The 120,504-nt window shown below is 39.5% G+C and overlaps 2 protein-coding genes across 5 annotated transcripts; both read left to right on the top strand.

Moving 5' to 3' along the window:
* Positions 1-10,422: 10,422 nt before the first annotated feature.
* On the top strand, positions 10,423-92,978 carry NUP205 (nucleoporin 205). 4 transcript variants are annotated; one of them, XM_032868535.1, is made up of 43 exons: positions 10,423-10,529; positions 17,481-17,623; positions 19,170-19,341; positions 21,381-21,525; positions 21,901-22,060; positions 22,491-22,719; positions 25,396-25,560; positions 28,285-28,460; positions 32,436-32,552; positions 32,774-32,911; positions 35,089-35,239; positions 36,674-36,879; positions 38,557-38,739; positions 40,170-40,220; positions 40,823-41,032; positions 43,691-43,790; positions 44,216-44,353; positions 45,471-45,660; positions 46,831-46,951; positions 48,700-48,781; positions 49,045-49,209; positions 49,515-49,639; positions 53,061-53,175; positions 55,275-55,424; positions 56,001-56,072; positions 56,425-56,582; positions 57,320-57,400; positions 58,614-58,805; positions 59,332-59,599; positions 59,691-59,789; positions 68,787-68,935; positions 70,857-71,048; positions 71,939-72,060; positions 73,875-74,013; positions 76,518-76,644; positions 82,078-82,154; positions 84,691-84,819; positions 85,045-85,171; positions 87,981-88,147; positions 89,724-89,847; positions 90,502-90,630; positions 90,960-91,033; positions 92,627-92,978. In XM_032868535.1, exons 1-43 carry the CDS (start codon positions 10,502-10,504, stop codon positions 92,777-92,779), a joined length of 6,039 nt encoding a protein of 2,012 aa, XP_032724426.1. In that variant the 5' UTR covers positions 10,423-10,501; the 3' UTR covers positions 92,780-92,978. The 4 variants fall into 4 exon arrangements, with proteins under 4 accessions (XP_032724426.1, XP_032724430.1, XP_032724435.1 ...); XM_032868539.1 differs by lacking the exons at positions 90,502-90,630; positions 90,960-91,033; positions 92,627-92,978 and adding an exon at positions 90,096-90,495 and having other exon boundaries at positions 89,724-89,892; XM_032868540.1 differs by lacking the exons at positions 10,423-10,529; positions 17,481-17,623; positions 19,170-19,341 and adding an exon at positions 20,994-21,148.
* A 4,423-nt stretch (positions 92,979-97,401) lies between these two features.
* Positions 97,402-115,293, top strand: STMP1 (short transmembrane mitochondrial protein 1). Its single transcript, XM_032866511.1, has 5 exons — positions 97,402-97,448; positions 98,965-99,089; positions 99,325-99,521; positions 113,374-113,427; positions 114,423-115,293. The coding sequence occupies exons 1-5, from the start codon at positions 97,402-97,404 to the stop codon at positions 114,495-114,497; spliced, it is 498 nt and encodes a 165-aa protein (XP_032722402.1). The 3' UTR covers positions 114,498-115,293.
* Positions 115,294-120,504: the final 5,211 nt, after the last annotated feature.

Here is a 120,504-nt window from a genome sequence, read left to right as displayed (position 1 = left end):
TCAGCTGTCCTTTGAACCAGGTGGTTCAGCTAGTTGCTGAAAGTTAGCTGGAGAGGAAGTTGGTCTCCTCTCTCTTACTCTTTAGCGAGTTTCATTAAACAGTTAATTTGCCAAATAATTAATCTGAGAGCAAAATTAATCATGATTATAAAACTAAAATAGTGATTGCATGGAATGGTCATTTGCAAGAAATCCTGTCTCAGTCCGTTCAGGTTGTTACAGCGAAATACGATAGATTGAGTGACGCACAAACGGCCAAAATTTGTTTCTCAGTTCTGGAGGCTCGAAGTTCAAGGTCAGTGTCCAGCCTGGTCAGGTGAGGGTCCTCTTCCAAGTTGCACATTTTTCATTGCATCCTCATCTCCCAAAAAGGGTGAGCTAGCTCTCTGGAGCCTCTTTTATAAGGCTATTAATACTGTTCACCTCCTAATACATCACATTGGGAATTAGGACTTAAATACATGAATTTGAGGGAAAACAAACATTAAGACCACAGGAAATCCTAAGACACAGAGTACAAATGTGTTCTAGAAATTGGAAGACCCGAGTCCAATCCAGAGACAAGAGTGTGTCCCAATCTCATCAAGATGTTGCTGCTTGAATTAATTCTGGGGAAAAAAAATGAACAATAAAACAAATTAAATAAATTAAATAAAGCAAAAATTTGTTAACAGAAACAGAGTGGTCTATCTTCTTGGGAAAAGAAGAGCAAAAGACTTAGATTTGTGACTGTCAGTGTCCTGTGGAGAGAGCACCTGGGCTAGCTTATCAATTTCATTAACAGATATAAAGCTATGTGGGTTTTCTATTTTGGAAATTTGTCTGTTAGGGAAAACTGACCATTCATTTATACTGTCAAATGTATTGGCATGAAGTAATTCATAGCATTTCCTCATTGTCACTATCTTTTGTTTTTAAAATTTATATAATTAATTTATTTTTTCAGAGTGTGTGAGTGTATGCATGAGCGCACAAGTAAGGGGGAAGGGACAGAGGGAGTGGGAGAGAATCTTTTTTTTTTTTTGTAATTTTATTTTAATTTTTTTTCAGTGTTCCAAGATTCATTGTTTATGCACCACACCCAGTGCTCCATGCAATACGGGCCCTCCTAATACTCACCATCAGGCTCATCCAACCCCCCAACTCCCTCCCTTCCGGAGCCCTCAGTTTGTTTCTCAGAGTCCACAGACTCTCATGGTTCATCTCCCCCTCCGATTTCTCCCAATTCACTTCTCCTCTCCAACTCCCAGTGTCTTCTGTGTTATTCCTTATGCTCCACAAGTGAAACCATATGGAAAGAGAGAATCGTAAACAGGCTCCATGCCCAGTGCAGAGTCCAGCCTGGGGCTTGGTCTCAGAACCCTGAGATCATGACCTAAACAAAATCAAGAATTGAATGTTTAACCGACTGAGCCACCCAGGCACCCCGACATTGCTATCTTTTAAATGCATGTGGCATCTGAAGTGACACTTCCTCCTTCTTGATACTGTGTTTGATTTGTGTTTTTCTCCCTTTTTTCTTGATCAAACAAGCTAAAGATTTATCAATTTTATTTTTTTTCTCCAAAGTACAAATGGTTGATTTCATTGGCTTTCTCTTTCTTTTTCTATTTGATTGATTTTCACTTGTTTATTGTTTTCTCCTTCCCCATATGTTTAATTAGCTTTGCTTTTCCAAGAGACAAAATTTTTATTCAATTTGACATACTTTTTATATTGCTTGTGATTTTTTTTTCCTAGCTACTTCTCGATATTCTTTCTCTCTCAGTCTAACTCTGCCTTGTATGCTGACTTTTTTCTCCTATACAATGAGTCATTAAACAAATATTTGTTGATCACCTGCCATGGGGTATTACATATGGTTCTAGGTACTTAATGATGTAGAACTGTCTACTTAAAAGGGTTAATTTTAAGTTACGTATATTTTATCACAATAAAAAATAATGAGGGACGCCTGGGTGGCTCAGTCGGTTAGGTGTCTGTCTTTGGCTCCCGTTGTGATTCTGGGGTCCTGGGATCAAGTCCTGCATCAGGCTCCTTGGGAGTCTGCTTCTCCCTCTGCCTGCTGCTCTCTTTCTCTCTAGCAAACAAATAAAAATCTTAAAAAAAAAAAAATGAGTACCCAGCCTTGTTCCAGGTACTATAAAGATGTAACTTTACAGAAACCAAGATGCAAAAATATTTCAATGCTGGACAGTAACTTTTTTTTTTTCATAAATTACATTAAAAAATGATTACCTTGCTTTGCAGTTGTCACACTTGTGGCTGGGGATTGAAATCTTAGAATTACAGTAAATTCAACTCTGATTTCCTGCAGCCACATCCATTTTCTATCTAATTTTGAAAGCATTTAGTCTTATTACTACTTATGTGCTTATTAAATGTGCGATTTAATATGTATAGAATTGTGTAACATGGTTGAGTGAATACTACTGTGGGAGCCTCATTAATAGAATTCATTGATGCTTAACTATTATTAGTACGACATTCATACATCTTTATCAGACACTCTTATTCCATGGTTCCTTTTTCTTTTCTTTAATCCCCATACCTTACCCTCATTACTTTTTAGTCTGATCGTCCTTATTCCAGCAGAATGTCTTTTAAGTGTTTTTTATGTTAAATTTCCACGTTACTTCACTGAATCTTCACAGCATTCTTTTTTTTTTTTATTTTTAAAGATTTTATTTATTTCTTTGACAGAGCGAGAGAGAACACAAGCAGTCAGAGCGGCAGGCAGAGGCGGAAGGAGAAGTAGGCTCTCCACCAAGCAGGGAGCCCGAGGTGGGGCTTGATCCCAGGACCCTGGAACCGGGACCTGAGCCGAAGGCAGACGCCCAATGACTGAGCCACCCAGGTGCCCTTCTTCACAGCATTCTAGGGAAAGTATTTCTATTTTATTAGATGAGGAATCTCAGACTGAAGGGGTTGAATATTCTCCCGCAGGAAGTCACAGGCAGAGAGAAATCCAGATTCCAGGCAAGCTGTCTTAAAAAAGTCTCTCCTCCACTCCGCCAACACACTGTACTTACATAGTGTGTCAGTCCCTTCATGCATCTCAAGGGTTCCTGGAAGTGGGAAGAAAGTCCCTAAGCCAAATGCAAGCAGAGCAATGACCCCAAATGACCCCACACAACAGCTTCATGTTCATCTGGAATTTTTCTTCAAGTCTCTTTTCTCTCATTTATCTAGTTTGCATTTGTCTGCGCTAGGGAATGTTTCCTATTATCCTTTGTTTCTGAGTTTACATCATGTCTTGAACAGAGCAGTAATTTATTTCAATTAATAGTTTCTTGTTCCATGTACAGTTTCTCTTGGAGCGTACTTCTGATGGGATAAAGGCTGTGTTCTGTCATTAGTCTCAGACTGAATTCTGCTTTCCTCAGTAACTCCCACGATCCTTCGCACACTCGTGCCCTACAAATTCTCAGAGTACAACCCAGACTCCCGATCAGGTTAAAAACAAAAACAAAAACAAAACAGACAGACAAACAAAAAACAAAACTTCGCCACCAGTGTTTATCCACTACTCCTCGTTTTCCTGTTCTGTGTCAGGCACCTTCTGTCAGGACCAACTTCCCACACATACCGGTATGCAAACCACTTAAGGGGATTAGCTGGAGCTAATTAGTTTCTTAGCTGGAGCCCTGGTGTTCCTCACAAGAAGAAATGTGGAGTACCCCATCCCCTCAGGTCCATGCTGGTAGTCCAGACATCAGAGGAAGATGATCCTGGCTTTCTTATCCAGGAGTATTCAGGGGGTTGTGAGAGAGGTGGTGGTTTATGAATCCATCTTCAAGGAGTCCACAATACAGTCTGGCAGTGAGTAGAAGACAGTGGCGTGACCTTTCTTCACCCTTAGTCATTCAGCAAACATTTATTGTGTACCTATTGATACCTCTACTCCTCTGTGTGAAACTTTTAGCGGAGGGGCAGACAGAAAGAGAGAGAGTGAGTGCACACAAATAGAGGGAGGGGCGGAGGGAGAAGAAGAGAGACAAACGGACTCCCTGCTGCTGGTCTTGATCCCAGGACCCCAAGATCATGACTTGAGCAGAAGTCATATGCGTCAGCTTAACCGACGGAGCCCCCCAGGTGCTCCTGCAGGAGGGTATTTAATCTAGCCTCACGTAAGGGTGCTGTGGGGAAAGGTGATTTTCTGAGAGAACCAACCAGATGAAGGGGCTAAAGAAGAGAGTGCCAGCAAAGATTGGGGGGAAGGAAGATGTGGTCCAGTAGCTGGAGGGAATATCCTGTGAAGAAAGGGCCTGCACCGATGAAGGGTCTTGGGGAGCTGGAGGGGCTGAGAATGTGTGTCTTAGTAGCTGCAGCAGTCACCGAAGCCCAAGTGAGCAGATGTGAGATTCAACTGAAGAGGCCTAGAGGAGCCAGATCCTGAACAGCCTTGTAGGCCATTCTAAGAACTGCATTTCGCCTCCGGCCGGTGACAAAGCTAAAAGGTATTGTGGAGAGGACAAAGATCCCTCTGGTTATGGTGTGGAGTGGGAGTTGGAAAGAAGAGACCAGAAGCAGGAAGACCAGTTAAGAGGCTATTGGGATGAGGCAGCCTGTGAAGGGGAAGCTGTTCTACAGAACCCATTCGATACATTGTGGTTGTGGATCTCTAGGGAAAAATTTAGGGCCAATTAGTTTCCTGTTCCACCAAAGACCACTTGTAATCCAAGGCCAGTGGTTCTGCAACTACAAACTTAACTGGCCACTGGCTGGGGTCAACACATACAGGTAGCGACGAATCTGTCATGCCTGGGGTCCTCCATTGGGTGGGATATGGAAAATCATAGAACTGGAAACACCACACCTGAATTTCATTTCCTCTTTCTTTCTTTCTTTCTTTCTTTCCTTCTTTCTTTCTTTCTTTCCCTTTCCTTTCCTTCCCTTTCCTATCTTTTCTTTTCTTTTTTAAGATTTTACTTATTTATTTGACAGAAAGAGAGAGAGCACAAGCAGGGGGAATGGCAGGCAGAGGTAGAGGGAGAAGCAGACTCCCCACCGAGCAGGGAGCCCAATGTGGGGCTCAATCCCAGGACCCTGGAATTCTGACCCAAGCCAAAGGCAGACACTCAACCTACTGAGCCACCCAGGTGCCCTTACCTGAATTTCTAAGCCTTGTCCAGAGAAGGTGTTGCAGCTCTCTAAATACTAAACCTTGGACTTTTCATCACTTCTTTTTCACTGGTCTATTCTCCCATTTCCTGTTCCCATACACTTTCAGGACCCTGTAAAATCCCACCATCTGACGATCCAAGTGCTACCTCCATTGTGTACCTTTACCTAATTTTCACTTCCCAGACTCCAGATAAGAAATGACCACCATTATTTTAAGATCTCAAAGCATTTTGTGTATACATTTAAAACTCACCTAATAGGGGCAGAGAGGGAAATTACAAATAATGGATCAGTTTGATTGGGGCAGAATCCTACCCCAACCCCAGAGAAACCACACATTATTTAATTGCTGCATGCTTCCACATTTGCAGTACACTTTCTAAAAAAAGATTTTATTTATTTATTTATTTATTTGAGGAACTTGGGAGGAACAGACTCCCTGCTGAGCAGGGAGCCTGAAATAGGGCTCAATCCCAGGACCTGGGGATCATGACCTGAGCTGAAGGCAGATGCTTAAGCAACTGAGCCATCCAGGTGCCCCTGCAGTACACTTTTCTTTTTTTTAAGATTTTATTTTTTTTAAGTAATCTCTACACCCAGCATGGGGGTCAAACTCACAACCCCGAGATCAAGAGTTGCATGTTCTCCCAACCAAGCCAGCCAGGTGCCCCTGCGGTGCACTTTTGGCTAAACCGGTTTTAAGTAATTTACTATTCTTCCACTTAACACTTATTTTGCCTTAGAAATAATTGATTTTGATTTAACGAACACTCATATAGCACATTCTAAACACTTTACAAAAGCTTCTTAAAAATTCTTCCATGAGGGTACTAATATTATCATCCCTATTTAGAGATGTGGAAATTGATTCACCAAGGAATGTTTCATAGCGAAAAGAATTTGAGCCCAGGAAGCTGGGCTCTGGGTCTGAACTGTCAGCTGTAATGACATGTTCCATCTCTCTTTCTTTCAGGTATCAAGCACCAAGCTTTGCAAATGTTTTTTTCTGAATTGTACCTGCAAGCCAGGGATGTGGCAGGAGCAGGAAACAGGCTCCATGCCCAGTGCGGAGCCCAACGTGGGTTTTGATCTCACAACCTTGAGATCATGACCTGAGCCGCAATCAAGAGTCAGACGCTTAACTGACTGAGCCACCCCGGTGCCCCAAAGCAGTTGTTTATTGAACATAACAGACCACAAAACTGTAGCTTAAAACAATAGCTGTTCACTTGATCACAATCTTGGAATCTGGGCTGGGCTCACATACCCCACTGCTGTCAACCCGTGGCTCAGCGAGGACTGGAGGATCCAAGATGGCCTTGTTCATATCTGACATCTCATCGAGGGGAGTAGGAACAGCTAGAGGCTGGCTAGGCTTCTCTCCACATAGTGCTTCATCTTCAAGTAGGCAAGCTCAGGTGTCCTCATATGATGTTCAGGGCACCAAAAGAGGAAAAGTGGCAGCAGCAATGTCTCTTCAGTCCTTGGAATTTGCCCATCATCACTTACACTGCATTTTTTTGGGCCAAGCAAGTCATAAGGCCAGCCCAGATTCGGCGTGGCAGATGATGACACAGTAGCTTGAATTTAGGGGTGTGTGATTCATTGGGAGCCTTTTAATAACAGTCTACCACAGGAGGCTAACAGTTTCAGTGGAGAGATAGTCATCATAGCACATAGGGACGTAATGGAGTGGCTAATAGTACAATAGGGATGCGGGGAAAGTAACCCTTGAATTTGTCTCCCAAGTTGGAGTAATCATCAGGGAGGCAGCATTAACACAGGCCCTCAGACTTGGACGATGGGTTATATTTGGGTGGTTAATTTAGTGGGGGGTCAACAGGATAGAGAAGGGATGGAAGGACATTCCAGGCATATAGAACAGCAGGTGCAAAGACATTCATTCATACATGGTACAAGAAAGCGTGTTGTAGTTGGGGAATAGAAACTAGTTGAGAAGGATCACCAAAAAAAAAAACTTGAGAAGAGCAAGGGTGAGGAGGTTGAAGAAGGAGGCTGAACCAGATCAGGAAGTGGCATGAGTTCCTTGCTAAGAAGTTTTCAAATATTATTTTGGGTAAGAGTTCATTGATGAATTTTGATCAGGGCAAGTATAGGATCTGATTTGTGTATTTAAAAATCACTTTGGTGGGGATAGGGGAGTGCCTAGGTGACTCAAGTCTGTTAAGCCTCCTACTTTTGTGATTTTGGCTCCGTTCATGATTTCATGGGATGGAACCCTGCATGGGGAGTCTGCTTGAGAGTCTCTCCCTCTGCTTCTCCCCCGACACCCGTGCTCTCCTGCTCTCTCTCAAATAAATATATGAATCTTAAAAAAAAAAAAAAAAGAAAGAAAAAAGAAAAGAAAATCACTTTGGAGTCCGTGAGAGGAGGATGAAATGGAAATCAGGAAGACCTGTGAGAGGTTATGGCAAAATACAAGTTAAAAGAAGTTTGACCTGAAGAAAACAAGGGCATAGGGCACAGAACAAAGAAAAAGGGTTCCAGAAACATCTATGAGATAGAATGAGTAAGAGTTGGCCATTGAAGGAAGCATGTAGAATGACTCCCAGATTTCTGACTTTGGCAATTGAGTGGATATAGGTCACAGAATTTTAGGAGGAAAATGCTAATTTAAGTTTGGGTTTAATTGGTTAAGTGATTCTGAGATGACAATGTGTGACAAACAATAGATATGTGGATATGCAAATCTGAAGCCCAGGAGGAAGACTGGACTAGAGATTTAAATACAGAATTCATCAGCAAACAGGGAAGTAGTATGAAGCAGTAAGATTTCCTAGAGAAAGCATGTAGAATGAGGAAATAGAGACCCAAAGGAAAGACCTACATTTAATGGGTGAGAGGAGGAAGAGAAGTCCATACAGGAAACTTCAGAACTAGAAAACTAACAGGGGTGGTGTGTCACATGCCAAGGGGGAAATAATTTCTAAGAAATTCAGAAAAGTGGGGTGCCTGGGTAGCTCAATCATTAAGCATCTGCCTTCGGCTCAGGTCATGATCCTGGGGTCCTGGGATCGAGCCCCGCATCATGCTCCCTGCTCAGTAGAAAGCTTCCTTCTCCCTCTCCCACTCCCCCTGCTTCTGTTGCCTCTTTTGCTGTCTCTCTCTGTCAAATAAATAAATAAAAATCTTAAAAAATAAAAGAAATTCAGAAAAGTGCCAATGGGGTTGACCATTTGTCATTAGTGACCATAGTGAAAGTTTTAGGGGAGTTATGATGGCAATATCTCAATTGCTATGGATTGAGGAACGTGTGAAAGAATCCTTGTAAATGTGATGGTGGGTGAGGGGGAGTGGCAGGAAGTTGAAGTGTTCCTTCACAGAAAGCAAAGTGATCTGTTGAGAGGGAAGTGTGTGGGCCTGCGGGGGTGGAGGGAAGGAGGGCTTGTAAGAATTGTCCTGAGAAAGAAAATCTTTAAATGTCCCTCTCTGCCAAGTTTCTGCTGAATATTTTTCTCCCTTTCATGCTAAACTTCAGGAAATACCGCTTTGCCTTTTCATTTTCTCTTTTCCTTCACTCCTTAAAACCACTTTCACGGTAGTCTGGCATTTGTGTCTGTATAGCAATGACTTTCAAAAAAAAAAAAATCGCCGGTGACTTTTGTGTTCCACTGAATGTACATCGTGTCACTCACTACTATTTGTTCAAAAGAATGAACATGCCTGCTCTGATTGTGTCTAAATTATATAATTCTGATTTCCAACAATGAAGTAGAAATATAAACTCTTATCTCCTCCCAGCCTCAGTGGAATGTTGGAATTGATAAATTGAGATTGTAAGGCACAGGTAACGTCTCTGAGATAAATAATTATAATTAACATCATTTTTAAAAAAGATTTTATTTATTTATTTGACAGAGAGAGATCACAAGTAGGCAGAGAGGCAAGGCAGAGAGAGAGGACGAAGCAGGCTCCCCATGGAGCAGAGAGCCCAATGTGGGGCTCGATTCCAGGACCCTAGGATCATGACCTGAGCCGAAGGCAGAGGCTTTAACCCACTGAGCCACCCAGGTGCCCCTAATTAACATCATTTTGCTAATAGAGTTGTTTCAGGGATTAAATGAGATAACATAATAATACTTATTACATCGTCCGATAATGTCAAATTTGTAATCAACGTCTGGCATAGATAGTAAATGGTAATGACTCTTTATATTTTAGTTTGAAAATTAGTAAACTAAAATTTAGTAACTAAAAGAAAAGACCCAGCTATCTGGGGGCCCTGGATAGCTCAGTCAGTTCAGCATGAGCCTTTAGCTCTGCTCATGATCTCCAGGTCTTGGGATCAAGCCCCATGTCAGTTCGCTGCTCAGCCAGAGTCCGCTTCCCTTTCTCCCTCTGCTCCTCTCCCCTGCTCCTGCTTTCTCTCTCTCTTTCAGTGAAAAATCTTTTTTTTTTAAAGATTTTATTTATTTATTTTACAGAGATCACAAGTAGGCAGAGAGGGAGGCAGAGAGAGAGGGGGAAGCAAGCTCCCTGCCGAGCAGAGAGCCCGATGTGGGTGGGGCTGGATCCCAGGACTCTGAGATCATGACCTGAGCCAAAGGCAGAGGCCCAACCCTCTGAGCCAACCAGGCGCCCAATAAATGAAAAATCTTAAAAAAAAAAAAAAAAAAAAATCCAGCTATTTGGGGGTGTTTAGGTAGGAAAAATATTTGGTATTTATGAGAGGATATGTCTGGAAATTTCAAAAAAATCTCCCCTGTTAGGGGTGGAGGCCATGTGATTGAAGCTGAGCATTCATTATTTTACTTTTGCATATATTTGAAAATGTCACAGTAAAAAGTTATGATTTGTTTCACTGTGATTTGTTTCAGTCTGTGCAACTATGTTGACACAATACACTTGGTATATTGGAATGTAACAAAAACTTGGTTTATAACTGATAAATAAATGGTTTTTGAGATTTACACACCTTACACTCCACTCCTCAGAAAGAAATGCAAGGAAGTTTTAATTTGACATGGAGATAATGACTTGAGTTTACGGCTTTTATAATACCATAAATAGTCTTAATTTCAATAATTAGTCTCGTTGTCTTATTGTTAACACTTAAACTTCAATCATCATTAAAAATAAACTACAAGGGCCAGAATGCACCGCACGACTAACGTCATATCGAGGACCTCGTATTTCCGAGCTGGTTGCCCTCGCCTAATTTGATTAAGAATATCGCGGCCAAAATTTACGTCTGCGACCTACAGCAGATTTCCAAGTCGTTGTCCGCCCGAGTCCGTCGAGACTGCCATTCCGAGACAGGGTGATACCTTCCTGTTCAGGCATGATTTCGGGCAGCCTCACCCTTTTTGGGGGCTTTCGTGCGGCAGGAGGGCTCCGTTAGTGCGCCTCCAAGATGGCGACGCTGTTGGCGGTAAATTCGGGTAAGGGCGGCCGGGGCAGAAAGGAATCAGTCGGGCGGGGCGACGGTTGGTTCTTTAGGGAAAGACCCGGACTGTGAGGTTCCTCACAATCCAGGCCTTCACTTGAGTATTGTGCTTGCTTTTCCCTAGCTCTGGGCCTAGAGTCCCACCCCTCCCCAGTTTGAATGGCGCGCGTCCGCGCTGCAGCTCCAGTCCTCGAGTTGGGGTTTAGTGTGCAGGCACCGAGGCTTGGTCCACTGGAACCCCGCATGCAGTCTCTTGCAGCCCGGGGCTGAGCTTGGTCCCTTCAACTCCCCACCCCATTATGTGTCTTTGGCCCGGATTTCGCCAAGATACAGAAGTCTCTGGCAGTGAGGCCAGAGGACCCGAGATAATTTTTAGCCACGAGCGCGGGCCGAAAGCTCCCACTTCAGAGTAGCCAGCACAGCCCCTTATAAATGGATGTTGGGCGGTCTTGTAGGAAGCGAGGGTCTTTGATTATGAAGCTTGCAACCTGGAAGGTGGCTGGGGAGGGGGTGCCACTGCCTTAGCAGAGGACTCCCGAGCTCTGCCTTTGTGGCGCGTCCCTCTTTGCCTTTGGAGAGGTAGCAAGCTAGAACCAAGAAGGTAGTAGAAGGACACTGGAGGATTTGGGGTGGGTTCTCTTTTGCTGATTTTCATCCTTGGGTGGTACCGTTCCCAGAGGCTTTTGAAAGAGTGGGTGTATTTTGATTGTCACAATTCCTGGCGCCTAATGGGCGGGGCAAGGATGCCAAAAGTCTTGCACAGGGTAGAATGGTCTTGAAAACGGAGAATTTCCTGCTCAGAATGAGGTGCAGTTAGCTTCTTAGATTCAATTATAAGAGCATGTCTGTGTGGTAAATGCTGGTAGAGAATCTCACTCAAGAGTAATATTTACTGGGCGCTCCACCCTCCCCCGCCCCATGTGGTCTTTTTTTTGGAGGGGTGAAAGTGCTGGTTCTACTTTCCACAGGACCGATATTCTTGTAAAGTTGTCTAAATCTGAATTTTACAAATCAAGCCATTTCAGAAACACTGTAATAAATTATTTTATAACAATGAAGGATTATGTTATTGAGCATCTGGTATGTCCCAGGCATTGGACTAAGTGTCGTACTTGCATCATCTCATTTAATCCCCTTTGTACACGGATGGAGTAGCTGTTGTTAAGTACCCCAGTCTACAGGTTGGGAAGTAAAAGCTTAAGGTAGTTAAGTAATGTCCCCAGGGTTATACACCTAATGACTGTAAACCAGTCTTAGGTGCTTGAACTACTTAAGCGCAACTTAATTCATTTTATTACATCGAGTTTTCATATATATGAATGCTGGTCATGAAGTTAGGTTCTAAATATTTCTGTCCTGTCTCATACCCAGATGTAATCTTAAACACAAGACTTCAATCTTATATGTGTCATTATATACTGTTCTTTAGTACACATTCCAAGGTACAATCATTAAACATAAATCACCTAAGGACTGAGAAAAGGGAGTTACCAACAACTGCAAGGAGTATACATTGTATAATAAGGCCTTGTGACAGGAGTGTTTAATTGATAACATAGAAAGGAAACATTTTTTGCAGCTGAGTCAGAATATATTTGTATTTAATTAAACATCCTAGGGTAGCAGCCTGAATGTGCATAGATGGATGAGTGGCTAAGCAAAATGTAGTATATACATACAGTGGGATATTATTTGGCCTTAAAAGGGAAATCCTGTCATATGCTACAACTTAGATAAATCTTGAGGACATTGTGTTAAGTGAAGTAAGCCAGTCACAAAAAGATAAATACTGAATGATTCCACTTATTTTTTAAAAAATTTTAAAAAGATTTTATTTATTTATTTGACACACAGAGAGAGATCACAAATAGGCAGAGAGAGGGGGGGAAGCAGGCTCCCTGCTGAGCAGAGAGTCAGATGTGGGGCTCCAACCCAGGACTCTGAGATCATGACCTGAACTGAAGGCAGAGCCTTAACCCACTGAGCCATCCAGGCCCCCATTCCACTTATATCTGATACCTAAAGTAGTCAAACTCATAGAAACAAAGAATGTTCGTTGCCTGAGGGAAGGGAGAAATGGGCAGTGTTCCTTCCTACCATGGGAACCTGTATGCTGTCCTCTCTTCCTAGATGTATGTTCTTTCTTCCTCCCTTCATTTAACTCTATTCTTGATCATTCAGATTTCAACTAATGAGCACTTCCTCAAGGAATCCTTCCCTTTTCTGACCTCCTTGAGCTGATCATATTCCCTGATTCTGTGATCTCTTGCCCTGAGTATCTCTCCTTCATAGCACTTGTCAAACTAGATATTACCCTCACGTTTGGCTGTATGATTACAGCTTACCAGTAACTAGTATATGGTAAATGAGTGAATGAATGTGATTTGTTGGAGGTATTCCTAAACATTAAAGATTTATTTCTCAAATGAACTAATCACTTATGTTAAAAATACATCAGTACATATTTAGTAATTTGTAGCCTCTTTACATTTGTAATCACAGAAAGGTGTTTATGAAAATTAGCCAGCCAAAGACAAGCCAATGAAAACTCTCTGTTGCAATTACCTTCTGTGATGTGTTGATGTTAATGATAGACTAAGGATGCCAGGATACAGGGGGGTTTTGGTGGTTTTTGACTGGATGCCTCTCGGTTTCGTAAAAGGGGGGGGGTTAGAATTTTTCTCTGTAACTCAGCTTATAATGCTAAGTATGTTTAATACAAAGAAATTTATTGGTTCTTCAGAGGTTCTGTTGTATATTGTTACTTTATTATTTTAACGATTTATTTACTTATTTTTAAATATTTATTTAATTTTATTTGAGAGCGAGAGAAAGAGTGTGTGCGTGTGCCCTGTGCATGCCCTGGTTGGTAGGAGGTGGGTGGGAAGGGGCAGAGAGAGAAAGAGAGAAAGGCAGTCCCAAGTGGACTCCCGGGTGAGTGTGGAGCTGCACTCTGGGCTCAGTCCCTCCACTCTGAGATCATGACCTGAGCTGAAATCAAGAGTCAGACAAATGAATAACCAACCGAGCCACCCAGGTATCTCAATATATTGTTACTGTTAAAGAAGAGAATTTACTTTTATTAGCTCAGAATTTTTAAATACCTGTGGTAAGACAAGTTTCAAATTTGCCTGGAAGTTGTTTTTGATGCCTTTCTTTCTTTTTTTTCTTTCTTTCTTTTTTTTTTTTTTTAAAGATTTTATTTATTTACTTGACAGACAGAGATCACAAGTAGTCAGAGAGGCAGGCAGAGAGAGAGGAAAGGAAGCAGGCTCCCTGCTGGGCAGAGAGCCCGATGTGGGGCTTGATCCCAGGACCCTGGGATCACGACCTAGGCCGAAGGCAGAGGCTTTAACCCACTGAGCCACCCAGGCGCCCCTCTTTTTTTTTTTTTTTTAAGATTTTATTTTTAAATAATCTCTACACCCAGTATCTGGCTCGAACTGACAACCCTGAGATCAGGAGTTACATGCTTTACCAGCTAAGCCATCCAGACTCCCCTTGATACTTTGTTTTGTACCCTGTGCCAATCAGTTGCTAGTTCTGGCTCTTTTCTACTAACAGGCTTTTTCTTGTGCTTTTATTGCCCTCATCCTACTTTAGGTTCTGTCACCTTTTTAGCAGCTTACTTACCTCTCATCCTTGGTTCCTGACATTTCTGTGGTTCTGTTTAGTCCAGCAACCACACCATTGCCCTATAGTACCCATTTCATTTTGTCATCTACTACTTGGAACTTTCCTATTTACTAATAGGAAAAATTGCGTCTTGGACTCAAACCTACTCTATTTTTGTCGTTAGAGCCAAGAAAGTGATCTCTAGGGAAGTTAACTGGTTACCATCCAACTAGTTAGTACATCACTGGCTATCAGTAGAATCCAGCGGTTAGGTTCTCATTTTGGCAGGCCTGAACTCTTAGTGTATCCAGAGTTGACTGGATCCTAGCAATTGATTTTCTTTAATCAGATTCGGAAAAGACAGATATGTAAAGTAGTATTTCAGTTTATTGATCTTTAATGGGAAGTATATCTGCACTGGTACTCTTGTTGGTTCGTTAGCACATTTTTTACTCTAGAAATTTATATGACAAGTTATATTTTTTAATCAGAAGATTGGCAAGAATGGAAGCAAAGCAGGGAGTAGATTGCTGTTGATATGAAGTCTGGACCTGCTGATTCCCATCCCCCAGGTCCCCGCACCAATGACCTATGGCTTCCTGCCCTGATCTTCAGATTAGGTTAGGCTAGGTTCTCCCTTTTATACGTTCTCCTAGCACTCTACTTCATCATCTTTTACTATACTGGTAATTGTTTTCTGAATTCTATGTTTAACGTCTTTCTCTGTGTCAATCTCAAAGTTCCATGAGGACTGGGATCCTGTTTGTCTTGCTTGGTTGATAGTCCCTGGCACATGGAAAGCCCTCAGTAAATACTTGTTGAGTGAATGAATGATCTGGTTTGACTAGTCTGTCCTCTCCCAGCACATTCCCCCTGAAAAAAATTTTTTCCCCAATGCCTTGCCTTTTTCTGATAACACTGTTCATAGGACAATGAACATTTAACATATTTAATTAGGTTACATTATTATGCCATCTTACTGCCCTGGTAGGTTTTTAAATTTATTCTTTTCTTTTTCTTTCTTTCTTTCTTTCTTTCTTTCTTTCTTTTTTTTTTTTTAGAGAGAGAGTGTGTGTGCATGTGAGGTGGGGGCAGTGGGGGAGGGCCAGGGAGAGGGAGAGAGAGAATCTCAAGTAGACTCTGTGCTCAGCAGAGTCTGCCCTGCCTGCCCTGGTAGGTTTATTTGGATTTGTGTTTTTCTCAGACAGCAGTTAAGCATGTTTACAGACGACCCTTAATAGTCTAGGCTATAGATAAGTTCCATGTTTTTGGAGTGACTGATTGGTTTTGACTAGTTTCCCTTTCAGAGTCTTTATAAACACATATAGGTACCATATTTGATTGTTTGCAAACAGAAACTTGGGTCTTCAGGGAGTGTTATTCAAACACTGGGTCTAAAATAAATATAGTGATTTTAGATTTTTTTTTTTAAAATATTTTATTTATTGATTTGACAGAGAGAGATCACAAGTAGACAGAGAGGCAGGCAGAGAGAGAGAGAGAGAGAGAGAGGGAAGCAGGCTCCCCGCTGAGCAGAGAGCCCGATGTGGGACTCGATCCCAGGACCTTGAGATCATGACCTGAGCCGAAGGCAGCGGCTTAACCCACTGAGCCACCCAGGCGCCCCAGTGATTTTAGATTTTTTAAAAAATTTATTTATTTGACAAACAGAGATCAAAAGTAGGCAGAGAGGCAAGTAGAGAGAGAGGAAGGGAAGCAGGCTCCCTGCCAAGCAGAGAGCCTGATGTGGGTCTCCATCCCAGGACCCCGGGATCATGACCTGAGCTGAAGGCAGAGGCTTTAACCCACTGAGCCACCCAGGTGCCCCAAATATAGTGATTTTATATAGTGAATAAAATAGTGAACAGGATAAAAAATTTGGAATGCACTGATACAGTGAATGAATATTAGTATTTTATATACAACTTTTCTTTTTGCACATAAGTGTGTACTGGACTGAGATATAGAATATTTCTTACCATGGGTTATAGTGGAAATAGTTTGAAAGTCACCAGTCTGTAATGTCACTATGGCTCTGTGAATTCTCTTTTACACTTTCACATCTGTCTTTGAGCCTTAGCTCCTACTTTCCCTTGGCTACTCTGTCACCCAGATTTTCCCCAAATTGCTGCACAAGTGTAGCCATCCCTTAAAAATTTTTGACTATCATTTTGATCTTTTGTGGCAACAACCATATTCACTTTTTTGTATTGTTATTGAAATTTTTCACTTAAGTATGTTTTGTCTGTAAAACTTAATTGTGAGTTTTTAAAGATCAAATTGTTTCTCTTTTCCTCTGTAATATTTTATTATTTAAGGGCTTGAAACATTTTTAGATAAGTGAATTTGGCTGAGTTTAGTTGAATTCACCTAGGTATGTCTAGATGTTGTGATCTTAATTTCTTCGCTTACTGGATGTGTCAGAAATACCTGTATCATCCCAAATCTTTTCGTTTTCCAAGTGTTATGTATAGAGACAGTATAGTTCAGCAGTTAAGGCACATTTTGATGATAAACTGCCTGGGTTCATGACCCACCTATCCATTGTGGCCTTGGGTGAGTTTCTTGACCTCTCTGCCTCAATTTCTGTATCTATAAAATGGAGGAAAACGTAGTGCTGTCCTCACAGTGTTCTGAAATAAAATATTATGTGTTGACAAGCTTAGAACCATGCTCAGTAGCACCTAGCAGAAGCTCAGTATTGCTTCCTATTATTACCTTTACAAATCAAAATGTGATCCTTTTAATATAAATTTTTAGAAATGTTCCATATTTCTATGTTGATTTTTAATAGCTAGTATCCCCGCCAAAATAAAGTGCTTTTTTTCAGCTGCTAAGTTTTACAAAATCTAATCTTTTTTGCCTCTACTCCTGCTTTTATTTGGATGATAGGGAGGCTAGAAAACACTTATATTTATTGAGTGCCTACAGTATGCCAGGTACTGTGTTGTGTATTTCATCTAGTTTATATCATTTAATCTGTTCAACCCTATGATGTAGGTGATAGCTGTATTATTTATGTACAGAAACTGAAGTTCAAAGAGCTTGTTTCCTTGCTCCCTGTCACACAGCTGATAAAGTGGCAAAACCATAGCAGATACTCCAGTTTAAAGTCAAGATTTACTTTATGTTATATTAAGTAGAATGATGTTTTTATTGTTGCTTGAGAAGGCTGATATGTATGCTTTTATATTACTGTTTGATTTGTATGTATAACTCTGTATATTTTAAAGTAGGTATGGTGACCAAATTGAAATGTATGGACAGTAACTTTGCTATTTTCCACATGTATGTTTTATGTGATGCTTGTTTCATTTATTTTTTCCTGAAGCTGCCAGTCTCTGGGGTCCTTACAAAGACATTTGGCAAACAGTGGGAAGTGCTCTTTGGAGAAGACAACCTGAAGCCGTCCACCTTCTTGACATGATTTTGAAGAAACACAAACCTGACTTCATCTCACTGTTCAGAAACCCAGTAGGAAATTTTCTTTTTTACTTCTTGGATATGTTTTTTTTAAAAATGTTGACAAGCAAGTAAATTCTTAATGCATGTGAATGAAATACATAACTTGTATAGTCCTTGGCTCAAGTTTTCTCTATGAATGTAATTTTTCCTAGAAGCAGCTGTTCTCTTCTTTTTGTTCTCCACAGATGTTATACTGTACTTATCTCTAGCCGGGAGATAGCTTAGCAATATTTGAATGTAATTTAGAATGTTTAGTATATTCCAGAAATATGAGCCTCCTTGGAATTTCTGACCTATAGTTAATATACCTAAGCTCAGTAAGATTGATTATTTTGTTTGTTTCCAGGTACACTTTCAACATTTTAACTCTTCATAATGTTATGTAAGTTGTATTAGCTAAACTAATTAATTCTCACGTGTCATTAATCACCGCATCTTGAAATCCTTTTCAACCAGGAATGGAGTACTTCAGTGGAGGGAATTTATATTTGGAAATTCTTTTCCTTACTGTTTGATAATTTTCTTTTATAGACTAACAAGACTATCTAAGAACAGTTTGTGTTACCAGAAATGGCCTTTTGCTTTTTAGCTTTTTTTTTTTCCCTTTCTTGATGTCTTTAGTAGAAAGAGCCCTAGCCTGGGGGCCATGTGAGCTGAGTTCTGGTCTTGGCTCTACCACTAGAGCTGTATGTGCACCAGATGTCACCTGACTTATCTTGGCATCAGCTTTTCCATCCGTTTGTTTTTTATTTATTTTTTTCTTTCAAAGATTTATTTCATTTTTTGAGAGAAGGAGAGTGAGAGAGAGAGAGAGTGCGCGAGTGAGCACGAGCAGGAGGGGCAGAAGGAAGGGGAGAGAGAATCTGAGGTAGACTCCGCACTGAGGGTGCACGGAGGCTGGAGCACAGTGCAGGGCTTGATCTCATGATCCTGGGATTGCGACCTGAGCCAAAACTAAAGAGTTGGACGCTTAACCGACTGCATCACCCAGGTGCCCGCTTTTCCATCTGTTAGTAGAGGAGTTGGATTAAATAGACTGATGTGGCCTTTTATAAGATGTACATTTCTAAAATTTTATCCATCAAGTAATTCTATACCATATGTCATTTGTTAAATATTTGAACCTAGCAAGACCTTTGGGACTAAGACTACATTTTACATAATATAAACTATCCTTAGCCTTCCTAATTGAGTCAACAATTCATGTATCTATTTGTTATTTCTCGCTTGAAGACCATATTGTTTTTATTTATTAAATATATAATTGGAAATGTTCTTTACAAATTTGAAAAATAGTGTATTACTTGGTTTGCTTTCTCAACATTTTGTATTTCAGAGTTTAGCAGAAGCAGTTATTAAGAAGATAGTAACAGCATAAGTGTTGAAGGTAATAGGAAGTGTCATGTCTTAAAGGCCTAATGGTAGATTGTCTGATAAGCGGTACTTCTCCCATCATGTTACCTGCCACGAATTACCTTCTTTAGGTAATAATTTAAGACCTTGTCTCCAGTATACGATTTTCATTCCACAATTTTATTTATTTTTACCATTGTAGCCAAAAAATGTCCAACAGCACGAAAAGGTTCAGAAGGCCAGTACAGAGGGAGTCGCCATCCAGGGTCAACAGGGAACCCGACTTCTTCCTGAACAGCTCATTAAAGAGGCCTTTATCCTTAGTGACCTTTTTGATATCGGAGAACTGGCAGCTGTGGAGCTTCTCCTTGCCGGTAGGTCGACATTTCACTGAATCTGTCGTAAGGCCGTACACAATTATGAAGTCATCTACTCAGGGTTTCAAGTGTTGTATCATTTAGATTCCAGAGTAGTTCAGTTGAAAAACCATATTCAAAATGTCTCCTTCTGTTTATCTTTGACTAATGGGAGGGCTTTAATGATTGGAATTGTTAAAGGTAATTTAACTGTTTTAAAATAGGCTTTTCCACGGTTTTATTATTATTTTTTTATTATTATTATCTTTATTAACAAAGAATCGTTGGCTGCATCTCACAAATTTTATGGCACAAAGAATTTATTGTCATGTAATGAGTAAGAAAGTAAGTTCACTGCTTTTTTGGAGTTCTTTTTGAGAAGGTGATTCAGATAATGAATAGGTTAGAAATAAGATAATTTTAGTAATACTGTGAGCTAGGCAGAAAATTAAAAAAGGTGGCGTGATATAGACATATGGGAGCTTCTTGGGGGCAACTCTAAATAGGATATTTAGAGAAGGCTTCTTTGGGACACTTGACCTGAGACCTGAATGATGACAAGGTACCGGAGTTGTTGGGGAAGGGTGACCCAGGCAGAGCAAACAGCAGGTGCTTGATGTTACACCAAAGGCACACTAAAGAATAAAGAGACCGTGGGTAAAAAGATGCAGGAGCCTCATAAAGACGGGAGGGCGAAGGAAGTTAAGGAAGAGAACAGGAATCTGATTATATTCAGTCTTGTAGGCAAGGAAAATTACTTGGATTTTATTCTAATTGCAGTGGGAAGTTGGTGACAGGGACTTTAAGCAGAATAGATGCATGTAAAGAGGGAGTGTGTGTGCATGTCAGTGGGAGGAGGGGCAGAGGGAGAGAATCTCAGGCAGATTCTGCACTGAGCATGGAGCCCCACAAGAGGCTCGATCGCACAACCCATGAGATCACGACCTGAGCTGAAAGCTGAGTTGGGCACTTAACCAACTGAGCCACTCAGGTGCCCCAAGAAAGTCTAATATGTTTAAAGTTATCACGTGGCTTCCAAAATCCTTTTTGACCTAAGGCTGCATTAAAAGAAGTATGTTATTGAGAAGGAGGAAGGTAATTTTCCTGCCCTATTATAGAAATTTTAACTGGATAGGCTTGAGTTTTGAGTTTAACTCAGAACTTCCTTTAGCAAACATTTATTTTATGTTTATCATGGGCTAGGCACTGCGTTAAGACTCCAGGGATAGAAACACAAATGAAACTTCAACTAGTGTAAAGGAGCTCATAGTCTAGTAATTGAGAAAAACATGGAGACAAGTAATTATACATTAAAGTGCCTTGATGCCAGTTTATGCAAGATTTAGTATGGTCCAGAGGCAGAGGGATTAAATTGACCTCAGGGTATACAGAGAAGTCTTCACAAAGTTCATGAGGACTGAACTAGGTGTTGAAATCTGAGTAGGCACGTGTCACATGGAATACATATGCGCTCAGGAGGACGAAAGGCTTCCAGGCACAAAATGGCCTGTACAGAGATGTGGCCATGAGATGAATTTGCGGACAGGAGAGAGTGGAGTGATTGGGTTTTGGGAAGAAGACAACCAGGCTCAGGAAATGAAACCAAAACTAAAAAAGACAAAAGTCGAACTTATTCAAAGGCGAACAGTTAAAAGGGCGAGTGAACTAGAAACATAGGAATAGATTATTTACTTTTCAGAGAAAACTCAGGGGAAAAACCTTCCAAACATTTGAAAGATCTCGTGTGAAAGAGGGGAAATGGGCGTTAAATATCATTAGATTCGGTGGAGCAAGTGAGACCAGCATGTGGAAATCGTAGATGAAGGTGAAACTGAGAGTTTGAGAGACGGTGAGTTCCATGTCAGAGCTGGTGTTCCAGCACAGATTGGGTGGCTTCTTGAAGATGTGGGAGGAGGAAAACAGTGCTGGAAGTAGAGGAGTCCTACGGTCCTCTAGAACCCTGAAATTCTGTGATTTCTCTGAACTGAACATTGGTATGGTAATTTTTCTCTCCTCCTAAACACATACTTACCAAATTATTTAACTCCCTTTTCTAGGAGAGCACCAACAGCCACATTTTCCTGGTCTCACCAGAGGATTAGTAGCTGTTCTTTTATACTGGGATGGAAAACGGTGCATTGCAAACTCCCTGAAAGCCTTGGTACAGTCTAGACGAGGCAAAACATGGACCCTCGAACTCAGGTCTTTTCGCTTCTTAGGATTTCAGAGCTTTTTTGGAAATTACTTGACAGATGATTATTTTAATTATTAGAAATAACAAAAATTTCTCCTTTTAGTGTGTATAATTTAAATAAAATCAGTAATATAACTGAGTATTCCATAAAGAGTGACAGATTAAAGCTGCTTTATTTTGTTTACAAATAAAAAATAATTTATGGTTAGAAGTTTATTGACACCTAATTATATAGCAAGGATGGAAAGAACTGAGTTATAATTCATTCTGTTTCTTTTCCAGTAATGAAACATTATTGTCAAGAACAACTGCTGTATCTGTATGATGAAGCATAGACGTGACTATTCCTTGTAACTTTCTCCATTGATTTCTTTTCATTACAGTCCAGAGCTGGTTTCCATGACAACACGCTTTACAGAGGAGCTGATGGAGCAAGGATTGACTTACAAAGTCCTTACTCTGGTGTCACAGATTGATGTGAACAATGAGTTTGAGAAACTACAGCGAGAGAGAGGTTTGGGCAGTGAAAAACACCGAAAAGAGGCAAGGGTTCAATGTCATCAGTTCATGGCCATCTGTGTCGGATCTCAGGCAGAAATGTCATAGCATTTAGAACATTCTAACACAGGCATAGGGAAATTGCTAATGCCCATTGAAATGTGTGGGTATCTGTATCCAAAATTGACTTACAACTGTTTCCACTTCTTTCTAGTCTCTTATGTGCTATTGTAGCTCTTTCTGGAATGAACTCTTGACGGAATTGGTCATTGCATAAAGGAGGTTGCAATGTAAAATAAGGAATTAATAATAGGGTTTGTTTAGAATTCTAGATGTGAGCTTTTAGAGTTACTTGTGGATTCAGATAGATTTTTATTTAGTTAGTTAGCTTTGTAAAAGGTAGTTTACTTTTTGAAATAAGACCAGGCTTCACTTTGATTTATGTATACTGATAATTGTACATTTTTATCTCTAGGTTTCTGATCTCATCAAGGAATGCAGGCAGTCTCTGGCAGAAAGCCTTTTTGCCTGGGCTTGTCAGTCACCTTTAGGCAAAGATGACACTCTACTTCTTATTGGACATTTGGAAAAAGTGACAGTTGAGGCTAATGGCTCATTGGATGCAGTGAATCTGGCTCTTCTTATGGCGCTTCTGTACTGCTTTGATATCAGTTTTATAGAACAAAGCACAGAGGAACGAGACGGTATTGAATTCTGTACTTCTAATGTTTTTGTTTTTAAAAAATCAGATTAAATTGTGGAGGTAACGTTTAAGTAGGGCCTTATTTTAACTACTAAAATAAAAAATTATGTATTTTATTCCTGTATTCCTGTGTGTGTAATTCATCGGTATTTGAATATTTAGATATAAGATCACATTTTATAAATATGCGCGCTGTTAGATATCTTTATTGTCCTTTTCAGTTTTGGAATAGGGGAGTGGAAAGTTAGGTAATATATGTCATGAGTTCTGCATTCCTAATTAATTGCTTGTTCCTTTCTATATTATTCACATTTCAAATCTTTCATGAAAACATTCTAAGGGAGGATAATTATCATTTTTAGTAATATATCCTCTTTAATTTATATTGTCACTTGGTAACATTATAGTTACTGCTTAGAAATGAGGATCTTAAAAATGATTCCCCAAGGTTATTGGAAGATTATTGCCTTTTAACATCATAGATACTCGTACTTATTTGAACAGTTATCCCCTGTCCACTTTTGATTGTATCATCAGCATGTTCTCTCAGTAGGTATATAAGGAGAATAGACATTTTCCACTCATGTTTTGTGACCATCCTTAGGCATTGGGAAAGGCTTATGGAAAACATAAGTACCCCTTTCCTCCAGTCACATTGTCACACAATGCTTTGCCTGTCACAGACTAGTGGTACCTGTGCTCATCTAGGAATGCTGCCAGTTGTTGCATTTGTCAGATATCCTGTCTTGAATGAAATGAAGCACAGAATTAAGTAGGGGTAGACTGTGTTAATGGAAGCTGGTAAGTGGACTTTCAAAACCAAATGAAATGCCTAGAAGGTTTCATAGGCTAAAATGGAAGGTTTTGTATTAGGTTGCAATTTTAATCAATTTAGAATGCTAATATTAACTCATTTTAATTGTAATTTATTGCTGTTTTTTTGTGTACATGTTTGATTAATGGGAGAAGTGAATTATTAGTACATGTATAGTTGTAGATGAAGACTTAAAATATAGGAAATTAAATAATGAATGTGTTCTTGGTTAAAGGTTGGGAACCACTGACAACAGAAGGAAATACAAGAAAATAATGAAGTAAAATAAATGAATTCGTAGGTGTTAGTGTTGTTTCCCATTCTAGTATTTATTCAGAATCCTGTGCTTGTTTGAAGTACTCTAGTATAATTGAACTGTAAATTGAAAATTATTATTATTTAGCAATTTCATTTGTTATAATCAGAATAGATACTTGTTTGCAATTTGGATCTTTGTTTTGGCCAGTTTTTGCTTGATATTTTAAATTGAGGCATTTATTTATCTAGTAAAATTCTTTTTAAGATTTTTTTTTTTTTTTTAAGATTTTATTTTTAAGTAATCCCTATACCGAACATGGGGCTCAGGCTCACAAACCTGAGATCAAGAGTCATACACTCCACCAACTGAGCCAGCCAGGTGCCCCAAATTATATTTCTTAATCTTCAAATGACATTGATTTGTATTTTATTATTTATTGATTTAAATATTTTATGTTTTATTTTTTTAGAGAGAATGCATAAGCCGTGGTGGGGACAGAGGGAGAGGAAGAGAAGGGACTCTTTTTTTTTTTAAGATTTTATTTATTTATTTGATAGAGAGAGACACAGCGAGAGAGGAAACACAAGCAGGATGGGTGGGAGAGGAAGAAGCAGGCTTCCACTAAGGAGGGAGCCTGATGTGGGGCTTGATTCCAGGACCCTGGGATCATGACCTGAGCTGAAGGCAGACACTTAATGACTGAGCCACCCAGGTGCCCCAAGAGAAGGGACTCTTAAGCAGGCGCCATGCTCAGCACAGAGCGGCTCGATCTCATGACTCTGAGATTGTGGCCTGAGCCAAAATGAAGAGCTGGGCGCTTAACACACTGAGCCACCCAGGTGGTTCTGGAGGCTGAAGAGTCAAAGATCAAGATGCCAACATGGAGGGTCAAAGATTAAGATGCCAACATGGACGGTCAGGTCCTGATGAAGGCTGTCTTCCTGGCTTGCAGGTGGCCACGCTGTGTCCTCACATGGCAGAGAGAGAGAGAGAGAGCGAGAGCTAAAGTCTTTATTTATTTTTAAAAATATTTATTTATTTGACAGAGATCATAAGTAGGCAGAGAGGCAGGCAGAGAGAGCTGGGAAAGCAAGCTCCCTGCTGAGCAGAGAGCCCGATGCAGGGCTTGATCCCTGGACCCTGAGATCATGACCTGAGCCAAAGGCAGAGGCTTAACCGTCATAGCCACACAGGCATCCCTAAAGTCTTTATTTTTAAGTAATCTCTACACCAAATGTGGAGCTCGAACTTAGAAGCCCAAGATCAAGAGACTGAGCCAGCCAGTTGCCCCAATATGTTTTAGAATTTAAATACAGAAGAAATGAGTGGCTCTTTAACTGTTTTTTAAAAGTTTTGTAGTACACTTATTAAAAAAATGGAAAAAATAGAACTAAAATTTAGAATTATTGTCAATTACCACTTTGAGTTTGCATATGATTTTTGCGGTGGAATATTTTTTTTTGGTTTGTCAAACATTAATGTTAATTAGTCACAGTTATTTGATAAGAGTACTTCGATTTTCTGATTTTCAGACATTATTCCCGTCTATCAAAAGTGAGAATTTCTCCACTTTTCAATATAGTGGTCGATTTTTGTGTTTTCAGATATGATTCATCAACTTCCTTTGCTGACAGAAAGACAGTACATCGCAACAATTCACTCCCGCCTTCAAGACTCACAGCTTTGGAAACTGCCTGGTCTGCAAGCCACCGTTAGACTTGCCTGGGCACTGGCATTGAGAGGAATATCTCAGCTACCTGATGTGACGGGTAAATTGATTGTGGGTAATTTAGTTACGAGAAAGAACTTATCAACGTTAATGGTATTTTGAAAGAGGTATTATCTTTGATATATATAAGCATGAGCACAGGAAGGTATCTAGAGTTGCGTTAAATGAAGCTTTGGAATGCGGTGAAATACACAGTTTTTCACTGTCCCACGGAAGAACTTTTATGAAATATATCCCTTAGAGCCAGTGATTCTTTTCGCTTCTTTTTTTTCCTTGAGTGTAAAGTTTGAAATAGTGGTATCTCAAAAAAATAATTTTGAAGATTTTATTTATTTATTTGACACAGAAAAAGAAAGAGGGAACACAAGTAAGGGGAGGGGGAGAGGGAGAGGCAGGCTTTCCGCTGAACAAGGAGCAGGACCTGTGAGGGGTCCATCCCATGTTCCTGGGATCATGAACTAAGCTGAAGGCAGATGCTTAACCCACAGAGCCACCCAGGCACCACCAGACAAATTTTTAATAAAATAGGAATTTTGAAGAATTAGTTACTACTGTCTTCATAGACTTCTGAAGAATTTAGCAAACATGTTCACTAATTTATAGTGTTTGAAACTTTATTAAACTTCAAAATTTCAAAAAACTTTTTAGGCATTAACACTCAATTTACATTAATATATTAATGCTGCTTTATTACCTAAATAAATAGTCTTCAAGTAATAGTTCTTGAATTGATCATCATGTGATTTCAATTCCAGTATTTCTGAGTTCAAGGGAAGGTTTGTAATGAGTCATTGTTATTAGTCTTTAATTAGTAATTTTAATAATAAGTATTAGTCATAAAGAATTAAACTATTTCATTCTCAAGGGGTAGGTATGGTATCCGTAGATAAGCAGCCTTTATTTCAAAATGCAAAATAAAACATAAAAACCCATCTATTTTCCTCTGGTTGAAACTCTTGGCTTGTATCTTTTCCTGACCCTTTTCAAGGCAATGAAAGTGTACTTTGAGTAGCACACTCTGTATTTGGTCTTTTTTTTTTTTTTTCTCTGTATTTGGTCTTAATGATGCTCAAGTAGAAAGAACTACATAGTAATTCTTTTCCGAAGCCAGATTACCTCAAAGTAACTAGCAGTTTTATGTTTTAAAAGAAGCAAGCAACAATGTATTTCTTGATGGAAGGACACAGTAGCACCTGTGACTTACTTTTACCAATAAAATTGAATGTAAGTCAGATCAAGTCTTTAAATCAAACTACCAATTTTTTAGTGTAACCAGACAGAGGAGTATGTTAACTATACCACTGGGATGGGTATCAAACCACATTGTGGAAACTATAGGATAAAAGTCCAGTGTCTATAGTGAATAAAGGGCAGGTGACAAAAAGATAAAGGAGGAGTCTATAGGTTTATCACTCAAACATAATCTGTAGATCTTATTTGAATCCTGATTCAAGCAAACAAATTGCTCAAAAAGGCAAAAAGCAAAAAAGCCAAACTGAAATCTTTTATAACATTTATGGGATAGTTGTAAATTTGATTCCTGTGTGGATATTTGATACTGAGAAATTGTTTTTTTAAGATATAATGGTATTAAGGTATAATGTTATTTGTATGTAATGGTTTCTTTTTCTTTTTCTTTATTTTTTTAAAGATTTTATTTATTTATTAGAGAGAGCACAAGCAGGGGGAGTGGCAGAGGGAGAGGGAGAAGCAGGCTTCCTGCTGAGCAGGGACCCTGATGTGGTGCTCGATCCCAGGACCCTGGGATCATGACCTGAGCTGAAGGCAGATGATTACCCCACTGAGCCACCCAGGCACCCAATTTTTCTTTTGTTTTTAAAGTATTCTTTTGAGTTGTATACTGAAATACTTACAAATGAAGTGTTAAATTATCTGGCATTTGCTTAAATCTCATTTGGGAATGCGTGGAGATCTAGATGAATTATGATCATAAATGCATAACGTCGAAGTTAGCTAATGGGGTTTGTGGTGGTTCATTATATTGGTCTATTTTCAGATACCTGTTTGAATTTTTTTAAACTAAAAGCTAAAAGAAGTTACAAGTAGACCAGTTTGTCTTTAGGTTAAGGTTTAGTTTTTCAATTTTTATTACATTGTTATCAAATTAGATGAGTTACTTAATGTGGTCGTGTTCAGGTCTTGGTCTCACTTATGAGCTGTGACGAGTTTTTCTGAGTGATCTAGTTCATCTCTTTGAGATTAGAGCCTTAACATCATTTTCATATGTTGATGTTTTGATAATAACTCCCTGACTATATCAGTGTTACATAGTATTATCTCTGAAGTAATTTTTTATTGCTCACGATGTTACTGTGAAGAGCACTTTTTTTTTTTTCTTTTTTTAAAGATCTTATTTATTTGAGACAGAGAGAAAATGTGCATGTACACAAGCTGTGGGGGGTGGTGAGGGAACAGAGGGAGAAGGAGAAGCAGACTCCCTGCTGAGCAGAGAGCCTGATGCGGGACTTGCTACCAGGACCTTGGGATTGTGACCTGAGCTGAAGGCAGATGCTTAACTGACTGAGCCTCCCAGGTGCCCTGAGCATGTGGTTTTCTAATGTACTTTTTCAGTAGCTCTTTTGAGTTTTTGAGTCAGTTACAGTAATACGTCTTATTTTGTGCATAGCACATGCTTGAAGGTTGAGAAGATACCTGAGTTTTGAAACATCAACAGAGTATTCTGAGATAGTATAATTTAGTTTAATAACTTTTCCTCCATGCTGTTTTCCTAATATATTTCCAGCCTTGGCTGAATTCACAGAAGCAGATGAAGCAATGGCAGAGCTCGCAATTGCTGACAATGTTTTCTTGTTCCTCACTGAATCGGTAGTGGTATCAGAAAACTTCTATCAGGAGGAATTTTATATCCGTAGAATCCATAATCTCATCACAGATTTCCTTGCGCTTATGCCAATGAAGGTAGGTATAATAATGTAAGATAAGTAAAAAGTAGTAGAAAACTTTTATGAAATAATAAAACTGATAAATTAACTTTGTTTTGGAAACTAATAAAATTTTTTATTGCAGACTATGATTTGACAGTAATTGTGTTACAGCTTTTGAATTAGTTATTCATGAAAATGAAAATAAGACCTGTTAATTGAGACTAAGCTAAAAGAACAAAATATTTGATACTGAGAATAGCTTATAAGGAGAGAGTAATAGTTAAATTTCTGTGGGTAGAGAATTATTAATGCCATGATAACCCAAAATCAATGCTTAGATTGTCTTATATATTTATACATGATTTGGAAGAGGCATAGTGGAAAATCTGTTTTATAGATAATTGTATAGACTCTTAATTACAGTGTATAAGTGGACTTCTGCATTGGATACAGGTAATGTAATGGATTTAAGAAACAAATGCAAAGACTACATTCGAATTAAGAGTTTGAGCTGTAACTTCGATCGAAAAAAGAATTCTTAGAGTCATTTCAGACAGTTTCTTAAGAACAAACAAGCTTTTTGTGCAGCTTTGTGCCAAGGAAGCCGTGAAAATGGGGTCAGGAAATAAATGAGGGAGAAAAGCCCTATGAATTCACTTTTTATGTATGTATATTTTTAAAAAAGCCCCCCTAAAGAACCTATGCTTATAATAATGCTGTTGTACAGTTCAGCTCATATACCCCCTCCCCTGAAGCACATAAGGTAAGTGGAAAGATTACCTCAAGTGGCAACAAACAATCAAAGTGTGAAGTGCTTATTCATTTTTTAATAAATTAAATGTTTGTTGAGTTTCTCCCGTGTGCCAGGTACTATACTAGGAATTGTGAAGAAGACAAGTAGGAGACTCATTCCTTACCAGTAAAGAATTTATAATCTAGTTAGAGAGATTAGGTAGTAACAGTAAGTAAATGAGAAGCATAGACAGTAAACTTATGGATTTATATAGTCTAAGAATAGTTCCCTCAGGATTAGAATAGTCAAGGAATACTTTAACAGATAACTTGAACCCTCAGTAACCTGAAGGACTTGGTAGATTAACATCACAGAATTTTGGAATAGGAAGAAGTATGTTAATCCTTTCATTTTACATTTGCAGAAACAAGGCTGTAGAAAGGTTAAGACTTAAGTGTTTCTTAATCAGTAGTCCAGATGGGACTTTGATTATGGAAAGATAATCATAAATGGCTTGAATAGTATAAAGAGTGAATTCACACAATTGGGGATACTGGAATTTCTTTGATAGATATAGGAGCATTTAGGTTATCAGTCTCTTTTTTTTTAATTTATTTATTTATTTTTAAATATTTTAAATATTTTTATTTTTAAGATTTTATTTATTTATTTGACAGACAGAGATCACAAGTAGGCAGAGCGGCAGGCAGAGAGAGAGAGAGAGGGGGAAGCAGGCTCCCTGCTGAAGCAGAGCCCGACGTGGGACTCGATCCCAGGACCCTGGGATCATGACCTGAGCTGAAAGCAGAGGCTTTAACCCACTGAGCCAGCCAGGCGCCCCAATATTTTTATTTTTAAAAAAATTAAAAATTTTCATTTTTAATATATATATATATATTTTTTTTTAAATTTTTAAAAAAGATTTTATTTATTTGACAGAGAGAAAGTAGGCAGAGGCAGGCAGAGAGAGGAGGAAGCAGGCTTCCTTCTGAGCAGAGAGCCCGATGTGGGCCTCGATCCCAGGACCCTGGGATCACGACCCAAGCTGAAGACAGAGGCTTTAACCCACTGAGCCACCCAAGCGCCCCAATATATATTTTTTTAAAATTAAAATTTTAATTAAACTTAATAAAATTTAATTATATAATTTGTTATATTATGTTAATTATATAACATATATACTATATATTGATTATATAATAAATATATAAAAATAGAATAAAACAAATATATAAATATATAATATACCTAATATAAATATATAATTATATAAATATAAAAAATATATCTATATATAAACCAAATAAAAATTTAATAAAATTAAAATTAAACATTTAATATTTATATTTTAATTTTAAAATTATAAGATTTTAAACAATATTTATTTTCATTTTTAAAATTTTATTTATTTAGGTTATCTGTCTCTTCTTGAATGAGCTTTGGTTTGTGTCTGTCAGTGTATTTGTCCTTTTTATTCAGATTGATTAACATAAAGTTATTGCTAATATTCCTTTATTATATTTTTTGTGCCTGTAGGATCTGTAATGATGTTTCCTTTTTCATTCTTAATTTTGGTAATTTGTATCTTCTTGCTCTTTCTCTCTCTCTCTCTCTTTTTTTTTTTTTTTTTTTTGCATCTTCTCTTTTTGTTTCTTAATTAACCTGGCTAGAAGTTTATCAATTTTATTGAACTTTCTAAACAACCAGACTTTGGCCTCATTGATGTTCTTATACTTTGTTTCACTGTTAGATTTCTGCACTACATTATTTTCTTTCTTTTGCTTTGGGCTTCATTTGTATTTCTCATTTCAGTTTATTAAGGTAGAAGCTTAGATTATTGATTTGAAACTTTTTTTCTAATACAAATATTTAATGTTACACACTTTATTGCTTTAGCTGTGTCACATAGATTTTGATAACGTGTTTTCTTTTTCGTTCAATTTAATGTCTTGTAATTTTCCTTGAGACTTCTTTCATCAGTGGGTTATTTAGAAGTATTTAATTTCTAAATATTTGGGGGCTTCCAGGTATCTCAGTATAACTGATTTCTAGTTTATTTTTGTTATGGTCAGAGAACATACTTTATAGGATTTCAGTTTATTTTAAATTGGTTGAGGGAGGTTTTATGATTTAGAATATGACATATCTTGGAAAGTGTTCTGTGCACACATGAAAGGAATCTGTATTCTGCTGCTGTTCTGTGGAGTATTCTGTAAATGCCAGTAGGTAAATTTGGTTGACAGTGTTAAGTCTTCCACGTCCTTACAGATTTTGTATACTTGTTCGATTAAGTATTGAGAGAGGAGTATTGAAATCTTTAATTGTGGGTTGTCTAGCTCTTTTTGTTTTGTTTTTAAAAGGGAGTATTGGGTGCCTCGGTGGCTCAGTTGGTTAAGCAACTGCCTTCAGCTCAGGTCATGATCCCGGAGTCCAGGGATTGAGTCCCGCATCCGGCTCCCAGTTCCATGGGGAGTTTGCTTCTCCCTCTGACCTTCTCCCCTCTCTCTTTTTTTTTTTTTTAAGGTTTATTTATTTATTTATTTGACATACAGAGATCACAAGTTGGCAGAGAGGCAGGCGGAGAAAGAGAGGGGGAAGCAAGCTCCCTGCTGAGCAGAGAGCCTGATGCGGTGCTCGATCCCAGGACCCTGAGATCACGACCTGAGCTGAAGGCAGAGACCCACTGAGTCACCCAGGAGCCCCCCTTCTTCCCTCTCTTGCTCTCTCTCACTGTCTCTCTCTCAAATAAATAAATAAAATCTTAAAAAATAAATAAATAAAAGGGAGTATTTTCTTATATCAGTTGACATTTAGTTCACACAAATGTTACACGGTAATGGTTCTTAGCCAGTGCAGTAATGTCCACCAGAGAGTGTTTGGAAAATTAGTGGCACCACTTTTCCTTGTTATAATATCTTTGGTGGGGTTATTGGTAGCTAGTAGGTAGTCCAGAGATGCTAAACTGTCCTGCAGTATTCAGGATGATCCAAACCAATGAGGAAATGTCTTGCCCAAAATGTCAGTAATGTTCCTTTCAAGCAACACTGTAGTTTTAAAACTCGACTTCTCTGTAATGGAAAATGATTTGACATTTTAAGATAATTATAAATTATGGATAGTGGTATCATACAATTCCTGGTATATTTCTTCATGTCATTAAAATGGAATAGATGTTTAAACAGTTTTTCTATTATGTAACCACTCTTAGTTGCTGGATTTCAGTATTGACCTATATACTAAATTTCCATACTAAGCTGTCTGTAATGTATTTAATAGGTGAAACAGTTGAGGAATCGGGCAGATGAAGATGCTCGAATAATTCATATGAGTATGCAGATGGGTAATGAACCTCCCCTTTCACTTAGAAGAGATCTGGAACACTTAATGCTCTTGGTAAGCCATTACACTGGATGAACGGTCATCTCTCCCTCCTTCTGTTATTTACTCCGTAACTGTGGGAAGTTTCAGTTTTAATGTCTTAAATATACAAAAAGTAAAAGTTTCAGTTTTAATGTCTTAAATATACAAGTGAATTCCATAAAAATGTAAATTTTCATTTAAAAGTAATTGTTGAGTTAAAGGCATTTTCACTCAGTTTTGCTTACATTTTGCAGATTGGTGAGCTATATAAAAAGAACCCTTTTAATTTGGAGCTTGCTCTCGAATATTGGTGTCCCTCAGAGCCTCTTCAGACTTCCACGATCATGGGTTCTTACCTTGGGGTAGCTCATCAGCGACCCCCTCAACGCCAGGTGAGCTCTTAGTTTTCTTACTTTTCTGCCTTGGTATGATAATTGGGAGTCTTGAACCGTGAACAAATGTTATTTCCTGATGTTATTGCCGTTAACACAATGACCACTTGTGTAACTTAAAAATGTATACTGTTTTCTTAAGGAAATTTGAAACTCTAAGTTCTGATCATTTATGTAGTTAGCCTTTTGTAACATACTAGGTATGTGTCCAATTGTAGACAGGTGTCTATAGTCTTTCTATGTGTCACTTATTTGACTTCTCGTGGTATTAATATTAGTCTTTCCTCAACAGGCATGACAATAACCAGTATACATCATTCCTTTTTTTATTTTTATTTTTTAAGATTTTATTTTTAAGTAAACTCTACACTCAGTGTGGGGCTCGAACTGACAGCCCTGAGATCAAGAGTCTCATGCTCCACAGACTGAGTCAGCCGGGTGCCCTCAATACACCATTATTAACAAGTTAGGGAAGATAGGAGAGATATAAGTAATAGAAGGAAAGGTTTAGAAGTTAGAATTGATGACAAAATGCCTATGATCAATATCATATTGATCCATCCATATCAATAGATGATATGGAAAAAGTCCATTTTCTATTCTATGTTAAGTATGATAGGCAGTAGCAAATAAGATGGATTGTAGTATCTGTCTTCATCTTTTTGGGATTTGCTCTTCTAGAAGCTTTCATGTTGAATAATTTTCAGTTATTCTAGAGTCTGGGATCAGGTACCTTTTCTCTTTACTGCATATCTTACATTGTTTTTCTCCCCATTTATAAAAATGTTTTAGAGAAGGGCTTATTAAAATTTGTTGAAGATTAAAAAAAATTATGAAATATTTCAAACATAAGGAAGAGAGAATAATTATAATGAACACCCAGCATTTTAATAGCTGTTAACATTTGCCCTGTTTGCTTCATTTACTACTGCTATTTTTACTACTTTGATTTTGCTGGAGTACATTAAAGTTATAGACAGCATGGCATTTCCCATTTTCCTGGGTAAATAGGTATCTCTTAAAAATAAGGGTATTTTTCTAACTAATTAGAAAATGACTTATACCTAATAGATTTTACAATGATTTCCAGAGATCTGTAACATTTTCAGTTCTGAATTCTTACCAATGAGCCTCAATGTCTGAACAGTATTTTTGTTTGTTATTAGATTTAAGGAATAAGCAAGATAAAAGAAAAAAACTAAGAAGTGGATTTACAGAACAGGAATGTAGGAATGTGGCATTGGCTGAACACAAAACAGTATGTTTAGGTTAGCATCCAAAATTCTTTCAGGTTCCTAGGTCTTCATACTAAATTTGACTGGGATTCAGGAACCTTGGTTTCCAAGTATATCTGACTTTGCTGTCTGACTTTGCTGGTTAATTTTAGAGGAGTCAATTTCTTCCATTGCTTTACTGTTTAAAATGTAAGTAGTCTTGTCCACAGTAACCAAACTATGGAAAGAACCTAAATGTCCATCAACAGATGAATGTATAAAGCAGATGTGGTATATATACACACAATGGAATATTATGCAGCCATCAGAAAAAGAAATCTTGCCATTTGCAACAATGTGGATGGAACTAGAGGTTATTAGGCTAAGCGAAAAAGTCTATCAGAAAGACAATTACCATATTCTCACTGATGGGAGGAATTTGAGAAACAAGACAAGATCATAGGGGAAGGGAGGGAAAAATGAAACAAGACGAAACCAGAGAGGGGGGCAAACCATAAGAGACTTGTAACCTCAGGAAACAAACTCAGGGTTGCTGGAGGGGCGGGGGCTGGGATGAATGGGGTGTCTGGGTGATGGACATTGGGGAGGGTGGGTGCTAGTGAGTGTTGTGAATTGTATAAGACTGATGCATCACAGACCTGTACCCCTGGGGCAAATAATACACTATACATTGATTTAAAAAAAGAGAAAAGTGTAAGTAGTCTTATATTCTGTGACACTGAGATGTTTTAAAAACATTGTACTTTATGTTCACAAAAGTATTATATAATTGCATTAAATTGCTAATGATGATCTTGAAAAAATAATGTTTCATAAGTAGAATACCAGATTATTAAATCAGAATACTTAGTTTTAGTTTATATGTAGTTTTTATTAACTAGTCCATGCTACCTTAAAATTAAGATAAGCTTTATGTAAACTATTGATTTTTCCCTATTTCAGGTTGTGTTGTCAAAGTTTGTTAGGCAAATGGGTGACCTATTGCCTCCAACGATTTACATTCCTTATTTGAAAATGCTCCAGGGATTGGCCAATGGGCCCCAATGTGCCCACTACTGTTTCAGCCTGCTTAAAGTCAATGGTAGTAGTCATGGTGAGAAAAATCTGGATATTGTCTAAGTTTGTTGTGACATTCTTGAGTTCATTATCCCCCTGCCTATTAAAGAATATTGGTTATATTCTTGGTTCTACCAAGTGTATAAATTATTTTTATAATGATGGGAAAGAAGTACGTTGGTAGCTTCATGCATTAGTGATGGTCCCCCAGATTGGGCAGCTCTACTGTTTGCTTTATAAAATATAATTCAGGGGCTCCTGGGTGGCTCAGTCGTTAGGTGGCTGCCCTCAGCTCGGGTCATGATCCCAGCATCCTGGGATCAAGTCCCATATTGGGCTCCCCGCTCAGCGGGGAGCCTGCTTCTCCCTTTCCAGCTCCTCCATGCTTGTGTTTCCTCTCTCGCTATCTCTTTCTGTCATAAATAAATAAAATCTTTTTTTTTTTAAGATTTTATTTATTTATTGGACAGACAGAGACCACAAGTGGGCAGAGAGGCAGGCAGAGAGAGAGGGGGAAGCAGGCTCCCTGCTGAGCAGAGAGCCCGATGTGAGGCTTGATCCCAGGACCCTGGGATCATGACCCAAGCTGAAGGCAGAGGCTTTAACCCACTGAGACACCCAGGTGCCCCAATAAATAAAATCTTAAAAAAAAAAAAAAATATATATATGTGTATATATATATATATACACATATATATATATGTAAAATAAAATTCAGTTTAAGAAATCAGAATTGATACATAAAAACTTTGAAGAACACATCTGGTACTCAAAACAAAATATATTCCCTTGCCACATGAGTTTGATTTTCTCAATTCATGTTTGTAAGTACTTGTTTTCTAAATTTCTATACTTACAGTTTCTCCGTCAATCCTCCCAATTTCCGCATTTAATTTTCAGACTTGAGTCTGGTTAAATTGCAACACTGCAAAAGAGAAGAGAAAGAAATAGTTATTAAGCATCTGTTTAGTTAGGTAGATATTACTACTTTCATTTTTACATGGGAAGAAACAGGTTTAGAGAAGTAACTTACCCAAGGTCACGAGGAGGAGCAGGATTGGAACTGAGATCTGCCCAGCTCCAAGGCCATTGTTCTGGCTTCTCTGCCAAGGCCTGCTTGCCTTGCCCAGTGCTTGGTATATAACAGAGTATATAGTAGCCTTACCTAATTATAGCACAACACAGAGAACTCTTATGGGTATAAAGTAGATAACTGAAATCAAAAGTAATTTACCTTTGCACTTAGATGGGCACCACCCATTCTTAGCTGAGGAAAAATTAATCCAGAGTTTTAGTTTATAGAGGAATTCTAACCCTTTTTCAACACACTGCTTAATCTGGACAAGACAACACACTCTACTTAACTAGGACAAAGACAAAGTTTATTGCTTTAAATTTATTTTCTCCCTCCATTTCCAAGCAGATGCTTAGACATTTTTGAAACGAAATTCTGTGCTGTCTTTCTTTACAGTTGAAAATATTCAGGGAACAGGTGGCAGTCCTGTTTCCTGGGAACATTTCTTTCACTCCTTAATGCTTTACCATGAGCACCTCCGGAAGGATCTTCCGAGCGCAGATAGTGTCCAGTACCGTCACCTCCCGTCACGCGGCATCACCCAGAAGGAGCAGGATGGATTGATTGCTTTTTTACAGCTCACCTCCACCATCATTACTTGGGTAATTATTATCCACGGCATGTGAGGGTGTAATTTTATTTTTTTCTAGCACGGGGCATTTTAAGGAACTTCCAAATTTTCATGAAATTCTTGAAGTTTATGAGTGATAAATTTTGCATATATAGAATTCTGCATATATGGAATTCTGTTTTTAAGCTCTGTTTCTTTACCTTCAGAGGGTATAGTAATGGTAGCCCAGCTTATTGCTGTCAGCTAGTGGGGGAATAATAGTATATGCCTAGAAGAAAATAGAAGGGCAAATAAGAATCAGTTGTAGATGCACATCCTTTTAGAAAGTTCCTAGCATAGGTTTGGATGTGTGTATGTTGGTGTTATATATACATAAAGAATATATTTTTTATTTGTTATTTTTTAAATTTATTTTAAAATTTATTTTTTTATTATAGAGCATGTGCAGGGGACGTGAGAGGGACAAAGGGAGAGACTCAAGCAGGCTCCACGCCAAGTGCGGAGCCCAAAGCGGGGCTCAGTCTCTTGACTCAGATCATGAACTGAGCCGAAATCAAGAATTGGATTCTTAACCGACTGAGACATCCAGGAACCCCAAGAATATTTTTAGCTAAAAAGAAACATTTTTTACTAAGGAAGAAAGAGAAAGAAAGAAAGAAAGAAAGAAAGAAAGAAAGAAAGGAAGAAAGAAAGAAACCTGAGAAGTTATTTACTGAATTACTCTTTTAGTCTCTCCTTACACCAAACCATCTTACCCACCACTATCAAATTCGTCTTTATAAGAAAACACAAGCTTCATTACATAATCTTTCTACTCAGAAACCTCTTCTACTTGTTCTGTTATTTCCTAGAACAAAATTGCTTAGTGAGACATTCTGTCTTGAGGACAGGAATAGTGTCTTCTAACTTTTTGGCTTTTCTAGTAATGCTTGTTATTAAACATTAAAACATAAAGTTAGGGGGTGCTTAGGTGACTTAGTCGGTTAAACGTCTGCCTTCTGCACAGGTCATGATCCCGTGGTCTTGGGATTGAGCCCCACATAGGGGTTCCTGGTCAGCAGGGAGCCTGTTTCTCCCTTTGCTGCTCCCTCTACTTATGCACGGTCCATCTCTCTCTGTCAGATAAATAAAATATTAAAACAAAACAAAAAAACCCCATGAAGTTAGTAGTTATTACTTGTTGAATTAAAATGGAATGGTATTGGCATGCCTGGGTGGCTTAGTCAGCTAAGCATCCAACTTTTATCTCAGGGTTGTAAGTTCAGACCCTGCACTGGGCTCTATGCTGTGTGTAGAGCCTACTCAAAAAGGAAAGTGATATATTTTACCATATATATCTTCATTTTTTTTCCTCAAAAAACTAAAAGTTATTCATTCATATATTATAGTAAAAAACAGTCTACATTGTTTAAGAAAAGATTGAAAGTGCTTAGGTAAGATTTATGTGACCCTCATATGGATTATTTTCCATACTTAGAGCTCTGAAAGTAATTCTAAAAGGTTGTTTCTCCTCCCTTCTTTACACTGACTGAGCTGTAATCTGATTTGATCCCTCAAGCATCAGCCATAGGCTTATCTTTGTTTTAGTATGTATTAAGCCTGTGAATACTCAGCATACTAAGTGCTAGCAATTTAGATGATTCCTGGTCATTTTTCTTAGGTTTTGAAGATGGGATAGTCTCTCTTATCTTTTGTGTTTGATCCCCAGAGTGAAAATGCTCGTCTGGCACTCTGTGAACATCCTCAGTGGACCCCGGTTGTGGTGATTCTGGGGCTCCTGCAATGCAGTATTCCCCCTGTTCTCAAAGCAGAGCTGCTAAAGACCCTTGCAGCTTTTGGAAAATCCCCTGAAATTGCTGCTTCCCTCTGGCAGTCGTTGGAATACACTCAGGTAGTATTACCAGCTCTCTGATTTGATAGTTTGGAAAGTGAGGCTTGATAATGTGGTAGAAGCAGGGACATCCAATTTGCAGCTTCCCAGTTAGACAGTTATGGTTTGAGTACCAAGCATAGCATCAGAAATTAACAGGCTTAGGTTTTTCTCTTAGATCAGCTGACAGCTTCACCAGGTTACTGGAGATGGGTTCTTCTCTTAAGACTTTGTTTTTCAGTCTGTGAGATATTAATAAATGGACAGAATTCTTCAACTCTGTCTTTAAGACCAGGCTGATAAAAGCCTTCAGATATTATTTGTACTCATTAAATGTGGGGAATGTTTTTCTTTTCTGTTGCTTCCTTCCCTGTCCTCCTGTCCCATACCAGAAGAACGAAGTATCTCTGTTAACACTTATTTCTTTAGATATAAGGCCTATTGGAATTGTTTTGCGAAGGTATAGTTATTCTATATATATATATGTATATATATATATATATACACACACACACACACACACACACATACACACACACACACTAAGATTAAAAAGGAGAATAAGGATGTGCTTTACAGAAATACCTCTGTGAAAATAGCTAGGTGGAATATGTGTTTGTCTAAAAAACAAAACATATAGGAGTCTGTGATTCTAACACCATTTTGAAGGATTAAAATATTCTAGTTATTTTCTAACGTGTGTCCTGAAGATGTAATGTTACTTTATAAGAGCAAAATGAAGGGAGCTGGTGTGTGCTGAGAGGCTGAATCACTTTGGATTTAGTATTAATACTTCATTTTTTTTCATTTGTGAATATATCATAGTTAGTGTTCTAAGTGCTTGGTGCTGCTTTATACCGAAAATTAAATATGATTAGGTTTAGGCAGTTTGGATACCCTTAGAGCAAGACTTGTTTTTAAAGGATCCTACCTGATAGTATATTTTCAGCTTGTAAGAGCGGTGAGTAACATAACATTAAGTGAAATTAATTATACCATTTATTGCTTAGGTCCCTAGCAAGGTCAGGTCAGAACATCTTAACTCAGAACTTTTGCCCACACAAGAAACCTTTTCAAACCTGTTCTTAACAAATTTAATTGTTAGTTTTCTGGTTCTAATTGTAGGGCTGGTATTGAGCATTGGTGAGATTTTGTCCCATAAATCCTCTTAAGATGATTCCTAGAATATCTCAGAGGAAATTTTCTGTCATACTTCTTGTGTGCTCTTAGCAACTACCAGTTTTCTGAAGCCCAGATAATCAGAGGTTCTACTTGAATCCCACACGATTGCTAATGAAAGTGCCATCAGAGATTTTTCAATTGTGCTTTCTGATCAGCATAATATATACGCATGTGGTGTGGGAGGAATAGGACTATTATTTTGCAGAGCCACTACTTTTCATTGAGGAGTGGGGGGAATGTTCCTAACATCTATTTCTTACTATTTTAAGATTCTGCAGACCGTGAGGGTTCCAAGCCAGAGGCAAGCTATTGGTATTGAGGTAAAGTTTTCCTTTTTGTTTAAATGTTCTCTATTCATACAGTCACATGATGAAAATTAACAAAATTATTCCTACCCTGTTAGGTTCCTATCATTTTCAAATTTAATATATTTTCATTTGAAATGTTGTCTGGTCCATGTTGAAATGGAGATGAAATTTTTCGTGAGAGGAACCAAAATACTTCAGATTTCAGAGTTGGGGAAGGATGTTACATGGCAGCCATCCAAGCTGAAAGTTTGCTTTAAATTCAGTTTAATTAGGTTACTTGAGTCAACCTGAAGTGAGAATTTACTTGTTTTAGTTTTTTGTCTTCTCTCTGTCTACACTTGCCCTCTCTTTCTCATAAAGAAACATGTAAGATTTCTATTTTTAATTTGCAGTTGGGAACAGTATGTGGGAATTTAAAATTCTTCCATCTGATTGATCTAGATTTATATACTACTTTTGTGTCTTTTCCTCTAAGTGAAAAACGGTGATATACATTAGGTTTCTTTTGCTGTGATGATGATAAGCTCAATATTAATGAATCACTGTCTGCAAATGTCTTGTACTTTATAGCTGATTGTTTTATATTACTAAATGTCTTTATTTTTCATTGGTAGGTTGAACTAAATGAAATAGAATCCCGATGTGAAGAATACCCGTTGACTCGGGCTTTTTGCCAGCTTATTAGTACCCTGGTGGAGAGCTCATTTCCTTCTAATTTGGGTGCTGGCCTGCGGCCCCCTGGTTTTGACCCTTATTTGCAGTTTCTTAGAGATTCTGTGTTTCTCCGATTCCGCACAAGAGCTTACCGGAGAGCAGCGGAAAAGGTAATGTTCAGAGAAAATGTTTTTTGTCCTTACTCATTTATTGCTCCTTTTTCTTTTATGAAAGGTATAAGGTGCTATAAATTCATATTAGCTTTTGCCAGTCAGTAAAATTCATAGTCTTTTTTTAAAAAAAAATTTTTTTTTTTAATTTATTTGACAGAGATCACAGGTAGGCAGAGAGGCAGGCAGAGAGAGAGAGGAAGGAAAGCAGGCTCCTTGCTGAACAGAGAGCCCGATGCGGGGCTCGATCCCAGGACCCTGGGATCATGACCTGAGCCGAAAGCAGAGGCTTTAACCCACTGAGCCACCCAGGGGCCCCAAATTCATAGTCTTAATACTGTGTCGTCCGTGATCTGATTAGTTTATATGCATTAAAAAAAAAAAAACAAATCTTTGCATTAAAACCAAAGCACTGACTTTTTAGTGATCAGTAGTTTAGTTGATACGAATTCGTAGTCATTCAGATCCTTCACTGAACAAATCTGGACCAAAATTGAACCAAAAATGTCATACTGTTGTCAGTTGGAAACACATTGTCCTTTTTGGGGATGATTTTGTTTAGGAATTAAAATAAGTTAACCCTAACTTGCACACCAATTTCTATAGATTTAGTAGTGCTTTTGGGTTGTGAAGTCTTGGCTTAGTGGGAAGGTGTATTATGATCTGTCAGGTATGTTTGTGTTGGATGGAGGCTCAGGGAGCATTGACGTTTACATACATATTTGCTCTGGTTGCAACACACTCAGAACTGAACTTATCATATATATCATCTTATGTAATTCCAATATTACCCTGAGGCAGGTACTATTAATATTCCCATTTTACAGATGGAGTCTTAGCAAGGTTAAGGAACTTGCGTAAGGTCCAGGACCAGGATTTGAACCTAGGACTCTGATTCCAGATTCAAGCTTATAACCTCTAAGCTATGTAAGAGACCCTTCCAGGTTCTTATGTAATTCACTTAGTCTATAATACTGTTTATTGCCTCACAGAATACACTTGGATATATCTTGTAGGGACATTTCTGCTTTATTTGTATAATTTTCTGTTTTTTAACCTGTTGGGTTTATTTGTTATTGTATTAGGATTATAAAAATTTTTATGCTAATTTGGGAAAATTAGGAAAATAGAGAATAATATAAGAAGTAATGATATTATCCATAATCCTGTTGCCAAAGGAAGATAACTTAATCTTGTTCCTATACATATATATTTTAATTGAAATAATTGGTTTAGTTTGCATCTCTTTTTGGCCACTAAATATGGTATCATGAGCACTTCTTCATGCTGTCAGAGATTCTTTGAAAATAGTCTAGTGACTGCATGAGCCTTACTTGTTTTTAGCATGGTTCATGTATTCTTTCCCCTTTCATTGGACAGTTTGTTTCTAATATTTAGTCTCAAGTAACTGAAATTCATTTTTTGTCAGTTGCTTTATAATTTTTCCTTCTCACATAGTAAAAATAAACACTGAGAGGGGTGTACATTTAAGTCCTCAAATTACCTTGGCGACCAAATAATGGATGCTAAGAATGGCTATCTCTTCGACAAGATGTTCTGATACATTTTTGCACTTGTCTTAGGTAGCTTATTTGCCTTTTCTTAAAAAGGTCATTATGACCCTAAGTGTTTAAAGCTTCAGTCATCCACATTCTTTCCAGGTTATTGTTTTTCATTCACACGTATGCACATTTCCAGTGCTGCCACTTTCCCTAGCTACCATTGATTGTGTTTCCAGCCCAGCATACTTAACCCTCAGACTTTTGTTCCTCAACTTCATGAATTTTTTGCCCTTGAAAGTCTTCTTCAGGTTGAACTTTTGTTACTACGTTTTAGAACACTAGCTTCTCACAAAAATAGCTTTAGATCTCAATCTAAATAACATAGATTATTAGAGACAGTGTTTGTGTATTTATCAATCCTAAAATCCATTATTATGTGGTGATAAGCCTTTTTTATTTAAATAAATGATCTTGAAATTTTTGGAAAATACAGCTAAATGGATAACTTTAAAATAATAATTAAAAAATCACTGTATAGTCCCAATCCCAAACTCCGTCTTGATAAAATTATGTGCAGTGGAAATGGTTTTAAAATAATAATTAAAAAAAAAAACACCCTGTCTATATTTAGCAAACTCAGCCTTCATAAATTCTATATAATGGATTTTTTTAAAATAAAGTTTTAATTTTACTGTCTATACTGTTGTGTATATTTTTCCTTTGGCATAAATATTTTTCCTTGTTACACAGCTTTGAAAAACATTTTTTAACAGAAAGATGTTAATGGGGTCATTAGGGGACAAGCCCTGCAGTGACTGAGTCCTCTTCATTTTTTTGGCTAGGGCCATAAGGTAGAATACTGGTCTGGGAATAGAAGTCCAGGCCTTGATTTCCAGTACCTTTGCTACCAAGTTTTATGGTTTTGGGGAAGTTACTTATGCTCTGAGGTTCATTTGTTTCCTCTGTTAGATAAGGGGGATTAGATGATGTCTCAGAACCTTTACAGCTGGGATTTTTAGAGAAAATAGGAAGTATTTGACACTTCAGAGAAGGGGCTTCTTCATGTTCTGGAGAAAAGTGGGAGGAATGGAAAGCCTAGCAAGGTTATCACCTTGGACTGTTTTATTGTTACTGTCACATTTATTTCTTTCTGTAGTGGGAAGTTGCTGAGGTTGTTTTGGAGGTGTTTTATAAATTGCTCAGAGATTATGAGCCTCAACTGGAAGATTTTGTAGACCAGTTTGTGGAATTACAAGGTAATTTAATTCTGTCACTTTCAAATAAGCTGTCAGCTATTTGTAAAGCTATTTGTAATTTATAAATTATAAGATACAAATTATTTCTAAGTTTGTGAATTAAGTTAGAATGTAATCTTTTTTGTTACATTATTTTAGTTATTTTCATTGTTCTGAGCAAGAGAATATAAAGTAAAATTTTGCAATGGAAGACAACACTGCCTTACAGGTTCTTGGACAGTTAACATGTTATAGGTAACTAACTGTTCTGAGCAGAACAGCCCTTTTGGGAATTATAGCTGTATACAGTTTGTGTCCTTGTCTCTAAATTGAACCTTGCCCGTTTAGATGCCATTTAATTTATAAGTTTCATACATTTCATATAAATCAAGGTCTGACAAAAATACTAACTGTTCGTCTTTTGGATTGTGTTGTGTTCTATTTAGGAGAAGAAATCATAGCCTACAAGCCACCAGGATTTAGTCTCATGTATCATCTTCTGAATGAGTCACCAATGTTGGAGCTTGCCCTTAGTTTACTGGAAGAAGGTGTTAAGCAGCTGGATACCTACGCCCCTTTCCCTGGTATGTGCCTGAATGTCTTAATGTGATGAAAACAGTTCTCATATTTTCATTTTTTTTGTAAGTGGAGGGTTTGAAAGAGATGATTTCTGAAGTTCTTTTTCACTGTGAATTCTCCATAGGTGTTTCCAGTGAGTCATGCAATGAAAGCATATTAAAAGTGAAAGTACAGTACAGAGACTCTCACTATCCCTGTGTCTCATTGCATGGTTTTTTTAATCAGTAGTTATAATCATGTTTCTTTCACTTTAATATCTGTAACATGCCTAAATATAAATCTAATGTACTTTTTGTTTTCTTGTCCATATAGTTTTTCTAAAGGTACTTAATTGGTGGTTCATAGTGTTCAGTAAGTTTTATTCAATATCATTACTGCTGCTAATTATCATGATTTATTGAGTGCTTAATATTCATTTGGTGCTTTTAAAAGCACATTTAACACATTTAATCTGTACAAAAGCCCTATTATTATTAGATACTGTTATTTCCAGTTTGCAAATAAGGAAATTGATGCAACAAAGTGGTTTCTTATCTTTCCACAGTAAGTTGTGGCTCTGATTTGAACCTAGGCAGTTTGGCTCCAGAGTCCATGTATTTTAAATTTGAATGGTGGGATTGCAGATGATCCTGTTCAAATTCTCAGTTTCTTTATTTGCAAATTTTCTGCAGTGAGTATGTATTACTCTAAATCAGTTTCTCAGTCTTGGTGCCATTGACATCTTGGACCATGTAATTCTTTGTTGTGGGGACTGTCCTGTGCACTGTAGGCCTCTAACCACTAGATGCCTGTAGTGCTTTACCAGTTGTGACAACGAAAAGTATCTCTCGATCTTGCCAAGTGTGCCCCTGGGCCTAAATCACCCCCCATTCTGCGAACCATTTCTCCAAATAATTAAGGAAGAGCTAAGGGAAAGTGACTAAGAAGCCACTGCATACGGGGATTCTTAACTGTAATTACCGTGAATTGGCATGGGTGAGTAGTTTTATGAAGTTGCTGCTGCAAGTGAACATTTGAGGGCTTTTTAAGTCCAGAACTTGTCCCTTAGCTTGTTTTCCTAAGAACTGTGCATTTCTAAGGTTCATGTAGAACTTTCTAACTTAAGTTTGTGTTTTTTTGTAGGGAAGAAACACTTGGAGAAGGCAGTACAGCATTGCCTTGCACTTCTCAATCTGACTCTGCAAAAGGAAAATCTCTTCATGGATCTTCTAAGAGAGAGTCAGCTGGCTCTAATCGTCTCTCCTTTAGAACAACTGTTACAGGGAATCAATCCCAGAACTAAGAAGGCCGATAATGTGGTGAATATTGCCAGGTAAGTTACAATTGTAGGTAGAAAAATGATGAAATAAATCACGTGGGCATTCTATCTTTGATTTCCAAATCTGGTAAGCTCCCTCATCCATTACTTGGTGGGTGGGGGCTCATTTTGTTCTTGCTTTCTTTAGTCCTTCTTATTTTAATTATTCTGACCTTTATAGTTTCTTTTTTTTCTTTCTAGTGGGTTCCACATCCTAAACATTTCTGAGTATCAAATGACATTATCTTAATATTGTTTGTCTCCTTGAGGGGAACCCTCTTACACTGTTGGTGGGAATACAAACTGTTGCAGCCACTCTGGAAAACAGTATGGAGGTTCCTCAAAAAGTTAAAAAATAGAGCTACCCTATGACCCAGCAATTGAACTAGTAGGTATTTATCCAAAGGATACAAATACAGTGACTCAGAAGGGGCACATGCACCCCAATCTTTATAATAGCAGTGTCCACAATAGCCGAACAGTAGAAGGGCTGAAACAAAACAGGTAAGTGTAGGGGAAGGGAAAGAAAAATAAAATAAGATGAAAATTAAGAGGGAGGCAAACCACGAGAGATGCTCAACTCCAGGAAACAATATAATATTATATATACTGTATATCTATATCTATATCTATATCTATATGTGTGTATATATATATATATATATATATATATATATATATATAGTTTGTTTCCTTTAGGGAAGCTGGAAGTTTGGCGGTTAGGAGCTAGGAAGAAAACTTCTCACTATATATATCCTAGCTTCCAGTGGTTTGCTTGGCAGTGTTTGCTGTTCTGTGACTTGTAGACGCATCGCCCTGATTGCTGTCTTCAGCTTCACCTGGTGTTCTCCCTGTGTGTGCGTCTGTTTTGAATCTCCCCTAATTTTAATGAGTAGTCATTGGACTAGGGCTGTGCCTGTAGTCTGCAATGACTTCACCTTAATTTGATTGACTATGTCTGTAAAGACACTGTTTCCAAATAAGGTCACTGTGGGTTTGGATATCAGTGATTGAATTTTGGAGGAATGCAGTTCAACCCACAACAGACTGCATCTAGTTAGAACGGAAACCTTTGTCTCATTTACCCAGGAGTGCTGTATGCCCTGGTTCTAAATGTTCCTTGTTGAGAGGTGTGAAAAGCCAAGTTTCGTCACGTTGTTCCTCAAATGTTTTTTTGCTTTAAAGATACCTGTATCATGGCAATACTAATCCGGAATTGGCTTTTGAAAGTGCCAAGATCCTCTGCTGTATCTCTTGCAACTCCAATATTCAGATAAAATTGGTTGGAGATTTCACACATGACCAGGTAACTGATTTTGTTGTTGTTATTTCTTTGGGTACATTCTGAGTGCATATGGAAGTCACAGTGTCTGTGGAGGACTCTTACTCGTGTTTATGAAAAAATTCTGTGAGAGTAAGTGTATGTGTATATGATGGTGAAAACCTATCCATGACCTGGGCTGTGATTCGTGTTTTAAGAGTGTACCACCCACAGTGATGCTGCAGACACTGTGGTGTGTGCCTGGCAGGCAGAGTGAAACTCTTGCTCCTCTGAGTACATTAAGGCGATAAGGTTTCTAAGTGTAGCTTCTGCTTGTGTTTGCATCCTTTGTTTCACTCTGTCGGTCACGCTGACTGTAGTCTGAGCCTGTGCAGTTGTGAATGTGTCTCACTATTGAGTTGTCTACTGTTGTGGCTTTCTGGTGACTTCCATTTGTGTCACTTTATTTGATATTGCACTTTAGACAGTTTTCAGATGCTATTTGGTTAATCTGATTTATAATCTCTTTCTGTTCTGGATAACTCATTTCTATGCTGAATAGCTACTTTTGGGGAATTTGCTGCTTTTTTCTCCTCCTTATAAGCATTTGTCCCCTTGTATCTTCACGTTAGAAAGCACTACTTTAGCTAATTGAATTTTGTTGTGTACTCCTTGGTAGCCGAATTTTGTTATGTACAGTGTTTTAAAAGAGGGACTCTTGGGGTGACAGAGTGGCTCAGTTGGTTGGGTGTCTGAGTGTTCGTTTTGGCTCAGGTCATGATTTCACAGTCCTGAGATCAAGCCCCATGTCAGGCTGTGCTCAGTGGGGAGATTCTCTTTCTCCTCCCTCTGTCCCTCCCCTGCTCATGCACTCTCTATTTTTCTCTCAAATAAATAAAATTGTTAAAAAACAAAACAGAGACTCTTCTGGCATTTTGGATGGGACAGATATTCATTTTGTATCACTCTTCCTCATATTGCAAGACTTTTAGCATCCCTGGTCCCCTGTCACTGTCTGTCAGTAATAAACTCTAGTTGTGACAACTCAGAATGCACCCACATATTTCAAAGTGCTGTCTGGAGTGGCAGTGCCACCCAGGTTGAGAACCACTGTCTGATCTAGCTTTTGGATAAGGTTCTTGAAAACTGTATGATAGGGAGGATTGTATTGTCATCAGAGTCCTCCTTTGTTGGGCTAATAATCAGTGTATCACCCACATACTGAAGTAAAGTTCCATTAATCAATTGTAACAAACCCCACAAAAACTATATGAGAGGAGATGTGGAAAGTGAGTGTTCTTATCTCAGTCATATACATTTGAGTATGAATTATTATTACCAATTTTAATATCCTGCTAGAGTCCTCGAGGAGATTGGGTAATGTCTAATCTCTCAGCCCAGCCCAGAAACAAATTCTAAAGAGAGAAGTTGAGAATTTTATTTTATATTTTAGTTAAGATTGCATAGCATTGGGTATACAATGAGGTGGTCATCAGATGGCTATTTAATGTTATTTTTTTAAACTGGTTTGCTATTTTGGGGAAGAAAATTAGGGAAGCGAGTTTTGAAACCAATAAAAAATATTTGTTTCTTTGTTTCTATAGAGAGCTAACTTATGGCAATTTAAGGAACTGCGTTTCCTATTAAAAGTGAAATTGAAACCTAAATACTTTAGAGATTTGCCTTTTTTCTTTATAGACAAATGTTTATAATACATAGAATGTGTATCATAGTTTCTCTGATATTTAAGAAGTTTATAATTTGTCTTTTAAAAAATCTTTATATGACCCCAGAGTGTAAGTCAGAAGCTGATGGCTGGATTTGTGGAGTGTTTGGATAGTGAAGACACAGAAGAATTTGTACGTCTAGAAGAGGGTATGTCTTCTACTAACATGTATTATTTTTTTACTCTGTATAAGTAATATAAAGAAAACTGTTAACTGTCTGTTGGTGATAAAAGAGAAGTTTGAGAATTTGCTAGCACAAACATGTAAGGCTTTAAACAAATCTGCATTCTAATGGCTGATGAAGTGAACTTAAAGAGAATATGCAGGTTTGGAATACAAGCTTTATGTATTTAAACTTATCTTGGCCTTTTTATTGTTTTGTAATTTTGTGTCATGAATTTCCACATTAAGGATCAGAACTTGAAAAGAAATTAGCTGGAATCCGTCTTGAAACAAGAATCCACATCTTGAATCTTCTCATCACCTCTCTGGAACGCAACCCCCCCAACCTTGCTCTCTACCTCCTGGGCTTTGAACTGAAGAAACCTGTCAGTACTACAAACCTGCAGGATCCAGGTATAGCCAGAGGACAAGTAGACATTGATTTCTTTTCATCTTTATGTAGCTAAGTGGTCATTCGTTGAATTCTGGGCCTGTGGGATAATTCTCTGGCAGTGAGAGGTCATATGGTAGATAAGTCTTTAGAACTTAGATCTAAGTCAACAAATTAAGCCTTGGAGAATTTATTAATTTTCTATGTCAGTATTTGAAAGTGTGTTTACAGTGGAGCATATATTTATGGAGTTTAATATTTATAAAAGGATTTTTAGGTTTTTAATGCAGAAATTTGAAAAGCTGAATTTCTTTTTGGTTTCTCGTAGGAGTGTTGGGTTGCCCTCGGACGTGCCTTCACGCCATTTTAAACATCTTGGAGAAGGGAACTGAAGGGAGAACAGGCCCAGTGGCAGTGAGAGAATCTCCTCAACTCGCCGAACTGTGTTACCAGGTATACAGAAGGCTGTATTTAATAGCACTTAGTAGGAGAGATTTAAGAAATGCTTGAATATATCACAGATCTGGAAGTATAACAGTAAGACTTGAGTTGAAGTGAGTTTGGCTTGTCTTTCATTTATAGATAAAGTCCATGGAGCACAAACCCCAAGAACCTATAGATGTATAGATCTTACGTGTTGCTCCCTTGAAAAATGAGGGAAATTAGATTTTCGAGATGGATTTTGACCCGGTAGTGTAGAAAGTGTCCAGTGTCCAGCTGTTTCAAGTTGTTTCTTTTTGGTGAAGACAGTAGTGGATTTGGGTCAGAAGACCTCTGATTCTCATCTCTGTCCCTTAACGAGCTACATCAGCTTGGGGGTGGCATGGAACTTGTCTGTGTCTAGTGTGTGCGGTGGGCTGTTGTGAGACTTAGCTGAGAGTGTAGAACTGTAGGTGAAAGCGCTGGGTTTAAGAACCACGTGACTCCAGCACTGGAGCCAAATGTAAGGTGGTAGAAAGTCAAATTAGTGCCAAGTTGAAACTGTCCTGAGAGCTCCTGTTTTGCCTGTGTTCACATACGATTATTTCTCATCTTACTCATTTTGTGTTTGAAAAACTAGGCTCTTTATAGTGCGACTCATTTCTTAATTTCAGTAGCACCCTTGATTCACGTTTTCAGAGTAAGAAAGGCATTGTCGGCTTCTAGTGACCTGGAGATTTTTCTTCATTATGCTCCCATTTTTCTTTTTGTAGTTCTTTACAATTTTCTTTTGTCCTCTGGCTGTCCAAACAGTCCTTCACTGTGAGTCCTATGAGGAAGACCTGTAAGCTAGGTCTCCCTCAGGATCAAAATGGGGGAACAAACTTGATGTACATTTTAGCAGTGCTCTAGAATTCGACATATTTAGGTAGAAGTAGTTGATAAGCTTAATCTAAAGGAGTTAGGCTAAAGACTAAAGGAGGCTAGAGGAGTTAGGCAGGTGAAGTAAGTGAACAGAGCCAGATTTAAGACAGAAGTGGGGAGAGGGCAGTGGGGGAAAGTCTGACAGACTGGAAAGCAGATGCGCTGCTACTCAGCTCCGCTGATTTTCACATCAGAGTACGGGCCCTGGTTCACCCAGATGCTCTGGTTTGTATCCACCGTACTGACCAATGAAAACGTGTCTATCCCAGTGGTCTGCCAGCTTCTTACAGCTGCTCTGTGACTTCACTACTCAAACTGGGGTCCGGCCTCATCAGCCGGCCCCCCTCAGGAGCTTGTTAGCGCCGAAGCTCAGGCCCCGCTCCAGACTGCTGAGTCAGAATCTGCATTGAACCAAGGAGCACTGCTCCATTTTTAATGGAAGATGCTTCCTTCCCCCATAGGTTTATACTTTATCCTGCTTCCCTTGTAGCAAAGGGCAGAATTTGGACCTTCCTGATATCTTCGTCATCTAGCAGTACTAGGCCTTCTGGATGAAGAAGTTGAGACTGAGTCTGTACCTTTGCTCTCCCTCTGAGGATGGAGATTTTTCCTGCCTCGTCTTGGGAACTGGGGAGGTTATTGGGCACACACTTGTAGAATGGCTTGTAGTGTTTTGGGAACTCACTTGCCGTGTCCTTCCTCCGACAGTGTGACCTCTCCCACATCTTTGAGCATCTGTTCTTGTATCTTCTCAATAGAGAAGATCTTGTATCTTCCCTGCTGAGCAGAGAGCCTGATGCAGGGGCTCAATCCCAGAACCCTGAGATCATCTTCTCAAGTGGCCACGTAATATGGATAACTGATTTTGTTTTGTTTGGAGAAGTTCAGTATTAGCTTCTCAAATGCTTATTTGTTTATAGAGTACCAAAAATAACATCACAGCTATTTGAAAGACCAGCGTACATCTGCAACCTCACAATTCAAGTTTTACCTTGTGTTCTTTTTAGTTTTTTTCCTTGTGTAGACATGGTTTGTGTAGTTCTTTCTGCTGACGGCTTCCTGTGCTGCTGCAGTGTAAATGACCTGTAGATTGTTGCCAAGTTCTTTACTCTGCTCTAGCCAACACCTTCAGTACTTTTTTTGTTCTGTATTTCTTTTTCTTTTTTTTTTTTTTTAAGATTTTATTTAGTATTTGACAGAGAGAGAGAGTGAGAGAGAGAACACAAGCAGGGGGAGTGGGAGAGGAAGATGCAGGCATCCTGCTGTCCAGGGAGCCCAATGTGGGGCTCGATCCTAGGACCCTGGGATCAGGACCTGAGCTGAAGGTAGATGCTTGACTGAGCTATGCAGGTGTCCCTGTTGTTCTGTATTTTTCTTAAGAATATAAGGTCAGACATGGATTTATAGTTGATCGTCATTACTGGTTTTATAAATTCACAATGAACACCGAATTGGCGAATATTGAGTCATTGCTTCTAGGGAAAACATAGTGTTAGAACCCTGTATACCTCGGATCCTGGCATTTTCCTCAACCAATAATTCAATAACCTGGTTATATGTGTTTAAAGACACTTTAAAAGACACTTTACTTAATACATATCGTTGATTCGTTAGCATTGAACTCAAGGCTAGTAGCACTACAGCTCATGCCTGAATGAAGCTTACCTAACACCTGTATTTTCTCTGTAAGGCACGTCCTAGCCTTCTTGTACTTAGGAACACTTACTTCAGCCCTGTGCTTGGGGGCTATTTTAAATAGCGAAATCACAAAATATGAAAAACAAAAGGCACAAAATAGGAAAAACAGATCACATACAATATATAGAAAGGACAGCTGTTACAACATTAAAGCTGAAATCAGGACAGAGCATTGCCTTCTTCAGCCTCAGCTGAGACGGTGCAAGGTGTTATTTAATTTAATCTGCATCTTCTTTCTATTTTTTTTTTTAATTGCTTCAATTCTGGTAAATTTTTTATCTTCCTGAGAGTCAGATAAATTAAGTACAGTTTTTAGAAGTTACTTCGAGTATTTTGCTATTAATAATAATTGAAGGGGCGCCTGGGTGGCTCAGTGGTTTAAGCCTCTGCCTTTGGCTCAGGTCGGGGTCTCAGGGTCCTGGGATCGAGCCCCACATCGGGTCCTCTGCTCGGCGGGGAGCCTGCTTCCCCCCCCCCTCTCTGCCTGCTGCTCTGCCTACTTGTGATCTCTCTCTCTCTCTGTCAAATAAATAAAAAGAAATCTTTTAAAAATAATAGTTAAAATACTAAACTTAACTGTGTGTATTAACAAACATACTTAGGCGGTCTCCAAGATTAGCTCTGTAGTGATGTCATCAGCATCTCAGTTATATTCCAGTACGTTGTCTTGCGTTGGGTTCCCTACAACTGGTTGTACCTGAGCATGTGTTTTATGTGTATTTATCTATTTTGCTTGAGTTACTGATGGGTGTTAGTTTCTGGTTCACCTTTACCTTAAAATTTTGAACGCACAGAAAGTGACCTGGGGCTTTGCGCATCTCTAACCCTTCAGGTGATCTATCAGTTGTGTGCCTGCTCGGACACTTCCGGTCCCACCATGAGGTACTTGAGAACCAGCCAGGACTTTTTATTTTCTCAGTTGCAACATTTACCTTTCTCTAACAAAGGTAGGACATTATTTTCCCATACCATTAATAACTAATTTGTCAAGTCTGTGTTGCCTGGTTTTATTTGTACAGTATTGGTGGTGGGGGTAGCAGTTACAGTATTTGTGGAATTCTGCTTTCATTTTGTTACTTTGCTTCTTTGTTACTTTGGATTGCTTCTGTAATTGTTCTCGAGAAGCCTCATGTTCTAGCTGCTGGCATAAAATTATTTAAAAATAGCTTGCCAGGGATAGAATTTATCCTTATACTACCAAATAAAAATTTTTAATTTTGTTGAAGAGATAAAGTGTTTATATAAGATGATTCTGGAAATTCAGATTTTTCTGAGTGAAGGTGTTTAATTACAATCTATTGTTTTACTTTTGTTTCTTGTGTATATATTGAAACCAATTCAGGTCTTGACATGAGAAATGGAAAACTCAGTACGGTGGAAAACCATAGGGGAGTTTATTGATGGGGCCAACACAATCCCAGGCTACCTGTATTTTATAGGATTCTACTTTATATAATTTTCTTTTTGATCATTTTGTAACAATTTTCTGAATTCATATTATATCTAGATAGTTGTAGTCTGTGGAGTTTTTTAAAGATTATTTAGTGTCATCTTTATGTTTTGGGAAATGTAAGCTCACAGATTGCATAATAACTTCTTATTACTAGGAATTATCAGCTACTAATCTACTTTTTAGAGTGATGGTTTGAGAGGCCCTGGGGAATTATCTAATAGCAAAATATTTTTCACTTCATTTTCCTATTAAGCATGTCTTATTTTTAGTCCTAAGATTTTGTTTATGTAACAAGCTTTTTAAGAAGCCCTCTTTTCTATCTAATTAGGAAGAAAAGTTAATGTCTTATCTATTACTGTATCTGTCTTTTTAAAAGTGAATCTAGTTTTGCCTGTTGGCAGTAGAGCTGGTGGCAGTAGTGGTATTTGGTGTATTTTAAAGATTTTATTTATTTATTTGAGGGAGAGAGAGAGAGATCACAAGTAGGTAGAGAGGCAGGCAGAGAGAGGGGGAAGCAGGTTCCCTGCCAAGCAGAGAGCGCGATGCGAGGCTCGATCCCAGGACCTTAGATCATGACCTGAGCTGAAGGCAGAGGCTTAACCCACTGAGCCACCCAGGTGCCCCTGGTGTATTTTATATTTATACTTTTAGAAATTAAGACTTTAGATCAGGCATATTAAGAATATTGGATTCAAAAGCTTTAAGTGATTCCCAATCCTAATTATATAGTTTCATTTTTGTTCTTGTTTCTGGAAAGGTTTTAGTAATCCCAGAGTAGGGAGGGGCTCGGTCCTTCTTGATAGCAGCTTTCCTTGTGGCTGCCAGGACATTGCGAAATTCGTCTCATCTTCTTGGTGTTGGTGTCAAGAAAAAGGTCCCCCCCTTTTTCTTGCTGAACTTGAGAGCCCCTTGCCCTTGGAGACCTTGAGTGGCTCCACAGCATGTCTTGGATCATGTCTATATGAACTTGGTGTTCTTGATGAGGTGCCTGTCCTGGCTGGGCCTCAGCTTTCTCATGTTCTTGGTCACCTTGTGGCCCCTATTGAGGCTCACAGCCATAGGGTGGCTCAGGGTCATGGCTGTAACTCTTGAGTCACTGCTATGGTGTAAAGACGAACACTAATTCTGTGTTAAATCAGGTGGCCTTGATTATCTTAAGAGATGTAAAAATATGCATTATCTATTTGTTTTAGAAAATAAAAGTCAAACTGTATGTTAGGGCTTTTTTTTTTTTTACAAGTTATATATTTGAGAATTAATTTTTTTCAAGTATGAAATTCCATATTAATGTTCAAATAGGACAGACTTATAATTCTGTAGATCTCTGTAAAATTCTGGTAATGGAAGCTTGATTATCTTGTATTCTTCATTTGCTTTGGCTTATCTTTTATAGACATATACTTGTTTATTTTTTCTCTCTTAGCATCTGTTTTTGCTTTTTTAATTTCCTTAGAGTGATAAATTATTATGATGGCAGGTTTCAGAAGTTATTGACTGTGTTACGTCGAAAAATACCTGATGAGTTACAGAATTTAGGTCTGTTACGATCCTGTGTTACTACTCTGTGAAACCAAATCTCTGTGTAACTTGCAGAGTATGAAATGTCTATGCTGAACCAGATGTCATGGTTAATGAAAACTGCCTCCATAGAACTAAGGGTAACTTCTCTGAATCGTCAACGGTCACATACCCAGAGGCTCCTGCACCTCTTACTGGATGACATGCCCGTGAAACCGTACTCAGGTCAGCATGTATGTGTTGGCATTTGTTTTATTGTGCTGCTGACTGGTCTGTGTGAATGCGAGCACAAAGGTCTTGTGCTTAGCATGTAATTGTAGGCCAAATAAGTTCTTCTGTCTTTACAATTTTCTTCCTTAAAACACAGAATTTTTAAGTCATCCCATAATTGTCATTTATTGTTTGAAGCATCCACTTTCTGCTATATTCATATCCACAAATATTCAGTGGAGTGTGTCACACTGAGCCAGCATGACCCATGATATTTTAATGTGTCTTATGCATGCAAATTAAGCATAAGCTTTTCTAATCCTCTCACTGGCATGATTGGGTCCTGCCTCTTTGGGAGTTCTGATTATCCTCTTTACAATTGTGAAGTGGATCTCCTAGGGACGGAAAGAATTAGATGAATGTTGTTGGTAAGTTCTCATCATCTCTGCATTTCAGTTATCCTTTTGCAGAGGGCTCTTTGACCTAGCAGCAGTGACCTACAAAAGAAATACTTTATGTTTGTTATTTCCAAATAAATGTTACAAGTGTGTTGTTCTTTTCCTAATCTGCTGTTAATTGACGCTCTCACAGATGGTGAAGGAGGAATAGAAGATGAAAATAGGTCTGTCTCTGGGTTCCTTCACTTTGACACTGCTACAAAAGGTAAAGCCCTTTGAATCTGTAACGACTTTATAGGTATATATTAAATTGCTTAAAATTTCAGGAGGTAATTATTATTCCTGTATCTGCAGATTCTGAGCTGGTATAGAAAAGCTTTGGAAAGGATTATTTGCCATTCAGAAATAATTTTTTTAAAACTAGGATGAATGAATGGAAAAAATGTTTTTGTAAATGGGTATATTAGAAATAAAGTCAAATTTAGATTTCAACCCAGTCTTCTGTTGCTGGACTTGCTTGGACATAGCACTGCCTTTGGGCGTGAGTTGAGTACAATGGTTTGCTCTTCTCCTGATGGTCCCAAGTAAAACTGAACTACTTTTTATTTTTTTTCTAGTACGTCGAAAAATTTTAAGTATTCTTGACTCGATTGACTTCAGTCAGGAGATTCCTGAGCCTTTGCAGTTAGATTTCTTTGATCGGGCCCAGATCGAACAAGTTATTGCTAACTGTGAACACAAGAATTTACGGGGACAGACAGTCTGCAATGTCAAGGTGAGGATTAGTCTGAAGTGTGTGCAGTATCAAGTGCTTCTGACTTTGAGTCATCGGACAAAAGTAGAGCTCTACAGTTGTTTTCTGATAAGGATATTGGTTTATTGGGCTCTGGTTTTCATTTTTCAAATAGCTGGGAAATGAAACTGAATAAGCCACCCTAACTTTACCTCTTTTTTTTTTTTTTTTTAAGATTTTATTTATTTATTTGACAGAGAGAGATCACAAGTAGGTAGAGAGGCAGGCAGAGAGAGAGGGAGGGGGGAAGCAGCCTCCCTGCTGAGCAGAGATCCCAATGCGGGGCTCGATCCCAGGACCCTGAGATCATGACCTGAGCCGAAGGCAGAGGCTTAACCCACTGAGCCACCCAGGTGCCCCCTAACTTTACCTCTTTAAAAGGTTTCCTATCACCTTCCTGAGAGCAGTCACGCTGCCCAGCTGTGGAATGGTTTTAGCTATTTAATTCTCTACCAGGTGAATGGTAATGGCCTCACTAGTAGGAAGAAGATATCCAAGGGCATTTGCACAAACTGATCTGCTACAGAGGCTGTTTGGTACCACTTAGTAATGTGAGGGATATCTAAAGTTTGTAACTAGAAACTAGACAGTGCCCCTTGAGGATGGTATGTAAAGGTATCCAAAACTTTTCCCTCTAGGGCAGTTTATAGTAATTGCTAGAGGTATTGTTCTGTCAGTGTCTGCAGTGGTCTGATTTTTCTCTTTTCTCACTTATATAGCTTCTCCATAGGGTTCTTGTAGCTGAAGTAAATGCCCTTCAGGGTATGGCAGCCATAGGACAGCGACCTCTGCTAATGGAGGTAAGCCCTGTTGAGTATATGTTAGTTTTAACCTTTTTTAACGACTTAACTGCCAGTTTGAAAACAAAACAGTAAATTGACTTGTAGTTGATTAATAAGTGAACTATTTAAAATTAAACATTAATGGAATCTTTCATTTTGATTTTAAAACTTTGATACTCTAAACCAAAGTTAACATCTGGATGCCAGAGTGAATAACATCTTTTTCTGCTATACTAGTTAAGGATTTGCAGCCTGTCCATATTGCGTACTAGACTTCCCTTGCTCTCTGTCAGTTAGGGAAGAGAGAGTCATTTGTCATCACAGGTGGGGAGGAATGGGTAAGAGGTCAGGTGGGAAGAATCATGTATATGGACACACAGCTGGCTAGGCCAAAGCAAGAGGCAAAGAAATAAAAGATGTGTCAGGGAAACATGCCCTTGACCTTGAGTTATAGGCAATTCTGGTGCTCCACAGTAAGTCTAAGTAGATAATACAAAGAGAAGATGGGGTTAAAAAGCTAATTTCTACCCACACTGCCTCAGCTTATTGACATGCACATGGAAGGTTTCCAAAGTATACTATAAGTGTATTCAGAGGAATGGACAGAGTTAAAAATAGGACTCCACTGGGACTCAGCCTAGCTCATCTGGAGGAGTGTGCAACTTGGTCTCAGGGTCATGAAGTTTGAGGCCCACGTTGGATATAGAGATTACTAAAAAAGATAAATGAACTGAGGGTTGCTGGAGGGTAGAGGGGAGGAGGGTGGGGGTAACTGCGTGATGGACATTAAGGAGGATATGTGTTGTAATGAGCCCTGGGTATTACATAAGGCTGATGAATCACAGTACCTATGAAACCAGTAATACACTGTATGTGAATTAATTGAATTTAAATTTTAAAAATATTTAAAATAAAATAATTTTAAAAAGATAAATAAATTTTATTTTTTTAAAAGACTTTATTTATTTGAGAAACACCCTCAAGCATGAGTGGGGGTGAGGCAGAAGGAGAGGAGGAAGGAGAAGCAGACTCCCCTCTGAGCGAGGACTTTGACGTGGGGCCTGATCCCAGGACCCCAAGATCATGACCTGAGCTGAAATTAGACATTTAACCAACTAAGCCACCCAGGTGCCCCTTAAATTAAAAAAAAAAAAAAAAAAAAGGACTCTGGTTGATAAAAGATATCATTTGCCCATGCGGTAACCTTGTGATTCAATTTCTGTGGCTTTAGGAAATCAGCACTATACTTCAGTATGTGGTAGGAAGAAACAAATTGCTGCAGTGTCTTCATGCAAAACGACATGTTTTAGAGTCATGGAGGCAGCTGGTGGAAATTATACTGACAGCTTGTCCCCAGGACCTCATTCAGGCAGAGGATCGACAACTGATTATTCGTGATATTTTACAAGACGTGCATGACAAGGTGACATACTTCCTAAATTGCTTCCTAAACTTACTTTCTTCATAATTACTTCCTATATTGCTGAACAAATATTTGTATACCATCTAAACACAGTTTGCCACCATCCTTTTCTCCCCGCTTTTCTATTAGGAATAAATAGAGTTGCACACTGCCCTGAAAAAGGCTTCTGTACAGTAGTGGCTCTCAACCCAAGTGTGTATCCGAATTATCTAGGGAGCTTTTTAAAGATGCACAGGGATAGATCCCATCTCAAACATACTGGATGGGTCACTTGTTGTGAGGCCATTTACGTGAATGTACATTAAAAAAACCTAAGGAATGTTGATAGGAATCCCTTCTGGTTAGGAACACGTGTTTACCAGCATTGTGTTTAAATTTCTTTCTATATATTAGTTTTTGTTTCTTTGAACAGTGCCATTCTATTCTTACATTCTTACAGTAGTTGAAAAGCTAAATGCATGTAAAGCCTGCTAACGACTGTAGCTGAAAGCAGAGTCCTCACTCTGATTTGTCTTTCTGCTTTAAGATACTGGATGACGAAGCAGCCCAGGAGTTAATGCCGGTGGTGGCAGGTGCTGTGTTCACCCTGACTGCTCACCTAAGCCAAGCTGTTCGCACGGAACAGAAGCAACCATTAGTCTTGGGACCCGGAGAGACCCATTGTGCTTTTATGCTTGATAGTTCTTTCGCCTCCCCTCCTCCAGCAGAGAACCCAGTGGTGGGTTTTGCTTCTATTGGAGATTCTTCACTTCACATCATATTGAAGAAGCTCTTGGACTTCATTTTGAAGACAGGTTTTTTTTGTCTAAAGTTCTTATAAATTATATCTTTTATATTTGTTTTAACTTTAATCTGAAGAAAGGTTTTTACTATATATCTCCTTAGGTGGCGGATTCCAGCGAGTGAGGACACACCTCTATGGCTCTCTGTTGTATTACTTACAGATCGCCCAAAGACCAGACGAACCAGACACATTAGAAGCAGGTAGAACTGGATAGATTTCTCATCTTTTCTGTTTTAGTGATTGGTTACTTTAAATTAAAAAAAAAATCCCTTTTCCATCCCTTGGCGAAGCAAATCTTAATAAATGAGTCTTTATGGAATCATTAAAGGTCTGCTCTAAAGTCAAGGAAGAATGTTTAATTTTCTAAAATTAAGAAGATAGTACATGAGTACTATCTTCTCTCATAATAGCCTGGGTGGCTCAGTGGGTTAAAATCTCTGCTTTCGGCTCAGGTCGTGATCCCAGGGTCCTGAGATCAAGCCCTGCATCGTGCTCTCTGCTCAGCAGGAAGCCTGCTTCCTCCTCTCTCTCTCTCTCTCTCTCTCTGCCTACTTGTGATCTCTGTCTGTCAAATAAATTAAAAAAGTCTTTATAAAAAAAAAACAAACTCTCAGATACCACTTTAGCTTATATATATTTTTAACTCCCTCTATTGTCTCTGGTCCCACTGAACAATATGTGATACTTAGTGTATCCATGTCTTTCTTCCTTTTGCAGTACATCACAGTGCACATCTAGTTGAATCTTTTCTTTCTTTTTTTAAAGATTATTTATTTGACAGAGAGAGTGTGCAAGTGCACAAGCAGGGGGAGTGTCAGGCAGAGGGATAAGCAGACTCCCCACTGAGCAGGGAGCCTGACAGGACACGGGGCTCGATCCCAGGATCCTGGGATCATGACCTGAGCTAAGGGCAGCTGCTTAACTGACTGAGCCACCCAGGCACCCGTAGTTGAAACCTTTTCAAATGACTATGTTGTTCCGTAATATGGAAACATTTATTTCCCTATTTGGATTATTCATAGGCACTTCCGTTGTTTCTGATTTTTTACTGTCACAAAAGTGCTACATCAGATATTCTTTTATATGCCTGTGTATTTTTCTAGAAGAATCCTTCATGGTAAAATTTCCACGTGAAAGAGTGTGCACATACTTATTTTAGTAGATTCTACCAAATGGCCTTTTCTTTTTTTTTTTTTTTTTAAAAGATTTTATTTATTGATTTGACAGAGAGAGATCACAAGTAGACAGAGAGGCAGGCAGAGAGAGAGGGAAGCAGGCTCCTTGCTGAGCAGAGAGCCGATGCGGGACTCGATCCCAGGACCCTGAGATCATGACCTGAGCCGAAGGCAGCGGCTTAACCCACTGAGCCACCCAGGCGCCCCCAAATGGCCTTTTCTTATATGAAGTCTCATCAGTAGTGCACATGTGTCTTTGTACTAATGTGAGGTTTTTTTTTTGATAAACCCCAAGAAGTAGAATTTCTTGGTCAAATGTAATGCCTGTTTCAAATATTGATAAATTCCACTTTCTAAAATATTAGCGTTTTTAATTAAGAGTAATAACATGGACTCTTTGGTCTCCGGATATGAAAAATGTTTTTAACAATTCAGCAGATGAGTATATAATACTCTATACCAGGGTTATCCTGCTATTTAAGAACTTGCCATAAGCACCTTTTGATAATGGACTCCTGGTACCCTGCTGAGAACGGTTATAAGTATTTGCTATTTTGTACACAGATTTTTAATTTTTAATTAATTAATTTATTTATTTTTAATTTTTTTTTAAGATTTTTATTTATTTATTTGACAGACAGAGATCACAAGTAGGCAGAAAGGCAGGCAGAGAGAGAGAGGAGGAAGCAGGCTCCCTGCTTGAGCAGAGAGCCTGATGCGGGGCTCTATCCCAGGACTCTGAGATCATGACCTGAGCTGAAGGCAGAGGCTTTAACCCACTGAGCCACCCAGGCGCCCCTATACACAGATTTTTAAAAGCCACTTTGTGTGTAAGACCCAGATTATCTCATATTACTCTTTACTGGCTATATATTTTTACATATCTTTCTTAGAAAGATAATAGCCAAATGATGTATTTATGGAAATGCCTTACTCACTTAAAAAATGCACAAAAATTTTTTTAAAGTCATTAAATAATAGTTTAGAGAAGTTTTTTAAGCAAATAGGAACTTTTATAAAGAGAGATAGTAATAATGGAGGTTCCACTCCCTGCTCCTCTCACCCAACACGTCACCCCCATGTTTCTCTTGTCTAAAATTTTTTAATATTCTGTTTAGTACAACTATGGCAAAATCCCCACATAACCACTAGGTGGCACGCCACAACTTGCTTTTTATAAAAGGCACGATTATCAAGATGTTAAAAGTAGTGTGGCCACAAAAGAAAGTTCTCCTCTGTTTTTAATTTCATCCCTTAGTTTTTTTTACCACTTAATTGCTGCTAATTTTGACTTATTTTATTTTTATTTTTTAATTTTATTTCTTTTTTATTTTATTTTATTTATTTATTTGACAGAGAGAGAGAGAGAGACAGTGAGAGAGGGAATATAAGCAGAGTGAGTGGGAGAGGGAGAAGCAGGCTTGCCAGTGAGCAGGGAGCCCAATGCGGGGCTTGATCCCAGGACCCTGGGATCATGACCTGAGCTGAAGGCAGATGCTTAATGACTGAGCCACCGAGGCAGCCCTATTTTGACTTATTTTAAAAAGCAGAATATTTTATTCCCTAGATACTAGTGTTTTTAAGTTTCAAATTAGGTATATTAAATTCAGGGGTGCCTGATTAGCTCAGTCGGTTGAGCATCCAACTCTTGATTTATCTGAGGTCTTGATCTCAGGGTCTTCATTTTAAGCCCCACATTGGGCTCCATCCTGAGCATGGAGCCTACTAAAAAAAGAAAAAGAAGTATTAAATTCAATAAATCTATATTGAGGACATGTGTGTATACGTATATTTTGACACTGTATCTATTTTCTATTTTGTTTTAAAACAAAAACTGATTAAAAAAAAAAGATTTTATTTATTTATTTGTGAGAGAGAGAGAACACAAGCAGGGGGAGCAGCAGAGGGAGAGGGAAAAGCAGGCTCCCTGTTGAGTAGGGAGCCCAATGTGGGGCTCGATCCCAGGATCCTGGGATCATGACCTGAGTCAAAGGCAGATGCTTAACCAACGGAGCCACCCAGGCACCCCCCAGAAACTGATGTTTTTATGTCTGTATACTTATTTTTCCATACCACTTTTACTTTATTTATTTATTGATTGATTGTTTAAAGAGTTTATTTATTTTAGAGAGAGACACACATGCAAGCAGAAGAAGGGGTGCAGGGAGAGTGAGAGAGAGAATCTCTAGAACACTCTACACTGAGCACCTAGCCCAGCGTGGCGATCATGACCTGAGCTGAAACAGAAGGGTTGGACAGTTGACCGAATGAGCACTCAGGTGCCCTTACTTTATTTTTAACATAACTATATATACTGGATACTGGGCAGTTATTTTCCCTGTTTTGTGTAAAAGGAATCTTACTTACATAGACTAAATGACTTACTTGTCTGTAATAGATCTGAGATTAGAATTTGGCTTTCTCAATCGGTAATAGAATGTTGCTTCTCCCGACCAGAGCATCTCACATCTTCATCTTTTTTGTTGTTGTTGTCTTTTTGCATTTTGTAATTTTTTCCTTTTAATTTGATAGATAATATCTGCCAGCAATGTATTTGTAGCTCACGTTTTAAGTGACTAATTTCTAGTGTGTAAAGAGCACCTATAAATCAATAACCCAGTAGAAAAATGGACAAGGGATATGAGCATATAGTTTAGGGAAAAGGAAATTCAGATGGCTCTTAAGTGTATAGTTAGCTTTCTGAAAATCCCTACAGGTAGATTTTATCGCCTCGAGCTGTCAATGCAGATCTGGGGAGGAACAAAACCATACGTTCTCTGAGTGAATTCTTACATGTCTTCTCATATGGAAGATTCTTAGATGTTTTTCCAGTTAAGAACATGGTAGTGAAAATCTGACATTGCTTTTGCATGTGTAATCCCTAGGGGTTAGTTGACAAGAGTTGACATCGTGAATATCTCTCTTTGTATTCTTTTCACCTTTTATTTTCTTTTTTAGCAGTGACCAGTAGGAGAAAATATGGATAATTTGACCAGAGCCTAAATGTTTAATATGAAGCACCATTGTTATATTCCTAATTTCTTTTTTGGTTTGTTTCCTAAACTCTAGTATTATAAAAACACTCTCCATTTAAATACAGATTACAAATTACAAAGATAACACATTTCTAGCACTTTTTTTTTATAAAAAAAAATATTTAATATTTTCAGTAGAAGTTTATTTATAAAATTATGCAGCACTTCGGAGGAGAGAGCGTAGTATATCTTCCTTAGTTTTCTCTCCATGAGATTAGCCCTGTTTGAATGTTCTATTGTAATCTCAGTAAAATGGATTATATTGCTTTTAAAACAGGTTAATAACTTTTCATTTTCTAGGAGCTTTTCATTCAACTTGATAAGCTGATTGGTACAGCTATATGGAAGATGTTGGTTCAGTTACTTAATTTTGAAGTTTAAATTGTTGCAATCTTAAACACTTTTTATTGTAAGCTTTTCTCATGTGTTCTTTCTTTATTTTTTAAAGATTTATTTATTTGAGAAAGAGCACGTGCGTGCATGCTCATGAGTGCGGGGGGGCTGGCAGAGGGAGAGAATCTTCAAGCAGACTCCCCACTGAGTGCAAGCCCAACACAAGGCTTGATCTCATAAGCCATGAGATCATGACCTGAGCCGAAACCAAAAATTGGACACTCAACTGACTGAGCCCCCCAGGTGCCCCATGTTCTCATAGTTTTAAATTGGCTTTTCTTTTCTCTTAATTTTGACAAGTTAATGATACTCAGTTTTATACTTTATTTATTTATAAGTAAGCATTAGAAATTGTCATGAGAGGGGGCGCCTGGGTGGCTCAGTTGTTAAGCAGCTGCCTTCAGCTCAGGTCATGATCCCAGGGTCCTGGGATCAAGGCCCACATCAGGCTCCCTGCTCGGCGGGAAGCCTGCTTCTCCCTCTCCTGCTCCCCCTGCTTTTGTTCCCTCTCTGTGTGTCTCTCTCTGTCAAATAAATAAAATCTTTAAAAAAAAAAAAGACATTAAAAAAAATTGTCATAAGAATAAGGAATTTTCTGTTCTGCTCATAATTCTTTGGGGGCTCTTGTAACTTTTGAGCAAGAATATTATTCTTTGTGAAACCATAATATCAATTCATCTTTTTTAAAAAAGAGGTTAGAAAAGACAATCTATTGCCATTACTAAATTTTTTAGACTCCTTTGGTGAGATTCTCAGTTCTTATGATCTAGGCATTAGTGTGATATGGTATTATAGTATAAATATACGTATAATTCATAAAGTAGTGGGACTAAAAGGATTTCATAGAGAATCTTGCCTGCTATTGACTCTGTTCTTTTGAGTCTGATTCCAGTAAGAGCCTTAAAAACACTAGCTGTAGCTATATGTGTATGTATTGTAGTTAAGTGTAGGCTTTTTGCTTGATGTGAATTTAGATGTCCATTTCTCATTTATTCTTTTAGAACCTGGGCTGCCTGGGTGGCTCAGTTTGTTAAGTGACTGACTCTTGATTTTGACTCAGGTCATGATCTCAGGGTTGTGAGATGGAGCCCTGTTTTGTGCTCTAAGCTGGGCATGGAGCCTTCTTAAGATTCTCTCCCTCTTCTTCTGCCCCCATAATTCACACACATGTGCATGCATTCTCTCTCTGTCTCTCAAAAAAAAAAAAAAAAAAAAAAAAAACAACCTGAGACCCTGACTAAAAGTTAATAATCAGGCATTTAGAAACTATTTTTAACTTTTAGTTTTGGTTTTTTTTTTTTTCAAAACATATACTGAATGTAGGAAGTTTAGAACATACTAATAAATAAGAGGAAGAAGAGGTCACACATTTTACCCTGCTAAGAACTACCACAAGATTTGGTTAGAGTCGCCATCATTTTATACTTATTTATAATTTCCCTTTTCTCTCCACTCAATATTTTATGAACTTTTTTCTTAAGTAATGTTTTTAATAGCTCTGTACATTTTGTCACCTAGAAAATATTGTAATTTATTTAGCCTACTCATTTTTGGACATTAGGATTATTTCCAGTTTTTTGTAATACAAATAAAAATTAGTAATCGTTTGGTGTGGTTGGTTATTTTTATTCTAAGAAGCAGAAAATATTAATTGGGTTCTTGTTTTCATAAGGATTATATTCTAGTAGAAATGACAATATATGTACTTATAAAAGAGGAAGTGTTAAATTGGATGATATGGTCCAGATGCCATATCATGGCATCAATTAGAAATTGTCATGAGAGGGGGCGCCTGGGTGGCTCAGTTGTTAAGCAGCTGCCTTCAGCTCAGGTCATGATCCCAGGGTCCTGGGATCAAGGCCCACATCAGGCTCCCTGCTCGGCGGGAAGCCTGCTTCTCCCTCTCCTGCTCCCCCTGCTTTTGCTTTTACTTTTTCTGTAAAGGGCCAGATAGTAAGTATTTTAGGCTTGCAAGCCATATGCTGTGTGTTGCAACTACTCAACCCTGCCATTATAGTATGGTAGCAGCCAGAGACTGCAAATGAAGCACTGTGAGTTTGTTGCATTTTCATTAAGCTTTTTAAAAACAGGTCAGATTTTGCCCGCAGCCCTTAGTTTTCAAACCCCAAGTATGAATTTATAAGAGGTAAGAGATAAAAAAAGATCAAGACTTTCACTGGTCTTTGCAGGTAAAGATGTATTTACACAGGAATAAATGGAGGAGGGCTTTTCAGGCAAGGCCCAGACTAGGAGGGAGTAAAGACTAAGGAGAGTGGCCTGGGTATAAGTAGGGGAGAAGGTTGATGGCAAATAAAGTCAAGTAGAGAGGGTAGGACCGTATTATTAATGACCTTGAAAATGAAATTGCAGCGTTAGCTATTTTATTATTTATTTATAAGATTTTATTTATTTATTTGACAGAGAGAGAGACAGCCAGAGAGGGAACACAAGCAGGGGGAGTGAGTGAGGGAGAAGCAGACTCCCTGCTGAGCAGGGAGTTCCGTGTGGGGCTTGATCCCTGGGTTCATGACCTGAGCTGAAGGTAGACACTTAACAGCTGAGCCACCCAGGCGCCCCAAAATTATAGAGTGGTTTTCGTTTTTTAAAAGATTTTATTTATTTATTTGAGAGAGAGACAATGAACAGGGGCAGAGGCAGAGGGAGAAGCAGACTTCCCACTGAGCAGGGAGCCTGATGGGGACTCAATCCTGGGACCCTGAGATCATGACCTGGGCCAAAGGCACACGCTTAACCGACTGAGCCACCCAGGTGCCCCAGCCATTTTAAATTTATTTAGAAAAGTGATACAAAGTTGGTACTTAGAAAAGTTTGTATGGCAGTAATTTATAAGGTATGTTGGAAGAAGGGATGATTTTGGTATATAAGAAACTAACTTGATAGTTTCTAATGAATGAATTTCTCCAAAAATGAAGATTTGAGAGAAAGTTTTAATCTTATTTCTAGATGGTAGTATTAATAGTATGTGGAACTTGGAGACCTTATTCAAGTTTGAAAACAAAAATCAAGTTATTACTTTGATACCTAGTCGGCTGTAAAACACTGCTTTCAGTTTTCACCGTGAGGCCCTCGGGGTTCTTACAGGGGTCTCAGGTTATGTGGAAGAGTCTCCGGAGTCATGTTTCAGCGGCCCTCTGCCCTCCTTTCAGCCATGTTTGAAATAGCAGTTTGTAGCTAAAACAAACTTAAAAGTGGTGGCTTTCAGACTTTTACTCAAAACCTTTATTCAAACAGAAGTTTGTGTGAAATAGAAAAGGTACTGGGTTTTTTCCACACCCATCCTGAGGGCAGTTGGTGGCATCCCTGGGGCAAGGTTCTGAACTTTAAGCTGTTAGTCCATCAGTAATATTGGTGCTACTGTGCTAGCCACTGGGCTAAATACTGGGAGACTAGTGGTAGACAACACAGAATCCCACTGTAATATCACCTCAGGTCCTGGTAAGTAAGTACTAGACAGAAAATACTATAGAACTGTGATGTGTTTGTGTGTAGTAGTGTAGGGAGTGTTGGATGTAGTTGAGAAGTGACATTAGAGTCTGGAATGATGAAGAGGAGGCAGCCATGCTGAGACCTGAGGAAAACCATGAGAAATCAAAGTGTACGAGATCCTAAGGCCAAAGTGGTAAATTTCAGAAACATAAAGGCTTGTGTGGTGGCAGCTAGTGGGAGAGGCGAAGAGTGGAAAGTGAGGCTGAGAAGTAGATGGGACCATATGACCTAAGGGAGTGACATTGAGAAACGTAAAAACCATACCCTCCTTTGACACTATTTGAAATTAAAAATAACTATAACAAATATAATTCATAGTAGAGCTAAAAATATTTTAGGGAAAAAATACTAAAACTGAAAGTTTGCCTGCTGCAAACTTTATAATGGAATGTAGGCCCAATGTGGGTTAACTTTTATTTTTCGTGATTAATCCTGCTTCATTTTTACTCTCCATTCTGATCAGTTAATCTGGAGAACTTTTCTTTAATTTTAAAACAGCTGCTAGGTAGTAGGTGGAAAAAAATCACAAGATTGGTTTCAAATACAGGTCATGGCTTTATGTAATATATTTTTGAAACTTTTCTGGAAGGTTACATGAATCTCGTGTAAGATGTATGATGTATGATCATATCTTTAAGATACAGGGTATACTCTTTCTTTTAATAAGTATTTCAATTACAAAATATAAAAGAATAAAACTATCTTAATTTTTTGGGAAGCAGATACTGGTCTACGTTGTACCTGATTTTTTTAGCCACATTTCTCATAGATCTCAATAAAGGATGAAAATAGATTGGTTAGCAGAATAAACACAGGGTATTGGTTCTCTTGTACTCTTATAATTCATCTTGATTTCTTTAAGAATAACTAGTCTATCCTTTTCCTAATACCATTGTTATCTTAGTGTACATACATGGAATGTGTGCGTTGGGTCCTTGAAGTTCGCCTGCCTGGACCCTTTGGTTGGTGGGCCTATGGGTACATGCAGTAATGGAGGGATTTTTTTCTTGTGTGTATGAGGTGTACTCAGTTACCAAACTTTTTTTTATTGGAATATTTTCAATGTTTTCTTTTATAACCCTATTAGCCAAGAAAACCATGTGGGAAAGGCTGACAGCCCCTGAAGATGTATTTAGTAAATTACAGCGAGAAAACATAGCCATCATTGAGAGCTACGGTGCTGCGCTCATGGAAGTGGTCTGTCGAGATGCCTGTGATGGTCATGAGATTGGAAGGGTACAGTAACTCTGTTTAGTAGAATGATTGAATAAGTGTTTTGACTTACTAAGGTATAAACTGAATCAACTTTTCAAATGCATGTTGCATATTGAGAATTGTTTTCTATTAATATATTTTAGTGAATTTTCTTACTTGCTATGATTTGGAATTTCTGTTTATTCGTATGTTTTAATTCTGTTCAGAATCTCAGTTTGTTCAGAATTTTCCCTCAGAATAATCTTTCTGCTGATGTGAGATTGGCCCTACACTGTTAGAAATGCTGCTTAAGGAAGATCTTTGGTTAAGAGAATGCTGGAGGCACAGCTTTTATACTGAATATATCTTTCTTACATTTATATTTCTTTTAAAATATTGTGTCATACTGGTGATAATGCAGTGAGAAAATGACTTCCTGCTAGTGGAGAATTTCATAGCCTCTGAATCATATACAAGTGATCCTTGAACAACATGGGTTTGAACTGCATGGGTCCACTTATACACAGATTTGTTTGTTTGTTTTAAAGATTTTATTTGAGAGAGACAGAGAGCCTGCGAGAGGGAAGGTCAGAGGGAGAAGCAGACTCCCCACTGAGCAGGGAGCCTGATATGGGACTCCATCCTAGGACTCCAGGATCATGACCTGAGCTGAAGGCAGTCGCTTAACCAACTGAGCCACCTGGCCATCCTTACACACAGATTTGTTTTGACAAATAGAGTACAGCACTGTAAATGTATTTTCTCTTCTTATGATTTTTAAAAAATATTTTATTTATTTATCTTACAGAGAGAGTGAGAGACAGAGAGAGCACATGAGCAGGAACGAGAAGGCAGAGGGAGGGAGAGGGAGAAGGAGAGGGAGATGCAGACTCCCTGCTGAGCAGGGATCCTAATGCTGGGCTTGATCCCAGGACTCTGGGATCATGACCTGAGCTGAAGGCAGACGCTTAACTGACTGAGCCACCCAGGAGCCCCCTTCTTATGATTTCCTTAATAACATTTTCTCTTGTCTAGCTTTACTTTATTGGAATAATACAGTATATGGTACATAGAACATAGAAAACATATGTTAATCTACTGTTTTTTGTTTTTTGTTTTAATCTACTCTTTATATTACCAGCAAGGCTTCTGGTCAACAGTAGGCTGTTAGTAAGTAAGGCAGTGGGGATTCTTAAGTTACACGTGGATTTTCCACTGTGCTCCTAACCCTTGTGTTGTTCAAAAGTCAACTGTGTTTGAAGACTGTGGGAAATGAGATTTTAAGAAATAGGATAAGATATAAACTATATAGTAAGTTCTCAATTATGTTGAAAAAGTTTAAGTGTTCTTATGCATTGAAAAAAGACTGGGGTGTCTGGGTGACTGTGTTGGTTGGGCGTCTGCCTTCCACTTGCGTCATGATGCCAGGGTCCTGGGATCGAGCCCTGCATTGGGATACTTGCTCAGTGGGGAGCCTGCTTCTCTCTCTCCTCGTCCCTGCTCATGTTCTCTTTCTCGCTTGTTCGCTCTCTATCTCAAATAAATAAAATCTTTAAAAAAAAAAAACCCACAAAAATACAAAAAACAAAAAGGAAAGGAAAAGAAAAGAAAAAAGACTGGGAGGAGAGAGACCAAAAATGGATTAACAGTGTTTATCAGATCGTATATTTCTATATGCTTTTCTATATTTTCTACGTTTCCTATAATGAGCAATTAAAACTTCACAGTTAGGGAAAAAAAAAAGCTATTTTAAAAAGTCCCTTTCCTCCTTTTATTAATAAACTGAGATTCTGTATGCATGGCTTTCAGTTTCTCAAAAAAAGCCACAAAATAAGAAAATATTATTGTTAGCTACTATTTCCCTTATAAGAAAAGTGCTAAGTATTTTCAAATGAAGGCAGTTTCTGTCGATGATTCTGGTGGCCATCTTCATGTTCCAGACTGTGATTCGTTCTTCCCTCAGATGCTGGCACTGGCTCTTCTTGATCGGATTGTCTCCGTAGACAAGCAGCAGCAGTGGCTTTTGTATCTTTCTAACAGTGGCTATTTGAAGGTGCTTGTGGACAGCTTGGTAGAAGATGACCATACTTTGCAGAGCTTACTAACTCCACAACCTCCCCTTTTAAAAGCCCTTTACACTTACGAATCCAAAATGGTAAGGCTTTATGTTCATTTGAAGTTAGATGAACAGCTCACTGCCTCTTAGAGCTGTAAATAGATTAAAGAACATTAGTGAGGCCACCATTTTGAATATTTCTGTCATGTAAGCTGTAATCATTTTAAGGAGTTTGAAATTTGGAACTGTGTTAGAAATGCGTCTTCTAGGCCTGCTGACGTTGAGTTGAAGTGATCCTGAGAGGGTTGGTTGGGTCATGGAACCGCTACTCAGTCAGGTTGCTGATGATGGCAAATGATAGGACATTCAGTCCTCTGAGGAGAGCAATGAGCAAAATCGCCTCTTCACAATAAAATTCAGACCATTAGCTGCCTGGTGAACATTCTAGTATCGATGTGCTAGTTCTAGTTTAACACAGGATTTTCAGGACAGCATATAATCCATCATTTCCTTTCCTCCAAATTTGTTTTCTCTGTTCCCTCCTGGTTGAAAACACTACCATGTCATAATAATAGGAGCACTGAAGGCTTAGATTCCTTATTAAGTTCTTTCCCTTCCTTTGTTTATTCAGTAAGTATTTATTAAATACCCATTACATGCCAGGTGTGGCACCAGGTACTAGAGATAGAACTGTGGGCAAAACAGTCTTCCCTGCCCTCCCTGTGCGCACATGACGGTGAGAGAAACTCCGGTGGAGTCGAGTACTTACTTTCATGCAAGGCACTGGAGGCAGCACTTGAGATGTGTGGTGCCCTTCAGTCCTCACAGAATCCTGAGAAATGGAGTCTAATGTGCCCCTGCATAGCTAGCTCAGAGTTTCTCTTCAGTATGATCGAATATCAGAAACGTGCTGGGAGAGAGTCTCATTTTTATCTGAGGCCCCTGGATATGATTTCTGTACTGATGTTTTTCCCTTTGTAACTTCTTAGGCATTTCTTACAAGAGTGGCTAAGATACAGCAGGGTGCTTTAGAGCTGCTGAGGTCTGGGGTGATAGTGCGACTGGCGCAGTGCCAGGTTTATGACATGCGCCCAGAGATGGACCCACAGAGGTAAGTGTCCCTACACGTTGGTGCTGTTTCCTTACTAATTCTTCACTGTAAAGGATCAGTGAGGAAAAAAGATATTCCAAACATAATTTTGCCATTGGTCTTTCATTCTGTTTGAGCAGTATTCTTTCATCTTGATGACTCTTTTTGGGTCCTCTGTCCCTGCCATTTACTAATAAATGGAAGTTGCTAGTGAGGGTGAAAGTAGGAGGGACCTAATCCTTTCCATTTTAGAGCAGTAATGTAAGAGGAAAATAGAGGATTTTATTAGTAAATGTTTTTCTTCTCAACTTTAGTGTTCCGTTCAATAGAACATATATTTTTAGGGGTACCTGGGTAGCCCAGGTGACTGAGTATCTGACTCTTGATTTTGGCTTGGGTCATGATCTCAGGGTCCTGAGATCAAGCCCTACATTGGCTCCAGAGGTCAGTTCGATATCTGCTTGAGATTTTCTCTCTCTGTCTACCCCTGACCCCCTCCCACTCATGCTCACTCTCTTTCTCTAAATAAACAAAGTCTTCAAAAAAAAAAAAAAAAAAAAAAGGAACATTTATTTTTAGTTGTAGTGATTCTTTAAAGTATTATAGTGAAATTATAATTTGTTGTAGATTTCCTATTCCTGATGATTTGAATAGTATTTTATATTTTTCTTGTATCATTTTACCAACTCTGCACATTTGAAAACTTTTAGTCAAGCTATTTTTAAGTTTCAAGCTTTTTAACAGATATCAGTTCAGTTTGAATATGGGTTGTTTTTTTTTTTTTCCTCATTTTTGTCTACCTGGGTACAATATTGTTAGCATACCCTCTTAGCAGTAAATAACACTTAGGTCAGTTTTACTAATTTTTGGCAAAAGATCCATTGCCAAATTGAATATTTGAGTATTTCAGGATTAACTGTAGAACTATTTTACCTCCAGCAAAGAAATGTTTTTTCTTTCTTTTTATATTGCTTTCTGAAATCTTAAACATGAGAATTACTATTTTCCCCTTATGTAAAGAGGATTAAGTTAATTACATTCCTTAGCTATTGGCATCTAATCACTTGTCTGTGCAAAGCCTTTTTCTTATTTCTGTATTTTGCTTCCATTCCCTTTTCTTCACCAGGCAACCATTTTGTTTTGTTTAAAAATTTAAATATAAACATTTATAATAAATGATAGCTTATTAATACCTTATCTTAAAAGTGAAATTTTACAGCCTCATTTTAACTTTTTTTTAAAGTTTTTTTTTTTTTTAAGATTTCATTTATTTATTTGAGAGAGAGAGAGTGAGACAGAGAGCATGAGAGGGGAGGAGGTCAGAGGGAGAAGCAGACTCCCTGTGGTGCTGGGAACCCGATGTGGGACTCGATCCCGGGACTCCAGGATCGTGACCTGAGCCGAAGGCAGTTGCTTAACCAACTAAGCCACCAAAGTGCCCCTCATTTTAACTTTTTCAAATCTTGATTTATTAGTGTAATGGACAATGTGGACTCATTTCTGGCTCTGCGTACAGGAGAAGGAAATGTGGAGAAAATAAAGTTTTTATCTGTTTCTTGTTTGTAGTTTCTGTGGCCCACAGGAGCATTTAGAGTAGGATATATATGTTGAGTTCCAAGCATTGTCTTCAAATTGTACAGATTTTCTTTACCACGATTTTTCAGAATTGAAATAACTCCGTTTTTACTGTTGATACGGGCTGCAGAGTTCTCCTTAGTAGCCTCACACCTTAATCAGGCACCTGTGATTGCTTGCCATGGAGATGGGCAGGAACTGTTAGCATCCCTTAACTCTTGGACTGTCGCTCTCTCCTTGTTGGGTGGAAATGAATGAAGCATGTTCGGCCTGAGAGACCCGCCAGTGTTCATCCCCGCCCCGGTGGACCGCTACCGGCAGATTCTGCTCCCGGCGCTCCGCTTGTGCCAGGTCATCCTCACGTCCAGCACGGCCCAGCACTTACAGGCAGCGGGGCAGGTGAGAAGAGCCCTTGGTGTAGACGGTGTCGGTCCTCATTTTACCATTGCACAAACCCGAGCCATAGACCATGTCCGTGACTTGACCATACTGTCTGTGGCAGCCCTGGGCGTCGAAAACCCCTTGTACTTTGCTGTGAACTTCATTGACCCGCTCTTATTTGAATGAAACCCTACAGCGAAGAATAGAATAGTGAGATGAAAAGCAAGATCTCTAAATTTGTTCTTCTGTAAAAGAAAGTGGTTATTGTGATAGGAATAAACTGGCTTCTAAGATGTAATTTAACCAGAGATTTATTGAGAGGCCGTACACCATTTTAGGCCTTGCAGAAAATATGGAAGATAGATGATTATGGCCTATTGGGTTGTGATATTTAGAGAACGAATTGAGATAAGTGAATTTTCTAACTAATAAAAATTTTTTTCATTGAGCACCAGAAATCAGTTTTATTTTCATCCCTTTTCAATGAAACCTTTAAAAAAAAACCCTTTGTTTCTTTAAACTAATAATATGTGTATAGTTTAGCCATTCACTGATGAGACTTACCATTAGGACTAGCAGATTTTGATTATACTGCTCTATTATTGTGACACCCCCCAGGAACTGTGTCATACTTTATGGTAATTTTAGGTGCTCTCCCTGCCATCAGTCTTTGGGCTTACATCACTGAGGTAGAATGCTGCTCTTTCTAGCATGACCCCTTGTTTTATGCTGCTTTAGTACGTCCTGCCACTTCCATATGTGGCCTTGGAGTCAGTTCTTTAAAACTCAGAAGACTTTCCTTGTCTTCTCCTTTATTGAGATTAAGATTTTTTTTTTTATTAAGAAGTGGGACATTCTGATGATACAAGATTCTCTAATACCACTCTTGTACTGGCTGTGGCAGAATCCCTTGAGGAGCTTGTTTTAAAAATAGAAATTACTGAGAGGTGTCTGGGTGGCCCAGTCAGTTAAGTGTCCAACTTTTTTTTTTTTTTTAAATTAACATATAATGTATTATTTGCTTCAGTGGTACAGGTCTGTGAATCATCAGGCTTACACATTTCACAGCACTCACCATAGCATATACCCTCCCCAGTGTCCATAACCCAGCCACCCTATCCCTATCCCACCACCCCCCAGCAACCTTCAGTTTGTTTCATGAGATTAAGAGTCTCTTAATGGTTTGTCTTTCTCCCGATCTCATTTTGTTTTATTTTTTCTCTCCCTACCCCCCATGCCTCATTTCCCTCCCTACCTACCCATGCCCTGCCTCTCAAATTCCTCATATCAGAGAGATCATATGATAATTGTCTTTCTCTGATTGACTTATTTCACTTAGCATTAATACCCTCTAGTTCCATCCATGTTGTTGCAAATGGCAAGATTTCAGTTTTTTGATGGCTGCATAGTATGCCATTGTATATATGTACCACATCTTTATCCATTCATCTGTTGATGGACATCTAGGTTCCTTCCATAGTTTGGCTATTGTGGACATTGCTACTATAAACATTCCAGTGCACGTGCCCCTTTGGATCACTACATTTGTATCTTTAGGGCAAATACCCAGTAGTGCGATTGCTGGGTCCTAGGGTAGCTCTATTTTCAACTTTTTGAGGAACCTCTACACTGTTTTCCAGAGTGGCTGCACCAGCCTGCATTCCCACCAACAGTGTAGGAGGGTTCCCCTTTCTCTAAGCATCCAACTCTTGATCTCAGCTCTGGTCTTGATCTCACTGTTGCGAGTTCAAGCCCCACATTGGGACCCATCATGGAACCCACATTTAAAAAAAAAAAAAAAAAGATTGCAGAGTTCTATGTCCAACAGTTACGGGCTAAGGCCAGGAATCTGAATAAAAAATAAAAGGGGGCACAGTTCCTGAGTGATTCAGATGTTTGGCTTGTTTTGACATAGTTCAGCCTTCAAGGCATTTATGATGTAGTTGAGAAGACATCACATGTAAAAATAATTGGATTCCTCCATGAAAGTACGCTTGAAAATGCCACTGTGGAAGGGCAGAGTTTAGAGGTCAGGATTTTTATCGTATTTGTGTTATATCAAAAGGAGAATTTAACAAAAACTTTTATGTGATTGTTTCCATGTCAGGCTAGTCAGATTTTCATAGAGCAACTTAAATTCAGGGAGTCATTTTTATCCCCACTCATTCTAAATTCCTGTTCTAGTTCCATTTAGATAAAAATAAACAAAATAAGGGTCAAATAATAGTTTTCATATAGTAGTTGTAAGTTATATTATACTTTTCTACCCTAGCCTCTAAGTACAGTAATTTCTAAAAGCTGAAATCATCTTTGGTTTTCTTTTGCATTTTAGGTAAATGTTTGCTTCTTGAGGAAATAAACTGTATAAATGCAGAAGACAGTCACTTATATTACGTTCACTGTGATTCATGACATCAAATTTGGTGCTTCAGCTTTATTAAAAAGATGAATTACAGATGTAGAAAAAATGTGCTCGTCTTGACCTCCCTTTTTTCTGTTTCTCCTCCCTTGGCCCTGCTCAGGTGCTGCAGTTTCTCATTTCCCATTCGGATACCATCCAAGCGATCCTGCGCTGTCAGGACGTGAGCGCTGGCTCCTTGCAGGAACTGGCTCTGCTGACAGGAATTATAAGTAAAGCAGCCCTTCCTGGTGAGTTGATTGTGTTGAACGGACTTTGAATAATTCTCTACAGACTGAAGTATACTTCATAGAATGAAGTTTTTATGGCTTTGCAGTACATAGGACTTACTGAAATTGGTATTAACAGAGTTAACTGCCTTTTTTTTTTTTTTTTTTTTAAAGATTTTAGTATTTATTTGAGGGAGAATGAGTGAGAGAGAGCATGAGAGAGGAGAAAGTCAGAGGGAGAAGCAGACTCCCCAAGGAGTGGGGAGCCCGATGCGGGACTCGATCCTGGAAGTCCGGGATCATGATCTGAGCCGAAGGCAGTTGCTCAACCAACTGAGCCACCCAGGCGCCCAGCCTTTTTTTTTTTTTTTAATTAGTAAGTTTATATGTATAAGATGATATATGATCATACCAAAAAATTCAGAAAGTTCAAGAAAATAATTAATACTCAAAACCTCACTGCCTGGAAATTAGCAAGTTTTTTTTTTCAATCCTTGTGCTGCTGAAGCAAGCACAGAATCACCACATGTTAACATTTGGTGAGTGACTTCTCAGACATTGCTTTTTGATTTTGCACGTACAGGAGAGACAGGGACATCCTGAGGTGACTTATGAGAACAAGATTACCTCTTATGTGCAGTTTAAGAAAGCTATTTAGTTCTGGGGTGCCTGGGTGTCTCAGTTGTTAAGGATTTGCCTTCAGCTTAGGTCGTGGTCCTGAGGTCCTGGGATTGAGCCCCAGGTCAGGCTCTCTTTCTCTCTCTCTCACTGTCAAATAAATAAATAAAATCTTTAAAAACCAAGAAACTATTTAAATTTATGTGAACTTAACAGATTAAAGAATTAATTGAAGAGACTCTGAAAACATTGCTGAATTCCAGACAAGTGTTTCTTCACGCTGAGAGCATAAGAGCTATTAGCTCTATTTTTTTTTTTTTAAAGATTTTATTTATTGGAGAAAGAATTAGAGCGAGGGAGAGGAAGGGAGTGCTTGTGAGCAGGGGGAGGGGCAAGGAGATTGCACTAAGCACGGAGCTGGTGCTGGAGCCCATTGCCTGGGCTAGATTTAAGGACCCTGAGTCGAACTAAGCTTAACCAGCTGAGCCACACAGGCGTCCCTATCTATTGGTATTTTTAATTTGTACTGAGGTCCCTTCTCCCAAGAAAAAGTATGTTATGCTCCCTGAATACTCTAATATTGATGAATGTCTAAAGTTGCCTTTATTCGTGAATGATGGCATGGCTGATTATGATTTTTTTTTTTTAAGATTTTATTTATTTATTTATTTGAAACAGAGAGAGAGAGATGACAAGTATGCAGAGAGGCAGGCATAGAGAGAGAGAGGAGAAAGCAGGCTCCCCGCTGAGCAGAGAGCCCGATGCGGGCCTCGATCCCAGTACCCTGAGATCATGACCTGAGCTGAAGGCAGAGGCTTAACCCACTGAGCCACCCAGGCGCCCGGCTGATTATGATTTTATTTACCTCAGAACTTGTAGCTCTTATTTACTAAGCATAATGTGCCAAGTACTTATTTTAAACATTTAGTATATTTAATTATTCCTCACAACAGCCTGACGAGATTATTTTCCACATTTTACAACTAACGAGAACAAGATTACCTCTTACGTGCAGTTTAAGAAAGCTATTTAGTTTTGGGGTGCCTGGCACAGAGAGGCACAGAGAGGTTGCCTTGTCCAAAGTCACGTGGATAATACTGGTGGTGTGGTTTCCCAGCCAGTATGGCTTCTGAGCCTGTGCTGTGAACTTGTAGGCTATATTACCTCCATTTTTAACCTGTTGCCAAGTCCGAGACCAGCCCGTGATTCTGCTCCCCCTAACCCCAATATGTTTTTCTCTCCATGGGGTATCAGTGCTTGGGCCCTTTTGTACTGGGAGAGGAAGAGTGTTTGGCAGGGCGGAGTGCAGTGCCTGGGGAAGCACTGGGAGCCCCTGCTTATTCGGATGAGAGCGCAGCTTCCACTCCTCGCAGTCACGTTGTATCTCAGCCCTGTGTGCTTGTTAGGCTCATTTCCCCAGCTCATCCCAGTGTCTTCAGATGAAACCAGTCAGGTCATCCTTCTTACCTCTACTAAGGTCCCACGGTGCTTTGTAATGGTTCTCCTCCTAACGGGTTTCCCTTGATTTCTCTAGGCCTTGTCTAATTACTCTAAAAGATTTCTCTGAAAATTGAAGAGTCTTCATGAGAATTTGCAAGAGTTTTTGGTTTATCTTCTTTCCTTCGCTGCATCTGAGGAGTGGAATAAGGGTCACAAAGCTGAATAATGCTACTTACTTCACCAGAATTTTCTCTTATTTTTTCCTTTGCCATCACCATTTTTCAGTGTTTACAGCATAAGTCCCCCACTGCCACCCCCTTTTGGCGAATTTCATTCATTTTGTAGGTTGATGACAGGGAGACATTATTTTTTTTACATTTTATTTATTTGAGAGAGAGGGAGAGAGAGCAGGAGGGAGAGGGAGAGAGGGAGAAGCAGATTCCTTGCTGAGCAGGCAGCCTGATGCGGGACTTGATCCCAGGATCCTGGGATCATGACCTGAGCCAAAGGCAGACACTTAACTGACTGAGCCACCCAGGTGCCCCAACAAGAGGGACATTCTATGATGCTACTTCATTCAGCACCAAAAGTGCTGAGTTAGGATAAAAGAGAATTTATCATATCCTCTGGTAAGATCATTTTATTCATGAAGTCTCCTCTCATTAAATTTTTTAAATGCCTAAAATTTTTGTATTTTGCTTAATAGCATCATTTGACCCTGTTAGGGTATTAAGATTGTATTCAGAAAAGCAGGGTTTTATTTTTAACACGCTGATGATAAATTCAAACAAAATAAAAGAACAGAGTGAAAATACCATGACTGGCAGTTCCTGTTCTCTAAAAGGAATCAGTTCTCAGTTTATTTTTCTAGACATTTCTATGCATATGGTATAAAACTGTCACCTCCCTACACAAATGAAATCATACTATACACACTGCTCTGTAACTTTTTTCCAGATCTTTTCTCATCATCACATAGAGTTCCTACCTCATTTTTAAAAATTGGCTGCATAATTCTCCAGTTATGAGAGCTAACCAGATCTTTGTTGTTTAACCATATCCCTGTAACATGTTGACTGTTCCCAGTCTTTTTTTAAATTTCCAGAAGTGTGGCATTTAATAACTGTGTGTGTCTATTTGTACACATATGTGTTTTTGTAGATTTGAGCTGGTCGGCTTGATAAATTTCTGACAGTGCTTGGTCTGAAAATATATATACTTAAAACTTTTTTGAAAATAATGCCAAATACCCTCCCAGATTTTTTTCAACAAACTTTTAACAGTTTTAACTCTTATCAACACTACACTGCAGTTTAACCCTTGATGATGTATTATTTTGTATTCTCCCATAATTTTGCTATATATATTTTTTATCTTAAATGCTCCCATTAAATTATAAGCCCATTTATAACTGTGTCCCCTGTATTGCCTCGCCTTATCCTGGGTGTGTCTTACCTCCTCAAATACTTGTCAGCAGGTTAATTTTTTTCTAGGACCCACAAATATTCTAGAAAGTGTTTTGGAGTAGAGACCGATAAAAACGGTACATAGAGGACTCAACTGATACTTAGTAGAAGGGTCTTACAGAAACTGAGAATTGCTAGTCTTTTTTTTTTTTTTTAAGATTTTTTATTTTATTTTTACTTATTTTTTAAAAAGATTTTATTTATTTGAGAGAGAGTGAGAGAGAGAGAGAGAGAGAGCACCAGAGCAGGGAGGGTCAGAGGGAGAAGGAGGCTCCCCACCAAGTGGGGAGCATGATGTGGGACTTGATCCTGGGACTCAGGGTCATGACCTGAGTGGAAGGCAGACATTTAACCGACTGAGCCACCCAAGTGCCCTAAGATTTGATTTTTTTTTTTAAAGAGTTTATTTATTTATTTGACAGCAGAGATGACAAGTACGCAGAGAGGTAGGCAGAGAGTGAGAGGGAAGCAGGCTCCCCACTGAGCAGAGAGCCTGATGCGGGGCTTGATCCCAGGACCCTGAGATTATGACCTGAGCTGAAGGCAGAGGCTTTAACCCACTGAGCCACCCAGGCAGATGCCCCTAAGATTTGACTTTTAAGTAATCTCTATACCCAGTGTGGGGCTTAAACTCACAACCTCAAGATCAAGAGTTGTGTGCTCCACTGACTGAGCCAGCCAGGTGCCCTAAGTAGTCTTTTTAAACAGAGGCAACAGGTGGAAAAAAAGAACTGGGGAATAGCAACACATGTTGCAGAGATCAGAAAGTTTGAGGACAGAGAGGAAAAAGCCTGCATTCCATGATAGTGTTAGATATACAATCCAGCTTTCAAGGGGTAGGATGGGAAGAGAAGGGCTTAAAGTTGTAAGCAGCAAATGTGGAAAAAATATTTCAAGAATTTTATATTAACCAGGTTTTTGCTTGTCTTTGTTTTGTTTTGGAGTACAAAGGAGACCTAGACATATTTTCAAATAGTGAGGAAAAGTCCTCTGTGGCAGGATAGATTTTGGTAAGCTGGAAAAGAAGGGGATTCTGGGAGCAGACTCGCAGAGGAGGTAGAGGTGGGAAAGGATAGAGAATGAGGCACAGGTGAGGTATAGTGAACCAGCGTGTGTATTTTCTATAGGTTTTTATGAAGTCATGGGCTGAAAAATCCAGAAAGAGGAGGTCTTGTCTTTGTGAGTAGCAAAGGATAAGGTTCTGGGTTACATGCTCTGGAGTGGATGCTTGGAAGTTAGGCCTGAGTTAAAGGGATTGTGCAAACAGAAAGTTAGGGTAACTGGGACAGGTGCAGGTGATCCTCTGTGTGACGACAGCCATGGAACAAAGAAGAAGCCAATGTGGGTTTGCTTGGAGGCCTTGATAGAAATAAAGGGTTTTTTCCTGATAGCTTTTTTTGTTTCCTCATAGTTTTTTTCTTATGAGAGGTTGATCACTTTAAGAATTTTGTAGTAAGTCTAAACAGAAGCTGAATGGGAACTTTTTTATGTATATGCAAACTGTACTTTGCTTAAGGGAAATGAAAAAAAATTAAATGATACAGTACCTAGGAGAGTTAAATGAAAAAGGAAATGTATTTCGTTATCAGCATTTTATATCCTAAACTCTTTCATGACAAAGTAATTTACTGCTGAGTTTAGAAAATTTTAACTTTTATGGTTATAAATAAAAAGTGAGATTTATGCTAAAACCTTTAAAAAGTACCTTTTAAAATTATGAATTCAGTCTAGATATAAGTTGCATATAAATGAACAATTGGTGAACTTCCAGTCTTTGTGAAGTTGTATTTCCCAGAGCTTCTTCATGGCAAGTCTCTGTCTGTTCTTATACATAGGGAATATAAAATGCTAGAACCACTCTTCCCGGTCTTTTAATGTTTTTATTTTGTTGATTATAAAACTGTATTTAAAAGCATTCCAAATTTTATAGGTATATTAAATGAACTTGATGTTGATGTAAATGAAGGATCTCTAATGGAGCTACAGGGACATATTGGAAGATTCCAGGTAACTGATTCTGACTTCTTTAAAGAGTAGTTCCTAAAAGATTTAACAGTAAAATACAGCAGTCCTCTCAGTCATCCTCCCTGTTCTGCTTCCTGGATTTGGGCAAACCCTCTTGATGGGTTTAATTGATTTTGTGGTGTATCAAAATAATGTGTTTATTTTCCACTTTTAGGAATCATCTGTTGATTTTCCATTGAGGAGGATGAGACCTTAGATCCCTTTTGTCCTTTTCTTCCACTGTATAATATGGACATTTCTCACAACACTGTCTCGCCCCCCGCAACTGAAATGCAACATAATTACATCATAATTTTAATTAGATCAGCACTTGTCATTTATGATTAAGAATAGGTGATAGGGGGCTCCTGGGTGGCTCAGTGGGTTAAAGCCTCTGCCTTTAGCTCAGGTCATGATCCTAGGGTCCTGGAATCGAGCCCCACATAGGCTCTCTGCTTGGCAGGGAGCCTGCTTCCTCCTCTCTCTCTGCCTGCCTCTCTGCCTACTTATGATCTCTGTCAAACAAATAAATAAATAAATCTTAAAAAAAAAAAAAAAAAAAAGAATGGGTTATCACCCATGTTTACTTTTAAGTGCAACATTATGTTTTCCCTAGAGTGAGTAGTTGGGTTTTTTTGTTTGTTTATTTGCTTGGCTTTTTTTTTTTTTTTTTTTTTAAGATTTTATTTACTTATTTGACAGAGAGAGAAAGAGAGAGCAAGCACGCACAAGCAGGGGGAGCAGCAGAAGCAGACTCCCCACCAAGCAGGGAGCCTGATGATGTGGGCTCGATCCCAGGACCCTGGGATCATGACCTGAGCTGAAGGCAGACGCTTAACTGACTGAGCCTCTCCGGCGCCCCTATTTGCTTGGTTTTTATATAGTTAGTTCTAATTTATTCACAGACTGTCTTCCAGTTATGTAATCTCCCTTTAATACATTCAAACATATTGTCAACTAAGTATGTATTGTCTTTGTGGGAGCCTCCTGGCCTGCTTTGATCTGAATAGCTTCACTTTTGATTGGCTTCAGAATAATTGTATTTATATATTAGAATTTATATTTCATTGTTTTTGATACAGTAATTTTCTTAACCAGTTCTCTTTTTGTGAACTGTTTTTTCAGGTTTCCAAAAGAAAACAGTTGCTGTCAGCATTTTTGTGTACAAATTTTTGACCTATAGATTGGATAAAACTAACTGGTCTTGCCGGGTCCAAGGATGCACATACAGGACATGTTGAGCCATTATCAAACTCTGAAAAGGGTTGCACTCTCACCAGCAAAACCCAAATACTCTGCTTTTTTTTCCTCTTCTCTTTTTTTGTCTTCTAATTTTTGTTTGTTGGTAGGGAGAAAAAGATATTTTTAAAGGATATTTCATAAGGTGACCTCTAGAAATGTGTTAGTGCATCTGTTTTGGCAAATATTTTGGCAAAATAAATTTATATTGTCTTTTTAGTATGTTTTGCCTTATCCAGTCTTACTATGTAAACTAACATCAGTTTATGTAGGCTGTATTATATATCTGTGTATGTCTGTGTACATGGGTGTGTGTGTGAGATACCAGTTTTTTTTTTTTAAAGATTTTATTTATTTATTTGACAGATCACAAGTAGGCAGAGAGGCAGGCAGAGAGAGAGGAGGAAGCAGGCCCCTGCTGAGCAGAGAGCCCGACTTGGGGCTCGATCCCAGGACCATAGGATCACTGAGCTGAAGGCAGAGGCTTTAACCCACTGAGCCACCCAGGTGCCCCGAGATACCAGTTTTTAAAGTACAAAACATGTTTTTTTTGTCCCCTTACTCTGTGCAGAGCACTGTATACAAGTGTAAATATGATTCATTTATTGTCTCAGATAATCCTGACAACAATCTCTTAGAGTAGGAGTCGCTGTTTGCGCCCTGGGAATGTGAGCATTGAGGTTTGTGGAGGTTGAGTAACCTGTTGGTTACCAATTGTGAAAAGCTTATCCTTTCCTTCCAAGAACCTTAGGAAAAATTACGTTGTCAGATGAAAAGTACCAACATTTCAAGCAGATGACATTTTCATTTTATCTGCCAAGGCTCCCTGTGTATTCCCACCCTCTAATGAAGTCCCCAGAAGTGGCCCTAGGAGAAGCAGCCTTTAAACTTGAGCCTTCTTAGACAAAATGGTCATGGACGTGCTTGTGACAAAGTGTCGTCTATTTGCCATCTCATTTTCCTTCTCATTGTTTGTCAACTTGTGTTCATTTAATGGGTATCTTCCAAGGAATTATTGGTGTGATAACAGAATATTTTTTGGCTAATGCTTATGGTGTAATGGGGATTAACTGCTAAAAAAAATGGTGTTAATAAGTTGACTGCCGAGCAAATGGCACTAGCAAAAAGGCTAATTTTAATAGGGCTAACTTCAGTTGCCTCAGTTGGAAGTAAGAAATCAGACTCCTTAAAGCGATTTTTACTCCCTGATGAGTTTTTCTTTTTTATATCCCTCAAAGAGAGGTAACTAATTTTAGACATATCCCATTATATATGAATAAAATCGCTTTCTCTTTTTCAGCGCCAGTGTTTAGGACTTCTAAGCCGCTTTGGGGGCTCTGACAGACTGCGTCAGTTTAAATTTCAAGATGATAATGTGGAGGGAGATCGAGTGAGCAAGAAAGATGAGCTCGAACTGGCCATGCAGCAGGTAAGAAAGAAGGGTGGGCATCGTGTATCTGTTATTGAACATTTGTGTGTTTTCAGAAGCAAAATAACAGATGGGCAGATGGGAGTAATTTTGCAAATTGATTTAGAACTTTGTTGTAATTTTACAAAAGGATCAGTAACTTTGTTCTCCTCCAAGTCTGGAGTTCGATGATATTTGGGCATTTGGGGAACTAATATTTTTGTTACTGTTATTTTTCCTTCGTAGATCTGTGCCAATGTCATGGAATATTGCCAGTCACTCATGCTACAGATCTCCCCCACATTTCAACATGCTGTGTGTCTCTTCACCCCCAGCCTGTCAGAAACCATTAACAGAGATGGACCCCGGCAAGGTGAGCCTGTATCTTTCTTTATGTATTTGAGGATTAAGTTTTCTTCTGTATTCTGTATTTTTTCTGTATTTCTGTATTCTGTAACTAAGACAAAATCTAGTTGGCTCCAGTGAGACACAGGTTTTTTCTTTATATGTAATTAGTGGGAAAATTTGTAAATGACTTTAAGAAGGCTCAGTAAGGCGGTAGTGTTGTCAGTCCCATGCATAAGCTAGAGAGCCGGAGAGGACAGAAAGTCAAGATTTTCTGAGGATAAGTTTAGAAAAGCTTTGTGGGGGAGAGTATGGTTTTGAATAGTATTTGAGATCCTAAAGAAAGGCTCTAAGATTGGTGAGTAAGCTAGCTGGGTGAGAAATGTACAAATGTAACAGACGGTTTATGTGTGAAATCATTTTGAGCTGAATGCAGTGTCTAAATTGGGTCCTGTAGTATAGCCCCAAATTTCTATACCACAGCAAAGTAAAATGTAGGTGCTAAGTAGATGCCAAGTAAATGTAGATGACAGTCTATGACTTCCTAAGGACATAATAGGCGAGATCTGGAAAGTGACGGCTATGGGCTGATTAAAGCTGTTATGCCGTGGGAGACTCAGAAGACAAAGCCCATTCGGATCTTAGTGGTTCTTGGTAATGTAATGCACTGCTGCTCATTTCCAGAAGCTTTTTGTGTGAGGTTTCTGCACATCATTTTGTCACATTTTCATCTTCTTCAAGATCTTATTTTCTCTGAAAATTACTTAATCACATAAAATATTTAATAGAATGATATTATGAAAAACATATTAGCTTAATAGCATATAACCACTGTCTCGTGTAAATGGTGCCGAAAACTGTTTGTGTGACTCCATTATAAAGTGTCGAAGGAGGTCCTTTTCTTCTCCCTTGAATCTTATAACATTTTAAAACAAATTTAACCTCATAACATTTTCAAATGAAATTGTAGTTTTGTCATCTGTTCTTCAAAAACATTAATTATATGCTAATAATGTATCAGTAGTAATTATTAACAGTTCATTCGATTTCTTCTCACTTTGAGCCAGTCTTTCACATACGAAGTCATTCTCAGATCTTTAATACTTGATGATGAACTTTATGAAGCCTTACATACTGTTCTTTATTTTTCCTCAGACTTTTTAAAGATTTAAAAAGCCTACTTACCTTTTCCAGTTGTAGACACAGGAGTGGATAGGTGTGTGGTAGGTTCAAGAACATTCAGTTGTAGAGGGCGGTCTAACCTAGCGGCGAAGAACATAGACTCATGACGAGCTGCCTAGATTCGAGTCCCTGTTCTGTGAGCGACTGTTGATAGGACTTTAGAAAAGCTACTTAGCCTCTTTGTGCCTCAGCCTCCTCATCTGTAAAATGGGAGTAACAACAGGCTCTTCTCCATTGAATTACTGGAAGGATTATCGTGTTACTCAAACGTAAAGTGCTTTAGAGCAGTGTCTGGCCCTTAGCACTGCCTAAGTGTGACGTAGAATTATTTTCATTCCTGCGGGTCGTCACTGTTACTATTTAGCATATGTGCTATTACTTGTGGTTCAGGGCGCTCTCCTGTAGCACTTCTGCTGCCTAGACTTCACGCTCTTTCCTGCAGAATCTGTTTCTGTAGTTAGCTTTGTCGTGAGCCGTCCTCATCTGCCGTTTAAGTCTGCTGGCTTCTGCACACCTTAATATTTTCTAGCTATGATCATGTTAGTATGTGAGAACTCCTGATAGGCTTTGAAGTACTCCTGTCAGCATTAGATCATTCTCTTTTTGGATGTTTTCCTACCAGAGTAGGTATCATTTAAATGGGCACCAGGGTCCCTAGGAGAAGGCTGTATATTGTAGAGACTGTCACATCTTCACTGAAGACGGGAAAGGGAAACCCGGCAACTTAGATGAGTCTAGGGTGTCCTGGTTGGTGGCAACATCCACTGACAAGAAACTGTTCTCTCTCGTCCTCTCCTCATGAAGACCTATGAAATCTGACTTTGAAGCAAAGTTAAGGGAGATAGTGGGGAAGGAAGCAAATGCACATCTCTCCTACAGTATTCTTGGCAGTTAGAGCCATTAAACAAAGATTATCTCCAAATTGTACTTGAAATTACTAAGGTATTTCCCAAGGAGTCACTTGGTTGTAAGAGGAAATTGCTCTGTTTGCACCAATCCTTCCAGTTCTTCCCTTCACGAACTACTTTTCCAACTTCTCATGGTTCCTTTGCACCTTCATCAGAAGCTAGTTGAGTAAAAGGTAGCACATTTTGTTTCCTACCCAAATGGACTCATGGTGGTAAGAGAGTTGTTAAAGTTTAAATTTAATTGTATTTTTTCAGTATCTCAGTGTTCTCCTTCTCTTGGGAGAATGACTGTGAGCTGGAAATTCAGCAACCAGAGAGGTGCAGACCAGAAATGAATCCATATAACTAGGGCTGTAGGTGAGGCAGGAATTCTTCCCCTGGGCTCTGGAAACTCCAACTCGTGTGTACGGCTTGCACATGTGTGCGCGTATATGTGTGTGTTTGGGATGTGGGTGGGGAGCTGGATGCAAAGGTGTGTGCCAGATTTCCCAAAGAGGTCTTCCCCCCATAAAGGGAGAGTTCTGTCAGAGTCCGCCAGCCAGATTGCCCTATTCTTTAGGCTCCAGCTTTGTGCATAGGAGCTCCTGATCGTGGTAGCTCACCACTCCTCTGAACTGTCAGAAGTACCCACCAGTAGTCTTGGGTTGGTTTTAATAATAGCTTAAATGACCTTCAATTCCCGGCCATCCCTCATTTAAAACAGGTCTTATAGGTGGAACATTGTGGTTTTTTTTTCAACTCTGTTAGATACTCAAGCTCCAGTGATTCCGTACTGGCGCCTGCCTGGTTTGGGTATTATTGTCTACCTGCTGAAACAGAGCGCTAATGATTTCTTCAGCTATTACGACAGTCATCGACGGAGTGTCAACAAATTACAGAACGTAGAGCAACTTCCACCAGACGAGATCAAAGAGGTATGAATCTTATAACAAGTTGTGGAGAGTTTTGAGAAGCCATTGCTTTTCCTGATAAGGGCCACAGTCCTGGTGTCCAACTTGTGCATAAAGATGACGTGTGCAGTGAGATGAAAGGGTTTGAGATGATGGCTCTGTGTGGCCTGAAGAAGAGTCCCTCACAGGAGTACCACGCCTGGTAAGCAGGGGAACACTTAAATGGGAGACAGGCAAGTCACACCTGTTCAGGAACACCACCTGCCCTCCAGTAGGACAGCAGCTGGCTTGTGAAGAAGAGCGTTGGTAATTTATGCTTTTAAAATCTGTGCTGAGAAACTTGGGTTTCTGTCGCAAAGGCTTATTCAGTAGAAGTGATCCCTTAAGTAAGATGTCTCTGTGCCTTCAGCATCTTTGGTTTCGGGTGAATTTTTCAGACAAATGAGATGGCACCTCAGACCTGACTGCCTGCCCTCAGTGACCCAGAATCACTCACTGATATTTACTGTAGCTAACGATGCTGAGTTGCTAGGCCTGCTTCCTGAGCAGCTGCCGTCTTTCCTGTTTGGCACAGCTGAACCACGCCAGGTATCCCTTGGCGAGTGCCGAAGCTTCCTGGTGGCCTTTGGCGGCCTGGATGTGGAACCATGTTGTCATTCCTCGTTTGTACCAAGTGTCCTGAAAAACTCCATGTCACTTTACAGAGCAGTCAGAGCTCCTCCCTCTTGCCACTCCTCCAGGATGACAGGGCACGTGTGGTGGGTGGTGACGATGTGCCAGGCCCCGAGCTGCAAGTTCTTTCTCAGTCCCTGAGGCAGATACTGTCACTACGCCTGTTTTCTCGGATGAGGAAATGATGGTCCTGGAGGGTTGAATGACTTACCCAGAGCCACACAGCTAGCGAGTCCCGAGGCAGGAGTAACTGTGATGATGTTCAGATAATCCCTGAAATGGGGTGGTGTACCTCTGGCAGCCCTTCCCCCTCATGTGCAGCTTGTGGGTGATGCTGGTTCTTGCCAGAGGGACTGCAGCCTTCCCGTCAAGGACGTGGTGCTCCCCCAGCCGCACTTGAGGGTGCCTTCTGTCAAAGCCACAGCTGAATTTTGAGGCGGCCCACGGTGCTTATGCTGAGCAGAGGTGTGATGAAGGGCGGTTCTGGGTTGATGAGCCTATTTTAGTTTATGCTGTAGAAATCTGCTTTACATTTTCTTCAGAAGACACATGACAGCTGTTACAGAAATTCTCCATGGCACTGTTAGACCTGCAGCTTGAAAAACCTACTGTTGTGTTTTGTTTAAGTGTGACAGGAAATTCAGGGTGGGTCGGCCCATCAGCAGATTGGAAATGTTGGTTTCAGAGATAAGACCTTTTCCAGAAAGCAGCAGATGAATCTGCATTTGTGGATTCCACTACTTTGGCTCTCAGTTTTTTTAAAGTTACCAGCTTCCTAACTAGATAATAACCCTTGTCTGCAAGGATGTTTAAACTTCTTTGAATGTTGTTCGCCTTGCCTGTCATAGGGACCCGCTCTATAGAGTTTCATGAAGTTTTTGTTACAGTTTATGTTCTCGCTAATGCTGCTTTTGCTTCTGGTCCTCAGTTGTGTCAGTCTGTGATGCCTGTTGGTGTTGAGAAGATCTCCACTGCCCAGAAATATGTTCTAGCAAGACGGCGCTTGGTGAAGTTGATCAACAATCGAGCCAAACTGCTTTCCCTTTGTTCTTGTATCCTTAATGGAAATCACAGTGGGAATTTGAATGGTGACCTTTAAGAGAATCTTTTTTTTTTTAATTAATTTATTTGACAGACAGATCACAAGTAGGCAGAGAGGCAGGCAGAGAGAGAGAGAGAGGAGGAGGAGGCAGGCTTCCTGCCGAGCAGAGAGCCCGATGCGGGGCTCGATCCCAGGACCCTGAGATCATGACCCGAGCCGAAGGCAGCGGCTCAACCCACTGAGCCACCCAGGAGCCCCAAGAGAATCTTTAAATGTAGGAACTGTTTGCTGATTCTCAAATTATTTGGGCATCAAAACTGTTTGAGAAGGGACATAATTTTTTTTCCCAGTAAATGCCTGATCTATTTCCAAACTGAAATTTTTTTTCTTATCTTTTAGAGTTAGCTAGTAATCCTAATAATGTATACAGTCACTCTGGACCGAAGGCAGGGACACTGGGGACTCTGCTGGTGCAGCAGCCCCTGGTCCCCACCTCCTTCCTCTCACCTTGCTGCTTTCTGGGGGGGACACCTTCAGTGGAATGTTTCCCCTCTCTCAGACCGAGGCAGTGGGTCTTCACTCAAGAAGTAGTGAGGTCTCTTTGTTTTCCTCCTCAGAAACTGGTTTGATGAGATTATCTTCCTTTAGTCTGAGCTCTCTGTAGTCATCATAGAGACCTGCCTGTTTATTCTTTGGCGCCATCTGGAGTACTACTTGTTACACTGCACGCCCACGGACTCCCAAGATTCCTTGTTTGCTTCCAGAACCTTATTTAAAAGCAGAAGACTACAAGGTAAACTTTATTCTGAAGATTAGTGAACCATACATACCTATAGGTTTCAGTGCCTTGAAAAACTAGTGACATTTTTATTTATGTTTTATGTTTCCGGGTTTCTAAGAGTGGATTGGGCCATCGAGAGCCACTTCGTTATTAGACACAGCTGTTTTTTGTACTTCTGTTCATGGGAGCTAGTGCGGAGCATAAGAACATCTTAGACGCTGGTCTTTAGCTTCTCGCAGTGAAGGGTTGGCCAGCTCCAGAGTCCCCTGGTCTCCAGGTTCTTCCGCCAAATGGTAGATACATACTTGTAAAGCTGGTTTGTTTGTGTCTTTCATCGCCAGATTCCTTCACTTCAGAAACCAACCTGGATTTTAGAAGTGGGCTGACGGGAGTGAGCCAACATGACATAGACCAGGTGAGGTTCTGTCCCCATAGGCTTTTTCTGTTTTTGAAAGGAGAAAGGAAAAGCCTGGTATGTTGGTAAGGTAATGATTTTCAGGATTGTGTTCAAAGACCTGATTTTAATTCCGGCCTGGCCACCTAACAGCTTTGGGACTTCGAACAACTTACTTTTGAGCCTCCATTTCCTCACCGAAGAAATGGGAATGATAGTTCAGCCTCAGAGAGTTTTGTCAGGATAAAATGAAGTTTCGTATGTGGGGCTTCTGGGGCAATAGTGCCTGGAAGGAACATAGTGAGAATTCAGTCATTAGTAGGCGTCGTGATCAGAAAACTCCCAATTTCTTTAGATTGACTTTGTGGACTTCTTAGGCACAAAGGATAACTTAGCACTTAATTTTTGAGAAAATAATTTAATGGAGAGATTATGAGCAGCCCTTAAAAATTCCTTTGCAGGAGACTATATTATTATAGTATTATGTACTTAGTAATCTCTTGACCTGTAATATCGGAATGGATGAAGAGCATTCCGAAAACAACTAATTTAAAAACCTCACATGAACCTAATAAGAGTCTTGGGAACAAAACAGTTAGCAGGGTATGTGATATTAGATAAACTGAATTACAACTAGATTTGCTGCTAGGCATCTGAGTGTCCCTAGCTCTGGTCTGATAAAGCCTCTAGTCTTCTCTAATCCTTCTTGGTCACTGCCTTTCTTGAAGCCAAAGACTGGGCTTTATCCAGGAAAGAGCATCCTCCCGACCATACTTAACCAGATGTCATACGTAGCATGCTCTCGTCCTAGCCCCGACTGCATCTGCCCTCTGAGTGACTGCGTAATAGTAATTCATGTTTTGGTTGGCTTGTTTAGGGAAGCCAGTGTTCAGTGAGGCCTTGGGCAGAGTTAGCCAAAGCATAGTTCTTCCAGAAGATGTTTGAGAAATACGTGTTGAATTAATGACTATTTGTTTCATTAGACTGCTCTGTTATAGTTTGAAGAAATGCAGGATTAATAAATGATCTTCTCACTCTGTGCTTTGATTTTACTGCAAATCTAAGGCAGATAGAGTCATCTAATTTTACACTTAATTTTAGTGTTTCAGTATAATACCAATAGAATCCATCCAAAACTATATATGCCTTCTAAAATACATGAATTCTAAAGTGTATACCAGGTTCCTTTCTTCTATTTATATATTTTGAAAATAAACACATGTAAATTTTTTTTTTCTTAATTGAAAAATCAAATAAAAGTAAAAAGCTTCTTTCCAATTTATCCTTTGTTTCTTTCCTCAAAGGCATCCACTCCTAACAGCTTCTTGTATTACCCTTGGGGAAAAGTTTTAGTGTATATGCCCTTATATCAACAGCAGCACCCATAGTTGTTGCTATTTAAGATTTTACACATTTTTACAAGATAGGAAAGAGGGAAAAACAATTCTATACCAGTAAATTCTAGCATGGAAGTGTGAATGTTTAGTTAATTTGCTACATGAGAAAGGACCGCATTACAAAAATTCAAAGATACCGTAAATTGGAAGACATAGAATAAAAGAAATATTTGAGACTGTAATTTTAATAATGATATGTCATCTGTGTTACCTCTAGCTTCAGGCTGATGCTATCAACGCTTTTGGAGAATCACTACAAAAGAAACTTCTGGACATTGAAGGATTATACTCAAAAGTTCGATCTCGCTATAGTTTCATACAAGCTCTTGTCAGACGTATCCGAGGCCTGCTAAGGATATCCAGGATCTGAGAGCCTGTGCTTATACTCTTCTAGGGAAGAGAGGAATTGGGGAAAACTGTCCCCTTCTTATAGATTAGCTTGTTTCTAAATTATGACCAAAAAATATTTTGCTATTTCTTTCTTTATATATGAACATCTTTTCTGTACATTTCTTTGCCTGTTTCCAATTGCACTGGTGAAAAAATAAATACTTTTTAAAAAAAGGAAACAAAACGAATGTATGTTTAGTCTTTTGAAATTTTACCTAGAAAACGATCAACATTAATAGGAATCCAACAAGTAAAATTCCCACAGTGGTGATTTTCTTCTAGGGATAAAGTTCTGAATGTTATATTAAAGGCACAGTCTGAAAATTCTACTGTTTTATCCCTTTGTTGTCTACATTACACCTTTGTGATATTCAGGGTTACTCCATGAGGTAGAGTGGACAAGAAACTGTAGCTATGCTCTTTGACAGAAGAGTGTGCTCAGTGTTGTGAATGTGTTACGGAAAAGTCCCAAGAAATGAAGCCCTCTCCTTCCTAAAATTGTTTTTTTTTTTTTCCTGCATATAAATGACAGTGTCATATAAATGACAGATTTGCATTTCTTCCTTAGAAATGATTGCAAAATTTCACAAACTAATCACCTGCCAATATTTCTCATGTAATTAATATGATGGCTACGATTAGAGCAAAAGAACATATACAATCACCATTCTACTTCTTGCCCAGTCGTACTTAGGTTCAAGTGACTGCATCATCTCAAAGTCCATTTCCCCTTTCCAGCCACCAATTATTTCAGCCTAACATACGGGAGAGACTGCAGAAAGGGAGAGTCCGGGCTCATGTAGTAGCAGAAAAGTTATACTTAGTTATAGTGTTGCTCTTTAAAAAAAATATTTTTCTGTCATTTCCATAGCATCTTTTTAAAAGGGCCTTGTCATTGTTATATTTTGAAGTTAATTTACTGCCCACCACTTAGAAACATTAGTGTTTAGCTGGAAAACATCCTGCTGACAAATAGAAGTCTTAGGGGAGTGTGAATGTGTGAGTAAGTGGGTCCGCCATGGAGTAGCGACTGTAGCTGCCCCCCCCTCCCCCCCAGTCAGGCCTCTGGCGACTGTACCATCTGAACACGGGCAGGAGCCCAGAAAGGATCAGAAGGGAGCCTGGGGCACAGAATCAAAGCGTTTTGTAAACCTTGTGAGTGTGAAGCTGAATTGAAAATGATTTTTAGATTTACTAAACCTTGTTTTCTTGTTTTCCCATCATTTCTTCTAAAACTCCAGCAGACAGGATCAGAAATTGGACACTGGGAAATGTATGTGGAGGGAGGGCAGGAAGGATCACAGCTTTGTATAATAAAGCCAGAGGGAGAAGCTCACACAGCGGGCTGCAGAGGACACACTGCCCGGCTCAGCATGGTTACCTGGGGTGTGGAGAGGGGCTTTTGGGTGTGTGGCTTGTGCTCTGCAGCAAAGCAAAGGCGATCAAAACATTGCAGAACTTTCATTTTAAAAAGGTGTAGCATTTAAAGGGAAGGTTCGTCTAGTCCTAAAAACTACTAAATAAGCTTAAGTTCTTAAAACATTGTTTTTACTGAGTTAATCTGTTTGGTGGGATTAGACAAAAGAGGTGAGTACCTTTATTATTATAGTTTTCATAAAATAGTGTTGCATAAATATATGTCCGTACTTTATTTGAACTATAAAAGCTGTTAATACACAATTGAGTCTTTTCTAAATATTTGTCTATTTTCCCAGGTTATTTTGAGAAAATGTTGACTCTTCACAAGAGTTGAAAGAAAAGTACAGTGAACCTATATACAGCTTTAACCTAGCTTCACCAACTGTTAACATTTGCACATTTGCTTTATCTTTTTTATATGTGTATATATATATACACTGTTTTTTTCCCTTAACTGTTTGAAAGTAGGTTATTGACATTGTGACACTTTATCCATAATACTTTAGCAAGTATATCATTCCAAATCATAATAGCATTATCACACTTAAGACATTTGCTCATAAAATGCAATAAAAATTTTTCTAATACTGAGTTTGTATTCAAATTTCAGTTGCCCCCCCAAAATGTACTTTTAGAACATTTTTTTTTTTTTTACCCAGAATTAAATCAAGAATCACACATTACATTTAGTTCTCTCATTTTCCCTTGATTCAGAAGTGGTTCCCCTCCCTTTTCAGGGGAGAAGGTGTTTAACCTGACACTTAAGCTATTTTGGAAAAGGTTCCCACAGTTTTGTTTTCTTTTTTAATTCAGGTTAAACAGTTTTGGCAAGAATACTACAATTCTATGGGTGATGTGCCTTCAGCATATCCTATCAGGAGGTGTATCAGTTTGTGCCATTATTTTAAGCTTGCTCACTTAATTAAGGTAGTGCTTGACACACCTCTCCATCTCAATGAATAATCTGTGGGTTGATGCTTCAAGAATGTGAATTTATGTTTCCAAAAATCTTTTCAGTGATTGCTTTTGTCATGTATTCAAATTTTTTAAAATTGTGTATGGCTTCAATCATACATATAATCAATATAATAAACATGCAGATGCCTTATCTCATATACTTGATTTGATCAAATCTTTAAATTAACCATCTTTGCTCCAGAATTTTTTTTTTTTTAAGGAACTCTGCCATGGTAGGTACAGTTGGGGCTGCTGGGAACTCCCTGATCCCATTCCCCCTACTTCCCTCCCAGAGATAGCCTTTGTCAAGAATTCATTGTTGAATCTGCCGTTCATGTTTTATGCCTCCACTACATATGTGTATTCATAGGCATTAAAAAGGGTTGTTTTACAAGTTTTTTGTTTTTTAAGTTTTTAATTCTTGTTGACAAAGCATGTTATATTAGTTTCAGGGGTATAATATAGTACAATATAGTGATTGAGCCCTTCCATACGTCATGTGACGCTCTTCCCATGTGCACTCCTTAATCCCCATCATTCATTTAACCTATCCCTTGTTTTACAGGTTGTTAATCTTTATAGGTATGTTGTCATTCTATGGAACAATGTGCAGTTTGCTTTTTTTGATTTAACATTGTGTTTTTAACAATTCCTCATACTCGTTTATTATAAATACTGAATGGTAGTTACTGCATTTTACAAATACCCTATTTTATGCATTCTATTGTTGGTGGGCTGACATACATTTAAATTTCCAGTATTTTGCTGTTACAAACAGTGCTGCAATGATTATCACACATGTCTTGTTGGATGAGACGTGTGACCTATAAGGAGGCCTCTCTGGCTTACATAACTAGAAGTAGAAACGCTGAGATGGAGATTAAGAGTTTTAAGTTTCACCAGGCATTGCAATATTTTTCTCAGTGATTCCTCCAACTTACTCCTATCCGTGGGGTGAGAGCACCTGTTTGTTCATACCATTAATAACAGTTCCAACTGTCATTTCCCCCAATGACTTAATATTTTTAGAGCAGTTTTAGGTTTACAACAAAATTGAGAGGAAGATTCAGGGATTTCCCATATACCTGTTCCCACACACCCGTAGCCCCCCCCCCACCATTATCAATACCACTCACCAGAATGGTGTGTTTTTACCAGAGATGATCCTACATTGACACATCTTATAATCGCCTGAAGCGATTATAGAGTGAAGGGTTCACTCTTGGTGTGTATTCTTTGGATTTGGACAAATCTATGACATATATCCATCACTGTGATATACAGAGTATTGTCACTGCCCTAAAAATCTTACCTTCTGCACGCCGCCTGTTCATTTCTCCATTCCTGCTCACCCACTACCCTTGTAACCAATTATCTTTTTATTGTGTCCATAGATTTGCCTTTTCCAGAATTTCATGGACTTGGAATCATACAGTACGTGGGCTTTTCAGATTAACATCTTTCACTCAGTAATAGGCATTTAAGCTTCCTCCAATCTTTTCATGGCTTGATAGCATTTTCTTTTTCTTTCTTTCTTTCTTTTTTTTTTATTAAGCACTGACTTGTAGTCTGTTGTCTGGATGTACTACAGGTTTTTTTTTTTTTTAAGATTTTATTTATTTATTTGAGAGACTGAGAGCACGAGAGGAGAGAAGTTCAGAGGGAGAAGCAGACTCCCCATGGAGCTGGGGCCCTGATGCGGGACTCCATTCCAGGACTCTGGAATCTTGACCTGAGCCAAAAGCAGTTGCCCAATCAACTGAGCCACGTAGGCACCCCTGTACCACAGTTTTTTAATCTGTTTACCTACTGGAGGGCATCTTGGTTGTTTGTATTGATTGAAGTTCAGATCTCTTGCGATTTAGACCAGCTAGAAAGGGAATGAAGCCAGAGGGGAGCTCACAGCTTATAAGAATATGGAACAGCTGGGAGACTGGAGATTTGGCTAAGGTCAAAAAATTGGTGGGGTGCCTGGGTGGCTCAGTGGGTTAAGCCTCTGCCTTCAGCTCAGGTCATGATCTCAGGGTCCTCGGATCGAGCCCTGCGTTGGGCTCTCTGCTCAGCAGGGAGCCTGCTTCTCCCACTCTCTCTCTGCCTGCCTCTGCCTACTTGTGATCTCTGTCAAATAAATCTTTTAAAAAATGATAAAATAGGAAATAAGATTTGAGAATATAATACTTCAAATGTGGAGCAGGTCCAGTAGATGACCAAGTGTGGGTTATGAACATGGTGGTGGGATTGCTGAAGTGGTGTGAGGTTGAAGATCCCTGGAGGTAAGGATTCTGGAGAATACAAGTATACGTGGCCTTGGAAGTCACCCGTGACTCAGCTTGGCAAGCCTGAAAAGAAGGCTGTTAGATGCCAAAGCCTTTGGTGAATGAGGGGACCACCTGGGAAGTCAGTAGATGCTTCATCGTGAAGGGATAAAGGGAAGGCATTATCTTGGAAGTGTTTTCATCAGAGGACATTTAAGTAATAATCTCAAAGTAGCAAAAAGAATTCCCTTTCCCTCCCTCTCCTTGTGGTTATTTGGGGGTATAAGAGAAAGAACCTTTGAAAAGACCTTAGAGGAAATGTCTTCCCTTTCAGGATTCATCTGTGAGAAGGGTCTAAGGTTTTATGCAAGGAACCTCAATAAATCCTGTGTTCAGAGGCTGCGCCAAGCACTTGCTGGCACTGAGGATAGAGTCATGAATGGAATGAAATTCTCATCTTCGTGTAGCTCGCAGTACGGTGTCCTGCAACTCAAAATGTTTCAGAGGCCACCAGTAGTAGCATCACTTGGGAGCTAGGTAGCAATGCGTGATGTCAGGCCCCCACTCAAGATTCCCAGGTGATTTGAATGCACATTAAAGTTTGAGAAGCACTGGTCAAGATTTGACTGAGTCTCATTTTAATCTAGGAATGTCAGAAAGTGAAGTGTGTTATAGCCATCTCCCAGCATCTCCTCCTTGCCAGTCACTTTGGTTCCAAGAGAGCCCTCTTCTCTGGTTATAATTGAAGAGAGAGCGCTTGACACTAACTTGCTCAATCAGCATTCCTTTCCCGGGTATTGAATGTGGTAGGGAAGGTGATCCAGTTTTTCTATCATTGGATCATTTAATGAGTAAACTCTAGTGAGTGACAATGGTCATATTCTGGAAGGCAGAAAAGACAAAAGGCAAAATGAGAGAACAATGAAGCAGATATACAGAGAAAAGCAGAGATGGAGAGAAAATGCTGCTTAGTTCTGGATACCTTTCCCATTTCCCATCGTTGTCCTCTGTATCTCCATAACATACTCCCATACAGTTTACACCTATATGATTTGGTTGTTACAGTTTGGGACCAGAGTTCCACTTAATATAACAGATAAGGGTGAACTCAGAAAGCTGAGAAGAAAGAAAATGAGGTCTTGCTTTGGAAGTGTGTGTGTTAACGGAGGTCGTTGAATGATTTGAAGACCAGAAGTGGGAGGTGGCCCATAGTATGAGAGGGTAGCTCTGTGTGGAGACAGGATGAGAAAGGGTCTTCTAGAGCTCACTGTCCACCCCAGACATGTGACGAGCATTTTTTGATTCCTCACGTTGTCTCATTTGATTCACACAGCAGGTCATCGGGGAGCTGGAATCAGCCCAATTTGCAGAGAAGGAAAGCGAGCCTGAGAGAGGTTAAGCAGCCAGGAATGAATTGGACACGGCCGTGCCAGTTTCCAAAGCCGTCTAGCTTAACCACTTAAGCCCCTAACCTCTATTGAAAGTGCTCCCTGCAGGTTACATGACACACCCGTGGCACTTTTGAAACCCACAGCTCTCCCCTCCCACAGATTCTGCGTGGGGTCTGGGTAGATTATGTTGCAAAAGCGCCACGGAGGATTCCGCTTTGCACGTGGGAATGGGATGGAATGGGATCCGCCACCTCTGCAGTCCTTCTAGGTGAGCGAGTCCTAAGCCTGGCTATGCATCAGAATCGTTGGGGTGCTGGGAGTAATCTAGATCCCGGGACCGACCCAGGTTTACAGTAGCGGGACTTGGGGACTGGCACGTCCTGGAATCTGAACCATCAAACCTGTCCGTCCAGGCCTGCCTGGGACTTGAGGTTTCTCCCCGCCCCGCGGGCCTTCTCTCCTAGTCGGCCACCCCAGGAGGTAATTCCGGAGCTCTCCGCCAGGGGGCGCCCGGGCGCCGCGAGCGGCTTTGGGTGAGGCGAGGCGAGCCGAGGCGGGAGGCGCGGGCGGGGTCGGGCGTGACCCGGAAGCCCACGGCGGGTTCCGCCCCCTCGCTCGGGGAGAGGCAGGCTCGGACCGGCCCACCGAGCTGCAGCCGCCCTTCGCGCCTCTCCTCGCCGACGCCATGCTGCAGTTCCTGGTCAGTGCAGCTGCCCTGGAGTGGCGAGGTCGGGGGGAGTGGTGGGGGTTGGTTCGGGGCCCGGCCGGCCTGGGTCCGGGTTTCGGAGGGTCTGGGCGTGCGTCCGGGTCCGTGCGGTGCCCGCTCGTCGCCTGTCGGGGGGGCCGCGGGGTTTTGTGTGTGCGGAGCCCAAGCCGCTTTGCCAGTCCTTGTGGGTTCGTCCGAGTCCCTCAGGCGTGGAGGTGTCGGCGGGCATTTTCACAGCCACTGCTGTGCCGTCCCGGCGGGCACTGAGCTAAAGCTGTGAGGGACGCAGATGACTTGGAGGCGCCCCTCCCATTGCCCTCCCGCCCGCACACCCCATCCCGGCCTTGGAGCCCCGCCCGAAGGTTTTCTGGAAACGTGGGAGGGCCGGCCGCGAGCTCTAAGTTAGGAAGCCACCTCACGAGGCGGAAGCACAAGGTCAGAGCTGGAGGCTCGGGGAGCCCTCGCCGGGCCTTTTCTAGCTTCCAGACTTTGAGGGTGGCTGGCGGCTGGCGGCTGGCGGCTGGCGGGAGTCAGACCCTGGTGTGCACGGAACGCCTGCAAGGGGGCTCATTTTGGGGGGGAAAGTGTTACTGTGAGTAAATAAACTCTATGGCATGGCCATTTATTTCTGTTAAAAGCTGGCTCTCTGGCACAGCGGGTTTCCGGAGGGCGGGCCGAGCATCGCCAGGCCAGAGTCTGCCTTGCCCGCGTTTGAGGCTTCCGAACTCGATGCGCGAACGTTCCAAGTTACCTTCCAGGTTATCTTCCACATCGAGTGCTCTGGGGAGGAGACGCTTTCCCGAGTGTTACGTTCTTTATCGAAGAGAATTTTTTAAAGTGCCCCCCCTTGTCTTTTTTGAGGTGGTAATTGACTTTTTTAAATCCTCAGAGGGAAAGAGGTAACCTTGACTTACATCGCCCAAGTAAGACGGGGCTGTTCCTTTGCCTCTGGAAGTTTTTCCAGTGTCCTAACTAGGTGTTAGCTTAGGAGTCAGTAGAAATAATTACTGTCTTTTAGTTGGAGGAAACAGGTTAAAGACAGTGTCAGCCTCAGAGAGTGAGATGATAGCGTTGAGCCTAGTATAGCTGCAGCGCGTTGACAGACTTGGAGGGCATTGATTATTATTTGTTTTGTAAATCTTTTTTAAAGATTTTATTTATTCGATAGAGAGTGGCAGAGGGACAGAGCATAAGCGGGGGGAGAGGGAGAAGCAGACTCCTCCGTGAGCAGGAAGCCCTTTGAGGGGCTGGTTCCCAGGACCCTCTGATCATGACCTGAGCCGACGGCCGACACAGCCGTCTGAGCCACCCCGGCGCCCCTGATAATTACTTTTTTTGTAAGTGCTTTTGCGGAGTGAATTTACTTGGTTTTGGAATAAGCTTTTGCTGTGTGTAAATATGCGTGTACCTGATTTGAGAATTCAGAGTCCTCAGCATTGAAGGCGAAAGGCTGCAGCCATTCATTAAATTCCTAGCTCAGAAGTCTCTGGAACAGGGATGCTCTCGCGTCCTCTCGTTCCCCCATCTCCTCATCGGATCTCTTGGGAGAAGCAGGATGGTACGACTTCTCACCTTGGTTCCACCTCTGTCGGATGATTCACTCATTCTGTGAACTTGGGCAAGTCTTTCTCTTGCTTTTAGCCATTTGGTTTATAAAACAGCGAGTTGAAGCAGGTGATTCCTGAGTTGTCCTCGAGCTTTCAGCCTGCGGCCTGCTGTCTTGTCCTAGTGCTTACGAGGTCAGACGTCTGGGTTCCAAGCCCAGCTCCGTCGTTGGCCAGCTGTGGGAACTCGGGGAGGTCCCTTGAATTCACTGTGCTTCAGTTTCCACAAATGAAAATGGGAACCTACCTCATGGTTTTGTGGTGAGGAGTAAAGATGAGTTACTACAAGAAGGTGCTTTAGAGAACTTAGTAAGGACTCAGGTAAAATTCAGTTTCTCGTTTACAAGATACCAGCTGAACTCTGATACGGTTTCTTCTCAAAATGGGGGTTCCTTTGCCCTCAGGAAAGTAGGCAATGGCGACGGGACAAGTTTTGAAAGGGATGAAATTATTACAACTTAAGCCACAGTCATCCCGCGTTTTGGAACTGTCCAGGTTGCTTCCTGTATCTGTCGCTTCCTGGAACTCTGTTGCAAACTACCGCAGCCGAATGGGCTGCTTATCTTCTCCTTCCTTGTCCGTTCCTCCGTGGATTAAAATATTCGCCCATCATCCCTGTCCCAGAAACCTGTTCCCGTGGTCCTGCTGCCCTTCGCTTTTACTACAGTGGCTTCTTTAAGGTTTCGCTACAGGTTTTGTAAGGAAACTTCGGAAGCTTTTGAGGGCAGCCTGACAGGACAGGCACCGCTGAGAGCTCGGTGTCCGCTGCCTGTCGGACTGTCACTGGCTGTTGCTGGTCACCTTCTGAGGTGGCAGCTCTTGGTGCCCTTTATCACGACCTCCTTAATCTCTCCTCCCTTGGCTTTTGGATCCTCCATCTCCATATTTTCTGACATTCTTTAACATTACACACATATGGATTTATCTTCACAGAGGAACCCGTGAAGGTGACTGGCTCGGGTCTGGCCGGTCCAAGGGCTGAGGGGATCAGTATCTTGGTGCAGCAGCTGGGAAGGGGCCCTATCTAATCTCGCCCATTTGTGCTGGCTGCTTTTCCCTTCTTTGAGTTACTAGGTGTTCCTCAGGGCTCAGTCCTTGACTCTCCACTCTTTTCTTCAAACCCACCCTCAGGGAGTGTGTTTCTTGTCATGCTGCCGCCTTCTCCTCTTTGCTGCTTCCAAAACTACCTTGCGTCCCGTTTCTCTGAGTTCCAGTTGGCTGTCATTAACTGTCTGCTGAACATCTCTCGTCATCCCCTTTATCTCAGATCCAGCACCTCTGGACCCATTACCTCCTCTGTTCCCCACCCTGCAATGCATGCCTCACACCTAACTTCTCTGTTCTCCAGTCCTGGCTTTCTCAAATTTGAAATACTGACATAATCCTTGATTTATTTCTCTCCTTCATTCTCCATATCATTTAGCTGCTATGCCTAGCACATATATTTCCCTGTGTATTCTTGAGCAAGTTACTTATCTGCTCTCTGCCTCAGTTTCCCCAACATAAACTGGGCAATAATAGTATCTGCTTATAAGGCTATGAAATTCATTCATGAAAAAGAGAATACTACCTTGCACACAGCTCTCAGTAAATGTTAGCTATTGTTTTAAGCCATTGGGTCTTCTGTACTCACCTTATGAGAGTTACATCTTTATGTTCCTGCTGCCAGGTTTGTAGAGTAGGTGTCTTTTACTCCACTGTTGCACTAACTACACCAGCCTCGCTGGGGTAGGAATGTGGGTTTTGAGTTGGAAGAGTTGTTTCAGGTTCTGTAGTTCTGCTAAGATGCTGACATGTCAGTTTCCACTTCTAAGGGGGCATCCGGTTTATGTTTCATCACCTCCCATTGAAATAGGTGCTCTAGTTCCTCAGATGGTCTCTATCATTTTTGGTCAGTGTCTCCCTAACTAGTTCTTGGTATTAAAGAGCATTTCTAATCTACATAACAACCCTGTACGTACTTGAAGAGCATCTTGGTACCTCTCTCAGCCCCCCTGACCCCCATTAGTCTGTTCTTTAGACGAAACATCTCTGATTCTTCCATCCATTCTTTATGGTTTCAGGTTTATTCCAGTTAGCCTTCTTTCCCCCAAATATTATAGTTTTTCAGTTCTCCCCCACTTTTCTTTTTGAAACATGGCCCTCCCGCTCCAGTCTGATCAGCCTTAGAAAAGTAAGGCTGTCTTCTCTAGTTCTGTGTTTCCCTTGATGCCTTTGGTGTTCTGTTCAGTCTTGCAGCTGCCAGAGTAATCATCTAGTAGTAATTGTCTAATTCACATGCTCAGAAACTGTCAGTGGTCTTTATGTCCCTGCACATCAGGTAGTATCCACTTGCACTTGATTTCCAAGATTTGCTCATCTGACTCCATTTTCCCTTACTACTGCCCTTCAACATATCTCCTCTATTTTAGACTGACTAGGCTATCTTACCAATCTGGACCACCAATGGATCTTCCTGCCTTCAGACCTTCCCATCTGGTTTTCCCTTTGTCCTCTGTTTTTTTGCCTCTCCAACTACTCTCAACTCCCGTGTTTTCTCAGGAGCTTTTCTTTTCATAAAGAAAGCTCGTGGATCACTTATGATCCACCTACCTGTTAATTTACGTCTTAAATGTCTTTCATCCGTGTTTTTATTGTCTTCTCAGTAATAGTCTTTTTTTTTTTTTTTTTTTTAGTATTTCCAGGTACTTTTTAGTTGTTGTGAGTGGCATCCTTTTTTTTTTTTTTAAACATTTTATTTATTTATTTGGCAGATAGAGATCAAAAGTAGTCAGAGAGGCAGGCAGAGGAAAGGAGGAAGCAGGCTCCCTGCTGAGCAGAGAGCCCGATGTGGGGCTCTATCCCAGGACCCTGGGATCATGACCTGAGCTGAAGGCAAAGGCTTTAACCCACTGAGCCACCCAGGTGCCCTGTGAGTGGCATCCTTTTTAAAATTACATTTTCAAATTTGTTGCTGATGTATAGAAATGCTAAGTTTGGTGTACTGATTTTTGGATCTAGCAGTCTTACCTATCTTTGAGCTCTCATAGTTTGTAGATTGACTTGGAAGTGAATGACTGACAGGGTGCCTGGCTGGCTCAGTGGGTAGAACATGCAACTCTTGATCTCTGGGTTGTGAATTTGAGCCTTACATTGGGCATAGAGCTTAGTTAAAATAGTTTTTTAATTAAAAAAAAAAGTTGAGCACCTGGCTGGCTCAGTTAGAGGAGTATGTGGCTGTTGATCTTGGGGGTCATGAGTTTGAGTTCCACATGGAGTATAGAGATTAAATAAGTAAGACTTTTATTTTATTTTTTAAAAAAGATTTTATTTATTTATTTGACACAGAGAGAGAGATCACAAGTAGAGCAGCAAGCAGAGAGAGGGGCGCAGCGGATGCAGGCTCCCTGCTGAGCAGAGAGCCCGATGCAGGGCTCGATCCCAGGACCAGAGATCATGAGCCAAAGGCAGTCGCTGAAGGCAGTTGCTTAAAGATTGAGCCATCCAGGCGCCCCTAGATTAAATAAGACTTTTTAAAAAATTTTAAAAAAGGAAGTAAATCAATGAATGCAATACTGTGAAGGCAGTCATATGTCTGGTGAAGGCAAAAATGACAGTTTTGTGTTCTTTTCCAATTCTTGTCTTTCTCGAGTTAGGACTTCCAGTAGGAGAGTGGATATCCTAGTTTTTTCTGCTTTTAGTGGAAATGCTTCTCAGGTTTTTGTATGATGTTTGTGTTTCTGGTATTTCCTAACATTAAGGGAATTCTATTTCTTTTTTTTTTTTTTTAAGATTTTATTTATTTATTGGTCTCACAGAGAGACAGATCGAGCGCACAAGCAGGGGGAGTGGCAGGCTTCTGCTAAGCAAGGAGCCCGATCAATGTAGGACTCGATCCTAGGACCCTGGGATTATGACCTGAGCCAAAGGCAATCGTTTAACATACTGAGCTACCCAGGCATCCCCTCTCTTCTGTTTCTAGTATAAGAGTTTTTGTTGTGATTGACTATTGAATTTTATCATGCTATTTCCCCCTCTGATGATAAATGATTTTTTTCCTTTAATATGTTCATACAGATTATGTTCAATTTCTAACATGATGCCCTTGAACTATGCGGCCCATTCAGACCATCATTTGGAGATGTGCTGCTGTGTTTTGTTCCCTGCACCTCCACTTGTTTTAGTCTTAGCTTTCTAGAATAGATCATAAATTCCAGGGGAAGAAGCAACATGGCTTATGCTTAGATTTCCTAAGCACATGGCACTTAGCTAATACTGTGTGTTGATTTAATTAGATATTCCTTCTTTACTTGATTACTACTCTTAGATATTCATAAGATACTTGAGTATTTGAATCAGCTTCTTTGAGAACAGGCAGACCGGTTCTACCTGATTGACCTCTTTCCAAAGTGTTAGATCTATCTTTTTCATGAATGTCCCTATTTAATTTACTGGCTCCATTGAAGAATTAACAGCCTCTTCCTTTCACTATCTAAGGATAATTATTGAATATAAAACCAGCCTTACATTTTAAAAATGCACATCTCTGTGGTGGTAGTAGAAGAGATACAGGTTATATCCTCAGCAGGTTTTTGTTTTAATGTATAGAATATGGTTTTATTATTACTTGAAGCAGATGTTAAACACAATTTCTTTGCAACAAGTCTGAAACGTTTAAAGACTAAAGATGAATTTTTTTCTTGCCTCCTTGGAATGAGCAGTCTTCAGATCGTTTCTGTAGGTCTCTCGATTTAAATGGAGAAATAAAATTATCAGTTTATTTTTTTATTAATGTTAGATAATGTATACTTCTGGTTTTCTTGTCAGTGTGTAGCTTTTCTCACCTGAGACGATACAACATTTTTAGGTATCCTTTTGAATGCTAGTTGTAGCTATATTTGCTAAATAAAATGAGATTACTTTTATTTTTTATTTTTAATGAGATTATTTTTAGATTTCTTAAGCCCTTCTCAGTAAATATGAGATGGTTCAGATTCTGTCTCATAACTTGGGTTTGGGTGTGTACTCATTGAAAATGTAATTTGATGAGTCTTTCAGAATTGTTAGGTAGTATTCAGTTGGGGTTATTGCCAGGATCCATCCCTGGGTAAAATTGTAGCTTTATTTACTAAATGACAGATGTAACTTTTTGATTGGGGAAGAGATTGAGCACCAAATAATGAGAAGAGTCAGATTGCTCTGGAGTTAGCTTTCTTATTTTTAAGACTTGGTGCTTCTTTATGTTGATACAGTGTTGAGATTAACTTGCTCATGTGTCCTTATATAAAAAAGAATTGATTTTTTGTGGTTTTCATACACAAAGCCAACTGTTTATCTCAGTGCTCCTCATTTTTTTTTTTCAGTCTAACATTTCCATTCTTTTTAAACATTTGTCCAATCTGGAAACCTAGAAGTTGTCTGTGATTTCCAGTTTTATCCCATATAGCTGATATTTTACCAACTATTAATGGTTTTTTAAAAAATATTTTTTAAAGATTTTATTCATTTATTCACGGGAGACCTGGAGAGAGGCAGAGGGAGAAGCAGGCTCCTCGAGGAGCAGGGAGCCCGATGCAGGACTTGATGCCAGGACTCTGCAATCAGGACCCAAGCTGAAGGCAGACGCTTAACTGACTGAGCCAAACAGGCGCCCCAGAATATTTTTAAGATAAAATATTCGTCATACAACTCACCCATTTGTAGTGTAGAATTCCCTGGTTTCTTACATATTCACAGAGTTGTGCAACCATCACCACTATAATTTTATATCCAATATTTCATTGTCCCCCAAAGAAACCCCATATCCATTAGCATTCGTTTTTCATTCTCCTCTTCCCCAGTTTTGGACAACCACTAATTTATTGTGTGTCTTTATGGATTTACCTATTCTGGACATTTCCTTTAAGTGGAGTCATATAACATGTGGTCTCTTCTGACTGCTTTTCACTTAGAACAGTGTTACCAAGGTTCATCCATGTTATAGCATGAATTAGTACTTTCATGGCTGAATAATATTAAATTATATGGATTATACCACATTTTATTAATCCATTCACCAGGTTATAGGCATTTGGGTTGTTTGCACCTTTTGGCTATTATGGATAATCTTGTGAACATTTGTGTACAGGTTTTTGCGTGGATGTATGTTTTGGTTCTCTTGAGTATACACCCTACAGTAAGATTGCTGTATCATATGGTAACTGTACGCTTAACTTTGAGAGATTGCCAGACCATTTTCCAGTGTGTCTACGATTTTATATTCCCATCAGCAGTGGATGAAGGTTCCATTTTCTCCACTTCCTTTTCAACAGTTTTTGACTAAAGTCATCCCTAGTGGGTATAATATGGCACCTCATTGTGGTTTTGATTTGCATTTCCTTAATAACTAGTGATATTGAGCATCTTTTCATGTGCTCATGGGCCATGTATATCTTATTTGGAGAACTGTCTGGGGCACCTGGGTTGCTCAGTTGGTTGGGCAACTGCCTTCAGCATGAGATCTTGGGGTCCTAGGATTGAGTCCCACTTTGGGCTCCCTAATCAGCAAGGAGCCTGCTTCTCCCTCTCTGGTTCCCTTGTTTGGGCTCTCTATCAAATAAATAAAAATAAAATCTTAAAAAAAAAAAAAAAGAAATGTCTATCAAATCCTTTGGTCAGGGGTGCCTGGGTGGTTTAGTCAGTTGAGTGTCTGCCTTTGGCTTGGGTCATGATCTCAGGGTCCTGGGATCAAGCCCTGCATCCGGCTCTCTGCTCAGTGGTGAATCTGCTTCCCCATCTTCCTCCCACTCTGTGATCTCTCTGGCTCTCTCAGATAAATAAATAAAATCTTAAAAAAAAAAATCCTCTGCTCAGTTTTAAATTGGATTGTCTTTTTATTGTTAGGTCATAAGGATTCTTATATTCTGGATACAAGTCCTTTATCAATACGTGATTTGCAAATATTTTATTTTATTCCATTGGGTTGCTTTTTCATTTTCTGGATGGTATTCTTTGAAACATAAATATTTTTAATTTTGATGAAGTCCAGTGTGTCTCTTTTTTTTGGTCACTTGTGCTTTTGATGCCATATTTAAGAAACTGTTGCCTAATGCAAAGTCATGAGATTTACTACTTTGCTCTTACAAGAGATTTATAGTTCTAGCTTTTACATTTAGGTCTTTTTTTTTTTTTAAGATTTTATTTCTTTATTTGACAGAGATCACAAGTAGGCAGAGAGGCAGGCAGAGAGAGAGGAAGAAGCAGGCTCCCTGCTGAGCGGAGAGCCCGATGCGGGGCTCGATCCCAGACCCTGGGATCATGACCTGAGCCAAAGGCAGAGGCTTTACCCACTGAGCCATCCAGGTACCTCTACATTTAGGTCTTGATCCATTTTGAGTTAGTTTTTGTTTATGATGTGAGATAGGGGTCCATATTCACTCTTTGGGTTGTGGATATCCAGTTGTCCTAGCATCATTTCTTGAAAAGACTATTCTTTTTCCATTGAATGTATCAGCACCCTTGTTAAAAATCACTTGACCAGGGGCACCTGCGTGGCTCAGTTGGCCTGTTGACCCACCCAGGTCATGATCTCCGGGTGATGAGATCGAGCCCTCTGTCCACCTCTGAGCTTGGTGGGGAGTCTGCTTGGGATCCTCTCTCCCTTTGCCCTTCCCTTTTCTTCCCTTACACTCTCTCTCTCAAATAAATAAATCTTTAAAAAAAAAAAAAAAAAGTCCTTTGACCATAAATGTAAAGGTTGGTTCCTGGACTCTCCATTCTATATCATTGGTCATCATTGATTTTTATTTTAATTGTTATTTTATTTTTTAAATTTATTTTTATTTTTATTCCAGTATAGTTAACACACAGTGTTATATTAGTTTCAGGTGTACAATATAGTGATTCAGCAATTCTGTATATTACTCAGTGCTCACCTATTTCACCCATTTCCCCACCCATCTGCTTTCTGGTAACCATCAGTTCTCTATAGTTAAGAGCCTGTTTTGGGGATCATCATTGACTTAAGAAGAAAAGCAATTTAGCGATGTTTGCTCGCTGTCCCCTATGCTACCACACTAATCTGGGCCTTCCCAGTCTGTACTTAATAACTGTTGAGCCTTTTTTGAGTACAGTTGGTAGGTGAATACTTCCAAAGCAGTGCTTTCATCGTGTTGTTGCTGGTAAGGAGTAGCCATTGGCTTGATATCAAGGTTACATTGGAACTAAACTACTTTGCCTGTTTTGAGGTCCCTGAGCCAGCCCTACCCAGGGCTCCATACTTGTTTCTCTCCATTTCTAAATTCAAGTCCTCTCCTAATCAGTCCTATTTCTTTTAGTCATCATCTCCTCATTCATACCTTATGCCTTGATTCTCCATGTTCAGTTCCCTTCTCAGTTTAAATTTTTATACTTACTCAGCATAATTAGAGGCTTTAATAAATTTAGGTACATTGATCTCTTTCAGATATGGTTTCTTAGAAGAATCACTTCTGTTTCATTCATGTGACCACTTAATGCATGATCCATTTCTGGTTCTTCCTGCATCTGTTACATTCAGGGTCCTATACTGGCTGCTGCCTCATATAACTATTTTATGTATCTATAGCTTTTTTCCTACACACTCCTGTACACTGAAATATGTAGGGACTGTTTTAGAATCCTTTCACAGGGCTGAATATGAATTTATTTTTAGTATATAAGGGTCTTCAATCTTCTAATCAAAACCTTTGGGGGCCAGATGTATTTGAGAGATTTTTTAAAAAGATTTTATAAAGGTTTAAGCTGCATATACTTATTATTTAACAAGTAGCACTCTGGGATAGCACTCTTTAATGACATACATTAAAATACTTACTGTTACACATATTCTCCAGTGGGATGTAGGGCAGAATCCTTTGTTTAAAGATTGCTTTTTTCTGTAGCAAAAAGTGAATATTCACACTGAAATGTGATAGACTATAAATAGTATCATATCAGTTCTGGTCAGGTGTGATTTTGTTGCCAGTTGAATTACAGTGAAACAATTTGAGTAGAGTTTTGCCTTTCAGAAGTGTGGATAATGGATTGAAGAGCCTCACCGATTTTACCTGTACGGTACCTGTATGGTGTAAACGTAGAGATGGAAAATTCTGTCTCTTACGTGCGCTGCCCTGACCCAGTCTAGGCTTGCCTCCTGTGTCTCTTAGCTGCAGCCCCTTCCCCCCACCCATTTGTTCTCAACCACTTTGCTCAGGTCACTCCTTTGTCCCCACATTTGTGATGTCTTACCATTTATTGTCCGCAGTGTGCGTGTGAGAAGTAGCCACATATTCCTAAAGTCTCAAATGATTGCAGAAGGAGTGCGATAGTCATTTGTTTAGTCAGTGACTGCTGGGGAAGTCATTCCCTTTTCTCTACACTGCCTTCCCTGCAGGGCCTACTGGGGGAGGGGGGTCAGTGAGTTGGAGGGGGCACCGTGGAGGCTTACAGCTGTCTGGATGGACACCTCATGAGGCGTCCAGGTCTTGGCCTGGAAGAAGTTAAGCAATCTGGGCCTGCAGGGAGGTTGCAGACTCATTCAAGGCCTTCTATAATCTGGCTTCAGTCTAACTTGTTAGACTAATGAGTCACCATTCCTCAGATTTATGTTTTATGTTTTTTATTAGATTAAGATGTTTTCTCTGTGTAAACTTGCCTAGTGAGCATCCCATGGATAACATATAAATGGTTTTCTGGCTTCCTGCATTTTCCTCAACATTCACTTAATATGTGACATTTCTCTTATGTTGTGTATTTAATTTTACAATATCCCAGTGGTAGATCTGGCAGTGTTCTGAAACTGGAATTGGATACCACTTGTCTAGAGGCCCTCAGTTTTTGTTTTGTTTGTGTTTTATTTTATTTTTTTTAAAGATTTTATTTATTTATTTGTCAGAGACAGAGGGAGAGAGAGTGAGCGAGCACAGGCAGACAGAGAGGCAGGCAGAGGCAGAGGGAGAAGCAGGCTCCCCGCCGAGCAAGGAGCCCGATGTGGGACTCGATCCCAGGACGCTGGGATCATGACCTGAGCCGAAGGCAGCCGCTTAACCAACTGAGCCACCCAGGCGTCCCTTGTTTGTGTTTTTTAAAATAACTTCTATTTTTTTCATGTGCTGGTGAAATTGCCAAAGTGAAGCCACATTAGATACGCCATATTTTTATGTTGAGACACACGTGGTTAAAAACCAGGAATCCTAGAATGTTGGAGCTGGAAGGAACATTGTTTTTGTTGTTGTTGTTGTTTGTTTGTTTTTAAAGATTTTACTTATTTATGACAAAGAGATCACAAGTAGGCAGAGAGGCAGGCGGTGGCGGTGGGGGGGGGGGGCGGCTCCCTGCATAGCAGAGAGCCCAATGTGGGGCCTGATCCCAGGACCCTGAGATCATGACCTGAGCCGAAGGCAGAGGCTTAACCCACTGAGCCACCCAGGCGCCCCAAAAACACTGTTAGTATAATGTTTTATAGAACAGGAAACTCAAATCAGCTACAGCTACCCAGCTAGATAGTGAGTAGTAGAACCAGAAGAACTGTTTTTCTTGAGAATTTATACCTTTCTGTTTTTTCTGCTTGGTGTTAGAGCTAAAATTCTCAGTTGATCATCCCCCCTCACTCCCCCCCACTCCCCACAGTTCTTACAGGTAAATTTAATACTCTTTTGGATTTGGAAAATGGTCTACCTGGTTTCAACCCACAGGAGTAAAAAAAATCATTTTGCTTCTTGGTGCCACCTTGGTAAAACTATTATCTGAGAGAATGTGTCTAATTAATCAAATTATTAGAAAGTGGACTCTGATTAGAGAATGGATAGTTTCTTTTATGTTCCTAACATCAACTAACAACCAATTTAAATTGTGCTTTTGGTATTTAAAGCTCAGGAAGGCTTTCCCTATATGTTTCCCTCTATGTATCTCTGACTTGAAGAGAAGGTTCGACCACATTAGGTAGAACTGACAGTGTTAAGTGCCACGTTTTTCTGTTAAGCTCTGCTATTTATTGAATAGGAGAAATGCTGATTAGAGAAAATGATTAAAAAAAAAAGATGCCAGTTTGAATTTATGAAATTAGAAATTAGGTGTCCTGTTGGAGATTCTTAATTATTGGAGGAAAAATCCCCAGGGAGTTATGGATCATTAGAACTCAAAGTTTTTTTTTATTTTTTTTTTTATAATTTTATTTTTTATAAACATATATATATTAGAACTCAAAGTTTAATGAGCTTTGGTTTGTTTGTGGTAAATTGAGTGCTTTAAATTTTCATGAAACAGTTTTTAAAAGTTCAGGAAAATAGTCGCCCAATGGCATAAGCATTTATAGTTCTCTAAAAATCATGCCTTTCTCTCCTCACTGAGTAAGAGCTGGTTAGGGAATCTTTGTCCCCCACACGTCTTAAGTGTTCTGCCCCATCAGGTTACATCCATGGCAGAGTGCTAAGCCATATGCTGTCTCAGTTGTATGTCAGAGTTTCCCATGCCTTTCTGTCATGATACATTTTCATTTTTGAGTGAGAATCTAATTTAGGTCTGTGTTCCTTTGTTATGAATGACCCTGAAAAAGTCACTTCATTACCCTGGGCCTCAGGTATGAAGAGAGTAACTGAAAATGTCTCCATTGTCCAAGATAATAGAGCTTAGCTGAGTATTTTTTTTTTAATCTGATATTTTTTATTTGATGTAGTAACAATACTTATAACCAAAAAAGAAAGAGAAAACAAATTACTTTTAACAACAAAATCATCAGTGTGGCTTGAGTTTCTGGAGCTGACAGTTAAGTATTTATGGAGGGGACAGGGAGAATCTACGGTAGATTTGTTTGGTGCTGCCATTTATTCTCACTTTTGTATGCTCTTTAACCTTTAGGGAGAGTATTCCTATATTTATTTTACAAAAAACTGAATCTCATACTGTCTAGCCCTAGACTGGAAACTGGGGTCTTTTTTTTTTTTTTTTTTTTTTAAGATTTTATCCATTTATTGGCAGAGAGATGCAGTGAGAGAGGGAACACAAGCAGGGGCAGTGGGAGAGGGAGAAGCAGGCTTCCCGCTGAGCAGGGATGCGGAGCTTGATACTTGGACCCTGATCCTCAGACCCTGCGAGCATGAGTTGAGCTGAAGGCAGATGCTAAACGACTGAGCCATTAGGTGCCCCTGGAAACTGGGGTCTTGAACTGTCCTGAATTACTTCAAGACTACTGTCTGTATAGTTTGGTTTGGTATCAGATGGCACAGAACTCGGGATCCAGTATAACTCTTCCTGTTCTATTGTTTCAGCTTGGATTTACTCTTGGCAACGTGGTTGGAATGTATCTGGCTCAGAACTATGACGTAAGTGACCGTATCCATGTCCTCCCTGATTCCATGTCACATATTTGTATTGACTTGTCTTTGTTAGAGTCAGATATGCCCTCCATTGTAAATGAAGTCCATAGATCTGAGGAAAATGTCCTGAGCTTTGTAGAAAGATTTTCCGTTGTTAGAAAAATACACCTCACAGAAGCATCTGTCTTCCATATCACCACAAGAGGGCAAAATTCCATCAGTTTAAGATGTTCTTGTGATCCTGAGCTGTGTTTGTTAGCCCAGAGCAATTAATTACTAAGTTAGAGTCTTCTTACTGTTCTATGGAGAATTATATGATAAATGGGAATTTAAAGACTAATTGGATAATCTTTTTAGCTCCTGCTACATGGTAATAATGGTAATAATGACTGAGAACTTTAGTGGCAGATCTTTATAATGCAGCTCAGTTAAGGAGGTCAGAGTTTTGTGAAGTGGGGAGTTATATTAGCTTCATTTTATAGACAAGAAGTTGAAAACTGCCCATGAATGGGGATTCTGGAAGGGTTGTTGTAAAGAGAGGGAAAGGAAGGAAGAGGCGGGAAGAGGGAAGGAAGGGAAACATGATAGTAACTTTAGATTTTTTTGTTGTGATGCTTTTCATGTGACAAAAGAAATTCTTTATCAACCTTCACTTGAGTTATATGGTTTTCTAGGAAGGAGCTTTATTAATTTATATCACCTTTATTTATATGTACGGCTTCTACTTGGCACTGGATTGAGGTGCTAAGTGAGTATATAAAGTAGAAGTAGAAGTAGAAAAGTAGAAGTCAGAATATAGCTTCCAGGGAGGGAGCATACATTACTTAACAACTCCCGAGATCCTCCTTATGCAGTTAGGAGGCCAAGAAATTCTATTTAGCCGGTCACTTTCAGAGGAAAATAAAGACTTGTACAACAACCCTTTATTGTTGGACGAAGAAAAGTAAAAGACTATTGATTAGGTAGATGCAAAATTACAATAACCTTTTCTCTTTTTAAAGATACCAAACCTGGCTAAAAAACTGGAAGAAATAAAAAAGGACTTGGATGCCAAGAAGAAACCCCCTAGCTCATGAGGCGGACTCCAGCACTGCCTTCTGGATATACCGATTCTGCTGTTCTTGCGGGCCTCCTTACCATCTGAACCAAAAGTTTTTGTTTTAAATTCCAGCCTCAACAATTTTCCTGTCAGATCCTGCATTGCCTGAGAGCCCAGATGGGGCCACAAGTGAAGAACCACCCTTTTCCAGCTTCCTCACTTTGTCCCTTGCTCCTTCCAGCCACTTGAGACGGCATAAGACTGGAATTATGGTGCTAGATTAGTAAATGTGACCTTTAATTACTAGTCTCTCCTTTATTCTTTGGAATTTCTACTCTTTTCTAAAGAAAAATTGATGAGTTTTGTATAGCTGACCAGACATAAATAATGCTGATTTCACAGTTTAGCAATTATAATGGGTGTTTAAACATTTGGTACTAAATTATGTTGTTTTAAAGTCATTAAAATTAAAGCCCAGAAGCCAGTCACTCCTGAATTTTCCACTTATTTTGTGGTGTTGTCAGGCAGCTCCATAATTGCTAATTTAATCAGTAAATCAATTTATTACTCATTAACTAAGAAACTATACTCTGAGAACTCTGTCAGGAACTAGGGAGTTTAAAAATATGTAAAATAGTGGCCTTTATCCTCAGTAGAATTCATAGTCTAGTATGCATGTTTTCCTTAATTGTGTCTTTGATTTGGCTCTTTTCCCTCAAAAGAATCCTACTTATCTTAGGGGTTTACAGGTGCATTTGACGTTACATGACAGATAAATGACAAGTTGTAAAGGAAATTTTATGCCTCTTCACATTAAAAATGTATTTACAGTATATCTTTATAGCGATTCTCGTAAGAAACTTTGAGAGTTTTTTTTGTTTGTTTCCTGCGATCAGAAATCACCATTGTATGTTGACCCATAGGTAGGGACATCTCTTAAGTCCCTCATTCAGCAGGAAGAAGCTACTGAAAATGAGACCTTCACCCAATTGCCAAAGATTTGTTATTGTCAGTCTGTCAGGGTGGAACACAGAGGCCACTTTTAGGCCACGGGCTTGAGCAATAGAAACCTGAGCAAGGCAAAAGGGCCCACAGTGACCACTGAGCTGATGCAAACAGCCTCATTAAGCCATAGGCCCTAACCAACCAATGGGCTACTTAAAACCAGTCACGGTCCCTAAGATTGCCATAAAGGGAGAATTCCATAGTCCCTTACTTTGCCCTATGACTAGCCCCTCACCACCACCTCTTGGTAGATAGTGTCTCCTTTGCTGTCCTGCCCGTTGCTCCCTTGCAGTGTAATCAGTAAACTTCTATTGTTTTAAAAAGAACGAACGAAAGAAAGAAAATCACCGTTGTAATCTGTCAAATATATAATTAGTCCATTTTAAAAAATTAAATGTTTGTATACATCACTTTTCCCATGGGTCAGGATACAAAAGTGATTCAGAACAAAGGGCCTGTCATACTCCTGACCTTCAGTTCCTAGTTCTTCCTGGAGGCAAGCACTGTCAGTAGTTTACTGTATACTTTGAGAAGGATTATTTGCCTAAACAAATACATGTGTGTAAGGGGGTTTTTACACAAATCAGAAATTGCACTGAGTTCACCCCTTGCCCTTTTCCCTCTCCTCCTTAATGGAGATCATTCCATATCAGTATGTAAGGGCCAAGAAACCTCTTTCCCTTTTTTGGCTACATGAGATTCTATTGAATGGATATACCATGACTTATTTAATCTGTTACTGATGAATGTTAGATTTCCTGTCTTCTGCTGTTACAGTGATAACCTTGAACCTAAAGTTATACATATCTGTGCAGGGTATAGCTGTAAGCTAAACCCTAAAAGTGTAATCTGCACAAACTGTAGATAAAGTCCCATTTGATTGTGTGTTTTGTTTTAGGGACTTGTCGGGCAGCTCACTGATAATGTCATTTCTGAAGACATTTTAGCAGATATCAGTAAACTGGAAGAGTAATTTAGAGACACCGTATTTCAGACAGTGATGACATTAGTACTGTGTGATTCTAAAACAGAGGGGTTTTGCTGCTCTTTGGAAACAGGGTTCTCGTACATGGGTGTAGGTTTTATCTCTGGCAGCTTGTCCTGGTGTGCGATACAGATTAGCAGCAAGTTATGGTTTGGCTTCACCCTAGAAGTGAGAGCATGGGCAAGGCGCTTGTTTTTCTGACACTGTTGTGTTCTCTAAGATGTGGACACAGTATCTACCTCCTATGGCTCACGCCAGAAAAAGTTGAGATAATGTATGTGATGTGTTGCACAGTGCTCTGCAAATTGCCCAATAAATAATAGATATTGGTCCAAACATGCTGCTTTTGGTCAGAATACTTTATTTTTCTGCAGTCACTTTTGGAACCAGTTTATGAACCATGCAAAATTTGTCATCCTGTGGTCACTCTCTTGGTTGCTGATGAAAAGCTCTAGTGTCTACCTTGATCAGACCTCCTGGCTCACAAGATTTGATCTTGGGTGAGGAAGTTCAGCAGAATGAACGACAGCCTTGAAGGATAAAGTTTTACCACCTTTGAGTGTATTGAAAATGCTGCAAGTTTAGAAAGGTGCTTCCAAATGGATTCCTTGTCACAGTTATGGTAGCATGACTGCTCTTGTGTGTCTCCAGAGTGGATTTTTAGGGATGAAGGTAACTTAGATGTTAGGAAATGAGGTGTCTCTATATTATATCTAATCTCATTTGGATGTAAGGCTTCCTCAAGAGTGATGGTCTCTTTCCCTGGCTCCTAGGCTCATTTCCACCAGTGGAGCCATCCAGCAGCTTTGTTCTTGCTCTCGCCTTCATGTGAACTGTGACACAGTGAATACAGGCTGCCTTAGTGGTCGCCCTTCAGGAAAATTCTGGTTTTAGGTTGCAGCAGCGAAAAGGGGCTCAGAGTTCTCAGGCGAGATTATCCTCACTGAGATAGAGGAGGAGCTCAGAGCCATCATGCATTGTAGGGTGTAGCTGAAACTCTGTAACATGGGTGGGGGTTGCAGTGATTGTGACTGTGTAACCAAGAGTTGTGTTCCCTGGGGGTTTTGTTGGGACTTTTGGCTCACAAATCATCGGAGGGATGGGAAGAATCACCTCAAGATATACTCTTCTTCTTCTTTTAAAATTATTTGAAAACTCCTGCTGATGTGATTTAAGAAAGCTTTTGACCATACCTGATCATAAAAGGAAGGTTATCAACATGTACAAAATAAGACTTTAGGATTGATGTTGGGAACTTCATAAACACAGTGAACTTGAAAAGTTTATCCTTAAACCACCATCCTCCCAAGGAAAGGGAGAGAAAAACCCAAACAACTGTATTTAAAATCATCAAAAGGGGCTATATTTTAGGACTTGAAGTTACCAGTTGATGCCTTTAGACATTTCTTTTGACTTGGTGTTTTATGCAATTAAGCAGTGACCTGATTTAGAGGAACAATTCCTTTTTTTCTAACCCATTTACTCAATTTTCATTTGCAGGACTGTAAAAGTTATGATGTGTATTTTTTCTAGTTGTCTTGCATACAGGTTCGTAGAGCATATGTACACGTGTATAATGTTTTCATTTCCACTAAGCAGTTCACTCCCTAGATGCTCTGCTGGTATTTGTTTTTCCACTTGCCTTTTTAGTACTTCTTCTGTTACTCCCCCGGAAGGAACACCACAGACCTTACTGGAGCAAATGAGGCTTTTCTTAACTTCCCATCTTGGACTTTGCACACAGCATTTCCATTCCTTAGTCATGAATGAGTCCTTTTTTCCCTAGTGACTGTTAGGGCCTTGTGGACAGCAACAGGGTGGTGAAGGGAACATAAGTGTCACAGTCTTAATAGGGGAGTTTGTGACACTTAGATTTTCATGTTTACTCTATACCTTTTCTAAATCTCCGTGCATCATAATTTAGTCAAGTCCATTTTTTTTGCAAGGCACTGGGCAACGGCACAACAGTAGGGCTTCATGGAAATTGAACAGGGTGGGGCATTGCAAAACCTCAGTCGTGTGTCTGCTTGGATCACTGCCCACGTGGCAAGGCCTTATGAAAGGGGCAGTGTGGTCGTGTCATTCCTGCATGTATGGTTGTACCAGCATTGGGACAAGAAAGAGTCACCATGGAAATAGCTGGGCAGTTGTGCTTTGAATTCATTTAGTGATGGCAGCCGCAGGATGGGTAATCTGTGTACTTGGGTTGTCTCGGGCCTTTGTGTGCCAATGGTTTGAACATTTTGCTATACAGAGAGTTACTCTTTTTAAATGTACTTTTTTTTTTTTTTTTTTTTTTTTAAGATTTTTAGAGAACGTGACAGAGTAAGCATGAGCAGGAGATAGGGGCAGAGGGAAAGGGAAGAGGCAGACTCCTTGCTGCAGGGAGTCTGACCTGGGGCTCCATCCCAGGATCTTGGGATCATGACGTGAGCCAAAGGTAGATGCTTAACTGACTGAGCCACCCAAGACCTCTAGATGTACTTTTTCAAACATGGTCCCTTAGTGTGAGGCCAGTGATGTTATTTGGTATTCAACTGAAAAAAAAAACAAAAAACAAAACAGATTGATTCTGACATTTCTGAGGGAAAACTAGCTAGCTTTTACTTACTAAGAGATGGTTCATGAGTCTTTGCCATGTAAATCCCAATATAAAAGATTGTACCGTGTACTTCATGGGTGACTTTATAGGAATTTCGAAGGCAATTTTCAAAGGCAATTAAGCAAGTTTGATATATATAATTGACTTGACAATAAGGTGCAACTATACTTAATGTCTTTGTTTTTCAGTCATCTATAAAATTGAGCTGGTATAAGATGATCATTACTGCTGTCCACTCATAGTGTTGTGATATTAGAAGATAAAAATCAAATTAGAATATATTTGCAAGAGACATAAGTCTACTAATACTAAAGAGAACGCTTAGTTTTTGTCCACCAGTGGAGTGGTTTTAGATGACAAGGAGTTGTTAGTCATCTCTGACATTTCCTGTCATGGGAATGAGCAGGCTTGGATACCCTGCACTCTGGCTTTGGGCAGAACGAATGTTGCTCTTGAGAACAGTCAGTAGGGCCGACTGAAATAAATGCCATTTCTAAACCAAGGGTACTAGCTCCTTGGAGAATGTGGCCACAGCCGCCCAGGGGAGTTATGCTCCTTTCACTCTAGGACTGAGTGAGGTTCTCAAATGCTGAACAGTGGCCAGGAGTTCTAAGTCACCTCTTCTTTCTCTTTTTTTTTAAATTTATTCTCCCAGAATCTTATTATTTGTACCTTTGTCTTAATGTCACTAGAGGCTTGGTGTCTAAGTTCCCCAGTGGGTCAGACAGTTGAAAATTTGGCAGCCGTAACAATACGAGAACACCCTAACTCTCTGAACATTTTATAGCAAAATGCCTGTTGTAGAGATGCTGACTTGATCAAAGCAGCTATAGTGTACATAACACCAGTATTTTATTTGGGCTCAGTAGGTCTTTTTGAGGAGTCAGATAATGTGGCTTCATCCAATGGATAGGGCAGAAGCAGTAATATTCGTGGTTCCATCTGGCCAGTTGTGCTGTGGTGAGAGTGTGTGAGTGCTGGCACAAAAATTTTAGAATTCACAGATAACTTGATAAACTAAGGAGGTGACTTTATTGATAAGTTACTGTGTGGGAAAACTGCTATCAATAGTAACTTAAAATCAGTTAAAAGAATGGAGTAACGGTGGGATTATTCCTTTTTTCCAAAAAGACTGATTTAGCAAGGAACTGGTGGTAGAAATCGGAAATATGTATTGCCTACAAGCCAGGGAGTATTGGGAGCTGTATCCAAGGACATCTGTCATGGAGAAAATGGCATGGTTTTTAGGAGGAAGCAGGAGGCCTTGATTTCCAGAGTGATTTTTCTCATGGGCAACATTTATTGAGTAGTTAGTTCACTATATTGTATAAGTTGCTGGAGACTTTAAGGAACATAAGACATCTTCTCTCTCCTCAAGGGGCTCATTGACTTGCAGAAAGTGACAGGTGGGTTTGGAACTTTCTGTACTTGTCTACTCAGGAACAAACTCCT

The sequence above is a fragment of the Lontra canadensis genome, unplaced genomic scaffold, assembly GCF_010015895.1.
Source record: "Lontra canadensis isolate GAN:19392208 unplaced genomic scaffold, GSC_riverotter_1.0 scaffold2, whole genome shotgun sequence".
Classification (NCBI taxonomy): Eukaryota; Metazoa; Chordata; class Mammalia; order Carnivora; family Mustelidae; genus Lontra; species Lontra canadensis.
Note: the sequence above shows the minus strand (reverse complement) of the source record. Positions and strands in the feature narration are given on the sequence as shown.

Coding starts and splice junctions, on each gene's coding strand:
- STMP1 (XM_032866511.1), top strand. CDS start 97,402: ATGGTGGTGGGATTGCTGAAGTGGTGTGAGGTTGAAGATCCCTGGAG. Junction 99,090..99,324: donor CACCTCTGCAGTCCTTCTAG/GTGAGCGAGTCC, acceptor GCTCTCCGCCAG/GGGGCGCCCGGGCGCCGCGA. Junction 113,428..114,422: donor ATCTGGCTCAGAACTATGAC/GTAAGTGACCGT, acceptor CTCTTTTTAAAG/ATACCAAACCTGGCTAAAAA.
- NUP205 (XM_032868535.1), top strand. CDS start 10,502: ATGGCGACGCTGTTGGCGGTAAATTCGG. Junction 57,401..58,613: donor AGCGACCTCTGCTAATGGAG/GTAAGCCCTGTT, acceptor CTGTGGCTTTAG/GAAATCAGCACTATACTTCA. Junction 59,790..68,786: donor ACCAGACACATTAGAAGCAG/GTAGAACTGGAT, acceptor TAACCCTATTAG/CCAAGAAAACCATGTGGGAA.